Source organism: Mirounga angustirostris, unplaced genomic scaffold, assembly GCF_029215605.1.
Source record: "Mirounga angustirostris isolate CCGP_5_RB_7025 unplaced genomic scaffold, mMirAng1.0.hap1 SCAF_2, whole genome shotgun sequence".
NCBI classification, from domain to species: domain Eukaryota; kingdom Metazoa; phylum Chordata; class Mammalia; order Carnivora; family Phocidae; genus Mirounga; species Mirounga angustirostris.
In genome coordinates, this window is record NW_026991710.1 from 42676003 (window position 1) to 42820181 (window position 144179).

Sequence of the window (144179 nt, forward strand, 5' to 3'; positions counted from 1 at the left end):
TTTTATGATAGTTATTTAAGAAAAAAGGTTTCGTTTTAATTAAAATCTCATGACAAAGTGTTAATGTCTGTCCCCCCCCCCTTTTTTTTTCCTGGAATGACCCCTACTCTTTTTTTGAAGTTAAGCTTTTTATTTGGGGAATTTTCAAATATAAACAAAAACAGAAAAAGAAAAAAAACCCAGTATAATGAACCTTCCTATACCTTTCACCCAGCTTTTTAAAAATTAATTTTTTTTTGGATGCAGTGTTCCATGATTCATTGTTTGCGTATAACACCCAGTGCTCCATGCAGTACGTGCCCTCTTTAATACCCATCACCAGGCTAACCCATTCCCCCATCCCCATCCCCTCTAGAACCCTCAGTTTGTTTCTCAGAGTCCATAGTCTCTATGGTTCGTCTCCCCCTCCGATTCCCCCCCTTCATTTTTCCCTTCCTATTATCTTCTTTTTTTTTAAAATTGTTTCAGAGGTACAGGTCTGTGATTCATCAGTCTTACACAATTCACAGCGCTCACCACAGCACGTACCCTCCCCAATGTCTATCAACCAGGTACCCCATCCCTCCCACCCCCACCACTCCAGCAACGCTCAGTTTGTTTCCTGAGATTAAGAATTCCTCATATCAGTGAGATCATATGATACATGTCTTTCTCTGATTGATTTATTTCGCTTAGCATAATACCCTCCAGCTCCATCCACGTTCGTTGCAAATGGCAAGATTTTGGTTTTTTTGGTGGCTGCATAATATTCCATTGTGTATATATACCACATCTTCTTTAACCATTCTTCTGTCGATGGACATCTTGGCTCTTTCCACAGTTTGGCTATTGTGGACATTGCTGCTATAAACATCAGGGTGCATGTACCCCTTCGGATCACTACATTTGTATTTTTGGGGTAAACACCCAGTAGTGCAATTGCTAGGTTGTATGGTAGCTCTATTTCCAACTTTTTGAGGAACCTCCATACTGTTTTCCAGAGTGGCTGCACCAGCTTGCATTCCCACCAACAGTGTAGGAGGGTTCCCCTCTCTCTGCATCCTCACCAACATCTATGACTCTGACTTCTAACCTATTTAGTAAAACCTTTCTTTGAATGCACAGTAAAATTCCAAATCTTTTTAACATCATTTGCATACAGATAACAATCAAGGGAGTAGACCAATTGCAAATGGCCAATGTTTTTCTAATCTGCCTTGGTACCATTTGCTTCATACCCTAACAATAATGACTAGAACACTATCCCCTTTTACAGGTAAGGAAGCAGAAATCTAGTACAACTCAACAGTAAAAGGGAGCATGGTCGCAGATCACATTGAGACAAACCTTAATTCATGAGCTGCTAAACTTTAATTTAGCCGGTATGCTTCCTGTTTTCTAAGATTACCTCTCTTAGGACACAGACAAGTTCCCATATTTGAAAACAAGTTCTGCATAAGAGAAAAAGAGATGAGGTAAATATGTAAGATTGGTAATCATACTCTGCTTTCCATTTGTAAATGCCTAGTAAATTTTACTCAGCACACATACATCCTTACATTAGGACATAAATTTGGATAATGGAAGACTAAGTTTCATTGTTTCACTCCCTTGAAAAATGAAAAACAAAAAACAAAAAACCTGTAATTCCAGGAAAGAATAGTCTGTGGTTGGAAAAGAGCATTGCACTCTCAGGACTACCCTCTAAACTCTATTTTGGGCAAACACAAAAAGGATAGAAATGTTGATACTGTTTTTCTTCTCAGAGGACAGACTGTGTGTGGTCTAAAGTCATGACCTGTCAGAGATTTACATATTTTCAAAGTAGACTCTGGCCTTTGTCTCATCTCTCTTCATATTACATAATACTATTACCTTTTATCAGCCCCATCAGGGAAGTACACTACTTTATTGAAACCAAGGGTCAAGCCCAACACTTGTGTGAGAGATTTTTATGACAGTGTCTCTATTTTTCGTTTTGGCCTATGTTGGTAGTCTACTGATTAGTTTCCTCATGGATGTCTGTTCAAAGATCCTATTGCCTTTCTTTTCATTTTGAAGGGGTTTGGAGACTGTAATTTTTCTTCTTTTTTTTTTTGGAGATTATAATTTCTTAACAGTGGCTGGTTAAGAGTGGCCACGCTTCTCAAAGGAAGGAAGGAGATAATGATGCCACGGACACACAGAGCCGTGGGAGAAACAAGGCACATTTCCTAGGGTCAAAGTTGTGGGGTAATGCCAGCTATATATGAAAACAAATATAGCTACAAAATTTACTTATTCATTCAACAAATATTTCTTGAGCACTTATCACGGGACAGGCAATGTTCTTGGTGCTGGGAATATAGTGCTGGGATTCAAATTGGCCAATGTCCTCAATTTCATGGGGCTGAAAATCTCATAGAAGACATACCACATGACAAAAATTAAATAAGATGAATGCAGACACTGCAAAGTATAATCAAGAAAATACAGGGGTGCCTGGGTGGTTCAGTCGTTAAGCGTCTGCCTTCGGCTCAGGTCATGATCCCAGGGTCCTGGGATCGAGCCCCACATCGGGCTCCCTGCTCCGCGGGAAGCCTGCTTCTCCCTCTCCCGCTCCCCCTGCTTGTGTTCCCTCTCTTGCTGTGTCTCTCTCTGTCAAATAAATAAATAAAATCTTAAAAAAATAAAAAAGAAAGAAAATACAGTAGGGTACAGACCAGGTAGTGGGGCTAATTCAGATTGAGTGGTTGGGATGGGTTTCACTGATGGAGATGTTGGTGCCGAGGCCTGAATGACAAGAAAAGCTAGTCATTCTACTCAGAAAAGACCACGTGTCCAGACTGCAGTTAAGTGAGGTCAGGTGCTGGGAAGGAGATGAAGGCGAAAGGTAGGCAAGGACCAGATTACAAAGGAAGTTGGAAAACCGGTTAAGAGCAACAATTCCACTAAGAAGTGACAGAAGGTAATGGAAGCTTAGACAACAGTGAAAGCAATGAGATGGAGAGAGATTCAAGTACGGAGGATGTATTTCTGAGGGAGCATACGGGGAGTAGGGGAATGGAGGGTCAATGACAACTCCTGGGTTCTTGTCTCAAATATCCAAGTGAAAGGAGAAGTCACATACTGACCTGTGGAAGGAGACTGAAGAAAGATTAGTTTTCACAGGGAGAAAACCAGGAGTCCTGCTTTGGCCATTCCCAGCGCGAAATGCCTTTTAGTGATTCCAGCAGAGAAGTGTTAAACTGGCATCAGGCTATCTAAAGTTACAGTTCAGTGGAAAGGTCAGGGCTGGCTATAGAAACGTGCATCTAAACCATGGGATTAGAGAGGATCGGGTACGAAAAGAGAAGGGCACAAGTCAAGTCCTGGACCTGAACCCTTAAAGCCCTCCAGCATCTGGGGAGCTGGAGCCAACGGATGGAGTGAGGAGCAAGTGACTGGGAGAGCATGCTGTCAGAGAAGCGGGAAAGGACAGCACAGAAGAGGATGGAATGGTCAACTCCAGAGTAACAGAGAGTCAACCGCTGAATGGGCAAAGTGGTGTCGGTCACCTTTCAGGGGAGAGGGCAACCAAAACCTTGTTAGGGTCAGCACACGTCAGCTGGGATGTGAGGAAGCTTCTGAGAAGCGCTCCGTGAGGGGTGAGAGAAGCGCCAGAAAGGGATCTGAGGTCCGGGGAGGGTTTTGTTTTGTTTAAAGATGGGGGGAGGAAGAGAATGTTTGTACGCTGATGAAAAGATCCAGTAAGAGGCGGCCAGTGCTGGACACTTAGGAGGGAAGTGAAGGTAGGGCAAAGCAATTTTGGAAAGCAAGGGACACAGGTTATTTGTGAAGTAGAGTAACAACTCTCGGTAGTAACTATTTGACATTTGTGGGAATGAGCTAAAAATGAAATTAGCACCGATTGTAGGTTTTTCTCGCGCCGCATTCAGCGGCTACGTGGAAGCACAGCCGGGGACAGCTATGTTTAAGACACACGGAGACTCCGGGGTGACTACGACAGAGGGAGAGCAGATGAAGGAGCTGCTGTAATTACAAGGCAGCAGATGCTAATGACGGGCTCTGAGAAGTTGAATTCCCCGTGCAATAGGAGTGTTTATTAAATGTTTGATGAATAACACAGATCTGAAATAGAGCTTAATCGCTTCCTAGAAGAGCAGGTTTCTTCGGCGTGTGTCAAAGCGTCCTTGGCGGAACAGAGAAATTATCCTTTATGTCCAGGATTTCACTGTAACTTTTGTAGAGTGTCTAAAACCACCCCTGGTGATGAGGAACCAACCACTCAATGCATGTTAGTTTCAGTTCCGCTTTCCAAGCAGTTTCTTTTCCTCCTTCAGTGACTCAACAACCATTTCTTCGACAGTCTGTGCCAGACACTGTACAGAGGGCTAGAGATAAAATAACAAGGCAAACTGGGACTTGCTCTGGCAGCATATCTGGGAACACAGATATCATACAAATAACTACACTTAAGTTCAGTCATGATAAACACTATAAAGTGTTATACTTAAAGTAGAGATGTTGGAATTCGATTTTTAGACTTTCACTTAAACTTTTGTAAAAATGTTCCAAGAATCAGAAGTTTAACATTCTGATTTATCCTTTCTGAGTATGAAAAATACTAACTCAAAGTAAAAATCTAAAACATAAGAAAAATCTATTCACATAGAAGAGGCCAACAGAGTTGGAAAACAGTTACATTCATTCCAAAAATAGGCCGAACTGTCCACTCTGCTAGATTCAGAATGCATTTCTGAGAGTTGGGCTCAATGTTACAATTCCTTAAGAAATATTTCTTAAGCTTGAACTTTAGGCCAGGCATTGTGCTAAGTGATGAAAAAGGGAAAAGCAGCCCCTAGCATGGGGAGGCTGGCCTGCTACCACCAGCGAGGCCTTGGTGTTCTCCTGCTGAACATAAACTGAATCTCACAGAACACCACTACCAGGCAAGGTCGCTCTGTGACCCTGATGAAATGAGGCAAACAGATAAGACCTCTTCATAATTTTGTCTAAGGACGGACAAAAAGCCACAGTGCAAAGCACAAATTCCAAACATCCCCCTTCTCCCCCCAATACTAGTCACTGCTGCTTTTTACCAGTTACAGCTTTAACTTTGCTTCATTCTTCCCACCTTCTAAACAAGATCCAATCATAAAATTACCCCACTTCCTGAGAGAATCTAAATCCAAAGCAAACTCTTGCTTCCTTGAACTCTTCCAAATTACCTAAGTCCAAACCCTATAATGAAGTCCTTTCAGTGCCGATTGCAATACCCTCACTGATTCCCCATTGTGTGTGCTCTGGTTTAAACAAGCAACAAACCCCATTTTGTTCAACTCCTACTCGTCCTTGTGGTTTTGGGTTGGGTGGCATTACCAGCGGAACATGTGCATTATGTTATTTAATCCTCACAGATATTTCTTGGAACAGGTGGTATTATACATCTATTTTACACACGAGACAGAGCTGTTAAGTAACATCCCCAAGATCACACAGCTACAAAGTGGTACCAGAATTAGATTCCAGGTTTGATTCCAGAGATTCCTTGATAAATTCCCAGATAATTGCCCTCAATTGTTAGAAAGCTAGTCTTTCCGTTAAAGGGCAAAACCATTTTTCTACACCTCCATTCCTTCTATCTTACCTATTATTTAGCCTTACTGCTAGAATAATGAGCTATGGAACAAAGGAATTATGACCTGTTAGCTTTACAAGTTAAGACATTAACAATGGAGCTTATTTTGGCTGATTTCACAGTCAGAATGAGTATTATCAATGACAGATTGATCGGGTCCATTCATTTTCCAAAAATCTCTCTCAACGGCTTCAGGTTGGAGATAAATTTCAGCATGATATACGTTTCATCGTTCCCTTCTGGCCTTCCCTTGATGCTTCCTCATAATTTATTAATTTAACATATAATTACTACATACCATTTTCCCCTATTTTCCCGTCATGGCGAACGCCATTTTTGTTGTTGGCAGTGTGTGTGTTTGTAGTTGGCACACAATGTTGTATGAATTCTGGCTGTACAACGTTGTGATTCTACAACTCTGTATGTGATGCTATGTTCACAAGTGCAGCTACCATCTGTCACCATACAATGTTACTACAATACCACTAACTTCATTTTCTGTGCTGGACCTTTCATCCCAGTGACTTATTCATTCCTTAACTGGAAGCCTGTACCTCCCACTCCCCTTCACCGATTGTGCCCATTCCCCCACCTCCGTCCCCTCTGGCAACTATTTGTTCCCTGTATTTCTCAGACCAACCCCTCAGTTTTTTAATGCACCATATTTATATCCGTCTCTGCGCATGCCCATTAAGTTTCCACTGATCCTTCAAAATCACCTTTACGATCTCTCCTGCAGACTTCACTGAACTTCCCACCCAATACAAAGTGTATTGCCCTTTGGTAGCCCTTGCCATGCCATGTGATTGCCTTGGTTGTTACCGTATCACATTACATGCTTACTCCTCCAGCCTCAACTCTTCAGAAGCAGAGAGATGTTATTTCCGTTAATATCCTTTGCCCTTGGTACAATGTCTGGGAACGGGCCAAGCTTAATACATCATTTGAACCCTTTCTTCACCAAACCAATTTAAAGTAGGACTCTATTAAGGAGAACAATTTTCATTAGTAACATATTTTTAGCTCTGTTACCTGCAAATCTACATTAATCATTTAGTAAACTGTGGATTAGCCACAGTGAGGGGCAATTGGTTTTCAGACTACTTTCCGAAGATCTACTGTGGATTGGAAGATAACTTGTTAGCTTGATTTGTCTCAATCAGGAAGGGAAGTTCAACAGGTCTTTAGGTTACAGCAGTGTCATCTCTTAGAAATACCCTTCAATACACTTTTTTTTAAATCTATTTTTTTTTTTTTTTTTTAAGATTTTGAGAGAGCGCACGTGCGGACAAGGGGAAGGACAGAGGGAGAGGGAGAAGCAGACTCCCAGCTGAGAATGGATGATGACCTAAGCCGAAGGCAAATGCTTAACCAACTGAGTCACGCAGGCGCCCTTCAATACACCTTTTTTAAGGAAGTTGTCATCTGCTATTCCAGCCCACAACTTACATGATTTGGGGGCACTGTAATAATAAATCTCTTTGGTAACTAGTAGGAAAAGAAATACTAATAACAAAAACAAAACAAAATTCACATCACGTAAGGATTACTTTATGGAAGCAAACTGAAGAGAATGAAAACTAGCAACTTCTTTTATGCCTTCTGTATTCTGAGCTGATGCAAAAAAAAATGATGCAAAAAAAAATGATGAAGGTATTCTTTAAAGCTGAAGCTATAGTTGGAAGAAACAAAGTCATATAGATAGGGTGAGATAAATGAGACAAGTTATTTTGTTTACTTAAGTGTAATGGACAATCCTATGAAGAAAAGTATACTAACAGGGCAGCTTTTAATAGTAGATTTAACATATTGAGCTGGACTCCTTTGCTTTAAGAAAAAAGATTCGGTAATCATCTATTTTTAAACTGTTAAAATTGGAGTCAAAGAAAACACGCTTAAAGTGGCATTAAAATGACAATAATAAATTTGTAAAATATGTTTCCCTCTTTTGTTTTTGAGAAAAAGGTATCTCTGAAAGGCAATTTTGTGAGTAGATGGATTTGCTGCAACAGTAAATTCTAACATTTATTTTTGACATTCCCTTGGATTTATTTTCAAAACTTCAACAATTAGATCTAGCAGTTTCAAAAAGTTCAAAGCCTTAAACCTTTTCATGTTGAAGAAAGCAAAATAAGCATTTTGTCAAAACAAACATGAAAATAAAACTCAAATTCTGAAATCTAAATGTTATTCCAAGGCAGAACGACTACTATCTTTGGTCAACACTTCGAATTATTTAAAAACAAAAATCATTTTTTATTTTATTCCTTCTGTTTTAAACTATATCAATAGTCCCCCAATTAATTTTAGACATCACCCAAAAGCGTACTTCAGACAAATTTTAACATACTATTTAAGTATCTAGGTTTCAACATTGCCAGCTCCTGTACGTCATCTTCCTGTTTAATTAAAAACGTTCTCTGGTTGATTTAGAATGAGTTAATGAATTTCATTTGTGATCTTAATACAAATTCACCCCAAGAATGCAACTGTGATGAGTAAATCAGAGTAGTTTAATGGAGGAACGACAGAGATAACCAAGAAACTCTTCAAGTTTACCCATTCATGTCTGAAAACGTGGCATTCAGTTACAACACATGGAAAGCCCAGTGATAGGGGCTCCGTACCGCTGGAAGGAGACAGAGTTAAGAAAGACAACTATCAGAGCTCAGTAATCCTACCACATCAAAAGGCTGTATTCTTCACTGATGGCCGCTTCTTCAAGCAGAGAACTCCAAACTATGTTAAGTTTCTGAGAATGCTCCAAGGATTCAAAGGAAAAGCACATTCATAAAAGTAAATCTTAATTCTGTGATTTTTAAAGTTTATAGTTTTATCAAAAATATATCTAAAACTGCTAAGTTTTTCTCAAGTTGCTAAATTTTCAAACTACACAAGAACAAGTTCTTAAATGAGAGATTCTGGTTAAAGGGCTTTCAGGTTTTAGATGCTGTAACTTCCTGCAACTGAATAGTTAACACACTTTAAATTCGTATGATACACGATTTTCTTCTTCAATCACAGCCTAGAGCCATAATGCCATTATTACTGATGCCAATAACTAAAACTAGGGCCTTTCCTATCATTTCTCAGGCACCTGCCTGTCAATCACCCTCAACCGGCAGCCTGCTGGACAGCCGGCTCCTTGAGCAGAGTTCTTAGTTCCAACATTCCCATTCATTACATCAGCCAGCCACTATTTCCTCAACCCTTTCAAATTCCTTGTAACTTCACAGAACTTCCCAGAGTACAACATGTTTAAAAGAATGACAAACTGAAGTTGAATAATTCTAATCTCTAGGGAATATTAATCGTCAAACATTCCATTTTTATATTGTCACTCATTATCAAGACAGTTGATTGCTATCCATGTGGATGCAGAACTAGAGTGGCAAGTCTGTGGAGAATTGCTTTACTACATAGCTGAGCAAAGATGCTCGGACTACACTTCATTATCCCCAGGCATTTGTTACATAAGGGAACATTACATGGAGTTTATGTGCACAGATCTATAGAAAATGTAAAGTGGGGTTCACTGAAATTAATGTTGCTACACATTACAGTTAGCTCACACTTTAAAATAAAAAGGGAAATTAACGGTAAGGAAACAGGATATAGTTAAGTTAGCATTACGTTATTCAGTGTTTGCTTGGAAAATGCAATGAGAACACACACATACAAATCAGTATTTGTAGACCTGCCTTTGTAATTTAAAATGTTAATGAAATGTAAATTTTTTCAATACAAAATTCATGAATGTTCATCTCTAGGCTACATTGTGTCCAACCTTGTTGGAGTCCTTTTTTTATTAGTACCGAAAAGTCCCTCATTGTCTATTTCTCTTCCATCTCACCACCACCAAAGAAAATACACTTGACATCAAATCACAACCAGAATGGTGGCAGTAAAACATAAAATAATTTTAATTTAGAAAACAACACACCCCTTGCATTTTTTGTAACAAAATCAAGTTTTTGGGTTCCAAGCTATTCATCATGGAGAGAATGTGTTTAATTTGATGTGAAGTTGGCTACCCAGCAGTCTAGTCAGGCCGTAGAATGTTTAACTCAGGGCCTGGTAGGCTGCCAGCCATTCTAAATGTTTTCACACGGACCAGCAATAAATAATTAAACGTCTAAGTCACAGTTCTCAGGTTGGGCAGTAGATAAAGCTAAAAGTTCCTCACTTCCAGAGATAAGAAATTTGGGGAATTTTTTTTTTGGTCCAACAATTTGCTTTAGGTGATCCTCTTTCAGTTACACAATCAATTTTGATAATGCTTTCTGGATTTCAAATAATTACTTTTAGGGGTTTTTTTTAATTGCTAAGTTTGCAAAAAAGACTCGGAAAGACCCCACATTTGTGAACCAGAGAGCATATGACTGGGGTTTTAGTCCTGGTGCTGTCACTAACCATCTAGGAGTGCAGACAAGTGACAGACTTCCTAGGTCATAAGGTTAGAATGGGAAGGGACAGTGTCTTACCGTAATTGAGAATATTTTTCACAATACACAAGCTCTCCTTTCCTCTCCTCCCAATTCTAACGGGGGTGGGAGTATAGTCATGTATATTTGAAAAAAAAAAAACAAACAAAAACACTCCCCAGTTGATTCTAATGCACACTCCCATAGGGCACGTTTGGGGTTTCTTCCAGCTCTGAAATCCCACACTTTTAAACAATGGATGTGGACTATGGCTGAAGAGCAAGACCCACTACTGGCAGAATTGGAAAAGATGATAGTGCTTTTCTACACACATCCTTTCTTCAAAGCTCTTTTTCCAGCCTCAGTGTTGATGATTTTGATAGTATTTACAAGCATGCCATGCATTTATAAATACCCTAACTTATCTTTGCCCTAAGCTGTAATACAGAACAAATACCGATCAAGGCAGAGTGGCTGATTTCTTACACTTGCATTCTTTTACAAAACTACCCTCCAGCAGGTAGTAGTATGTTACATACAGAAGACTAACTATGAAGAGCTGGTTTATCAGTTTATAAATCTTAGAATACTTCTGGTAAATTTTACCTATATATGCAAAATAATTTCACAAAAGTTTTTGGTACATGTTGGATGCTCAAACTATACTGCTTATTTTTTGCCTACATGAACAGAACAGGTTTGTCTACCTCTTCAGGTCAGGCTGTCCAAGTATATGAATTCTAAAGTTTAAAGTAATGTAAAAGTCACTTTCAATGGATTAATATCAATTTGGGGGGGAGCTCTCAATATATAATACAAAAATACTATGTTTCTCACTTCTCACTACCTTTCACCTATAATTAAGTCTTACCTGCTTTCCTCATTCTTACAAATTCTCAATTTTAGGATTACAGCATGGAAGAATGGTAGCATTAATATAGAAACCATTGACAAATACAGTCAGATATGCCAGGCTGAAGATATAAGTTCATCCCTGTTCTTTCCAGCTTTAGTCTTTAAGCTATAGGTAATTAATTTTAAAAGCTTTAAAAATATTACAGGGCAAAAAACACACTCAGGAATATGGGTATACCAAGATTTTGGAATGGAAGACAAAAATTCTTACCAGATTTAGTCTGGAAATTAAGATTTTATCTATGAAGCACAGTAGTTGATAAGCATCTTTTAGGAAAACCATCTAATGAAAAGGTACTATAAACACAGGAATTAAGGATTTCCTTTTCAGATGTTCCTTATAAATTTCCTATTTCCCACTGGTAGCAGAATGCCTTTGGAATTTATGCTTCTTGCCCAGATCATTCAACATTAAAGAACTATTAGAGTTTTTACTGATGTAATTGTTTTGACAGAAACAGTCATTTCTTGTCTCCAAATAATGCAGGTTTGTCCTTTTAACACTTGAGATACTTCCCTTGTGATCAATTTTAAATTTGCTCAGACTTATGTAGCAACTTTTCTTCATAGTTTCCATATTATTTTTGACATTTCTAATTTAGAATGCCTAAATGTTCTTCAACTTGTATCAGTGCAGTATTTGTGCTGATTAAAAAACAGAGCAAAGCCATATGCATTAAGAGCAGACTGTCAGAATAATGTAAACCACGGGTTGAGCCACAAAGGTATTCCTCAGCTCCTTCAAGGTCCTGCCACCCAAGCAAATCACTTCACTGGTTCAAGACATGTCTACTTGCATTCTCCCTCCCCTTAGAGTATTTGAGTTTTATAGTGAAGAGAGTCTTTGAAGTCTAGAATAGGACACCAAGTAAGGAGCATGCAACTAAAACCTTCAATCTGATAATCTAGTTAACATCCTTAGCACCTAGTGACATACCAACAACAAAATTTGAATATGCTAATCCTCACAACCAAAAGAACTGGTTCATCCATAGGGCTTCCTTTAAGGGACGAGGACGTCACAACCTAAGGTCCTAAGGTGTAGAAAGTATAGCCTCAGTCATGCGCTACGAAGAATTCAAAAAGAGATTTGGGGGTGAGAGGGAACCATGTTTTTGCCACTTGAGAAAGAGTTTCTCACTTTTTTAAGGGCCCTATATTAGTCAATGAGGTAATCTATGGTATGCAGCCTGGGGTCCAAAAAGTGGGTGGTCTTTGCAGAGGGAGGTGCTCACTCACTCTACCTCTGGCCAGAGCCAGTTCCTGCAGCTGGACCGAAGGCAGCCCACAGACTACACTCGGCACATTTCTTCATTTCTCACTTGAGTGCCCTTCTTTAGTTCCCTTTCAACTGCCCACTTTATATCGGCTTCATTACACCACCGCTCCATTTGTAATGTAAATTGGGAAACTCGGGGAAGTTTTTCTTTTGGCCTTGTCTACGGAAGAATACGGAGAGGTATTCAAAACGTATTAACACAAATCAATGGCACCAATAAAAGCAAAATCTCCTTAGCAACATAATCTTGATTGCAAAAGGAGAACTGAGAGCATTTAGCAGAACAGTGGCCCACATGGAATACGCATTTGTCTGGAAGAATCCAGCACAAAGCCTAAAAGAGAGATTTTGAAAAAATCCAAAATTAACTCACAGGGAACAGTTACTCTTTTTTTCAAAAGTACACAATTGGCTACATTAAATCTATCGTGTGCTTTTGGCTCAGCAACATTGTATCACACCACTTTGCAAACTGAAATTACAACACCCTGCATGCTTCACATGAGTTACAGGGTGTTTTTTGTTTGTTTTGTTTTTTGAGGTTTTTTTTTTCTTTCTTTCTTGATTTCTTTAGTAAAGCAAACAAAAAAGTCTCAAGAAATATTCATCTCACACACAATGCAAAGAAAATTGAATGGCTATCTAACAATATCTAAGACTGTAGGTACAAAAGGTTGAGCTATCCTTTTAGGCTTTCTGTGCTGGGTTCTAAGATAGTAATGCCTGCCAGCGGTAATGGCATTTTTGCTTAGGTCTCCATTTGTGAAAAAGAAAACTGAATACACATCTGAGAACTCTCATATTTTTCTCGTCAGAATGAAAATAAGGAGTGACTGAAAGAACAGGAATTCAGAAAATAAGGAATCAATTCTTTCAAAACTACAATATTTAGATGATTCGAGGAAACAATCCACAAACACAAAATTTCCCTCTTAGTTTTTAAATGTTTCAAACAGAATTGTCCTTTTGTATTTTAACTAAAGCAATCCAGGTGACGGAGATGAAAGCATCTTTGCTGCCTAACATCAACTGAGTTACAATTTATCTTAGAATGAAGTGTGTGTGCATGTGTGTGTGTATGCACATACATGTATTTTTTCTCCCATATGTGTGGAATTATTTCTTAAAGGTTTGCACTAGAATCTGGGTCAACCAAGTAAAACAAAAAAGTAAAAGTGTGTATGACAAGTATTTATTTGAAACAATACAACAGATAAACTTTAAATACTGCTAAATATGTGTATTTATAGGAGTAGGGATTAGAATTATTTCCGCCTCCCCCTGAAAGCTTAAAAACCAATGCTAAACCTAAATAAGATAATTGAGAACCCTATTTTAAAAGCTGTATTGCCTTTTAAACAACTTAAATAAGATCTTTGGCGAAAAAAGATAATATATAAGTTGTACCTTTTCTCTATTTTTTTCTATGTGCACGTTTATGAACACATAAATACAAAAGTTTATTATGCATGGTTCCTAAACTCATATTCATAATGTCAATTATTTTATTCCCAGATATTTGTAAAGATCATATCTACAGAAGAAGTATTTGTGTGTGTATTCATTCATACGGTCATTTCAACAGACATAATTAGTTTGGCCAATTTCTTTTAAAGTGATTTGATCTCTAAGCGCCAGGCTCTCTTTTCCCACTTCACCTAAAGTGGCTTAAAATTTTATTTAATGTAGTATAGTCTTTAAAGACCAAATGCTGTAAATTAGCCCACATTTTAGTTTCAAGCACAGAATCACATATTGAAGTCACACATTACAACCAACTCACTTAACAACAAAAACTCAACTAGCCAAAGCAAGCAAGCAAAGTAAGAAAAAAAAAGTCCCCTAGCTCAAATTAGAAATCCATTTGTTTACTAGAAAAACCCTGTCAATTAGGACTTGATTTTATAAGACTAAATATACTGCAACCAACATGGGACCAAAAACCAAACCACTTTAAATATAACCCATCTACGTATTTCTTCACAATTATGAAGGCCAACAAATTTTTATCTAAACCCCCCATCTTGTTTTAACACAAACAGATGTTTGACAATGGTGCCAATTTCTTAATAATGAAAGAAAAATATGATACATACCTTTTAAGATTCAACTATATATTTTATAGAAGTTATTTTCATTTTTTAAAATGTTACTAGACTTACCTGAATGTAACTAGAATTACCTGAAAACATAATAGGGACCCTGATCGTGGGTCTGCATAACTGCTCCCCTACCATAAGTTTCTGATTATTTTATTTGAAAACTTTCCATGCTTATTAAGGATATAGGAATAAATTCCTAAAATTCTTTATTTAGTGTTTTTTAAAAAACTGTCAAACTTACATTATAAAAGATAAATAAAAGAATATTCAAGGTAGTCTCCCGTTATCTTCTCGAAGGACAACAGCAGAGGAAAACTCTATCTAGAACAATATTTTTTCTTTAAAAAAAAAAAGTTCCATTGTAATACATAAAGAATATATAAAAGGAAGCATAAAGCTCTGTGCAATTCCCCACCATTGCATAATTTTGCCCCTTGTAAACCAAAGTGTAGGGAAACAATATAGTTATTTCTCTCAGCCAACAGATTTCAGCACAATGCTTTCCAATCAGGTCCACCTTGCTTCCACTGCCAGCTTCATAATGCTTAACTCTTCTGAGAGGACAAAATGTCATTCATTAGCTCCAACAAATGTAAAAAGAAAGAGAGACTTTAAAAGAGCTTTGATAACTTCAGTTAAAACAAACTCCTGTTTATGAAGACTTCATGGCAATGCAATGAGATTATTGTAATTACCTAATTAAATAAGCTGCTACTAGAAGAGAAAGAAGGAGGTGGTCTTTTATTAGTGCAAAAGGTTTCTTGAGGGAACAGAATGTCCGTTCCTTCTTGAACATTTTAAATCCATACAGAATTTATGTCAAGAAAGAACTAGAACCAGTTATACTAAATTACGAACCAACAGGAGAGGAAATCTGCAGTTTGAGAATGTATTACGGTCCAGTAGAGTAGCCAAAACACTGATCCGTTACTTGTCTTCTCTTAAAGGCTGGCTGACTTTCTTTAAAAACAAATACATACAATTTGGCTTATCTGCCAAAATTAAGAATGCCTGGTATGGATAGTTTACTGAAATATTTCTGAGATAAAGAGCTGAGAAAGCGATACACTATCTATCCTTCATAAAGAGAAAAAAGCGGTCATCTCTCAAATTCAGAGCACCATGTTTATGAAGTAGAGGAGATGCTATTTAAAGCGGGGGGGGGGGCATGATTTTGCTTAAGTATCTGAAATGTAACTACATCTTAAAGGGTCTTATTAGAAAGAAACTTTTCTCAAGTATTGTACTTAATGTCTATGTGATTTTTAAACATGCAAATCATTACTATAAATATATACATACATAGAGAGTACTCTCTTTAATTTTAAATGCAAAATTTGAGAGTAACTCAGGTTACTGCTGACTCTGTAAGTCAAAAAAGCTACTTATTCATTTCTACTTTTATATAGGACTTAGTAAATAACAGCAAAATAAATGACTTAAAATATGAGGTAGTCACAGTATCTTCCTTTTGTGGAAAAAGATAAATGCAAAGAAGCCAAGTAATTTGATGATTTCTCAGAACATCAGAAATAACTTCAAAATCAGGATTGGCATTCTGAATTTCTATTTTCAGTATTGTCTATTAAGGCTACAAACAACCTCTGTTGTTCAATTTACCATTGTGGGAGGAAGGGGAATATTGCTCCCTAGTACACAGAATTATGACTAATAATATAAACAATATTTAGGTTTCTCTTACATTACTATCTAAACATCTTTGTAAAAGTACAGAACAAGATAATAACTCAAGTTTTATAGACAAATCACCTTCACATCTCAACTTACATAAAAGGCATGTTCCTAAAAATAACATAAAGTTGCTTATTATATCTAAAAGTGTATTTAACACAACTATTATGGGATAATTAATAGTTTGGTTTATTTGGTTTAGGATTGGCCTTGAGCCTATCCTTTCTGCCATAATAGTAGATATAAATCAGCTTTCTTCAGAAATGGTGGTTTGAGAAGCCCCACATGCAACCATCCTATTATTCTTTCCCTGCGAAGTCTGGACCAATAGGGTCTGTTGAAAAGGAAAATATCAATTGCACCACTGTTCCAATGGGAAATTTGAGTTTAGAAACTTTTAAAATGCAAGTACCACCTTAGCAGAATGGAGAGTCACCCATTAATCACTTAATGTGACTAACTCACTTTAATTGGCCTTCTAAATACCTAGCTAAGAATGCAAAAGAATTACCATTTGTACTGCGAGCTCTGGGGAAGGAAAACAAAAGGCAATGGTGAGCTATGTCTGTATCTGGATGAAGACTCTGGACATCAGGAGGGCAGCAAAAGGACCCACACTGCTTCAGCAGGATAGGAGAAGGAAAGAGGGTTCCAGGACTAGATGTTGGAATTCAGTCAAAGACAGTTTTAAACAGATTGTACTTCTGATTTAGTACTACTGACCAATATTGAACCAAACCAAATATTTACAGTGAAAATCAGGCATGCAGCTAAACGTTATAATTGTGAAGCAGAATACCATAAAAGTTAAAACAGTCTATGTACATAATGTTATGTAAGACTACTGTAGTTTGAACGCATGCAACTGTGGATCCAGCTGTACATGTTACTATTAATATCATTCTTTTATAACCCAAGATTGATATGGAATGTTGTCAAAGTTTTATATAGTTTGCCTGTGTCTACTAATATAAAGAAGCAATCAGAGGTTGTCTACAAATAACACTGAAAACACAGCCATGGAGAAAGTTGTAGTTCTTCCTGATTTAAAATGTTCAATTATAAAAGTAGTTTTTCTAATAAGGAAAGGAAATTATTGCTTACTATTAAAGGTTTGAACACTTCTTGATTTTAGGCCAAAATTACATGTTTATATTTCAAATGAATGGAACCTAGCCATTAAAGAGTCTTAATAAAGCATCTGATGACCATTTTATATAGGTAAGGTGACCCTCTTGTGAGCAGGGCCAGCATCTGCCTTAGAAGCTAAACATGTCACTTGAATTTTACTTATAGCCTTTAGGTTCTAGAGTATATATTTTAACTCAGATATATAATAGTAGTGTATTAAAATATAATAAGCTTTGGAAAAGTAAATGTTTCTACACAAGAATGATGGACTACCTGTAAAATGCCAGTAATATATAAAAGATCGTAAGTTATTCACTTAGCCTATGCAAAATCTATATGCTAGATTTTCTGCCAATGATACCTTTTCTTGGCCAGTTTTAAAAGTACCTATGGTTCATGTCTCACAAACTTTAAGTTAGAAAACAGGAACTGAAGAACAATTATCATTTTAAGTACTTCCTTTGGACTAATGTTCATACAACATAGGCATCTCTGACATTTCTAATTTCCAGCAACATGGGCACTTAGATTCATGAATCAAGAAAGAATAAGCCAGCGGGTTTACTGGGGGCTACCAATAAAAACCCAAACATGGAAATCTAACTGCTCAAGGCATAACTGGCTAATGGTAATGCCACATATTAAGCATTCACGGTTCTTTTCTATATACACATTGGAAATGTAAGAGTGCACATTTCTCAGGACCTTAAAGCAACTGCCATGCCTCTCAAAATCAGAAAAGCTTTAAAGGGATTCCTATACCTAAATACTATCAACTGTGAAAATTACCTTACGTTAAAATATTCTTATGGGAATAATTTTTAAATTAAAATTTCCAGAAAACTAATAACAGGAGAAAAAAATTATGTTGAAATAGGTACAGTTCTTCCTATAAAGCTGATCAATACGGTACTCTACAAATTTACAGAATTTTAGATATAGAACACTGTGTTGCAGAGCCTACAGAATTATATTTTTCTGCTCTTTCTGAATCCTGAGGCAGATTTTAGCCTTCTCCAGACAATAATTTTTCACACTGAAACCATATAGGAATACTAGTTTTTGTAATAGCATTACCTTTTAGTTCTACTACTTTAAGGTGGTAGGACATACCCTGGACACAAGGTCAATAAAGCGAGATGGGTCTGAATTATTTGTACTTTGAGCTCTTCATAGGAAAAGTGGTTTATAAATTCAAGTTGTTAAGTGTTTTGGGGAGCAATGGAAACAAATAATACTCAGGTGAAAAAAAAAAAAACCACCCTAGTTTTTAAGATAGTTCCTGACGTCCAATATAGGATATAAGATTTAAGATACTAGAATCCAACTATCCAATTTATATAGAATTACAGTACTTTGGAGGAGTACAGAGAAATACTTTTAAAAAATACAGGTATATAAATTAATGAAACTGGTATTTAAAAGATTTAATACAAGGAGAAAAGATACTGTATAGTGGTACCAATTCTTAATACAAATTAGTAAGCATAGTTTATATAATTTCAAAAGTTATTCACATTATTGCTAGATACCACAGTTGTATGGAACAAGTTCTTGACACACATTAAAACCTTTATAATTTCAGGTCTATAAAAACAAAAATTTACACATAGGCCATTCAGAAATTTAGAAAGTTTTAAAATGCATGGAGATATGTACAACAAAAGGAAGGAAAAAATATGTATGTTTGTATATATTTAAAAGAAACAAGCTAATCTGATTAAACTTATATGTCACATTTTCGATCAAAAAAGTATACATAACTGGACTGAAAGCGAACTAGTGGATAAAAACAGTACTAAATACGTCCTCCATTTCTTAGTAATAATCTCTTCTAAATATCAATGGGGTATTAAACACCAGCTTACTTTTAATTCTACAACTTTTGCTTTCTTTCAAAAACCTTTCAGAAACATACATCCATTCTACAATTATGTTAGACTGGGAGAAATATTTTCCTTAGAAATTTTTAAAAGGAGTATTTCCATACTTTGCTATATAAGATTTGATAAACAATAAAAAATAATGCAAGTAAGGCCATTATTATCATCTTGATCAAAAATATACACAGATTGTAATGCTACTGTATTTTGTGATCCTGAGATCTAGTAACCATTAGGTGCATGCATACCATTCATTATTTGTCTATTCTAATAAAAATAATTTAATCCTGCCTTACTACTTCTGAAGACAGAAATACTGTCAAAAATTTTTGATAGGTCTTCATAATGTTACAGATATTTCTGCTGTAAACAGAGCATTAGGAATTGTATGGGAAAGGATATGTTAGGTTCCAAAAAGCTATTAAAGAAAACTTACTATTTTAAAATAATAACTGTTTTAAATTTTAAAAGGAAGAAAAATAATACAAAGAGTGTGCTTGCTAGAATAGGTAAGTAGAGCCTTACAAAAATGTTCTTCTATATTATGGAATTAATAAATAAAGGACTGTGTGTACCTTGGTGATAAAATAAAAAAGGCTGGCCACTTTTTATGCTAATTTCAAATGTATTTTTTCGATAATACAAAAAAAGTAATCCTTGAAAATCAGAATACATAACAGAAAAGAGCACAATAACTTAAGTATTAAACATCTGTATGAAATAATTTGCAAAGTTTGACAAAAATGCACACTTAGAACATGCGGTTATTTAAAAAAAACAAAAACAGAAAAAAACACCACACGATTCTGTAGAACCAATGTTATGTCACCACCAGGAGAGCACCAAGCAAGGCACCATTGGAAAGACAACATACTTGGAAAGTCTCTATAAATAAAGTAAATGCTAATCTGGTCGAAAAATCGGTGTCTTTGGTAAAAATTCTATGAGGATGACCTGTAGAAGGAGAAAAAAAAGTTTTAAAAAGATTTAAATAAATTTTTATCTTAAACAAATTTCCATTCTATGCCATCACTTACAGCAATTTTGACAGTGCCCCTGAAGGAGAATGCATGTGGGGGTAAATGACGAAGGGAGCCAGAACCAGCATTTCTTAAGAACTCACTACATACCAAGTGTCTCATACTCTGTATATCTTTTTAATCCTAAGAGCTTCTTCATGAGGCAAGTATTATTACCCTCATTTTACAGATGAGGATACTGATGATCCAAGTAAGTATAACACCACGCACTGTGGGGTCAATATTTGAACACAGGACTACCTTAATTCCAAAGCCTTGCCCTTTCTACTGCACTATGTGGTTACAACCAACCTAATGTTTATTTCTTTGGCCTTCCTCCTTTTTATCTCACCCAATTCCATGGGTCTTTGGGTTCTAGATTTGCTCTCACTTTACCCTACCATGATATGTAATCTCTTGATAAAGGGTCCTTTATCTCTTTAATTTTTGAAAAAAGTTCTTTTCTTCTTAGGTCAGCAATATTAAAGACTAAATTTGTTCCAAAGGACCTTTTACTATGAAACTAAAGGAAAACCAATAAAAACAAAACACATTAACACAGAAAAACACAAGGTGACCAGAGCTAATATTTACTCCAAATGTGAGTTGCCTTAAACGACAATCAATTAATTCTTTCCCTTGTTCCAACTCTGTATGAAACTGATGCTAAACAAAACATTATTTGAACAGCTTCCAAGTTTGGTGAACTCCTCATTTTTCTTTCAGAAACTTGTCCTGATATAACCTCCAGGTTTGGACACTCTTCTACATTTAGCCAAATGAGCCAGAAACTTTCATTTTCACTCTTCAATTCTCCTGACTTTTGATCTGTCTCAATAAAGAAGGCTCTTCTACACACAGCTCAAAAATACTTCTCTCCTACTTTAGTTATCCTGTACTAAGCCTTCGGTGCCACCCTTTGACACTCTTCTGACCTGGCATTTGCCAACAAAATGTTCACTGGTTTCCTACAGCTTTTTATTTGAGCTAGATTCCTGTTTCTCAGTTTCCTCATATAATAAATAAAGGGATTGGACTAGATGACAAAATTCATTGCAGCTCTAAATTTTGATGATTAAACTACCTGATTTGATGTTTAAACTACTTATGAGTCAACATTCAATAAACACTTCTATATTTCAAACATGTCCTCATCAGACAGTTTCATAAATTTCAGTTCTTAGGTGTAGGCATCACATTTTACAGTGTTTACCATCTAATGCAAAATAAAGGCTACCTTTGACTATATTTGAATTATCATTAGTTTTTAAAGAATATATCCTACAACCTCATTTCACACACAGAAAGAAGCCACACATAGAAACTGGCCACTTGTCTTATTTCTTCTAAATCACACTATTCTACTGTATCTGAATAAAAGAAAAGTTGGTATCAAGTTAGTATTTTTTCTAGATTGTCCCCAATATTCAAAATATAATCAAGGAGAATCATTTTCTTTTAACTAACAAATGAAACTTCTGTAAGTTAAAGAAAAGTTGAGGTCAAAGAGAAATATGTGGTAAAAAGTGCCCCAATTCATTAGAAAAATGAAGCACTCTTCTTCTTACTATTTTGCTATCTTAACTTTTGAAAATTATTTCTTAAGGAGTTTTTGAAATTATGTTATTCTCCCAAGCAACTATCACAAATATACATACTCTGAGAAAACTTAGAAAAAAACACATTTTTGTAGCAATTTTTATATATTTTTCCTTTTAAAAAATTGTATTTTTAAGTAATCTTTATACCCAACATGGGGCTCGAACCCACAATCCTGTCACATGCTCCACGGACTGAGCCAGCCAGCCACCCCTATATTTTTCCTTTGAACAACTGTTTTGGATATCTTCTATGATGGTATACAAAATAATATGGCTTTAGGAAAAGTGTTTATCTAAAAATTCATGATAAATTACACTATTTTACAAAGTACATAGTTCAGAATGTTCTGGATGGTTAAATTATTTTATTTTTAGTTAATAAAAGAATGTCATAAAAATAAACATGAATATTTGAGTGCATTTTATGAATGAATGACGTTCTTATAGTTCTATCTGGAAATAACAGCACTGGAAATAACTTTCATGTTTTCCTTTCCCAAGTAAATTTAGAAATGTGTTAGTATTTCGGTTCATAAATATAGCAAGTATTTTTTCACAAAATCCTTTAAATCATCCCTCCCCCCAAAATATATAAACTCTTACCATCTATGATGAAAGCACTAGACTAGCATTTCTTAATAAAAAAAAGTATCAAGTATCTTTCTCATCATCATAAATTAACATGTTTGATATAATAGATAATGATAAAATCTACATTCTTTGATTCAGTGAATAGAGCTATTCTATGAAAAAAGACATTTTTAAGATGTCTTTTATGTTCAAGGCTAGAAATGGGATTTGACTGTATGATAATGAAAGAAAGGGAAAATGCTACAGAGAAAAATGATTTTATGATAATTTCCAACTATTTAAGCACTGTTTTAATCAATCTCCTGCTCACACACACTCTCACACACATGCACACACATACATATACTATCTATGATGGCTATATTGTTTCAGAGAATAGACAAAATCTGCCAGAAGTATGTCTGGTTACTTCACAAAGACTATGACTTTCATTTTCAACAATTAACTCTTCCACAGATCTTTTTCTTTTAATATAATAACCTTTCCATATTTAAAATAAAACATCCAAGCTCAGGGGAGAATAAATAAAAATTCATGATTTTCTACAGTATTCTGAACTTGAAAGGAGAAAAATTGTTCAAGTAAATCAAGGAGTCAGTAAATTAAACCCCATACTGAATAAACTCTAAAATTCATTGTATACATATGCCAATTAGATATCTTTTAAAGAATACAGGATGAGCAACCTCTCCTCTCCTGTTTTAAGATAATTTTTACAAAACAATATTCTAATAACATTTTGAAAGATTCTTTAAAGGCCACTGAGGTATGGGCAGTTAAAATATATAAAGGCTAAAGGTTTCTTAAGCTCCAACGGCTTGGCTGAAAGGTTTTCTTCCATACTTGGAAACTTGATTAGCATTATATAAAAAAGCCATATCTGACTTGCTGCGTAACCAAAGTTGTGGTTATTCTTTATACAGCATCTAAAATTTCACACTCCATCAACACATGTTCAGGCTATTTTATCTTGGCAATTAATTTATTATTTTTCAGAACACAGTGAAGCCTTGTTTTCAAGTCATTCATAACTTTATAAATCAGTCTTGCACATGAAACCATGCATCTGTGAACCGTAGAAAATCCCTGCGCTCAGGAGATTAAGCTCCTGACACCTTTGCTGATTAATAATCATGGAAAGAATAAGATCAGAAGCAAAATAAATGATCATTTAATAGAGAAACTCACAAAACAGCCCTTTAACTTACATATTCCATCATGTTATTCGTTTCACATTTCCTTTTGCTCAGTCTCCAGTGCAAGCACAGCTAGACAAGTAGGAGAGTAAAAGAAGAAAAATGAGCTCTATTTTATTGCAGCATACAGACTAACCCATTTGTCCACCTTTCATATTTTTAGTTCAACAAAAGCATCTGTTTCCATACTGTGCAATTCAGACCCCAACAGTACGAAGCTGCTCCCTGTGGTACTCACCTTGTGGTATAACCTATTGTTTTCCCATTCTAATAACTTCTCAATCGATCTTCGTGTCTGGAAGACAAATGAGAAAAAAGTTTACTCTTGACTGGTTTTAGAAAAACTTTGTTTTGCAGCTGTTTTTTGTGTGAAAAGGAGAGAGGTAGAAGACAGTGACTGAGTGAGTACATGGTGGTCTGTAATACTTTCAACATTTTAGTACTAAGTAGTACCCTGAACAGAAACAGTACTCTATTTTAATAAAGATATGGTTTTATTCTTCAGCACTGTATCTTTTTTTAACTGTTTCAAACTTATCAGCCTCTGATATGAAACTATCAAAGTCTTTTAAAAAGCTAATGTCAAAAAAATAAATAAAAATAAGAATAAATAAAAAGTTAATGTCATCTACCAAATGATATAAATTTTAATCCCCATTTCTTTCAAAAATATTTTTGCAGTACTTAGTGATAAAAGTTCCTTCATACATATTTTAAAACTAATTATTTAAATATTAGTTAACAAAATACAAATGACTTTAGGGTAAAATCAAAAAGAAAATAATTAAACATTAATAGATAAAAAAATCAATTAGCTATCAAAACAAATTCTCACATCATACTTAAAAATAACACCCAAATTTAAAAGCCTGTTTATTAATTATTCCACAGATAAGGATTTTCAGAGGCAAAATATTATATACAAACCAACAAAAATGATACTGAAATGCTTAAATCAATACTACTGTTAAAGGAATCAACTGAGAAATTTATGTTTCAGTACACTTGATTTTTGCAGTATCTTATGCAGCATAAAATGGGTCTTGCCTGGAAGTATGAATAAAGGAGAGGATAATTCATGACGCCAGGTGTTAGGATGAGACTGACACAGCTGCAGGTGCAAAAGGGACAGACAGTGTTGCCACAAGAATCAACTGCAACTTGGTGCAGCTGCAGCTTCCTTGCAGGGGAAGGAAAAAAGCATCTAGCACTATTAACGTGCACAACTAAATGAGTACTAATAATCAAATATGAAAATTTGCATGTCAAGCCAAGGATGAGGTGAAAAATTGTTAGGATCAAGCTGGTTTTGAATAGTTTAATGTTACATAACAAATGGTTAATATTTCTTTAAAGTATCTACTGTAATCTAGGTTACCATACTACCTTTTAGCATGTTGTACATACTAAAGATACACTAGTCACATAGGTGCCAATTATAATTCATAACTACCAATGAATTACCCGCTATTACCATTTTCCAAGCTTATGTCATAAAAATCAGAAAATCCCCTAACTCTGAGCAATAATATGCCAATGACTAAATTATCACATTACTTTTTTTGAACAGTTTTTTTGGGGGGGGCAAGAATTTTAAAGGAAAAAAAAGTGCCCTTGTTAACAATGATCAGCAGACCTCACTTGTTTCTTTGTAAAGATAGCCTTTTAGAGGCAGCTCTCCTTTTAAATGAAAATAGGGCAGCAGTTATGGTCACACTTTTTGTTAATTTAGTTGCCAGTCAGCCCCAAATCAAAAGAAAATAAGGCTGCAGAGTGTAATTAACATTCAGTTCAGTCGTTTTGTCCCTTGTCTAGCCCCCAAGCTTTGTTAAAATTGCCATCTGAATGCTGAAGGCTGTAGGGAAATCGATTTGATTCTAATCGCACCATGAAAAGAACATGATCTAACTGCTTTCAGCCCTCCGTAAATCTGTACTAGGTCTTTAGCACAATGCAACTTCCAATTTAAAAAGCACTGAATGTCTCGTCAATGACTTTGTGAAGAAAAAAGAACAAGGAGCAGACATAAAAATTCCAATAGTTGTTTAAGCATTAAAGTTCATTTGCATCACAGCGAACCTGAAAAGGGCTGACCTCTCAAACCGCCTCTCAGGTCTATGAAGTTGTAGCCTTGACAAGCTCACATTGACAGAGCTCATTGACTCTGAAAGGCTACTCTATCAATGGTGAAAAATGGCAATAGGTTCTACTCTGAGCAGGCATCTGCCTGCCCACCCGCTGCTAAACCAATGGCAAAACCGATTCAAAACCTGAATCTACCTTGTAATCTTCCTTTCTAGGACTTTTTAATAATAGATTAAGATTACTATACAATTTGAGGTTTTACTTTTACTGATGTTTAAAAAGGGGGGTGGAGAATGAAATAACTAGGGTGGGGAGAACAAGCTATCCAAGTCCAAGGTTTTACATCAACATATAAAAAGTAAAAGCTTAACATTACATTCAGCAAATATTCATTACTCAAAGAAAAAAGTGTAGTTACCATCATCATATTTCATCACAAATTTAAACCTATGCTATATTATAATAAGAATGGATCTCATTAGAAATGGATCCCAGGGTACATACAAAATCAATTTAGATACTTGAAAATAGTTACTTCAAGTAACTGAAGTCAACTAGCAGTTTTTGGATAAAAGGTAATTACAAAGTATAAACCTAAAATTCCAAAATATTTATGTAGGAATTCTGAATTTACTCTTCGCCTCTAATTAGGAGTTTAATGATAGGGTTTGGTATAATAATTGTATCTTACAATATTTAAGAACTCAAAACAAAACAAACCCTGATATGCAATATTCTGAATAAGCATCTAAATATAAAATATTTCTACATACTTGACAGTCTGAAGAAAAAGCTGTGAATTAGCAGCATCTAATCTTGCGATAAGACTTCTTTCCTGCTTGACAGGTGAAAAAAAAGCACTTGCACGTGCAGCTTAATTAATCATTGCACTTGACATCTCAATGATTTACAGTGAGGAGCAGGTGAGAACATACAAAACCAGAAAGGAACCCTTGATCTAAGTGGAACATTTCTAGGACACTAAGGTGACAAGTATATAGATTCTAGCAGTCATTTAAAAAAGGAAAGAGAAAAGAAAAAGAAAGAAAGAAAGAAAGAAAGAAAGAAAGAAAGAAAGAAAGAAAGAAAGAAAGAAAGAAAGAAACTGCCACAAATTATTTGTTAGTAACAACAAAAGCTCAAATTAAATGGAAAAAAAAAAAAGCTTTAACTACCAAGAACGTTTAATACTCTGCAATTATTTTAGCTAAAAAAAATCAAAATATATTTTCAAGCTTAAATACAATACCAATTTAGCAAATACTGAAAAAATATATGACACCTCAGCATTTATAAAAGCTATTTAAAAGCCTTTCAACATGAAAAGAAAGCACCTTATAACTGCAGTCATCTAGAAATAAAAGTTAAGAGTTTATGTCCACAGGGTTGTTAGATAGCTATTTCTAAAGAAACACAAGATTCAACACTGCCAAACTCTATTAATTACTACTAGACAAGAAAACCTAACCATATAAAAATCTGTTCTTGATTTTTAAAAGTTTGTATCAATCATCAAATTCAATATAAATTAAAGCAAACTAAGATGCATCAGAAAAAAATTAGTACGTACAGGGCCTGTCAACACAAAATACCAAAAAATCATCTTTCAGTATTCTAGGCCAGTGGATTTCTAAAAATAAGTCATCTTAATTTTCTGAAAAGAATTTGGTGCTTGTGAAAAGCACCAGATTGATAGTCATGGGAACTAAAAATCTTCTATTTAACTGAAAAGAACAGGGGAAAGGGCAGTACAGGCTTCAATGTTAGCTTCCCTACAGTGGGCCTTAATCCTTTTCAGTGTTCACACCCTGGGGGTGAGAGGACAGGTTAGTGGTTCTTTACCAATGAATCCTCAGTCCTGTAGCATAAGATGATCAACAAGAAATCTAAGTTTATCATGGATTCTTAATTAAAAGGACCCAGACCACCAACTCACACCATGCAAGCAAAACAAGTTTTTAAGAGAATAATATGCCATTAACCTGGTCTGGAAGGGGACAGCCCCAAGAATCTGGACTCCCACCTATCTTCCTTATCACAGAGCTCACTTTAACTTTTTTTCACACATTTCTTAATTTCAACACCTTGCTAATTATATTTTTCTCACAGGTGAAGTAACTATAATATAGCCATTTGGCAATGTTACAGTAAAAAATAACAGATTCAAAACCATTTCAATTTCTAAATAAACAGACCTTTAAGTAACAAGTAGTAGTAATAGAAGGATAGAAATTTTGGCTTCTATTTCTATTGCCTTTGATTCCTTTTAATTTTTTGATAGAATTGTGGAAATAAATGAAAACATGAAAACCTTAATAGATGTAAAATGGCCTGGATAATTCACAAAATGGCTAATTAAATAATGATTAATAAAAAATTTACATTAGGTATGACATGTTCTTACCAACTTCCAAAGAGGCATCTAAAGTAAGCTTACAATAGTAAAGTACCTATAAAGCACCTAGAAATACTTAAGTTAGCACAACTGAAAATTAGGGTTTCTTGAAAATTCAAATTTGGCTTATTATGAAGCATTTTTGCCATTTTTTTCTAAATATCATTACTTTCTAAGGAATAAATTAGTATCCCCTATAAGCAAATTACATGCCATTAGACATAAATAAGTCATTCAGGGCAGCAAGGAATCATTTAGAAAACGTTGAGTGTATTATTCCCCTACTTTGTTAACACTATTATTTAATTGTATACTCATTACCAGTGATTTGTTCATCACAATAAATTGTTTGAAAAGTGGTTTTTCAAAAAGTGGCTTTCTAGAAGTTGCTAATAAAATCAATGGAAATCTCATGAATTTTAAAGTACTTCAAAGCCAAAGGAAAAAATGTTAAATGTGGAAGCTGTAACAAAATTTCTCTGAATTTTTCCCAAGGAAACAGCATTCTTATCAGTCTTGAAAACATAAAGATGCTAAAATATGTTAGCAAGATATATAAATAGAATATCTCACTAATACTAATAACTATAAAAGTTCAGCTATTTCAACTTAAAAATTTAACTCAATAAACTCAAACTTTATTTGAATGAGATTTATTCATATCACAATGCCAAAGAGCAATTTCAAATGCTCAATTTCTTTTTTAAAACAAGTTTTAATTTTAAACTTCTAAATTTATAATGCATTAAGCTTTAACTAGAACAACGCTTTAAATACATGCATAATCTCATTTTTTAAAGTATTTTAAGTATTTTCAAGTAAGAACTATATTTTCTTTTGACATCCATACAAATTCAAATTGCTAAAATAAGTGACTCAACAATGTTTCTAGTTATAAGTCATCAGAAGGAAACCACATAAAATTTTAAATGAATTAACAAGAGAAAATTACATAATTTACCTGTTTCTTTTGGATTAGTATGTCTTATATTGCAGTGATGTGCAGAAAATTAAATGGCGTACCTCAGTATTGTGACACATGAAAAATCTGGATTGAACAAAAAGACAAACTAGACTATGATCAGATTCCTCAAAAGGATGTTTAAAGAGGGGCGCCTGGGTGGCTCAGTCGTTAAGCGTCTGCCTTCGGCTCAGGTCATGATCCCAGGGTCCTGGGATGGAGCTCCATATCAGGCTCCCTGCTCCGAGAGAAGCCTGCTTCTCCCTCTCCCACTCCCCATTTGTGTTCCCTCTCTCACTGTGTCTCTGTCAAATAAATAAATAAAATCTTAAAAAAAAAAAGGATGTTTAAACAAATTCCCTTCCTATACTTAAAGGCTCCTTTTAAAAACTTCGTATAAACATTAACTTTTAAATAACCTAGATAAACTAAAACATCCACCAAAGTATCATTAGAACAACACTTTTAGTACTGTTTGTCCAAAGTAATATTTTGAGATGAAGATAAGCTAAGCAACTGCAGGTATTTTGTGTATCAAAACTATAATTAAACACAGTATGCGTAAATACAATTTCATCAAGAGTTTATGACTTAGACTAGTGATTCTTAACTTTTTTAGGTTACTCTATTTGGTGAATGATGAAAAAGGTACATATACATAAATATATAAAATGTTGCACATGATTTTAAGGGAGTTATCCACTAACCTCTGATAACATTTCAGTAAATACCGATAACATGTCAAAAAACAAAAACTGCATTCATTGTGAGTCCACTATACTCAAATAAATGTTTTTTAAAGCTAAAACTGAGTTTTAACTGACATCAGAAGATCAGAAAAACTGTTCATAAGGCAAGTGAATTTCATTAAGCTAGTATAATCAAAAGTATTACTATCAGGGATTTTGACAAATGAATTTCACTAAGCTAGTATAATCAAAGTATTAGTATCAGGGATTTTTAAAAACTATGCAATTACACAAGAATGAAACACTGGTTAGGACCAACAGGTAAAGGGAAAAGTCACTTACTAAGTGATCATAATGGACAGCTAGAGAAACAAAAAGGGATAAGGAATACTATCTATTGATCTTCACACCCAATGCTAGGTGTCTTCCCTTTGTTACCTTATTTAATATTCACAAAGCATCTATAAGGCATCTTGATTTACTTTAATTGTACATATGAAAACTACAGCTTAAATGGGTTAAGAAACTTAAAGCTGCACTAGAAACAGGTAGAGCTAGGATGTGAAACCAGGATTGTATGGCCTTCAGTATGATGCTCTTTCCATTATACACCAGAGCTGTAAGTTTGTAAAGAATCTGTAACTTGTCAAATAACACATCTATGACATGCAAAAAGTATCGAAGCTACTAACGAGGCTATTGGCCTTGACCATCCAACTTACTCTAAAACTAAATTTAATAATTAAATAAATAATAAATTTAATAATAATCTAATATTCTGTGATTCTAAGGTCTGAAAAACACCCATTCTACTCTATTCCTCAGTCTCAATGAGATTCACCCACAATGTATTTTATTTTTTATACCTTGCCTCATGCAATAAAACATGACTTGAGGTGTATTTCTATTTTATACATTAAGTACACAGACTTACAGAATTTAAATGGTTTGTCCAAGGTCATGTATACCATTCAGGGAAATGACAGGATTCAAGCTCAGATCTCCAAACTTTAAAGCCAATGTTCTTCTTTTTTTTTTTTAAGATAATATTTATTTATTTGTTTGTCAGAGAGAGAGCACAAGCAGGGGCAGGAGCAGGCAGAGGGAGAAGCAGGCTCCCCACTGGGCAAGGAGCCTGATGCGGGACTCAATTCCAGGTCCCAGGGGTTCATGACCTGACAGAAGGCAGATGCTTAACCAACCGAGCCACCCAGGCATCCCTAAAGCCAATGTTCTTTCCACTTTGGATAACTATTTCTACTTGCATCTGAATTTGAAAAAGTTTCAAATAAAATGTAAAAACAAGATAAAAACGGGGCCCCTGGGTGGCTCAGTTGGTTAAGCGACTGCCTTCGGCTCAGGTCATGATCCTGGAGTCCCTGGCTCGAGTCCCGCATCGGGCTCCCTGCTCAGCAGGGAGTCTGCTTCTCCCTCTGGCCCTTCCCCCTCTCATGTGCTCTCTCTCATTCTCTCTCTCTCAAATAAATAAATAAAATCTTAAAAAAAAAAAAAACAAGATAAAAACAATCATCTAATTCTTTTCCTTCAATCATGCAAAGAACAGCATCATTCTTTACATCAAGTAAAAGTAGCTGCAGACTTACACTTCTGAGTAGGATGTAGTAGCTGGTGTCAAGCCAACACTCCACTACCAACAGAAATAGATAAATTGAAGAAGAAAAAAACATTATTTTTAAAACATTAGAAAGTTCTGAAAACAACACAGAATAGATGAAATAAAATCCAGGGAAGAGAAAAAGCCCTTCCTAAATCATTTGATGATTACTGGCCATTTTCTCTGGTTGATTCTAGGGGTGGGCTGAGGATCAGACTTGGCAACAACCAGCGGGACTCAACAGGGGAAAAGGGAAATCAACAAAGCTTTTGCAGGTTGTGCATGCGACTCAATGGATTGGAAATTAGATGTGCCCTAAAATGCAAAGCCTGTTCTCCCTAGAGACATTATTGAGTTCTGAGGCAGCATGGCCTAAGGGTCGGGACCAAGCCAGAAAGGCAGAGAAAAATTACTCACAGTCTCCCAGGGTATAGGAGAAAAAAATCTGCTGGAGGGAGAAGGATCTGCAGCAATCGAACACTTGATTGGTCTCTCCCTCAAGACACTGGAACCTGCAGGAGATGGAAGGCTAAAAAGCCAAACTCAAAATATCCTAAGGGTACAACTTTTAGGAGAAAAAGACCTGCCAAACCTCAATCAAACGTCTAAGAAGGGCCATACCCAAGAAAAAGGGAAAAATCCAAAGGTGAACTGAATCTTACTAAACTTGCAACCCACGCCAACGCAGCTCAATCTCTGATTAGACCAAACTGATCAGTATTGTCCTCACCCTATCTGCCTAATAGAGAAAAGGTGAGACCCTTGATTGTGGAAGATTTCATCTGGAGCTTCTCATTTTGTGTATAATATCTAGCATAAAATAAAAAACTATAAAAGGCGGGAAAATGTGACAAATAACCAAAAAGAAAAAAACCCACAGTTTAAACAAACCCGTGAATAATCCAAGTATTGGTGTTAGCTGAGAGGACTTTAACTATGGTTAATATGTTCAATGAAATAAAAGTCAAAGATGGACAAATATGCATGAAAAGAAGAAGATTTCAAAGAGAACTGGAACTCTCTAAAAACATCAAATGGACATTCTAAAATTAAAAAATACAGTGTCTGAAATTAAGAACTCACTGGAAGGTTAAAAGCAGACTGGACACTGAAGATAGGCAAAGCAAATTTTTCTACAAACCACATCAATACTATGTCCTAAATATTCAAAGAGAACTGAATGTCAGCCAGCTCTTGGCAAAAAGACATTTTCTAAGTTGTCTAACACATCTTTCTTTCAAGTCCCAGTGCCACCACCTCTGCATGTTTAAGGCTTAAAATTTACACTTTTTTGACTATCGTCTTTTATGATGAGAATTTAGTAACATGTTTTTATTCCAATTAAAAACTAATTACCAGCACTGTTCACACTAATGGCCGTAGTTTGTTTAGTTTATGTAAATATCAGTTTTCTAAGTTTCAAGCCTCAAGTACTCTTTAAAATGTAATAACAAGTATATTCCTCATAATGTGAAATCTTTTACATCCTTTTCCAAAGCTATTCACATAACATTTCAAAGATGTTACACCTATTTCTTTATCTTGCACTTTACAATATAGGAGATGCTGGGGAAGGGGCAGTAACCCACAGACCCAACACCCAGGGTTGGACATAGAAAACTCAACTCTTGAGAGTCCCTGTCCTACCTACACTGCATTAACTCATTACATCGAATTCTCAGTCTCTCTAAGAGTAAATATACAAGTCTCAAGGAAGGATGTAGTATTAGGGGGAAAAAAACTTTAGGGGGAAGGAGCAAGATAGCAGAGGAGTAGGAGACCTGGATTTCGTCTGGTCCCAGGAATTCAGCTGGATAGCGATCAAACCATTCTGAACACCTACGAACTCAACCCAGTCGGAGATCGAAGAAAAGAATAGCAGCAACTCTCTGAACAGAAAAGCGACCACTTTCTGGAAGGTAGGATGTGCAGAGAAGTGAATCCAAAGCGATGTTCGGGAGGACAGATGGCGGGGGAGGGGGCCTTCGTCAGCCGCTTCTGGCAAGTGATAGAGCAGGGGAGCACAAAATTGGAACTTTTAGAAGTGGGCTCCGCTGAGGGACGTCGCTCCAGTGGCTAAGCGGGGGGTGGAACCCTCCGGGACAGTGTGGTCTCAGGACCCTTGGGGTCACAGAAAGACCGGGGGTGCCTGAGCGCGGCAGAGCTCCCAGGTATCAGAGCAGGGAAGCCGGCTGCAGAGACGGAACCAAGGAGTGGGATCTCAGCTCGGGGTTGCCATAAACCGTGATCCGTGGTTCAGTCAGGCCACTGCTCCTCCAGCAGGGACAAGCGACAGATCCGGGGAGACTCCCCTTCCTCCCCGGGGAGAAGTGGCATGGGAGCACACCGCAGGGATCTGCTGGGCTTGGAGACTCCACACCGAGTCGGGTCCCAGAGATAGAAATGCTCGATCACAGGCCGGGTGAGCACGGAGGGCGGCCGGAGATCGGGGAGACCGGAGTGACTGACTGCTTTTCTCTGGGGGCTCACTGAGGAGTGGGGCCCCGAGTTCTCGGCTCCTCTGGGGCAGAGACTGGGAGGCTGCCATTTTCACTCTCGTCCTCCAAAGCCGAAGGGAAAGCCTGCAGGGAACAAAAGCTCCCAAGAGCAAACCCGAGCAGATGACATAGCCCGGACCCAGCAAGGGAAGGGCAATTCCGCTCCCGCAAAGATATTTGGGATCCATGGCAACAGGACCCTCCCCCAGAAGATCAGCAAGAACCACCAGCCAAAACCAAGTTTACCAGTCAGTGAGAACGACAGAACTCCAGCACTAGGGGAATACAGCACATAGAATCCATGGCTTTTTTCCCATGATTCTTTAGTCTTTCAAAGGTAATTTTTTTTTAACTTTTTTTTTTTAATTTTTCTTTTTCCCTTTTTCAACCAACATCTTATCAATCCCTTTTTTAAAAAACATTTTTATTTTTCATTTTTAGAGTCATATTCTATCCCTTCATTGTAGTTAACCTTATTTTTGGTATATATATAAGTTGTTCTCTCTTTAAAATTTTGGGATACAGTTTCTTCTAACAGACCAAAATATAACCTAAATCTCTAGTGTATGGCTTTGTTCTAGTCTCCTGCCTGATCACATTCTCTCCCTTTTTTTTTTTTAATTTCTCTTTTCTTTTTTCAACCAACTTATCAATTCCTTTTGTAAAATCTTTTATAATTTTCATCTTTACAGTCATATTCCATCCCTTCATAGTACTTACCCTTATTTTTGTACATATGTAAGATTTTCTTTAAAATTTTGGGAGGCAGTTTCTTCTAACAGGCCAAAATACACCCAAAATCTAGTGTGTGGCACTGATCTATTCACCAGCCTGATCATATCTGATCATACTCTTTTTTTTTTTTTCTTTTTTCTTTCTTTCCCTTTCTTTTCCCCTGGTTTCAGGTCTCTTCTGATTTCTTTAGTGTATATTTTTCTGGGGTCATTGTTACCCTGTTAGCATTTTGTTCTCTCATTCATCTATTCTCCTCTGGACAAAATGACAAGACAGAAAAACTCACCTCAAAAAAAAAGAGTAAGAGGCAGTACCGACTTCCAGGGACCTAATCAATATGGACATTATTAAGATGCTGGAACTAGAGCTCAGAATGACGATTATAAAGATACTAGCTGGGCTTGAAAAAAGCATGGAAGATACTAGAGAAACCCTTTCTGGAGAAATAAAAGAACTAAAATCTAACCAAGTCGAGATCAAAAAGGCTATTAATGAGGTGCAATAAAAAACGGAGGCTCTAACTGCTAGGATAAATGAGGCAGAAGAGAGAATTAGTGATATAGAACACCAAATGATGGAAAATAAAGAAGCTGAGAAAAAGAGAGATAAATAACTTACTGGATCATGAGGGCAGAATTCGAGAGATAAGTGATACCGTAAGACGAAACAGTATTAGAATAATTGGGATCCCAGAAGAAGAAGAAAGAAAGAGAGGGGCAGAAGGTATATTGGAGCAAATTACAGCAGAGAACTTCCCTAATTTGGGGAAGGAAACAGGCATCAAAATCCAGGAGGCACAGAGAACCCCCCTCAAAATCAATAAAAATAGGTCAACATCCCGACATCCAATAGTAAAACTTACTAGTCTCAAAGACAAAGAGAAAACCCTGAAAGCAGCTTGGGACAAGAGATCTGTAACCTACAATGGTAGAAACATTAGATTGGCAACAGACCTATCCACAGAGACCTGGCAGGCCAGAAAGGACTGGCAGGATATATTCAGAGCACTAAACGAGAAAAATATGCAGCCGAGAATACTATATCCATCCAGGCTGTCATTGAAAATAGAAGGAGAGATAAAAAGCTTCCAGGACAAACAAAAACTAAAAGAATTTGCAAACACGAAACCAGCCCTACAAGAAATACTGAAAGGGGTCCTCTAAGCAAAGAGAGAGCCTAAAAGTAACATAGACCAGAAAGGAACACAGACAATATACAGTAACAGTCACCTTACAGGCAATACAATGGCACTAAATTCATATCTTTCAATAGTGACCCTGAATGTGAATGGGCTAAATGCCCCAATCAAAAGACACAAGCTATCAGATTGGATAAAAAAAACAAGACCCATTGATATGCTGTCTGCAAGAGACTCATTTTAGACCCAAAGACACCCCCAGATTCAAAGTGAGGGGGTGGAAAAACAATTTACCATGCTAATGGACATCAAAAGAAAGCTGGGGTGGTAATCCTTCTATCAGACAAATTAGAGTTTAAACCAAAGACTGTAATAAGAGATGAGGAAGGGCACTATATCATACTTAAAGGGTCTATCCAATAAGAAGATCTAACAATTTTAAATATCTATGCCCCTAACATGGGAGCAGCCAATTATATAAGCCAATTACTAACAAAAGCAAAGAAACACATCGACAACAATACAATAATAGCAGGGGACTTTAACACTCCCCTCACTGAAATGCACAGATCATCTAAGCAAAAGATCAGCAAGGAAATAAAGACTTTAAATGACACACAGTACCAAATGGACTTCACAGATACATTCAGAACATTCGATCCCAAAGCAATAGAATACACATTCTTCTCTAGTGCCCATGGAACATTCTCCAGAATAGATCACATCCTAGGTCACAAATCAGGTCTCAACCGGTACCAAAAGATTGGGATCATTCCCTGCCTATTTTCAGACCACAATGCTTTGAAACTAGAACTCAGTCATAAGAGGAAAATTGGAAAGAACTCAAATACATGGAGGCTAAAGAGCATCATACTAAAGAATGAATGGGTCAACCAGGAAATTAAAGAAGAATTTAAAAAATTCATGGAAACAAATGAAAATGAAAACACAACTGTTTAAAATCTTTGGGATGCAGTAAAAGCGGTCCTAAGAGGAAAGTATACAGCAATACAAGCCTTCCTCAAGAAACAAGAAATCTTGGTCTCAAATACACAACCTAACCCTATACCTAAAGGAGCTGGAGAAAGAACAGCAAATAAAGCCTAAACCCAGCAGGAGAAGAGAAATAGTAAAGATCAGAGCAGAAATCAATGAAATAGAAACCAAAAGAACAGTAGAACAGATCAACGAAACTAGGAGCTGTTCTTTGAAAGAATTAACAAGATTGATAAACCCCTGGCCAGACTTATCAAAAAGAAAAATGACCCAAATAAATAAAATCATGAATGAAAGAGGAGAGATCACAACCAACACCAAAGAAATACAAGCAATTATAAGAACATATTATGAGCAACTCTATGCCAGCAAATTAGATAACCTGGAAGAAATGGAGGCATTCCTAGAGATGTATCAACTACCAAAACTGAGCCAGGAAGAAACAGAAAACGTGAACAGACCTATAACCACTAAGGGAATTGAAGCAGTCATCAAAAATCTCCCAAAAAACAAGAGCCCAGGGCCAGATGGTTTCCCAGGGGAATTCTACCAAACATTTCAAGAAGAATGAATACCTATTCTTCTGAAACTGTTCCAAAAAACAGAAATGGAAGGAAAACTTCCAAACTCATTTTATGAGGCCAGCATTACCTTGATCCGAAAACCAGACAAAGACCCCATCAAAAAGGAGAATTACAGACCAATATCCCTGATAAACATGGATGCAAAAATTCTCACCAAAATACTAGCCAATAGTATCCAACAGTACATTAAAAGGATTATTCACCACAACCAAGTGGGATTTATTCCTGGGCTGCAAGGTTGGTTCAACATCTGCAAATCAATCAATGTGATACAATACATTAATAAAAGAAAGAACAAGAACCATATGATCCTCTCAATAGATGCAGAAAAAGCATTTGACAAAGTACAGCATCCTTTCTTGATTAAAACTCTTCACAGTGTAGGGACAGAGGATACATATCTCGATATCATAAAAGCCATCTATGAAAAACCCGCAGCGAATATCATTCTCAATGGGGAAAAACTGAGAGCTTTTCCCCTAAGGTCAGGAACACGGCAGGGATGTCCACTCTCACCATTGCTATTCAACATACAACTAGAAGTCCTAGCCACAGCAATCAGACAACAAAAGGAAATAAAAGGCATCCGAATCAGCAAAAAAGAAGTCAAACTCTCACTCTCTGCAGATGATATGATACTTTATGTGGAAAACCCAAAAGACTCCACTCCAAAACTGCTAGAACTCATACAGGAATTCAGTAAAGTGACAGGATATAAAATCAATGCACAGAAATCAGTGGCATTCCTATACACCAACAACAAGATAGAAGAAAGAGAAATTAAGGAGTCGATCCCATTTACAACTGCACCCAAAACCGTAAGATACCTAGGAATAAATCTAACCAAAGAGGCAAAGAATCTGTACTCAGAAAACTATAAAATACTCATGAAAGAAATTGAGGAAGACACAAAGAAATGGAAAAATGTTCCATGCTCGTGGATTGGAGTAACAAATATTGTGAAGATGTCAATGCTACCCAGAGCAATCTACATATTTAATGCAAACCCTATCAAAATACCATCAACTTTTTTCAAAGAAATGGAACAAATAATCCTAAAATTTGTATGGAACCAGAAAAGACCCCGAATAGCCAGAGGAATGTTGAAAAAGAAAAGCAAAGCTGGTGGCATCACAATTCCAGACTTCCAGCTCTATTACAAAGCTGTCATCATCAAGACAGTATGGTACTGGCACAAAAATAGACACACAGATCAATGGAACAGAATAGAGAGCCCAGAAATGGACCCTCAACTCTATGGTCAACAAATCTTTGACAAAGCAGGAATGAATGTCCGATGGAAAAAAGTCTCTTCAACAAATGGTGTTGGGAAAATTGGACAGTCACACGCAGAAGAATGAAACTGGACCATTTCCTCACACCATACACAAAAATAGACTCAAAATGGATGAATGACCTAAATTTGAGACAGGAGTCCATCAAAATCCTAGAGGAGAACACAGGCAGCAACCTCTTCGACCTCAGCCACAGCAACTTCTTCCTAGAAACATCGCCAAAGGCAACGGAAGCAAGGGCAAAAATGAACTATTGGGACTTCATCAAGATAAAAAGCTTTTGCACAGCAAAGGAAACAGTCAACAAAACCAAAAGACAACCTACAGAATGGAAGAAGATATTTGCAAATGACATGTCAGATAAAGGGCTAGTATCCAAAATCTATAAAGAACTTATCAAACTCAACACCCAAAGAACAAAGAATCCAATCAAGAAATGGGCAGAAGACATGAACAGACGTTTTTCCAAAGTAGACATCCAAATGGTCAACAGACACATGAAAAAGTGCTCAACATCGCTCGGCATCAGGGAAATCCAAATCAAAACCTCAGTGAGATACCACCTCACACCAGTCAGAATGGCTAAAATTAACAAGTCAGGAAACAACAGATGTTGGCGAGGATGCAGAGAAAGGGGAACCTTCCTACACTGTTGGTGGGAATGCAAGCTGGTGCAGCCACTCTGGAAAACAGTACGGAGGTTCCTCAAAAAGTTGAAAATAGAGCTACCCTACGACCCAGCAATTGCACTACTGGGTATTTACCCCGAAGGTACAAATGTAGAGATCCGAAGGGGTACATGTACCCCAATGTTTATAGCAGCAATGTCCACAATAGCCAAACTATGGAAAGAGCCAAGATGTCCATCAACTGATGAATGGATAAAGAAGATGTGGTGTATATATACAATGGAATATTATGCAGCCATAAAAAAACCCAAAAAAAACCCCCCAAAACCCCCCACGAAATCTTGCCATTTGCAACAATGTGGATAGAACTAGAGGGTATTATGCTAAGTGAAATAAGTCAGAGAATGACATGTATCATATGATCTCACTGATATGAGGAATTCTTAATCTCAGGAAACAAACTGAGGGTTGCTGGAGTGGTGGAGGGTGGGAGGGATGGGGTGGCTGGGTGATATACATTGGGGAGGGTATGTGCTATGGTGAGCGCTGTGAATTGTGTAAGACTGATAAATCATAGACCTGTATCTCTGAAACAAATAATACATTATATGTTAAGAAAAAGATAATAGGAAGGGAAAAATGAAGGGGGGGAAATGGGAGGGGGAGACGAACCATGAGAGACTATGGACTCTGAGAAACTGAGGGTTTAGAGGGGAGGGGGGGTGGGGGAATGGGTTAGCCTGGTGATGGGTACTAAAGAGAGCTTGAATGGAGCACTGGGTGTTATACGCAAACAATGAATCATGGAACACTACATCAAATACTAATGATGTAATGTATGGTGATTAAGATGATAAAATAAAATTTAAAAAAAAACAAAACTTTACCAGATATCATGTCTATCTATTTGTTACTTGATATCTATCAAGTAATTTTTCAAAGACAGGTATGTTGATTTTTATTTGTTCTTATAAAAGTAAAATAGAACCAGAAGCACTATATCAACTCTTAGTTGTCCAACTGGAACTCTGTATAAAATTTGATTAAAATGTACTTTTCTCCTGTGTCCACTTTAACTGCTTTACAGCCTCCTTCCTTAACTGAGACTCTGTATCTTCAAGAAATACAAATTTATTTAAATATTAGGGGAAAAAATTGGAAAGATAAATTTGCTGAAAAACCACAGTACTATAAAAGCTGATATAAATGCTTGAACAGAGCACTGGGTGTTATACGTAAAGAATGAACCATGGAACACTACATCAAAAACTAATAATGTAATGTATGGTGATTAACATAACATAATAAAATAAATAAATGCTTGAACATTATTACCTTTTATAAATAAACATATAAACTTAGGTAAATTTTTTTTCCAGATAAATTAGGTAAATTATAACATTCTATGGGCTTTAATTTACTAACTTGTGAAATAATGATCTTTTAAGTTCCTTTCAAACCTCTAAAATCTCCCTGCTTCTAGGTATAAAATCAAATTATAATTAGTAATTTTTAAAAGCTTGATTTTGTATTCTTATTGGAGAATTAAAAAAAAAAAGAAGTATGAGATTTGGAGCCGTAAGCCTGGGATTCTAGTTGTGGCTTAGCTTTAGGACTGTGGGGCTTCCAACAGATCACTTAATTTCTGAGCCTCAGTTTTCTCATCCTTAAAGGAGAAATAATATGAGCATCTACTCTTGGAATTTGGGGGAAATTAAATGGCATGGTGCAAGTAAACTGATTAAGCCAATCCTTGGCATATAGTGAGCATTCAATAATTATTAGATGTTAAAATATTTACCACATACGACTACAGTAAAGATTAAATTAAAAGAGGATGTATGGGTTTCGAAATATATGTATATATCAAATCATCATGTTGTTTACCTTAAATTTATACATGTCAATTATATCTCAAAGCTGGATAAAAAAGAGAATGTATGGAATAGATTTTATGTTAAATGTTCTTATCATACACACAAATACACACACACAAAAGAGGGAGGGAAGGAGGAAATTATTAGAGGTGATGGTATTGTTTATGGTGATAATTTCACAGATGTATACTTAGCTCCAATTTGTCAAGTTGTATACATGAATACGTACAGCTTTTCTGTATGTCAATCATACTTCAATAAAAAAGGAAACAAAAAAATCCAAAGAGAATGATGCATATAAAATGCTTTGCTAACAGCAGGTGTACAATACAGGTTTCCCCAGCTATCCAAGAGTGTTTTTTTGTGCATGTGTGTGTGTGTGTTTTTAAGAGAAATTGAGAGTGTGCACGAGCAGGAAAGGGGTGGGCAGAGGGAGAGAGAGAATCTTAAGGAGAGAGAGAATCTTAAGCAGGCTCCACGCTAGGCACAGAGCTCAAATCGGGGCTCTATCTCATGACCCTGAGAATCATGACCTGAGCGGAAATTAAGAGTCAGGTGCTTAACCAACTGAGCCATTCTGGCACCCCTATCCAAGAGTGTTCTTAACAAAACCTTTCATAAAATGAAATAGCATAAAGAAGCAATTACAATTAATTTATATAGAAAAATGTTTGAGCTTTCCCAGGCCCAAAACATAACTCTTAGGCTTTTCTGGTACCCTAGGACACATCTTGCTAACAAATGTACAAAATAAATAAGAGATAAAACACAGATGTTCACAGACACAGTTCACAGCTATGGTGGCTTGATGCTGAGATGTTGACTGTGTAGTGTCTGGAGAAGGAGTCTGGTGGCCCCACTCTTGCTGGTCAAGGTGCATGCTGCCTCTGTAACAGCTGGCTGCAAAACAAACACTAAACGCTATTTTTGCTTTTTGCCTTTCTTCCTAAAAGCAAAAATCCTCTTCAGATTTCCTTCAGTTAACAAAAACAGGTAATAATATAGATTTTTGTAAAACTCGAAGTGGTCATAATGTGAACTTTCAAGAAGCAGGGGCTACTTACAACTATTTTTCTCTTCATTTGCTCCTTGGGGTCTATTATTCCATTTCATATCACTATAGACTTTGTTAGCAAAATATTTTCAGTTATGCAAATATCAGGAATTTAGCAATTTGGAGTGACTTATAAACCAAATGTTATATATCTTAAATTACATTTAAAAAGGGGCAAAGGTCAAATATCTAATATAATATGAAAGGTTTTTTAAAAATATAACACTAAGACGTTTCTAATTTAAATACATAAATGTATAATTCAAGTTTGTTTCTTCTGCTTTGTAGGATAGAAATTTCTGTAAATCATATTTTATATTGCTATGTCTATCACTGTGCATTAGAACGGCATTAAAACTTCCTTCACAACAAAAATCAGCTTCCTGAAAAACCTCTGTAATAACGGCATATAAAGGGGCGCCTGGGTGGCTCAGTTGGTTAAGCGACTGCCTTCGGCCCAGGTCATGATCCTGGAGCCCCAGGATCGAGTCCCGCATCGGGCTCCCTGCTCGGCAGGGAGTCTGCTTCTCCCTCTGACCCTCCTGCCTCTCATGCTCTCTGTCTCTCATTCTCTCTCTCTCAAATAAATAAATAAAATCTTTAAAAATAAATAAATAAATAACGGCATATAAAGTCAAGAAAAAAAGGATATTGAAGACTAAGAACATTAGTGACCACGTGAAAGCCCTTATAAATATGTGTAATATTTACAGAAACAAAGCAAATTGGATAGCATTCTAAACAAGAAAAAAAAAGTTAGCATTGATTTTCTACATCTTCAATTAATAATAATGGCTGTCATAAGAACACATTTCATTCATCATCCCTTGTTCACTAGAAACTTTTCAGGATTCCCCTTTAATAAAATTTCATTAAGGGGTGCCTGGGTGGCTCAGTTGGTTAAGCCTCTGCCTTCCACTAGGGTCCTGATCCCAGGGTCCTGGGATTGAGTCCCACATTGGGGTCCCTGCTCCGCGGGGAGCCTGCTTCTCCCTCTGCCTCTGCCTCTCTCTCTCTCTCTCTCTCTCTCTGTCTCTCATGAATAAATAAAATCTTAAAAAAAAAATTTCATTAAGATGCTTTGAAGTTTGGGAGCGCCTGGCTAGCTCAGAAGAGCACGTGACTCTTGATCTCAGGGTCGTAAGTTCAAGCCCCACATTGGGTGTAGAGATTACTAAAAAAATAAACTTTAAAAAGAGATGCTTTTAAATTTATGTTGCTTTGTTTCATTATCTGCAGTCTGTTAAAAGACATTTTTGTTTATCTAATTCTTTATTCAAGGGGCGCCTGGGTGGCTCAGTTGGTTAAGCGACTGCCTTCGGCTCAGGTCGTGATCCTGGAGTCCCGGAATCGAGTCCCGCATCAGGCTCCCTGCTCGGTGGGGAGTCTGCTTCTCCCTCTGACCCTCCTCCCTCTCATGCTCTCTGTCTCAAATAAATAAATAAATAAAATCTTTAATAAAAAAAGAAAGAAATAATTCTTTATCCAAATGTTCAATGCCATTCTCATTTTATGATTCGGCTACCAACTACAAATACTCAAATTACAAACACAGAGTAAATTAGAAATCTGAAAGCTGTGAGTAACTTTCAATACCATCAGTATAACTGCGTAAGTATATTTCAAATTCCTCCCATATAAATATTTGTAGCTTCCCAATCATGATTCCCCCAGGTTGACTTTCCCTTGAATTTCTTTAAGTCTTTAAAGACTACATTCTCACTCAAAAACTACTCCTAACCTCTCCCATTTGGATTTTCAACTCCTACAACATCCCAAGGAAAGTAACGCACAATTAATAGATAACCAAACTGTGTTTGAAAAAAAGATATCCAAAAGTGAATCTAAGCATACTAAATTTAAAGAGAAATGCAGTCAGACTGGATACAGACCCTTTTCATCAAAGTTTCAAAAACTAAATAGCAATTATCTTAAAAAAACAAAATAAACGTTGGAGTGCCTGTCTGGCTCAGTCAGCGGAGCATGCAACTCTTGATCTCAGGGTTGTGAGTTCGTGTCCCATGGTGGGTGTAGAGATTAACTTTAAAATCTTAAAAGGGCGCCTGGGTGGCTCAGTTGGTTAAGCAACTGCCTTCGGCTCAGGTCATGATCCTGGAGTCCCTGGATCGAGTCCCGCAGCGGGCTCCCTGCTCAGCAGGGAGTCTGCTTTGCCCTCTGACCCTACCCCCTCTCATGTGTTCTCTCTCATTCTCTCTCTCAAAATAAATAAATAAAATCTTTAAAAAAAAAAAAAAATCTTAAAAAAAAAAACTACGTGAAAATTTTCACTAAAATGTTAATTCTTTAGATTTGAAATAAAAATCAACGTTGAAAACGTCTTTACTTAAAGCTTAGAAATACAAGTATTTTTACAGACCAACACAGCTCTCAATATTCAAAGGATTCAAAGGAAGAAGAGTAGGGGGTAGAAAAACTCTAGGCTCAGAGAGGTTTTTAAATGACTCACTCAAGTTCATCCAGCTTCAAACAGTGATTTACTACCTATTACACTTTATTACATTGTCCCTGCAGAAAAAAAATGTCTGTTATTTACTCTAAAAGACAAAATGCTTTTATTTACTTAGGAATCTTGTTTTAAATAGTAAGGACTGTATCTTCTGAAATCTTACAATCTTACCACTCAAGGATTTCAAAAGCGAAAGAGTACGTTCATTCAGCAAATATTTATTGAACATAAAGTAGATGCGAGGCACCAGGGATACAATAGTTAGCAAGACAAAAACTAGGAAGAATAATAATAAAATGATAATAATAGCAACTGCCATTAACTAAGCACCTACTACAGGCAAAATACTATACTAAGTATTTAATATGCACTTGCTCTAATTCTTAAAATAACACTGTAAGAAATTAACACCATTCTAGACAGGTGAAAACTGAAGTTTACTCAGAGTAAGTTCCACTTTCCAAAAGCCAAAGTGCAGGTCCCAGGTACCCCATGTTACAGCCTACTTCCTTATCCCTAAGCAAATGAAGCCCTGTATAAGACTAAATACAAATAAAAGAGTATAAAGGGAATGGAAATATACACCATTTACAACAAATCCATATAGAGAGCACTTTTAGAAACCCACATAATTCTCATCATCAAAGGTAAGAGAGATAAAGGACTAAAAAAAGGAGGTAAGACAACTAACAAGTTTAAGAAGTTGTATTGAACAGTCAACTTAGGGTTTTCAGTCAAAAAGGATAATGGCTGAGAGCATATACAAAGTCTATAAAGTCACTAAAGTTGGGATAGGATATATATATGTACAAAATCTCAGAAAACTAAAACCAATAGTTACTTCAATACAAAAGACGAATCAAAACAAAAATACAGTTAACACAACAAACAGTAAAATTATGAAACTTGTTTCCTCAAAAAATCAGCCAAGCTGAAAGCACATACAAGTCATAAAGAGTTCACTTACTTGGATATTAATTTTCTAAACTCTAATACTATAATTAAGGCACAATCAAGTATAGTATAAATAAATGTATAAACAAAAATAAGCTTTTGTAAAGAAAATGTCATAAAATCCATTTAATGAAGCTGAAGCGTTTTATTCACTTGGAAGCTCCTCAGGCATTTACAAAGAACCTACTAAAAGGCTGAGGTTTCCTGTTTATTGTCTCCCAAGTACTTATCATTATTTATAATCACCTCATTGCTTTTTGTCTACCTTTAAGGGCAAAAGGGGAACCACATAACCTCTAAATAGTATTTAAACAGCATCTAAAACAGTACCAAGCCCATAATGTGGTTTCAGAAATATTAGCTGAATTAATGAATAAGTAATTTCCAGAGAATGGCACACCAGCAGCAAGAAATGGCAGCTGAAACCTGCATTTTCATAAGACAGATATGCTCCTCTTCCAATAGTTATCGACTTAATAAGTCATTTTAAACATTTTCTATAAAACAAATATATGTTATATAATAGAAAAGTTCAAATGAATATTTGAGATTAAGACAAGACTTCAAATATGTTTTATGATTATAGGTGGCCATTTCATATTTCTAGGCCCTAAGGACACATATTTATTGTCTTTGTTAACAGAGGTACTTTATGAAAAATATGACAAGTACCTACAAACTTAAACTACCTCTGCACTCAGCCAATTGTCCAAACCGACTACATGCCATCTGAGTAGAACATTAATAATACATCTTTCTATCCCCAGCATTTAGAGCAGTACTTACATGTCAAAAATGCTTCTATAAAAAGAAAACATTCAGACTTTCATTTTCAGCAAAGATACTGCAACAGGTACCAGATTTACCCTCTGGCCTGACACAACAAAAAGGAGGGGTGTCAAGACATATGAAACTGTTTCAAAGACAATGGACAACAGACAACAAAAGACACTGAATTCCTGAGACATCAGAAAAAAATGAGACAGGCCCCATGATTTCCCAAGCTTATTGATATGAGAGCTTTCCAGACCACAGCAAATGGAGAGAGCCCAGACAAAGCTTGGGTACTCCCTAAGTTAAGGAGACAGAGCTGAGAGTCTGGGGAGATCAGGGACGCTAGAAGCCACAGAACAGAGTACCAGAGAGGAGAATGCTACACAGAGAATGAACTCCAAAGATCTGCAGGCAGTCCCTACTGAGTATTAAGGTGAGTACTGAGCAATACATTCAGGTAAAGAAACTACCAGACGAGGAGCAAAAAGAACTACTAGAAAGGATTAGAGGTTAACAATGCCCAAAGCTTACAAAGATCCAGCAAATTGCTTCTTTCCATCAGCCACACTAGAAAATATCACAATTCACAGGCCATTAAGAGGACTATCCAGGATAGGGGCTCCTGGGTGGCTCAGTCATCTGAGTGTCTGACTCTTCATTTAGCTTCAGGTGCTGGTCTCAGGGTCGTGAGATGGGCCTGCATCAAGCGCTGCACCATGCTCAGTGGGGAGTCTGCTCATCCCTTTCCACCCACCACCAATCCCACTTGCACTCTCTCTCTCAAATACATACATAAATAAAATCTTAAAAAAAAAAAAAAATTATCCAAGATAGTCTGGCCTCACTGGGGGGAAATAATTAGCCCTAGACTAAATACTGCTCTGGTTCCCCAAGAAGTTAAACATAGAGGGGAGCCTGGGTGATGCAGTTGTTGAGTGTCTGACTCTTGATTTCAGCTCGGGTCATAATCTCAGGGTCTGGAGACCAAGCCCTGTCTCAGGCTCCACACTGGGCATGGAGCCTGCTTAAGATTTTCCCTTTCGGGGCGCCTGGGTGGCTCAGTCGGTCAAGCGGCTGCCTTCGGCTCAGGTCATGATCCCAGGGTCCTGGGATCAAGACCCGCATCGGGCTCCCTGCTCAGTGGAGAGTCTGCTTCTCCCTCTCCCTCTGCCTGCCTCTCTGTCTACTTGTGCTCTCTATCTATCTGTCAAATAAATAAATAAAATCTTTAAAAAAAAAAAAAAGATTTTTCCCTTTCACTTTCCCTCTGCCCCTCCCCACCCCTCTTTAAAAAAAATAAGATAAAATAATGGGGTGCCTGGGTGGCTCAGTTGGTTAAGCATCTCCTTTGGCTCAGGTCATGGTCTCAGGATCCTGGGATTGAACCCCGTGTTGGGGTCCCCACTCAGCAGGGAACTTGCTTCTCTCTGTCCTCCCCGCTTGTGCGCTAAGTAAGTAAAACATCTTTAAAACAACTTTGTAAAAAATATATATATAAAATAAAAAGAAGTTAAACATAAAATTACCTTATGATCCCCCACTTCTGGGTATATATCCAAAAGAACTGGAAACAAGTATCAAATACATGTACACTCATGTTCACAGAAGCACTAATCACTTTTGGGTGAAAATAGTCTAAATGTCCATCAATGGTTGAATGGATAAACAAATCGTGGTATATACATACAATGGAATATTATTCAGCCATACAAGAGAATAAAGTATTGACACATGGATGAATCTCAGAAACATTATCCTAAGTAAAAGAAGCCAGACACAAAATGTCATACATTGCGTTTTCATTTATATGAAATATCCAGAATGGATAAATTCATAGAGACAAAACCCAGAATGATGGTTGACAGGACTGGTAGGAGAAGGTAATGAAGAGAAACTGTTTAATGGTTAAGGAGGAGTTCTACTTCAGAGTGATGGAAAGGTTTTGGAACAAGGTAGAGATGATAATTGTACAATACTGTGAATGTACTAAATGCTACCAAATCATTCACCTTATAATGGCTAATATCTGTTATGTGAATTTCACCTCAATAAAGTACTATTTAGAAAAATAAAAAGGCAGAAAATGAGAATGGAAACTAAAAAATTGATGAGAAAAAAAGAAAACAGTAAAATGAAATTTTAAATTTGGCCTTATCACTAGTCAATAAATGTAAATGGTCCAAAATCCCTAAAAGGCAGAGACTGACAGATTGAATGAAAAAGCAAGACCCAACACTGCCTATAAGAAATAAATTTATTTACTTACTTACCTATTTATTTATTTATTTATTTTAAGTAGGCTCCATGTTCAGCCAGGCTTGAAGTCACGACCCTGTGATCAAGACCTGAGCTGATGCTTAACCCACTGAGCCACCCAGGCATCCCAAGAAATGAACTTTAAATAAAGGCAAAAATAAGCTAAAAGCAAAAAAAAAAAAAGAAAGAAAGAAAGAAAGAATATATGCCACACGAATATTAATCAAAAGAAAGTAGAAATGACTAAATTAATATTAGACAAAGTAGTTTTCCAAAAAAATATTGAAAATAAATAAGGTCAATTTCATAATAATAAAGAGGTCAACCCACAAAGTAGATACAAAACCTAAAAGTTTATGCACCTAATTACAGTGTCACAATACATTAAATAAAAACTCTAACAGACAAATCCACAATTACATAATTATAGTCAGACTTTAATACTACTCTCTTGATAATTGACAGAATAGTCAGAAAATCAGTGAGAATACAGATGATCTAAACATATCAACAAACTTGATTGATATTTATAAAAAACTCCACCCAATAATAGATGAATACATATTATTTTCAAGTGCACAACAATTTATTAAGATAGCTCAAATTTTAGAAAATAATCCTTAATATATTTATAAGGATTCAAAGTGTTATCTAACCACACTGTTAATTTTTAATTTAATTTGGAAATTAAATTTACAAAAAGATCTCTATGAAGTCCCCCAAATATCTAAAAGCTAAATAAAATACTTCTAAATAATGCATTGGTCACAGAAGAAATCAAGAGAAATATAAAAATAAAATGAACTGAATGAAAATTAAAACACAACATATCAAAACTTGGGCAATACAATGAATGTAGTATTCAGGAGGGAAATTTATAATACTAAACACCAGAAGAAAAGTCTCAAACTAATGACCTTTGTTTCTACCTTAAGAAACTAAAGAAAAAAAAATTAAACTCAAAGAAGAAATCATAAAAGTGAAACTAAAATCCAATGAAATATAAAACAAAATCAATAGAAATAGACAAGGAAACCAAAAGCTGGTCTCTGAGTTGGTTAATAAAATTGATAAACCTCCAGCCAAACTGGCCAGGGAAAAAAAGAGACACAAGGAATAAATTAACAATTTCAGGAATAAGAAAAGTAATGATCACTAGTGATTTTACAAAACGTAATTAGTAATTATTATGCCTATTATAAACAACTATGATAAAATGGACAATTTCCTTGAGAAACAGAAACTATGAAGCTCAACCAAGATAAAATAGATGTCCTGAAAAGTCCCATACCTATTAAAGAAATTGAATTTATATTTAAACTCTTCCAACCAAAAAACTTCCAGGCCCAAATGGCTTCATCAGTGAATTCTTCCAAAATTTAAGGATGAAACAATGCATATTCTGCACAAACTCTTCAGGAAAACGAAGAGGAAAGAATATTTTCCAACTCATTTTATAAGGCTATCATTACCCTGATGCTAAAATCAGATATTACAAGAAAAGCCTACAGAAAAATATCCCTCATGAACACATTTTTTAAAATTTATTTATTTATTTAAAGTAGGCTCCACACCCAATGTGAGGCTTGAACTCATGACCCTGAGATCAAGACTTATACACTCTACTAGCTGAGCCAGCCAGGAGTCCCTAGGTTATATTCTATCAAATCCCAACAGAAATATAAAAAGAGAAATAGACATGACCAACGAAGTGGGGTTCATTCCAGGAATGCAAGGTTAGTTTAACATCAAACAATGTAATTCAACGTATTTCTAATCTAAAAATCTTTCTTTTTTTTAATTTTTTTTTTTTAAGATTTTATTTATTTATTTGACAGAGAGAGCGAGCGAGAGCAGGAACACAAGCAGGGGGAGTGGGAGAGGGAGAAGCAGACCTCCCGCTGAGCAGAGAGCCCGATGTGGGGCTTGATCCCAGGACCCTGGGATCATGACCTGAGCTGAAGGCAGCCGCTTAACCGACTGAGCCACCCAGGCGCCCCTAAAAATCTTTCTAAAGAAGAAGAAAGGCATTTGACAAAATCCAACAAGTATTCCGGATAAAAACTTTCTGCAAACTAGTAGAATAAAACTTCCTCAAGATGATTAAAAAACATTTACAAAAGCCCTACAATTGGGGTGCCTGGGTGGCTCAGATGGTTAAGCATCTGCCTTTCGCTCAGGTCATGATCCCAGGGTCCTGGGACTGAGCCCCACCTGGGGCTCCCTGCTCAGCAGAGAGTCTGCTTCTCCCTCTCCTTTTGCCCCTCCCCCCTGCTTGTGCATGCTCTCTTCAAATAAATAAATAAAATCTTTAAAATTTAAAAACCCTACAATTAAGATGATACGAAATGAAGAAAGTGTAAGTTCATTTCTCTCAGGAGCAAAATAAGAATATCTGTTCTCACTACTTCTAATCAGTGTTTTTCTGGAGATTCTAGTCAGTGCAATAAGGAAAAGCAGCAAAAAGCATCTATATTACAAAGAAAAGCAATACTGTCTTCATTGCAGATGATATGATTGTCTATAAAGAAATTCAATACTCTACAAGTAAGTTAATGGAAAAGGTGAGTTTAGCAAAACTATACCCTAGCAAGAAAAAATAATTGAAATTCTAAAAATATATACTATTTATGTAATTCCAGACTTCAGGTTATATTACAAAGCTGTAGTGATCAAGACAGTATGATACTGGCTCAAAACAGACACATAGATCAATGGAACAGAATAGAAAATCCAGAAATAAACCCACAATTATATGGCCAATTAATCTTCAACAAAGAAGAAAAGGATATACAATGGAAAAAAGACAAGTCTCTTCAACAAATGATGTTGGGAAAACTGGATGGCTACATGCAAAAGAATGAAACTGAACCACTTTCTTCTACCATACACAAAAATATAAACTTGAAATGGATTAAAGACCTAAATATAAGACCTGAAACCATAAAAACCCTAGAAGAGAGCACAGGCAGTAATTTCTCTGACATTGGCTGTAGCAACATTTTTCTATATACATCTTCTACGGCAAGGAAAATAAAAGCAAAAATAAACTACTGGGACCATATTAACATAAAAAGTTTCTGTGCAGTGTAGGAAACAATCAACAAAATTAATAGGCAACATACTGAATGGGAGAAGATATTTGCAAATGACATATCCAATAAAGGGATAGTACCCAAAATATATTAAAAACGTACACAATTCAATACCCAAAAAATAAATATCCAATTAAAAAATGGGCAGAAGACATAAACAGACATTTCTCCAAAGAATACATACATACAGATGCCCAACAGACACATGAAAAGACACTCATCATCACTTAGCATCAGGAAAATGCAAATCAAAACTAAAATGAGGTATCATGTCACACTTGTAGATTGGCTAAAATCAAACAACAAGTGTTGGTGAGGATGTGGAGAAAAAGGAATCCTCATGCACTACTGGCGGGAATGCAAATCTGTGCAGCCACTCCGGAAAATAGCTGGGGTTCCTCAAAAAGTTAAAAATAGAACTACCCTATGATCCAATAATCACACTACTGGGTATTTACCCAAAAAATACCAAAACACTAATTCGAAGGGATACAAGCACCCCTATGTTTACTGCAGCATTATTTACAATAGCCAAATATGGAAGCAGCCCAAGTGTCCATCGATAGATGAAGGGATAAACAAGATGTGGTATACACACACACACACACACACACACACAGGAATATTACTCAGCCATAAAAAAAATGAAATCTTGCCATTTGCAACAACATGGATGGAGTCAGAGAATGTAATGCTAAGTAAAATAAGTCAGAGAAGACAAATACCATATGATTTCACTCATACGTGGAATTTAAGAAACAAAACAAATGAGCAGAGGCAAAAAAAAAAAAAAAAAAAGAGAGAGAGAGAATGAAACCAAGAAACAGACTCTTAACCATAGATAAGCAACTGATGGTTACCAGAGGGGTGGTGGGGGGTGGGGTGGGTGAAATAGGTGATGGGGTTAAAGAGTACACTTATTATGATGAGCAATGATAACATACAGAACTGGTGAATCACTATATATTGTATACCTGAAACTAATACAACACTGTATGTTAACTATACTGGAATTAAAATTTTAAAAATTTAAAAATAGGGGTGCCTGGGTGGCTCAGTCGGTTAAGCATCTGCCTTTGGCTCAGATCATGATCCCAGGGTCCTGGGATTGAGCTTCGCATTCAGCTGGGAGCCTGCTTCTCCCTCTCCCTCTGCTTGTCACTCCCCTTGCTTGTGTTCTCTCCCTCTTTCTCTCTGTCAAAGTAAAATCTTTAAAAAAAAATTTTTTTAATTAAAAAATAAAAATACATACCATCTGAAATAGTATAAAAAATAATACTTGAGTATAAATCTATATAAAGATATGCAGGACATGTCCACTCAAAACTTAATTGCTCAGAAAAAAATGTTAGACTGAAGTAAATGGAGTGAGACACTGTTTCATGGGTCAAAAGACTAAATATTTTTAAGATGTCAATTTCCCAAAATTGATGCATAGATTCAATGCAATCCAAACTAAAATTCCAACAGCATTTCCTTTGGAGAAACTGACAAGCTGATTCTAAAATCCATATGGAATACAAACAACCAACTTTGAAAAAGGAGTATAAAGTTGGGGAACTAACACTAAGATGTAGTTATAATTATAAGATGTAATTATAAAGCTAATTATAAGATGTAATTATAAAGCTACAATACTCAAGACAGTATGGTATTGGCATCAAAATAAACAAATACATCACAGAACACAACAGAGCTAAGAAACAGATACAGACATATATATATATATATATATACATACACACACTGACATCTGATTTCCAACAGAAGTACAAAGGCAATTTAGTGAAGAAAGAAGAGCCTTTATAACAAATGTGAATGGGAACAACAGGATATCTATATGCAAAAAAAAAAAATTTTTTTAACTTCAATCGATACACTGCACCATATAAAAATTTAAACTCAAATGAACCTTAGACCTAAAAGTAAAACCTCGAACTATAAAAATTCGAGAGGAAACACAGGAAAAAAAATCTTTGTACTTAGGCTTAGGAAGAGTCATTAGATACAACACTAACAGCACAATCCATAAAAGAACAAATGAACAAATTGGATTTTATTAAAATTAGAAATTTCTGCTTTTGAAAAGACGTTAGGGGATGAAAAGTCGAACCACTAACTGGGAGAAATCTTTTTAAAGCATATACTTGTACGTGTAATATATAAACAATTCTCAAAACTCAACAATAAAGAAACAACTCAATAAAAAAATGGGCAAAAAGTTGGAACATTTCTTTTCTTTTTTTTTTTTTAAGATTTTATTTATTTATTTGACAGAGAGAGACACAGTGAGAGAGGGAACACAAGCAGGGGGAGTGGGAGAGGGAGAAGCAGGCTCCCCGCAGAGCAGGGAGCCCGATGCGGGACTCGATCCCAGGACCCCGGGACCATGACCTGAGCCGAAGGCAGTCGCTCAACCAACTGAGCCACCCAGGCGCCCAAGTTGGAACATTTCAACAAAGAACATCCACAAATGTTAAATAAACATGAAAAGATGCTCAATGTCATTTATTATTAAGGAAATACAAATCAAAGCCATAATGATAATACTATACTCCTATTAGGATGACTAAAATTAAAAAGACTAACCATACTAAATGTGGACAAGAATACAGCAGAAGAGACACTGCTGGTAGAAATGTAAATAGCACCACTTTGGCAAACAGTTTCTCAGTTCCTTAAAAAGTTAAACACAGGGGCACCTGGGTGGCTCTGTCGGTTAAGCGACTGCCTTCGGCTCAGGTCATGGTCCCAGGGTCCTGGGATCGAGTCCCACGTCGGGCTCCCTGCTCTGCAGGAAGCCAGCCTGCTTCTCCTTCTCCCACTCCCCCTGCTTGTGTTCCCTCTCTCGCTATGTGTCTCTCTCTCTCAAATAAATAAATAAAATCTTAAAAAAAAAAAAAAGTTAAACACATATACACTACATGATCAAGCTACTCTATTCCTAGAGACTTTTACTCAAGAGAAAAGAAAGTACATGTTTACAAAAAAACTTGAACAAGAATAGTCATAGCAGCTTTATTTACACAGACGAAAACTGGAAACACAAATGGCAACCAAATAAATAAATGTGGTATATCCACACAATAAAACATTACTCATCAATACCATTGATCCAACAACATGGATGAATCTCAAAATAATTATGAATAAAAGAAACAAAGAAAGAACACATATTGTATAGTTCCATTTAGATAAAACTCTAGAAAATGCAAACTAATCTATACTGCCAGAAAGCAGATCAGCAGTTGCCTGGAGGGATGGAGGGACTACAAAGAGACAAAAGGAAACTTTTGGGGGTGATGAAGATGTTCACTATTTTGATGTACATATGTATGTGTTAATTATATGACAAAACTCATCAAACGGTACACTTTAAATATGTGCAGTTTATTGTATGTGAATTATATCTCAATAAGGCTGCAAAAATAAAAACAAAAATTGTAAAGATGTTATTAACAAAATACACTATATTTGAGGCCATAAAATAAAACAACACATTTTAAAAAATGAAATCACACAAAGTATGCTCCCTGACAACAGAATTAAACTAGGAATCAGTAACACAAAAGTGTCTGGAAAATTCCTAAATATTCGGAGGTTAAATAACACACTTCTTAGTAACACATAATCAAAGAAGAAGCCTCAGGGAAAATCATAAAATATTTTGAACTGAGTGAAAGTAAAATATGGAATGCAGTCAAAGCAGTGCTTTAGAGAAAAATTTTAGCTTTGTATGCATATATCAGCATATAAAAAAGAAAACTCTCACATCAATAACCTCTGCATTGATTTTAAGAAACTAAAAAATAGTAAACGGAATCCAAAACAAGAAGAAGAAATAATAAAAACAAGAGCAAAAATCAATGAAATTGAAAACAGAAAAAATCAGGACTGAAGCAAAGAGTCCACTCTCATCACTCCTATTCAACATTTTACTGGAAGTCTTCCCCAGTGGAAAAAAAGAGAAAAATAAATAAAAGGTATGCAGATTAGAAACTAAGAAATAAAACTATCCTATCACTATTCTCAGACAACATGGTAATTATCTACATAGAAAATCCTGTGGAATTTACAAAAACATTCCTGGAATTTAATAAGTGAATTTGGAAAGGTCACAGAATACAAAGTTAATATATAAAAATCAATTGTTATGTACTAGCAATGAACTAGAAATCAAAATTTAAAAAAAAAATGCCATTAACAATAGCACTAAGCACAAAGAAATACTAACAAAATATGTGCATGATCTGTATCCTATGCGAAATACTACAAAACACTGATGAAAAAAATCAAAGAAACCTAAATAACTGAAGAGGTATGCCATGTCCATGCTACGGAAAACTTAAGATGTCAATTTTCCCCAAAATTGATCTATAGATTCAATCCCAATTAAAAAAAATTTTAGACATAGTACTGGCATGCTGATTCTAAAATTTACACGGAAAGGCAAAGAAATCAGAATAGCCAAAACAATCCTGAAAAATAAGAACAAGTTTGGAATACACCCTACCTGATTTCAAGACTTACTATAGGGCTTCCGGGTGGCTCAGTCGTTAAACGCTGGCCCCGGCATCGGGCTCCCTGTTCAGCAGGAAGCCTGCTTCTCCCTCTCCCACTCCCCTGCTTGTGTTCCCTCTCTAGCTCTCTCTCTCTGTCAAATAAATAAATAAAATCTAAAAAAAAAAAAAAAAAAAAAGACTTACTATAAAGCTTTAATAAAGAAGACTATATGGTATTAAAATGTAAGATAGACACATGGAAATCAATAGAACAGAGTTTAGAAATAGATCCACATAAATATGGTCGACTGATTTTTGTCAATGTACAATGGCAATTTAATGAGGAAAAAACATTCTTTTCAACATATGGTGCTAGAAAACCCATTGTCCTATGCAAAAAAATGAACTCTGACCTGTGCCTCACACCTATACAAAAACTGACTCAAAATGGGTCATAGATCTGAAAGTAAAATGCAGAAGAGAGAGGAGAAAATGTCTGTGACCTTGCTTCAGGCAAAGAATCCTTAGATATAACACCAAACACACAATCCATTTCTTAAAAATTGATACATCAGACTTCATCAAAATCAAATTTTGCTCTGCCAAAGACATTAAGAGAAAAAAAAGACAAGCTACAGACCGGAAAAATATATTTGGTTATAAACCTGACAAGGGACTTATATTCAGAACATATAAAGAACTCTCAAAACTCAACAATAAGAAATTACTATTTAAAAATGGGCAAAATATTTGAATAAACTCTAACAAAGAGGTTTTACAAATGGCAAGGTGCTCAATACCATTAGTCATGAGGATAATGTGAATTAAAACCAGAATGAGATACCACCACATCTATCAGAATGACTAAAATTTCTTAAACTAACAATACCAAGTCCTGGCAAAGATGCTGAACAACTGGCACTCTCATATGTTGTTGGCTGGAATGTAAAATGGTAGAGCCACTTGGGAAAACAATCCGGAAGTTTCCTATAAAATTAACCGTACAGTTACTATAGGATCCAGCAACCCGACTCCTAAAAATAAAAACTTATGTTCACAGAAAAACATACATGTGAATATTTATTGCATCTTTTTTTTTTTTTTTAAGATTTTATTTATTTGACAGAGAGAGACAGCGAGAGAGGGAACACAAGCAGGGGGAGTGGGAGAGAGGGAGAAGCAGGCTTCCCGTGGAGCAGAGAGCCCAATGCGGGGCTCGATCCCAGGACCCCAGGATCATGACCTGAGCCGAAGGCAGACGCTTAACGGCTGAGCCACCCAGGCGCCCCTATTGCATCTTTTTTTTAATAAAGATTTTATTTATTTGACAGAGAGAGAGAGAGAGCACAAGCAGGGGGAGTAGCAGCAGAAGGAGAGGGAGAAGCAGACTCCCCACTGAGCAAGTATCCCGACGTGGGACTCGATCCCAGGACTCTGGGACCACGACCCGAGCCAAAGGCAGACGCTTAATGACTGAGCCATCCAGGCACCCCCATATATAGCATCTTTATTCAAAATCACCAAAACTAGAAACCACACAATGTCCTTCAGTTGGAAAGTGGATAAACAAATTATGATACATCCATACAATGGAATACTACTCAGCAAAAAAAAAAAAAAAAAGGAATAAACTACTGATACATGCAACAAAATAGATGAATCTCGAATGCATTAACTAAATGAAAAAAGCTAGATTCAAAAGGCTACATATACTGTATAATTCCATTTATATAACAAGCTAGAAAAGGCAAAACTGTAAGGAGAGCAACAGATCAGTGGTTGTCAGGGTTTAAGAGCTGAAAAGAATATAACTACAAAGAGGCAGCACAAGTAAATGTGTTTTTGGAGAGAACAGTAATATATTTTGGTTGTGGTGATAGTTACACAACTGTATGCATTTGTCAAAAATCATAAAACTATACACCAAAAATAGTGAATTTTGCTGTATAGTAAATAAGTTTCAAAAATAGCTCATAACAATTTTTTTAAAAAAGGAAAGGCAATTTATAAGGAACAACAATAATAATACTGATTTAAAAACAATGTCTCCAGAACAAGGTCAGTTCATAAAAAGGGACACTCAGCTGGAGATGGATTTCAAAATTAAGGAAGAAATCTAGTTACCCAAATTATTGAATAATGTCCTGAAGGTGAAAATGCTGAGCTGATACTTTGGTATGCCTTTGGTCCTGATTTGTCTTAAGTGTCTGAGACAATTCTAACCATATTCCACATCACAGATGAGGGCAAAGGAAAGGTTCAGAGGCTAACAACCAGGCAGGGTTTTAGCCTTTATTTATACTAGTACCTCTCAATCAAGGGTTCTTATTCTTAACATGGAATACCTAGACAAAATTCTAGGAATCCATGAAAGTGGATGAAACATCTTTATTTTCACTAACCTCTAATTGAAATGTGGTATAGTTCCCTTAGATTATGAATGTATACAACTAACTGTGGTAGACTAAATAAGACTGTATCTCTATCACTCATAGAAATCAGATTTTTCCTGTCACATCATATTACCATTGATTCTTTGCTATCTTATTTTGTATGCATTAATAAACATTTATAAATAATGTATTTGAGGCGTCTTTTTAAGATTTTTATTTATTTATTTGAGAAAGAGCAAGAGATGGAGAGAGAGCAGAGGGACAGGAGGGAGAGGGAGAAGTAGACTCCCCGATGAGTAGGGAGTCCCAGGACCCTAAGATCATGACCTGAGCTGAAGGCAGATGCTCAACCTACTGAGCCACCCAAGGCACTCCTAATTGAGGAGCTTTAGTACTTTGATAAGTTTATTTCATATAATTGGTTTCCTTTATAATCTCGTGTTCTTCATTTCATACATTTAAAATACATTATACCTTTTAAAATACAAATAAAACATTATTCCAAGAGAGGGTTCATAGACTTCCCTGGAACACCGAAAGGATCCATGACAAATAAAAAGTTAAAAATCCCTGCTCTAAATGATCCTGCTCCCATCGTACACAGCACCACTTTTTTGAGGGTCTCTAACACCCTCATACATGCATGAAGTGTCACTCTCTCCGTGGGTATATAATAGTTTACACCCAAGACACGGAAATGCACAGCATTTTATTTAAACTATAATCATACTTGTTTGCACTCACTAGATAGTAAAGTCCATATAAAATTAAATCATATACATAGAGAGACCTTAGACTGAATACTACATTGTTATATAAAATGTACTTTCCAAAACTATAGATGAGAAAAGCCTAAGAGATCTATCCTATGACTCAAATAAAAAGGAATTTAATGAAATCATCTGAAAAATGATCATATGTTGCTAAAAATGCATGGAGAAGAGTAAGAAGTTGAGTTTTATTTTCTAAATCCTACGCTGTGCACACATTGCAATATCTTGTTTTCTCATTTAAAAAGTAAAAAACAGGGGTGCCTGGGTGGCCCAGTTGGTTAAGCATCAGACTCTTGATTTTAGCTCAGGTCATGATCTCAGGGTCGTGGGATCAAGTCCCACATTGGGCTCTGTGCTTAGTGGGGAGTTTGCTTGAGATTCTCGCTTTCCCTCTCCCTCTGCCGCTCCCCCTGCTCGCTCTCTAAATAAACAAATAAATACATAAATCTTCAAAAAAAAAAAAAGTAAAAAACAAAAGATCTCAAAACCTCAAAAAAACTAGATCACACAGATTTCTAAAATAAAATTCTTATGATTCCTTGGGTTAAGTAACAGCAAATTGCCAACCAAGTGGGATACAGCAGTTATTTATTTTTTTTAAAGATTTTATTTTCTTGAGAGAGAGAGAGCACAAGTAGAGGGGAGGGGCAGAGGGAGAAGCAGGCTCCCCACTGAGCAGGGAGCCCAACTCGGGGTTAGATCCCAGACCCCAAGATCATGACCTGAGCCGAAGGCAAATGCTTAACCAACTGAGCCACCCAGGCGCCCTGAGATAGCAGTCATTTAAACAATGAAAAAGCCAGAAGAGTAGGAGGTAGTGAGAGAATCTAAACTCCAAGAGCTGCAAATTCAACTGTGGATCAAGTGACAAATGAAAATTAAAAAAAAATATGTGGTCTGAAGATGATCTGGTCAGAAATACAGGGGAAAAAAAGAAGAAGAAATATTCTTGGAGAAAAATATTACAAATATTACAGTAAATATTACAAAATCAATTCTATTACAAAGGCATTATCTTCTTCTTATCAATAAAATGTATCAGTTAAAAATTTTTTTCAGTAGTAATACATTGCTTATTTTACAACAGAAATCAAGGGACAAACAGCATTTGCTTTTCCATATTTCCTATCATTATTTGATGACAAAATGAAATGTAGCCACACAAACCATTCAGTTTCAAAAGTATTTCATTTTTATACCTATAGCTACCAGAATTTTTTAAAACCTAAACAAAAATGTAATGTGTTCCATCTATAACAATTTGCCATACAGAATCACTATGTACCCATCTCAGAAAACTTGTAAAATACAAAAGAAAAAATTTCTTAAAAAGAAACCAGAATTCCCCATAATCTTATCAACTAGAAATAAACATTGTAACCATGTTATTTCTTCTATGGGTACGACCTTATGTATTAGTACTAATGCTATTAGTCAATGTCTATTAGTTATTTGAGCTATTTAACTAATAGCTTTATATACACTATTTCACTTTATACTTAAAACAATCCTACTCAAGCAGGTAGGTGAATAGTGCCATTTTACAGATAAGCCAACTAGAGATGACAGAGGTTAGGAAACCTGCCTAGAGTCACAGAGATAAGTGGTAGACCTGAACCCAGCATTCTCAATCACTATGCTATACCACCATAAATGTATATACAGAGAGAATGCTGTATTCTATTCTACTCTTGGGTAATATCTTAGATCATGAAAATTATGAATGAAATTTATAATTAAATTTAATATAATAGCATGTGGACATACCATAATTTTACTTAATCACTCCTCTACTGGACCAGATCATTTTTTATAGTATTCGGCATGGTGTGACTCATTCAATACAAAAAATAAAAACTAAATAAATGCAAGACTTGCTTGTCTACTTCTAAATTTAAATTAAAATATATTAATTCAACTTACTCTTTTACTGAGGCAAATAACTGGCCACATACTGCAACCTAACGTGCAGCAGCAACAAAGGCAGCCACAAAGTAGCCAACGTACATTAACAGGAAGGTTCTTCTTAAGACAACTGTTAACTCTGTTGATGCTGGCTTTAAATTCTTCAGGAGCTACCTAAAGAAAAATTTTAAGAAATAACAATACCGTAATATTAATGTCAATAAACATGTCTCATTTGCATAATTATTTCTATAATTTGTTAGGAAAAAATAGTACCTAAGTAAATGATAGACACTCACTTTTCCAGTTAATGAAGAAGGGAATTCTGATTCAAATTTGTTGCTCAGTCCAAATCTATTTTTAAAAAAAGGAGAAAAATATGTTATTACATGCCATTGTTGAGAAAAAGCCATTTAACTTAATCAAAGGTCAAGTAAATAGATGCGCAACTTGATATACAGAGTAACAATGGAAGTTTGAGACACACTGTAATCAGCAATTTATGAAATGTAACAAGCAATCTTAGCAGCTGAATCAAAACTTTTGTATAAGAGGCTGAGAATACAGAAAAGAAATGACTTCTTTGGGGCTCTGTTTGTAAGCAAAATATTAATGTAATAGAAAACAACACAATTATCTAATTTGTAAAAATTACTGAGATTCTTCCAACGAAGTACTAGAAAGCTACGATCTCTGCTATGGATTATTCTTTAGGTCAAAAGCACGTGTTAACACTCAAAAAAGCAGTAGCATGTCTAAGAATGCAAGTTGATCAGTTAGCATTTTCTGAGGCCAGCATATCCACACTGTTGTTACAGCCAGAAAATGCTAAAAAAAACACCTAGAACAATGTGATAGCTGCCTGCCTACTTAAACTTACAAGTAATACAACACTTGCTATTCTTTGGGGAAAGAAATGGAACTGAGGTAGTACATTTTAGTATCTTTAAGCTTTTAAATGTCTGCAAAAATCATAAGGATTGATTGGGCACTTGACTATTTCTTTGTGTAAGTTATTAGGAAAGAATAAAATACTCATGAACATATTGGTAATGGCAGATTGCACCTAGAAATAAAAACTGAGATATTTAAATAGGACTTTTGTTGGATCCTGAAGCCAAAATTGTTTTCAGTTTTATTGAGATATACTTGACATATAACACTGTATTGGTTTAAGGTATACAACGTAATGATTTGATACATGTCTATATTGTGAAATGATTACCATGATAAGTTTGGTTAACATCCATCTCCTCACATAGTTAACAAATTTTTTTTCTATGATGAGAACCCTTAAGATTCACTGTCTTAACAACCCTTATAAATACACCGTACTGCACTTTATGTAGTCTGCACTAGTAAGAGGGATCTTCTGAGATACTCTGCCTCAAACAGCTGGCCAGGTCAGGGGCTTTCAACTCAACCATCAGTACAGCTAAACAGGGAAATCGAATTAACATGGGCTGTGTGAAAGCAGTAAGGAATGGTGGAGACTGGCCAAGTGGAGGGTATACAGAATGGGGCGGGGGGGGCGGGCGTCATGGGTCAGATTCAGCTGATTACTATCATATTAGAATGCAGGCCCACGTCTGAGAGATTGTATGATTTTCTTTCTCTAAGAGGAGCTGGGAAACCAGATTTCTATGTAAACTTTCCCATCTTTAAAATACTGTGCAAGGCAAACCAAACACTTCAGTGGCCAGGTTGTGGTCTACATCACTATCTAGACTTCCCTACATGTGGATGGTGGCATTGGAGACCATTTTATCACCATCTTAAGTAATTTTATACATTATTTTATAGCACTGAATGACATTAATCTGTCTTTATAAATAATGGATACTACTTACGGAAAAGATCACAATGCAACTACCTAAGTCCAAGCCAAAATTCTTTTCATACTAAACATGTACCTGCAACTGTTATTTTTCTACATAATTCTGGCATTAATGCCATTCTAAGACTGACAGACTCAATTAAATTCATTTTCTGTCTATACGCCTCACTGCAATATGGTTCTACTTGCCCCAAGAGATAACTCACTTCCAACCTCAAAACTCCTGAAATGAGGAAAAGATGTGAAATGCTAGGTGATAGCTCTCAGTGAGGTCTCTAGATAATGTATCTCCTTTTTATCCATTTCCCTTAGGGAAGAGGACAATCAACAAATGTTTATTGAGTATAAATTATAAATTTCCATCTCCTCAAGTATTATCTCCATTGGTCTGAAGGTTTTCTCTATGAATCATCTCCATTTCAACCATGTTTATTTTTTTAAAGAACTTATTTATTTGAGAGAGAGAGACCGCGAGCATGAGGGGGGGGGGAAGGGGGTAGGGCAGAGGGTGAGGGAGAAGCAGGCTCCCTGCTGAGCAGGGAGCCCGATGTGGGACTCAATCCCAGGACCCTGGGATCATGACCTAAGCCGAAGGCAGACATTTAACCAACTGAGCCACCCAGGCGCACCTCAACCATGTTTATTATTGCAATTAACCATCTCCTTCCAACTGCCTGAAATTTTTTAGAAAAGCAACAACCAGATACCTCCAAGTCTCCTTTGTTTTTTGTTTTTGTTTTTTTTAGAGAGAAAGAGAGCACAGGCACGCAAAGAGGGGGAAGGGCAGAGGGAAAGAATCTTAAACAGGGTCCATGCCCAGCGAGCGCAAAGTCCAACCTGGGGCTCCATCTCACGACCCTGAAATCATGACCTGAGCCAAAAAGAAGAGTCCGACACTTAACTAACCCACCCAGGAGCCCCCCTCCAAGTCTCCTAAATAGAAAAGTCTTCCCCTTTCATCCCAGCCATTAAGACATTTAACACAGATTAAATTATTTTATTGAATACCTATAGTTTGCTGCCATGTAATATGCTAAATTGGAGGGAGCAGTCCAGGATGAGCTTAAACCCTAATTTCCTTTCTTTCTAGAGCCTGAATATTTCCTTATTGGCCATGCAATTCTTTACCCAGGGAGCACAACCAGCTAATTAATTGCCCTGTTGTTCCTGCAGGTCAGGGCTCCTTTTAAGTCAGGCTAGTTATTCTTCAGAGTAAGAATTTATAGTTCCAAGTACATTCACTCAGTTCCTCTTCAGTCATACTTTTTTGTTAAGTTGTATCCTAGGAACAGATAGTAAACCTTCCTCTTCCTTCATCTCACCCCCCAAAAAATGTCCCAAGAAAGATTACCCAGTGACAAGATTATCACTATACTAGAGTGCTTAGCTTTTCTACCAGCCATTAACTTGGTGCTAATGATTTTTCCATTTCCTTGCTCACATTTCCCACCCACTGAACAAGAATACCTGGAACAAGTGTCAAGATAATGCTGTGCTTAAAGTCCTTGAAGTCTCCCCGGCCCATAGGAGTGAACCCCAACTGTACTCTGCTTTCTCTTTTAAAATCTCTAAACAACAGGGCACCTGGGTGGCTCAGTCAGTTAAGCGTCTGCCTTCAGCTCAGGTCATGATCCCAGGGTCCCAGGATGGAGCCCCACATCGGGTTCCCTGCCCATCAGGGAGTCTGCTTCTCCCTCTCCCTCTACCCCTCCCCCCACTGCTCATGCTCTCCCTCTCTCAAATAAAATCTTTAAAAATTTTTAAACATAAATAAAAAATAAATAATAAGAGACTGAAAGTGAACTAATCAGCACTACATAAACAAAAGAAAAAAATTATTCATTTAAAAATATTTGAGCTACCGCCTATACCTTAAAAACTAACTCAAAGCATATTTTTTTTTTTTTAAGATTTTATTTATTTATTTGACAGAGAGAGACACAGCGAGAGAGGGAACACAAGCAGGGGGAGTGGGAGAGGGAGAAGCAGGCTCCCCGCAGAGCAGGGAGCCCGATGCAGGACTCGATCCCAGGACCGTCGATCATGACCTGAGCTGAAGGCAGTCGCTTAACCAACTGAGCCACCCAGGCGCCCAGCATATTATTTTAATAGTTTTTTTTTTTTTTCTAGCTTTGAATGTTACTGGTGGAGATGAGCAATGGCTGTTAATTTTAACAGGTCTCCAGGGTACATACAAGCAATAAAAGCAGAAGGAAAAATGTAAGGAAAAGTGGGGAGGGAGAAGTAGGAGAGGGAGAGAAGAAGAAAAGAAGAAAGTAAGCACTGACAAAGTGCTACCAACAGTTATCTCACTTACCATTCAAAACCTACTGTCAATCCATTAGATGGTATAAAAGTAAATGGAGACATGTAGACGTGTGCTATATCTACATCTATGCCTATTACCTAACAGATCCTTTCCTCAATTATGGTTAAAACACTCATGGCTTCAGAAATGATAAAAGATTGAAACTTTTTTCCAAGAATGACAAATATGACAAAATACATTAAACTTAACCTATTTTACTCTTACCTATTACAAGTTTTCAAGTCTACCAGTACTTGAAGAAAAGAGAATTCATTCAAATCACAACCACTGAACATCTTCTACGTAATACTTCATGATAACAAGATCCTACAATAGAAGACTTGTATCGCTTTTTTAAAAATTTAAAAAGAAAGCCATATACAAGGCCAATTTTGCTTTTATGTAATTTGAGGTAGTTTTGAAAGTTCATGTAATATACCTAGTAAAGCTTTGTAGAGAAACAGCAAATTTACACCTAAATCTAAATGGAATCTTCAAACAGGCTTCTTTTACACCTCTCCCACCTTCTTCCATTTCACTGTCACCTCAATTCCTACAATTCTATAGCTATAACTCAAAGTGTAAGCCACTCCAATCTGTTACCCTGCACTCTCATTTTTATCTAATTCAGAATCTCCCTTTCCCGGGGTGCCTGGGTGGCTCAAGCCAGTTAAGCGTCCAACTCTTGATTTCCGCTCAGGTCATGATCTCAGGTTCCTAGGATCAAGCCACGCGTCAGGCTCCACACTTAGTGTGTAGTCTACTTGATTCTTTTTCCCTCCCTTCTGCCCCTCCCCACTCATGCTCTCTCAAATAAATAAAATCTTAAAAAAAAAAGAATTTCCATTTCCTAATAGATCACTTCCCTTCCAAATTCCTTTTAATATTTAACTTTGGTACCCCTAATCTGTTGATCTACTACCTAGATACCTCCTTATATCTTCCCTTTAAAAAAAAGGTTTTTTTCTTCTTCAGTGTAACCAAAATTCTTAGAATGACACTCTTTCCCAGAAATTCTCAATTATAGCTCATTCCCTGAAGTCCACTTTCCAGACTCCATCTTCCATGTTCGCGTAATACCTGACTACATTCTCTCTTGTGCAGTCCTTATCATACTTATTATAATATGTTTACAAGCCTAACTCCCTACTCTGATAAATAATGAGTTGTTTATGGGAAGGTATGGTATCTTAATTATCTTTATACCCCAAACGTCTGGCCCAATGCCTGATAAATAAATACTCAATAAATACTTGCTGAATAATCAATTTCCAAAACAGAAAATATGTCTACACTCCACTAACTCTTCATTGCAAATTTTCACACCATTGTTCTCTCTTCCTCTGATGCCCATGATTTCTGTTTCTATCACACTGTTCCAAATCTCAACCATCATTTTCAGCCTTCCAGGTCACTCCCTCTGTGCTAGAGGTCCACAAAACTACCCTCAGGTTTGATGATTCACTAGGAGGACTCACATGACTCAGTATATAGTTGTACCCACAGCAAAAGGACACAAAGCAAAATCAGCAAAAGGAAAAGGCACATAGGGAAAATTCCAGAGGAAACCAAGAGCAAACTTTTAAGAGTTTCTTCTCAGTGAAGACACAAGGATGTGCTTAATGCCTGCAGCAACTAGTTTTGACAACATGTATACAATATTGTCTACCGGAAATGCTCATTAGACACTCAGTGCCCAAGGTTTTTATCAGGAACTGGTAAACATACACCCTCTACTTAGTATACCAAAATTCCAGATTCCCAGAAGGAAAGCAGGTGTTTGGTATAAACCACATTGTTTGTTCAAAACAGTTTAGGCTCAGTGAACCCTTCCTATCAATTTTGGGAATACTGGGGACCCTCCTAAAGTCTAAGTGCCCAGACACCAGCCAAGAGCCAACACTGCAAACAAGTATTTCTAAGGGCAGCAGTCTGGAGCCTGCTATGTTAACTCTTTTCTCTACACCTTCCTACTCTCTAAGGACAGTTTAGACCTTGTCTTCATCCCAATTAGAATTACCTAGGTCTTCAGTGTATTTACCATCTTTCTCAATGGAGGGAAGCTTCCCAAAAGCTAACCATTTGCTCCTGGTTGTATCTCCTCCAGTCTCCTCTGCAATCCACTGTATTGCTCCCTCTCTTTTGGCTCCTTACACATAGCCTACAAACTTGCATAAGTCTACCCAGTCTGAGAATCTGAACCTCTATTTTCTTATCCCTTAATGTATGACAGCATCCACCTCTTTTCCTTTTTCATCCAGTATCCTGAAAGAGTCCTCACATTAACTATCTTTATCTCACCTTTCATTCATTATTCAAACTACTACAATCCAGACTTTAATCTACATTTCTTTACTGATGAGACCACTCAACAGAGTAGTTGAAAACAACTCTTTTCAGCAAGTCGTCCTTCTTAGAGCAGGCTTTCTCCCAGCAAAGAGCTTGAGTATTAGAGTGGGGGATGTTTTATTTGGCACAGGATACAGCAAGTAACTCCTGTGCAATGTCTTTGATTTCTGCCAGACTTTTTGTATAGTATATGTATCTCCTATGTTATTAGTTTGCAAACTTCATTTTTTTTAAAGATTTATTTTATTGAGAGAGCTTTTGTTTGTTTAATTTTAGGCCAACCAAAGAAATACAGATAAAGTTTTAAGATCATCTTATTTTATTAAATGTATAAGAAAAGGCACACTTCATATTTGTTAATGTAACTGCAAAATATCATCTTAAATGTTTTGATGTGACATAGGTTACTTAGTTTTGATACCACCTTAGTTCCACTTTTGGGGAGTGTTTTGTTTTGTTTTTTAAGTTTGGCAGGAAGTGGGGTCTGTTAGCAATGAAAATGAGACACATGTTTCACCTTAATTTGACATTATAAATTACTTAGTTTTTTCTATTATGCTCTATAAGTTTAAAGTTTTTAAATATGGCAAAAAATAACTTCCTTTATTCTAAATCAAAGTACAATTAGCCCTGGACAGGACCAAAAAAGCCAAATCTTGTCGTATAAAATGACAATTTGATATGCCTGAAAGAAGAGCAAAGGGTAGGAAGCTGAATTCCCTTCAGACCTAATAATCTAACATTGTATTAATCCAAAAAGCTGCAAGTAGCATTTAATAATTTCAAAAGATATGATTCAAGGTGGGTGGAATCTTAATTCAGTTATCTACAAAGATTAATCTATAAATAAAACTAAAAAATATTTGTGAAGAGGGGCACCTGGATGGCTCAGTCGTTAAGCATCTGCCTTCGGCTCAGGTCATGATCCCAGGGTCCTGGGATGGAGCCCCACATCGGGCTCCCTGCTCTGCGGGAACCCTGTTTCTCCCTCTCCCACTCCCCTGCTTGTGTTCCCTCTCTCACTGTGTCTCTGTCAAATAAATAAATAAAATCTTAAAAAAAAAAAAAATTTGGCAAGAGGTCTTACAATGGAAAATATCACGCACTGTCAGTGGAACTTTTAATTATTACGACCATTCCAGAAATCAATTTGGCATTACAAATATTTAGACCTTTGTTATAGTAATTTTTCTGTCAGGAATCTAGCCAAGAAAATAATCTCTCTCTCAAATAAATAAATAAATAAATCTTTAAAAAAATGAAGTTTGCAAACCAGTAACACAGGAAATACATGTTATACTATTAAGTAAAAAAGAAAAAACTGCACATACACTGTGATCTCAACTGTAAAGAAAAAGAACTTACAAATTAACAGAAACTTTCAAAGTACAATTTGATAATATATAAGAGTCAAAAAAATATTCATACCTTTTGACCCAGGTACTACTGGGTCAATTCTACTTCTAGAAATGGAGTAACTAGCAATAATCGCGCCTCGGATAAACCTCACTGGCTACGATATTGCCACAGAAGATAACAGTTACAGTTGGCACAGATATGTTAATGAATAATCAAGTCTTCTACAGTGTTATTTTGGTAAGGGAGTATTACACATTTTATTTGCTATTTCTTAAGATCTAATTTTCAGATGTACAGTAGTTGCTAAATAAATATTTTAAAAGCATTTTATAATACACAATACCATCATCATAATCCTCTATAAGTCTATTATTTGTTATTAATTAGGTAATTTATCATAAATAAACAGGGAGTTTGGTTTCACTAATCAATAGTTTTTCTAATGTATTTCAACCTTTTCTACAATTCAAGACCATACAATCGCCAGTCCTTTTTACTTCATTTTTAATTCTTCCACGTTCCACGTATCTCCTCCTATTAATGCCTTTTATAATTCACTAATGCATTGTTATTTTGAGTGGAATTATGTTTTGCTCTCATGATGAATTTTACCTTTTAAATACAGAACTGCAAGAATTTCCTTCAACTTGTTTTGCTTTGTGTTTATTTTTCTTCTCAGTTACAGAAATGTCCTACAATTATATTAATTATAATACATCAATTTGAAAAGACACTGTACAACTCAAAACCAAGTATATTAGAGAGTAGCCTGTTACTGGATGCTTGACTAGGAGCTCCCCTATACTCTGGTGAGTTAGACTACAAATGGGCTTCTTATCTAAGAATAGCTAATCCCTGGGCTGGCTAGCAGCATATGGGATGGCAAGGCCCAACAATACCACCCAACTTATAACATTAACTAACTCAATCTGATCCTCTTTCTTGAGGTATCTAAATAGGAGACAATAGTTGATAACAGGAAACTTAAACTAAAGCCAAGATACAGTAAAGCCATGAATAAGTAGAAGTAAAGAATAAGCTGAAACCAATAGTAAGCAGACACTATGAGACAGAGGGGAAAAGCAGTCAGCCAGTTCACATTGCAACAGAAAAAGCTGGAACTGGAAGTAGGTAAGTCACCGTGACAGACCACTAGATCAGGGAGCAAAGGACACAAGCAGTTGAGAAAAACAACAGAATAACTTCATAACCAGACTGCACTATATCCAAAAACAGTATCATCCCAGGTTCCTTGAAGCCTGGTTGTACAATGGCAAAGCTTCCTGTCTTCCTTAGTGTCCATGCATTCTTATAATAAACTTCCACTGCTTAAGGTCCCCTGAGTGATTCTGTTCTTTGCAATCTAATAGAGCCTTATATTTCATACTTTAAGAACTCATAATGATACTGGCATATGTTCCCAATATATTAAATGAAAAATACAGAATACAAAATAAGTATGGTCTCGATTTTTTAATAAAAATATTTACATATACGTAGAGAAAAATTTTAAAAGTTAATCCACCAAAATATTAATCATGGTTAATCATAGGCAATAAGCTTATGGGTAGTATTTCATTTTCTATATTTCCATGTTTTCTAAAGTCCCTGTAACATATATTGCTATTTTAAACTAAACGGGGGCTCCTGGTGGCTCAGTCAAGTGACCAACTCTTGATTTCAGCTCAGGTGGTGATCTCGGGGTTGTGGGATTGAGCCCTGTGCTCACCAAAGAGTCTGCTTATCCCTCTCCCTCTGCTCCTCCCCCCCACCCTCCCACCCTGGCTCACTCTCGCTGGCTCTCTAAAATAAATCAATCAATCAATCAATCAATCAATCAATAAATAAATAAATCAATAAATCTTTAAAAAAAATTCCTAGAAAGAAAAATTTAAAACAAATACACCAAAATATTAAATGACTTTAGTCTCTTGGTGATTATAGACAGTTTATTTTCTGCTTCACCGAGACATACTATTTCCCAGCTTTTAAATAATCTTTTTCATTATAATTAGAAAAAGGATTTTTTTAAAAAGATTTTACTTACTTATTTGAGAGACAGCACAAGCAGGGTAAGGAGCAGAGAGAAAAGCAGACTAGAGTGGGGTGAGGGGCAGAGGGAGGGAGGGAGAAGCAGACTCTCTGCTGAGCAGGGAGCCCGAGCAGGGCTGGATCCTGGGACTCCAGGATCATTACCTGAGCTGAAGGCAGATGCTTAACCGACTGAGCCACCCAGGTGCCCCGAAAAGGATTTTTTTTAAAAAAAGAAAAAGGAGGGATGCCTGGGGGGCTGAGTCGGTTAACCATCTGCCTTTGGCTCAGGTCATGATCTCAGGGTCCTGGGATTGAGTCCCCCCATTGGGGTCCTTGCTTGGTGGGAAGCCTGCTTCTCCCTCTGCCTGACGCTCCCCCTGCTTGTGCTCTCTCTCTCTCTCTCTGACAAATAAATAAATAAAATCTTTAAAAAAAAAAAAAAAAAAAAAACGAAGAGGATTAAACCTAAAGAAAAAAATAGATGATTAAAGAGGCTCTGTTTTGTTTTTGAAGATTTTATTTTTAAGTCATCTCTACACCCAACATGGGGCTTGAACTCACAACCCCAAGATTAAGAATCACATGCTCCACTGACGGAGCCAGCCAGGCGCCCCAAAGGGGTTTTTTGTTTTTAAATCAGACTAAGGAAATACATGTGCAGTCGACATGCCTAGATTTCAAAATAATTCTACTTTTAAAATATATTGTAGGGCGCCTGGGTGGCTCAGTTGGTTAAGCGACTGCCTTCGGCTCAGGTCATGATCCTGGAATCCCTGGATCGAGTCCCGCATCGGGCTCCCTGCTTGGCAGGGAGTCTGCTTCTCCCTCTGACCCTCCTCCCTCTCATGCTCTCTGTCTCTCATTCTCTCTGTCTCAAATAAATAAAATCTTTTAAAAAATAAATTAATTAATTAATTAAATAAATAAATAAATAAAATATATTGTAGAGTATATTCTTTAGGATTTTTAAAGTAAGTTTAAATACATAAGTATATTGTAAAGAATTTAGAAATTTAAGAGAAAAAAAATAATTTCTAATTCACAACAGTAGAATCTCAGAATCTGAGAGCTGGAAAAAAAGTTATCATTTAGTCCAAACATTTCATTTTAAGATAAAAAAATTAAGTAATAATATATAGGCTCTAGTCCAGAGCCTTACTTTCCTGAACCCAAGCCTGGGGCAATTTCTACTAGAGGACAATGCCTCTATAGTAACTCTCTCTGTAGGCATAAGAAAATGTTTATTTCCTTGAACTAGAAACTTCTAGATTGAGAAAATATATAAGAATTGGAAGGGGAAAAAGTTCTTTTTCCATCAAACAAATTATAAAATTAAAACTAGTACAAAATAAATGTTAACATTCTCATATGGATCCAGAAAAATAAAATGTTGCTCAGCTTTTCACATTTGTACCTAAAATCCTAAAATATATAGGATTTATAAATGTTTGTGTTGTTGAATAATATAAAGAATGCATAAGTTTGTCGATTTGGTTCAATAAAATAAAAGCAGCAATTAAGCAAACAGACTCTGGAGCCAGCCAGACTGCCTGGAATGAAATCTTGACACTGCCATTGACTAGACGTGTCACTTTGAGCAAGCTAAGTTACCTTTTCTGAGCCTCAGTTTCCTTATTCATACACTGGGGAGAATAATACTGCCTAACTCATTAAATAATATAATAAAGCACCAACAGTGGATGGCATAAACGCTGTATGTTGTGACTGCTTTTATTATAATAAAACAACATAAATGTCTGGTGTGCTTTTATTATGGTTATCATTCTTCTAGTAAAGTGGGCAGTATCATTTAATAGCCACTATGGATAACTTGATAAATTAGAGAATGCCCAAATATCAATGACTTCACAAATATCCCCTTCAAACAGCTTACCAAATAGAATAGCCAATGATCAAATCAGCTAATGTTAACTGTGAAAGATTTTCCAACTTTTTGCCAACCTCTTCAAGGTCAGGGGACAGTATAAAGGAAATAGGGTACCCAGGGAGGTGATAGTTTAGGAAAGCCAGGCACAACTAAAGAGTTACAAACTCCACAAGGTAATATGGGCAAGCATCAGGTCAGAAATCCAGGCAGGTAAGACAAAGGCTGAAAAGCACAAAGAACTTATTGTGGTAAAGATGGAAGAACAATACAATGGAGAGACACAGGCCCAAGTTCTAATCCTGGTTCAGAAAGCAACTAGGTATGTTGTCTTAGGAAAACAAATCTCCCTTCTGACTTTATTTGCTTCAGGTAAGACAAACTGCCTCTCAGGGTCATATATAGCCCAAAGGTGAAATGGTGTACCAAAGTTTTTAAATTTAAATTAAAAAAAAAAATTAGCAAGGCTTTCTGAATACACTACAGGTGGGACAGCTGCTGTAAAATAGGAAGAAAGTTTAAAACTTTATTCTTGTCAAAAAGTCTTCTTTTTTCTCCTTTCAAGAGAAGGTTGTCAAAAGTTTGTACTCTTTTTCAAGTATGCCTGATCTCAACTTTCTGACTGAGAAAGCAATTATAAAAAATATTTAGAGTAGGGGGGAAATGAATGAGTTTTAATTTTCAATGGGGGGTCATTAAGACGACAACTGTGAAAAGAAAAAAGAAAATAAGTGTGAAAGATCTGAAGGTGAATGAACTGGCCATTTGGGTATCTGGAGGGAATACACCGGAAAGTGGAACCGGCCAGTGCGAAAGCCCTAAGCCAGGAGTGTGCCTGGAGAATAGAAAGAATAGTGTGACTACAGTCGGGTAAACCAATCAAAGAATAGTAGAGGGGAGCCTGGGTGGCTCAGTCAGTTGAGCATCTGACTTGATTTCCACTCAGGTCATGATCTCAGGGGGTCCTGGGATCCAGCCCCACCTCAAGCTCCCCACTCAGTGTGGAGTCTGTTTGAATTTCTCTCTCTCAATCTCCTTCTGCCCCTCCCCTCCCCTGCTCTCTCACTCTCTCTCTCTCTCACACTCTCTCTCTAAAATAAATAAAATTGTTTAAGAAAAAAAAAGAAAGAAAAGTAGAAAAGAAGTCAGAAAAGTAACAATGGGTCAGATCACATAGGGTCGTGTAGGCCACTAAAAGGGACCTGAACTCTGAGAATGGGCAGCTTTGGGGAGGCTTGATACAAAAAAGAGACAGGATCTGATTTATATTTTAAAAGGATCACTATGGGAGATGTACTAAGAAGACTGTAAAGGTTGAGAGGCAAAGGAAGGAGGGAAAAGGAAAATTAAGTGTACAGAAGAGAGATGACAACTCACACCAGTAATGGAGATGATAAAAAGTGGCCAAATCTTGGATACATTTTAAAGCAGAGCCAATGGATGATTTTTTTTTCTTTTTTTTAAGATTTTATTTATTTGTCAGAGAGAGAGAGTACACAAGCAAGGGGAGTGGCAGGCAGAGGGAGAAACAGGCTTCCTGTTGAGCAAGGAGCCTGACACGGGACTTGATCCCAGGGCCCTGAGATCATGACCTGAGCCGAAGGCAGACGCTTGACCGACTGAGCCACCCAGGTGTCCCCAATGGATGATTTCTTGACACCCTGGATGCAGTGAAAGAGAAAGAGAGACCTTAAGGATGTGTCAAAGATGTTTTTAGTCTAAGCAAATAGGATGCCAGATCAGCCATCAACTGAGAATAAAAAGGCTATAGTTGAAACTGATTTGGGGAAAAGATTATGAAATGAGTTTTGGATATTTTGGATCCTGAGACACTCAATCTGTACAAATCTAGACTCATAGGATTTTATCTTCCTATAGATGTGACAAGACCTATAAACATGAACTAGATATTTCAGATTCAAACTGAAAACATCAGCTCTGCAGATGACAAGTGAAGATAGCCTAATGTTGAACTCTGAGCTCAATGGAATCAGCTTTTGCACTATTTGGGGGGATGAAGTCAACTATAGAAGAAATTAACAGATATTAATTCATAAAAGCCACGCTTTAAATTCATCTGGCTGCCTCAATATACATCTGAATATCGATGTGGCTCAAGGAAGAAGGGCTAGAACTGAAAGTGTACTGTGTTTACCCAGAAGATACAGAACCCCTGGAGTTGAGAGACATATATATGAATCTCAGAACACGTCTAAAAATTTTAACTGTGTGACCAAATTCTGAATATATGGGTTCATCCAGCTCTGTGAAAATATAATCTTATTAATAAACTAGTAAAATCAAAGATTTAATTATTTAAATCATTTATTAATTCACTCTATCATAAACCTCATCACTATATAATTCTATAATATTCTAATTAGAATTTTACTCAATTATTAAGATTATATCTTCAAATATTTACAGATGATTATGTATGTTGTTAAACAATGGAAGTTATGTAAATCTATACTGATTAAACTTCATGGGTAGTAACCTCTGATGATATACGAATTCAACTAATCTAACTCAACTATCTAATTTATACATACGTTAGAATATTCTTCACACTTACATAAATCTTATGAGCAACACAATAATGATAAACTATGTTCATTTAAGAAACAATACATGGTTGAACTGGATTACAATATAAACTACCAAAAATATCAGTTTCAAGTGACATTTACAATAGTTTAGAAAGAGTAGAAAAAGAAGGCTGGGTACACAGGAATTCCTTTACTAGACTAACCAAGGACTCCACTATAACTACAACACAAGATCAAAGACAATTAAAAAAGGAAGTCTTGCAGGAAGCATACACACACACACACAATCAAAAAAAAAACCCAAAAAACAAACAAAACAAACAAAAGGTAGGTTATCCCAAAGTCCAACCAACTCTAACCTAAATAAGTTTAGGTCTACTTAGATGGTAAGACCCTACATAGATGGCAGAATGGAGAAGAGCTTAAGGAGAAAATCATTTGTCCAGGTCTTTGTGAGAAAATTTCAGCCCTTGTGTATTCAATTTAGTTTTAAGTGTAAAGACTTAAAAAGCACAGTCCTTTCCTCAAATCTAATAAACAGATCATTGTCAAACACCACACATCTTGTATCTAAAGGGTAAGACTTTACAAAGTTCCTCACTTCAAAAATCTTTGATCTTGTGGGAAAGCCCCTTTCTCCTTCCGGCACATGCTGTTCCCTTGCGTGCTAACTGCCCTGTGGTAGCAGAACAGGAAATGCAGGTATATCATCGAGACAGTCTCCAGTCAACAGTAAGGGCAGCCACAGTTCTCTGACCTGACTCCTTACAAAGCCAAAACAAAAAACACAAAACAAAACAGGAGATGGGAATGAGAATGAGATGGAAATGGGGAAAGAGATGGCACATGCAGCCACCGCTGGCTTTCCAGACCTCATATGAAATTTGATGACTTAGAGACAGAACTCAAAACATCTCTTTTATCTAGAGACCATCACCACGATCTTGTCTCATCTAGACCATTCAATAGCTCGTAACTATTCTTCCCAGTTTTACTCTAATCCCTCTACAATCCTTTCCTGCCCCCACTGAGCTCACCATCCTCATGTCAAGGCTCCATCCCCTTTACTCACTATATTCTGGCCACAGCATACAAGTAGCCTTTCAGTTCCTCAGGTCAGCCAGACTTAATTTTGCTGTTCTCCACACCTGGGATGCTCTTCACAGAACACTTTCATCGTTCCTAAATGTTACCCCTCAGAGAGCTTCTCCCTAATCACATTATTTTCAGTCACAGCACTCTACTGGGCTCCCTCAAAGCAATTTGCTCAGACATAATCTGTCTCTTAACTATAAGCTCTGTGAGGACAGGGTAACTAGGTTTGTTTTATTCATAACGATGTACCTAGTGTCTCAAATAATACCTACCATAAAATTTAATAAACGCTTGTTATATTACTTACCAGGAAACCTCAATTAAGACAGCTGATAAGGAAGGATTTAAGCAAAAAAATTCTCTGAGGAAACAAGTATCTTAAAACCCAAGTATTAAAATTCAAGCACCTAAATCCATTACTCAGAACAAACTTCTCTTTATTCGTAGTTCTGATAATGTTGCTTGTCTCATTCCCAACCTACAGTTCATCCATTAGATAGACAGAAGAAGTAAAACACAAAGGAAAAGCCCACACATGTGAATTTAAAAGGAAGCGCCAATTAGAGGTCTTCAAACCCCCAAATACCTCAATGACCCCTAAGAATATCACTGGGTACCAACCTGATAATATCTGCTTTTGATTAAATGTTTCAACTCAATCGAGTAATTCTGATTTATGCTCAGGGTCTTGTTTAAAAGCAGGAAAGCAAACGTTAACTTTTAGATGGATTTCCAAGAAAATGGTAAAGATTAGCCAAAAAATGTGCATGAAGGGACAAACACCAAAATTACGTAATAAGTAATAATTTGCTTAATGTCTACTGTGGGTCCATGACATTAAATTATTTTTGACTCCCACATCTAATCCCTGAGGTAGACATTATCCCTTTTGCAGATGAGAAAACTAAAGCTCAGAAAGGTTAATGGTTACAGTTAGGTTACAGTTAGGAAATATCTGAGAATTAAAACTAATCTGCTTAACAGCAAAGACCATACTCTTTCCACATACCATCAATTGCTTATAAATGTGTCTGATATGAGAATCGCCTAAGCTCTTATTAAAAATAACAATTCCTAAACTCTTCTTAAAGATTCTGACCGGGGATGTCAGAGCTAAGAACCTAAAATGTGTATCTTTTAAAATGCTCTTAGTGATTCTGATAATCGGGCAAGTTTAAGAAATCTTGCACTGGGATTAAGCTAGACTACCTGAACACTGAAAGTCTGGTTTAAGATCTGATTTTATAAATGGATTCTGAAACAAATTATGAAAAGTCACAAAAAATCTTACACAGAAGATAACAAAGGACACTAAAAAGTTATCTGTTGCTACATGTTATACTTAAAAGTCTAATTTTATTGAGAATAAAATCTTAAGTAGCTTTATAGATTAGAAAGCAAAACTAGACACAGATACGAGAGAGACATAAAAGATCCCCTTCTGAGTACAGTTGGTCCAATATCCTGAGCCTTTAACCTATTAGGAATATAAACTCAAGTTTGAGTTCAAGAGCAGCTCTCAAAGTAAAAATACTATTCTTTAAAGAAATATTATTATTCAGAGTAATGTTATTTAGAATAATAGTATTTGAGTAATTACCATCATAAATAATTTCATGTAACTTATTTTTCACCATTTAGTCCCTGTATTCCACTTAGCTAGTCACATAAAATTTTAAGCACCAGTCAATTTTACATCTGTTAATAGGCAGAAATCCAACACTGAACTGTTTGGACTGAAACACCATGTAAATTTCAAACTCAAATACAGTAAAATTTTGGAAACTTCAGTTTACTACCACATTCCTCATTTCTTCAAGAAAGTTTACCCACTGAGAAGTTTTAGTAGTTGGTCCAATTATTTAGCATTTTTTTTCCTTTGCATTCTCAAAAGATATGTTCAATGCTATATTCTAAATCAAACTAACTTCCTTTCAAATGATAAGGAATAAGAAAAATCTCTGGGGGAAAAAATGTCTTAATTTTATAACTTCCCCATAATTATCAAATTTTGTTTAAAAAAAGAGAAGCCGTTTATCTTCTGAATATGATTTTATAAGAGTTCTATTGTAAAATATTGTTTACCTCAGTAGGAGGTTCAGAAGGGAGGAAAACAGTTACTCCTTTGGCAACTATGACAAGGTCCAAAGATGTATGCAATTACCTCATTTATTTAGAGAACATTTTAGGACTTATAATATTCCAGACACTGTATTAAATAGTGGGGAAATAAGACCAATAAACATAATTCCGGCCCTCAAAGAACTTTATAGCTTTATGGAGAAACATCAAAATAAGGTCTTCAAAAATCTCAAAAACTTTAATCTTTAAAAATGGAATATGCCTTATATATCATGCTGGGTGGGAGAAAGGAGGTGAAAACAGTAAAGTTAAAAAAAACTGTTTAATCAAAATGATTGTTACTTGGGCAAATCATGTTCAGATCTCCTGTTGCCAAGTACAGCATCTGATAGCAGTCTTGAAATACTGATACATTTCAAGATAGACTATTTTTTATTAACTCTACCATTTGAAAGGTCAAGGTGTTCTTGTGATATCTCCTATGCAAAGATCTTATTGTGCCCCAAAGTAGTTTCCAAGTTTTTTTTCATTTTAAGCCACATTTCTAAATCTTTCAATTTTCCACAGCATACCTGAGATGAAGACAAGCAAAGAGAGTGAGTTCCACAGCCATTGGTAAAAACTGGTGCTGAAGGATGAGGAATTATTTGTGGAGATGGTAGGAAGATTATACCTCAGAAGAGAGTACATGAAGATACAATAATTTAGTGAAATTAAAAGAGAATAACATTATTAGAAACAAACCTTAGCAAAATAACTTGGCTCTATGACAGGGCTTAAGTTAGAAGTCAAAGATTATGCCCTAGGAAAGCCCCAAGTGTGATTGTGATATAGGAGGGCACGAAGTGATACAGAAGTAAATAATGTCAGTTATACGATAGATCAGCTAGGGAATACTGGCCTAAAAACTAGATTTAAATTCTAATTTTTAGGTTAACATCCTTTAGCGCTATCATCGTCGTGAAAAATCAGTCTTCAACAATGATCACTATATGTTGCAAAATTTACTGAGAGGTAAAAAACTTCATAATTTTAAAATATTAACCAACCTGGCCTACACCACCTAATAAGTTAATCACTTTTCCCCTCATCTTCATTACATACATAATGAGAAGACACTCTCTCCCTTCCCCACCTCTCTCTCTCTCTCTCACACACACACACAAACTTAACTGAAGTGTGAACTCAAGTCTTTTAAATTACATATATATAAATATTAAGGAACTTATTTCCCTCTTCTTTCAAGTACCACTTTTCCTCAAAACATACTTCTGTGTATCTCCCTATTGGAACTGCCACGTTGTTCCATACTGCTACATGCAAATCTAACAATGAAGAAAATTATTAAATTTATCCAGAAGGATGTCAAAAAAGAATACTGATCATGATGGAAGTACAAAGTATAAGTCTGATTTGCAGTCAATATAAAAATATTTACAAGGCGCCTGGGTAGCTCAGTCGGTTAAAGTGTCCAACTCTAGATCTCAGCTCAGGTCTTGATCTCAGGGTCGTAAATTCACACCCCACGTTGGGCTCCACGCTTGGCGTGAGCCTACTTTAAAAATAAATAGCTAAAATGAATATATTTATATTACAAACCACATTAAAGCAGACTTTGTTTAGACAAACTATTATTTCATATCCTTATATCCCCAAAATCTGATAATGCCCCCAAACTGACCTTGTGTAGTAGAAAATGGAAAGTAACTTACTTTCTCACATCACTATAACGGCATACCAAATCATGTCATACTATAATACAATACACTGAAGTGGGGAGGGGAAAAAAGAGCAAAAATATTCAACTATAAAGTATAAAGGTCTACTCAAAAGTGAAATCTATGAAAAACATAAGTGGATGAATCTATATCTTTTCAGATTGATCTGGTTTACAGCTGATTCAGTTTGCAGTATCATTTACATCCAAACTAGTAAGGGAAGACTGCTCTAAAGAGCTCCTTAGTTTTAAACAGGGGGGTGGGAGCGGTGGCAGGTTTACCATAACTGTTTTACTAGTTCTTCCCATTTATATTTAGAGGTAAGAAAAACAGAACATGCTCAACAGTTAAAGTAACCCATAAGCACCAATTTCAAAAACCTTTATAGGCACTAACTGGGCTACCAATTGGCATAGCATGCCTGTGAATTATGCATGACAGAGTCATGTAAAAAAAAGTTCCGTATTACTATTACTCTACTTATCTATGTCACCACAAAACAGGTTTAGGTTTTCAATAAAGAAAGATTTGTACTAATTTTCATCAAAGTACTTCACATAGCAATTTAAATATATAAATTGTTTAGAAATGGAAAAACAGGACTAAAGTCAATCACTGTTAGGTCTGAAAATGGCAGTTCTGATTTCTTAGTACTGTGCTTTATGCTTATGTTTCTCAAAGTGGAGCACTGTAAGTGTGGAGGATAATTAATGAAGGTTAATATTGAGCACAGTATCACATAATGTGATGAATTCTTGGCATATATTGTCTAATCGTTAATAATCTTAGAAGTTAAGAACTATAATGATCCCTGTCTTAACTGAAGAGGCATAAATAATCTACCCAAGTGGCAGAGGGTAGATTTGAACCTAGAGCCTAGAACCAAGGTAATGGGGAAGAGAGATAAAGTGACTGAGAGAGATCACAGAATTAACTCCCAATGTAGACAGGCATACTGCTTACTGACGGCACATAATTCCTCCTCATACTCTGGAATAGTGGTTTTCATCCCTGGCTACACATTAGTCACCTGTGGGACTTGCTTAAAAAAAAAAAACAAACCTATCCTTGCCTGGGGCCCTCACTCAGATACCTGGTGTTCAACTGACCTGGCCTGGGGAGAAGGCACCATCTTTTGTTCTTTTGTTTGTTTTTTTAATCTCTCCAGGTAATTCTAAAGGGCAGGAAGACTGAAAACCACTAATAATTCTTCTCCACCCTGTTAACCTAAGTACCCAACTACAATCAAATTTACTAATCACCTATTTGGTTCTGAGCACTTCATCTGTTCTATATTCTATTTACCCAACAAAGTGCTTAGTTTTTTTTTTCCTTAAACAGAAGAAACATTACAACTATATTAGCACCTTTTTAAATAACAAAACTTTGCCAGCTTTTCTTTGACAAGAGGAAAATAGGAGGAAAGGCAGACAGCATGAAAGAGATTGAAAAATCCCTTCTTTAAGCATCCATATACTCCTCAGGTTTAAAACAAGGTAAAAAGGTCCTAAGAGTCAAACTAAAAAATTACATGGCAGGCTATGAGACTAAAAAAGTTCTGTGATATATGTTAAAGAGAGATTTAATATCCACGATATCTCTTAATTCTGCTGGAGATGACAGTTAAAACACTAAGTAACTGCTATTGTGGTGATAAATCCCACTGTCTTCCCATGGCGCTGGGACAAGTGATTATGCAGTGTTTTTACCCTATAAGTCACCTGAACATAAACTAACAGGTGCTAAAGAAATCAAAGCATTACATAAGCATACCCAAACAACAATATGGCTGGTCATAACACGTAGTGAGAAATGCAAGGATTTTGCTGACAATCTCAAAGGAGAAGGCTTACCGTTTCACTAAAAGTTATTCACTGCACATCCCACTCACCCTACACCAAAAGTATAATGGAAACTGTTCCAGACAGTCTCAGACTTGCTGGCCCTTTTATTTTACTAAAAAGGTGAAGTGTGGAGATACCTGACAAGCATTGAAGTTTGACTTAGGATTTGAACAGGAGATCTAAAATGAAGAATATAAATACTTCAAGTTGTACAAAACTCTGGACTTCTCAGAGAAACATTACAAAACTTCCTGCTTCCGGACAGCTCATTATTTGGTTCAAGTCTTCACATTCCTTTATTAGTCATGACTCTTTACAAAGCTCTCATTCCTTATTGTCTGATTATCGGACTTTTAAATGTTGCAAATCAGATTTACAGGAACCCTTATCAAATGAAGAAACCATCCCAGAGTTCATGCCCAGAGGAGACTTAGATTACATAGAGCCCTCAGTAACCTGAGCAGTGTGTGTCCATCACGTAGATTTCCTTTTTAAAATTGGTTGTAAACATGTATCGTTCTGCATATCTCAAATATAGGTTCATCTATACATTTTTATCATATACAATTACAGGAACCTCCATTACGTCCGCAGAAATTGACTCCGCAAGAAACTGGGAAGACCTCTGAGTGTGTGTGAAAGGCACAGGCACGACAGTGAACCACTCAATGCCAAATGTCACTGGGGTCTCATATGGCCCAGATCTGGCCACAGAGCCATATGTCAATAGGCTCAAAGGCACAGACGAGGAGAGAGAACCACAGGGTAACTGGGTAAGAAAACAAGGGGGAGGCACCTCATAAATATGTGTACTTCCACCCCGAAGCTGAAGGGGTGGCCCAAAGGGCAGACCCTAAAGAAAAACCTTCCCTCCTGGGATCCGTCACGTCGCCCAGGCCTAAAGGGCCCGCTAAAGGGGGTATGGGGTTGGGGGGGGGGGGGAGGAAGGGCAGTGTCTGTCCCCACTTCAGAGACCGAAACAAATTAAATTAAAGCAAGTTCTCACTTCCTGGTCGCCTACTCTTCCCGAAGGCCTCGACACAAGACGGACACCGGGCATAGAGGGCTCCCCAGGAGTACGGGGGGAGGGGGAAGGGAAGGGGGGCCCACCCCAGCCCTGCACCTTCCCGTCCTCGCCCTCCCTTCCTCCGGGCCTTACACGGTGACGTGACCGGAGCCGCGGACCACCACTGGGTCCGGCGAGTACTTGAGCAGCTGCTCCTCCAGGGCCCGCTCTTCGTCCTCCTCCTCCTCATAGATCTCGTCGAAATCCGCCATCCTGAGCCTCCAAGGCCCCCTGCCCAAAGGGGCCTGACTCCAGGGGCTGGGGCCGGGATAAGGGCTGGCGAGGAGGCGGAGGCTGAGGGGAGTCGCTGCCGCGCGCTCAGAGGCCGCGGAGATCGATCTTGGCTGCCTCGGCTCCGGCTACAGAGGAGATGGGGTCCCGGCCGTCGCCGTCACCGCCGCCGCCATTATCATCAGCAATAACAACAACACAATGTCAACATCCGCCCAAGGGCCGACACCTCCACCAGCACCGCCGCCGCCGCCGCCGCCGCCGCAGCAGCAACTCAGGCAACCACAGCAACAGCCAGAGCCACCCGCAGCGGGAGCAGCCGGCTACGGCATCGCGAGACTTCCCGGGAGGAGTGCGGGCGGGTGCGTGGGCGCCGGTGTGCGCAGGCTGGCGGGCGGGAGCGCGCACGTGAGGCCTCGCGCGCTCCCAGGGCGCCTTGCTTCCTTCCTCCGCCCGCCCCGACCCCCGCCGCCGCCGACGCCTTGGGAGCGCGCTCCCGCCGGCGAGGTCCCGCCCTCCACGAAGTGGGTTGCGGTCCCGCAAGGGATGTCTCAGAGGCCCGAAGGCGTTGACCCCGACTCAGAGAATGGAGCTCGGAGTGTCCAGTGGAGCACTTAGTCACCTAAAGTAATCTCGAATCAAAACAACTAAAAATAAAAACACTGGTTGGAATAGAGAATTTATAGTGCGTGTCTGCCTGTTTATCTAATAATTGAATCTCGCTTTTTGTCAGTTTTTTAGTCTTGATGAGAACCAGAGTCTGTACTTTCCTAATTTAGGGAGCCCAACAGAAACACTGCAAATATTTTTGCCCACTTTAATACAGGAATTTTCAAAACATGTCCAAATTCAAACCTTGTGTCTTATCATAATCCCTTTAAATATAGTCCAATATATGAAGCCAATGATGCTTTTTTTTTTTTAATAAGAAAACCCACTGTAGTCATGCCATGAAGCAAAACTGACATTCTCTGGATTCCAGAGATGCAGTTTCCTGCCACAACTCCCTCATCAACCATAACCTGTTTTCTTCAGTTAGGACTATAGGGAATCCCTTTTCCTTCCTTACAGCTCCTCCCACCAAAGGGAAGAGTGGAGAAGAGAGGGGAGGGCAGGAAGAGAATAATGGATTCTACTTACCTACCTAGACAACTGGTAAAGGCCTAAGGGTCACTTTGGGTACTTAGTTTCATAGTCAAGAAACTGTCCAGACATACAAGAAGTTCAGGGGCAGGAGTGAGCCCCGGAGAGTCCTGGATAATGATTATACACCGTGGAGGCAGGAGAAGATAGCCACACTGGATCCGTGTTCGCATTCTGACATTTCCCTTTAGATGGGTCACTGTTGAACTTGAGAAAATGCAAAAGAGAACAATAAAGTCAGCAAGAAATACCATTTTCTTATTGGAAATGGTTGAGGGAAATGAGCGTAGCTAGCCAAGAAAAGATAAAGGAAAAACACAGTAGTTGTATCAGACTTGCTGTATATCTCCCCAGAGGACATTTATTCATTCAACAAATATTTACTGAGCTCTAACTGTGTGTCAGGCACTGTGTGTGTGTGTGTGTGTGTGTGTGTATGAGATACAGTCCCTCTAATCTAGTAGCTTATTTATCACTAAGGTAAGCAATTATAATTCTGTCCAGTGCTCCCAGAGGAGTTTACAGAGGGTACTAAGGAAGCACACAGAAGGCAGCTTAGTTTGGAGGTTAGCAATGGGGTCTGAAGCGTGACTGCCTGCCTTTGAATCTCAACTCTGCCACTTACTATGTGACCCTGAATAGGTCCTTACCCTCTCTGTTCCTCATGTGTAAAATGAGGATAAAAGTACCTTCCCCCACTGGTCTGCTCTGCAGATATATGAAATGCTCAGAAGAGGGCCTGGCACACAGAAACTATGGGGCAGCAATAGGGATGTCTAAGGCCCCACCTCACTAATCAGCTCTATGAGGATGAGCACAGTTGTTTGCATTATGCAATGCTTTATGGTTTATAAAGCACATACATAACAAATCACTTAATAATCCCCAAGAACCCAATGAGGTAACTAAGGAGGATGTAATTTCTTCCTTCACTTCAGAGATGCTCTGTGACTTTCTCATGGCCAAATGGCTATTTCATAGTCCCACTCAGGGCTTCAGCTTCAGTGCACTGGTAAGCCAAGCTCCTGAATTTCCTTCTTGGCAGGAACCAAGAGGCCGGTGGCGGCACTCTGTTGAAGGAATGGCTGCAAATGGGAGGGTGAGAAAAGGGAATGAGAGGATGGAAGGTCAGTATGTTCCAGGCCTGGCCCGCACCCAGCGTACCATAACTGAGAATTCACCTTTCTGTGGAAACAGTGCCAAGATAAGGGACTGGTGCCCCAATGTATCTAAACCATCATATAGCTGACAACTTCCCGAAGGCAGAGGAAGTCACCCACAGCCCCTTCCATCTCAACGGTTTCCCAAGTTCCTGCTTCAGAAAAGGAACCCAATCAAGGTTCTCTGAATTGAGGCATGTTGTTACTAGTACTAGCTCCAGAACATCATGAGTTAATTAGGCTTCTGAGGACTATGAGAATGTCACCCTTTATCTTAACACTGGTTCTGTGTGGGAGAAATGTTCTTATTCTAAGATCTATTCAACAGGGAGGTTTTTGTGTCTCCTGCCTCAGTGTAAGGTGGGGGCTGTCTTATTTTTGTTCTTCCTATTTTGCTCTTCTTTTTCCTGCTCTGAAAAACCTGTCAGAGCTAGCAAAAGGGTGTGGGACCTGGAAATGAGGTGGAGAAGATGAGAGAAGATGAGTTGAATATTTCCCTGATGGTGGTTGACGTCATAATCCCAAACTCCACCCCCAACCCTCCAGGGTCCGGTTTCCTGTCAAACTCCTGCCCGAGTCTCTTCCTGGGGGCAAACTCCCCTTTCTCAGTATATTTTCCCTCAGTATCCAGGTGTTCCCCTGCTCTGTACTGTATAGACGCCTCTCCGTTTGTGATCCCCTTTACATTCCTGCTTCACACACTTACCACATTTCCCTTCAGACTAAATGGCTCAAAACCAAACAAGATAATGCCTCATGAGGCAACAGATCTTCAGTTGATTTTAAGGCAGATATTCCTAGGTTTGAAACTTCCAAGTTCTGTCACTACCTAGCTAAGTGGCTGTGGGCAGATTCAACTTTCTAAGTCTCCTTTTCTTCATCCTGAATCAGAATCTATGTCATGAAATTATCAAAGACCAAATGAGGTAATGCTATGGACTGAATTGTGTCCCCCAACAAATTTATGTGTGGAAATACTAACCCCCATTGTGATGATAGTATTAGGAGGTAGGGCCTTTGGAGGTAATTAGGTTTGGATGAGGTCATGAGGGTAGGTCATCCCGATGGGATTAGTGCTTTATGAAGAGACCAAAGAGCTTGCTCTCCCCACCACTCTCCACTTGGTGTGAGGATACAGAGAAAAGACTGCCGCCTGCAAGACAGGAAGCTATCTCTCACCAGGAGCCAAATAAGCCAGCCTTTTGATCTTGGACTTCCAGTCTCCAGAGCGGTGAGAAATCAACTTCTGTTGTTCAAGCCACCCACTCTATGGTATTTTGTCATGACAGCCCAAGCTGACTCTGACAGCATGTAAACCCTCACTTTTTCACTCATTCCTTCATTAAGTATATATGCACTGAATTACTCCCATGTGCCATATTCTGTGCCAGGAACTAGGGTTTAGCAATAAGATATTAAACAAAACACAATCCCTGCCTTCATGCAGCATAAAGTCCATTGTGGAGGGCTGACCAGTAATTACAAAAAGGATTAGCTAGACTTCTAGAATTAGAATTCTACTATTAGAATTGTAGTCAGTCCTGTGGAGAAGTACAGGGGACCATGAGACTAGTTAATGGTCCTAACCTCACTCTAAGAAATCAGGAACTCTTCTCTAGAGAAATGACATTTAAGATGACGAGTCAAGCAAAAGTATGAGGATAGGGAAATAGAAGGGAAGAGAAAGCTCCAGACAGTGGGACCAGCATGTTTGTAACAAAAGTCTGGGCCACTATAAGAGACTACCATAGACTTATACACAACAGAAATTTATTTCTGCACCCCCATGATCTAATCATCAACCAAAGTCCCCACCTCACAATACCATCACATTGAGAGTTAAGATTTCAACCTATAAATTTTGGGGAAACACAAACATTCAGTCTATAGCAATGTTTAAAGACTCTAAGGCAGAAAAGAGAATGACCTAAATCAGGTACAAACTAAAGCCAGTGTGGTTGGACCGTAGTAAGGAAGGCAGAGCCAAACTGAGATGGGGTCAGGAGGTTGATAGAAACTTGAAGGCCTTGGTAAGGAGTCTGAAGTTCATCCTGAAAGTAAAGGAGATACACTGAGGATGTGAAGCCAGGCAGTGGGTCTAAGAAAGCCAGTGTATTTTAAAATTCCCAAATGGGAGACTAGTAGTCCAACCTACCCAGAATGCATCCCCTACTTCTTTTGAAAACAGCACATCCCCAAGATGATTTGTGGTAAATCATACCTCCCCCACTCTCAGTACATGTGACTGGGTTAAGCTAATCATATCCCCAATTACAAGAGTGAGCTCATGGCCTAAAGCTAGCAAATCAGAGAGCATGGGATAACCTTGGGGCACAGTGATTGGTTTGAATGGACACATGATTCAGATAGAGCCATAGAGATTCAGTACCAAGACTTTTAATGGAACTATGGGGAAGGGGGAAAAATCTCTTTTTCTATGAATCTATTAGGAGCTATGTTGTTCTTGCAATGGTAGAAAATGCTTGGGAATGATGCCAACCCTGAGGAAAGCAGGACCAAGGGATGAAGCAAACATGGCTTTGTCTTGATGATCATGTTTGAGTCCCCTGAGTTCAGCCACACCTAAAGATCTGGGTTTGTAGGAGAGGATAATGGATTCAGTTTGCAGAATGTGAGACACCTGATGGAGACGCCCAGTAGAACATAGATAAACATATTAGAAAGATAGATGGAGAGATGTGTGCATGCATGAATGGATAGACAGATAATACAGAGAGCGGAAATGGGAGAAAAGGGGAGGAGACTCAAATCAGAAGTCTTGGCGGGAAATAAATACATTGGGATCCATCAGCCAATAGATGGTAAAAGTAAGCATAGCAATGACCGAGATGGCAGGGCACCTGCGTGGCTCAGTCAGTTGAGCAACTGACTCTTGGTTTTGGCTCAGGTCCTGATCTCATGGATCGTGGGATCGAGCCCCCAAGCCGGGCTCAGTATTCATTGGAGACTCTGCTTGAGATTCTCTCCTCTCCCTCTGCCCCTCCCCCTACCTCTCTCTCTCTCTCTCAAATAAATAAATCTTAAGAGAAAGAAAGAAAGAAAGAAAGAAAGAAAGAAAGAAAGGAAGGAAGGAAGGAAGGAAGGAAGGAAGGAAGGAAGGAAGGAAGGAAGGAAGGAAGAAAGGAAGGAAGGAAGGAAGAAAGAAAGGAAGAACCGAGATGGCTCAAAAGCCAAGAGGTGAGATGGCCTAGGGAGAGAGTGAGAAGATAAGAGTATCTAGGATGAAGGAATTTCAGTTGATTCCAGATGGGGAGAGGAGGAGGGACTGACAAAGGAAATTGAGAGGAAATAATCAAAGTGGCCAGAGGCAAACTGACACAGTGTGGTGTTACAAGTGAAAATAAGGAAAGAAAAAGGAGGTAGTAATCATCATGTGAGACACTGCAGAGATGATGCAAAATAGGAACCAAAGAGTGGAGTGTCCACTGTATCTTGGAGAAGGACTCAATCAATATCTATAACGAGTAATTTGACAGAGCCAACTCAGAACCCCTTGACTCTGCAAACACACAGAAATCCTAAATCAAATAAGGGTCCCTGGGTGGCTCAGTCGGTTGAGTGACTGACTCTTGGTTTGGGCTTAGGTTTGATCTCAGGGTCCTCAGAGCAAGCCCCTTGTCAGCTCCATGCTCAGCGGGGAATCTGCTTCAGGACTCTCTCTCTCCCTCTCCCTTTGCCCCTCCCCCCTCGCACGCGCACACTCTCTCTCTCAAATAAATAAATAAAATCTTTAAAAAAAAACCCGCATCGGGCTCCCCGCTCTGCAGGAAGTCTGCTTCTCCCTCTGCCTCTCTCTCTCTCATGAATAAGTAAATAAAATCTTTAAAAATCTTTAAAAAAAAAATCCTAAATCATATATAACCATTAAAAAACAGTAATAGAGGGGAGCATAACTCCCCACTCCTTAAGTGAGGGCTGTGCATAGAGACTTCCTCCCAAAGAGTGTGGTATGGAAAGTAAGGAAGACTAACCACCCTGGTGACACCTGACAAACACTACTGCAGCCAGGTGATCAAGGTCAACATCAACAGCTGTCAATCATGTTGATAGTAGGTACCTTTGTTATGATATGGCACCTATGGTGAAAATGGCACCTAACCTTTCCCAAACACCCATAACCCCACTCTAATCATGAGAAAAACATTAGACAAATTCCAATTGTGAGATATCCTGCAAAACACCTGAACGGTACTTCTGACAACTGTCAAGGTCATCAAAAACAAGAAAAATCTGAGAAACTGTCACAGCCAAGACGAGCCACAGAAAACATGATGACTAAATGTAATGTGGTATCCTGAATGGGATTCTGAAACAGAAAAGGAAATTAGGTAAAAACTAAGGAAATCTGAATAAACTATGGACTTTAGTTAATAATAATGTATCAATATTGGTTCATTAATTTTAGCAAACATACCTCAAGATGTGAATAATAGAGAAAATAGTATAGGGAACTGTCTGGACTATTTTCTCATTTTTTCTTAAATTCTAAAACTGCTCTAAAAAATAGTCTATTAAAAAAATAGTAATATAGTAAATACTAAATTCAAAAGAGAGGAGAAACATTTTAGTTCCAGAAGCAAAAATGAAGCCTAAAGCTTGAGTGATAGACTCATAGACTATACCATGGGGCTGGGAGGGGGAAGTGGGTAGGGAGGGAGGTATTGGACCAGAAGTAGTTCCGTGGAGCTAAAGGCAGGAGTTGTAACACTCAGGCTGTGTTAGGAGACTTGGCCATAGGTAGGTGTAAGGCAAGAGCACACAACCAACCAGGAAGAGCTGCAAGACAGAAACCAGAAAAACTCTGCCCATGGGCCCAAGGAAGCAATGTGGAAAGTTTTTCTCCTGGAATTCTGCACATATCAACCCGCTTAGCCTCACAGACATCCTTATAACGTAGGTACCATCTTCATCCCTATTTTACATATATCCCAACTGAGGCAAAAGGAAATTAGGTAACTTGGCCCAAGGGGTCATGTAACTAGAAAGTGGTAGAACCAGATTTGAGCCTAAACAGTATGTTTCCTATCCCATGATCTTACCACTTTGCTCTACAGTCTTAAACACCAGCAGAGAAACATTCAGATTATTTCCCTCTATTTTCCCAATACCTACAACAGTGCTTGGCATATATTTAGTGCCTTATAAATATTAAATAGATGGCTACATGTATGAAATCATCCTGTTTCCATTTTTCCTTGATGATTTCACACTGTATATACATATTTACTGTGTCTGTCCCCAAATATTTTTATAATAAAACTATAAAATCCATTTGGATTCTCTTAGATTACCCTAGAATAGTATCTATGGCTGATTTAAAGCAATGCTGTAAATATGTCATACAAGTTCTACTGGGTTTTCTTCACTGCCATCTTTTACATTCACAAGTGTCTGGAGACTACTCCTAAAACTATAGGCTCACAGAACCAGAATGGAGCCCATGAGTCATCTTGTCCACACTGACTCCAAAACTTTGCTTCAGTCTAAATCACATGGTGTTTCCTTCTCTTTTGAACACCTCAATAATTACATTAAATAACTATAGCATATCAGGCATATGCAAAAATACGATGTTCTTCCACAGTTTTTAAAGACTGCATTCTTTAAGGTCTAAGACTATGTCTTGGCTTTTTTTTTTTTTTTTTTTTCCCTTCCAATCCCTTGAATATTGCCTGGAATCCAAGAGTCATTCAACACATCTTCATCTGTTAATTCTCATTCCAATCTCTAGGGAGACAAGTTTACTCTTTCTTCTAGGTGACAGTCCTTCAAATAAGTGACGATATCCCCACTTGAAATCTTTTATCTTTGAGCTAAATGTGCCCATTTACTTCAACCATTTTTCCTCCAAGAAGGTAGTTTCAAGTTCCTGACTCTTTGCAGAGACTGCATCTGACTCCTACCAGCTTCCTTTGGTGAATAGCCTTTTTATTATTTGGGGCTCAAAACCAGTGATTTGACCATTGTGACAGCCAACCTCCAAGATGATCCCTACTGAGCCTCATCATCTAGTATTCCCCTTCTGTAGTCCCCTCCCACACCGAATAGAGCTGACTGGTGTGACCAGTGGAATTTGTGAATGTGACAGTATATGACTTCTTTTTTTTTTTTTTTAAGATTTTATTTATTTATTTGACAGAGAGACACAGTGAGAGAGGGAACAGAAGCAGGGGGAGTGGGAGAGGGAGAAGCAGGCTTCCAGCTGAGCAGGGACCCCGATGCGGGGCTCGATCCCAGGACCCTGGGATCATGACCTGAGCCAAAGGCAGGCGCTTAACGACTGAGCCACCCAGGCGCCCCGACAGTATATGACTTCTGAGTCTACGTTATACAAGACATGGTGGTATCCATATTATTCTCTTAAATCACTCACGCTGGAGGGAAGTCAGCTGCCATGTCATGAGGACATTCAAATCCACTATAGGGAGGCTCATATGGAGAGAAACTGAGGCCTCCCGCCACTCATATGAATTAAGCCATCCTTAAAGCAGATTTTCCAGCCCTAATCAAGCCTTCAGCCCCAACAGCAGCCCCAACTAACATGTTGACTGCAATATTATGAGACCCTGTGCCAGACACCCAGCTAAGCTGCTTATCAATTTCTACCCCACTGAAACTGCCAGAAATAACCAACATTTATTCATTCTTCTTTCAGCCACGAAGTTTTGAGGTACTCAGTTATGTAGCAATAGACGATTATTATAGCCAAGTTAGAAGAAACAGGAACTCGCTCTTCCTTCTTGACCCTGGATATCATAAGAAATGGTAGGAAGACAAAGAAAAATAGATTGAATAGATTGATTAAACTATTAATTTTGAAGGTTTTGGGTGTGTGTGTGTGTGTTTGTGTGTCCATTTGTCAAAGTTTCTTTGGTATCTTTTTTGGTTGTTTTATGCCTCTGTAGCGATGCCATAATTCCATACTTATACAGACACACAGTACATAACTTTTGAAATATTGTGCTTCACCTTTAAGGCTTGAGGGACACAACCAATTTTTGCTCCTGAATGGGTGTGATGATAATCTATTCTGCATCCTTTTGGAACTCTTACTGGGAGCCAATGGCCTTCTTACTCACCCATGTTAAGAGTTTTCTACACTTCGGGGCGCCTGGGTGGCTCAGTCATTAAGCGTCTGCCTTCGGCTCAGGTCATGATCCCAGGGTCCTGGGATCGAGCCCCGCATCAGGCTCCCTGCTCTGCGGGAAGCCTGCTTCTCCCTCTCCCACTCCCCCTGCTTGTGTTCCCTCTCTCGCTGTCTCTGTCAAATAAATAAATTAAATCTTTAAAAAAAAAAAAAAGAGTTTTCTACACTTCTTTGAATGGGGTCCAGTGAAGAGTTGGATTTAGTAGTGAGAGTCAGGCTGGACTTCTCACGTGATTGAGGTTAGCCAGCACCCAGCATCGTATGGGAACGTGGGTCTGCGGCCACACCACCCTGAACGCGCCCGATCTCGTCTGATCTCCGAAGCTAAGCAGGGTCGGGCCTGGTTCGTACTTGGATGGGGGATATGGGAGACAGCCTACCTCTGTGTTCTCTCTCACTGCTCACCCTACCCCAACACATATGCACTGGCCTTGCTGTGATGTGCTTTCACTCACATTCTAATTTTTTCTTATAATATTTTCTCATGTCATTTTCTTTCTGAACGTCTTTTTACATTCACACTTTCGAAGTTTCTTTCTTTTTTTTTTTTTTAAGATTTTATTTATTTATTTGACACAGAGAGAGAGAGAGAACACAAGCAGGGGGAGTGGGAGAGGGAGAAGCAGGCTCTCCGCTAAGCAGGGAGCCCGATGCGGGGCTTAATCCCTGGACCCAGGGATCATGACCTGAGCCGAAGGCAGGCGCTTAACCGACTGAGCCACCCAGGCGCCCCTCAAAGTTTCTTTCTTTTCTAGTCATTGGCTACCGTGTTTCAACCTCTTCTTAAAATGTGAGTTACTTTTATATAAAACTAAATTTTGAAGGTAGAATCCTCTCAAATTAACTTTAGGGCTTCAATATTCAAGGTATTGTGTTGCTCCTAGTGACATTAAGCACTTAAGAAGATGCATGAACAATTTTAGGCTTTGGGAGATCAACTAATAACTCTGTGCGTGGTGTATTTAAAGGTATCAATTGTGTCCTTAGAAGATGTAATGAGCTATGAGGTATTTGGGGGTTCAGAAAATGAAATGCACCCTACTGCCATGAGAATAACTTATACCTGGAGGCACAAAATAGTTGTAAGTGAATTTCCTCAGAACTCTTGCTATCATCTTTATTGTTGTAGTTAATTGCACCATGGGAAGACATTCAGATATGAACATGTAAAAGAATGCAGTCTTTATTCAGAAAAATAGGGTAAAAGTGAGGCAAAGAGATAAGCCCATCTACAAGGAAAAACAATATTTATATCAGTGTTTACATAGTGCTAAACATTTCACAAAACATTTTCATTTTTGTCTCCTCTCACCCTCACAACACTCCAATGAAAAAAACTGGGATATTATTTCCATTCTATAAATTTCAGAGGAAACAGGTTAAATAACTTACTCGAGCTCAAGTGGCTCTTGAAAGGCTGAGACACAGTGAAGATCGAAGAAAGATTCCTTTTGTTTCTGTGGGTAAGTTTCCACTACCAAGAAGGGAAGATAAATAAGGAAAAAATACAAACTTAATGAGAAAATTAGGCTAACCGTTTTTACATAGTATAATGAGGAACGGCTGAGTGGTTATAAAAAGCTCATTTCCCTCCCCAAACACTTAACATTCCCAGGATGATATTTAAGAAACAGGAAACTGGGTTGACTCAATACTTGTTATCCTCATCTGTGTAGTGGAGCTAATTATAGCAGTCATTGCACAGAGCTGTTGCAAGGATTAAATGAGATAATATACATAAAGAATGGTAAGTATTCAATAAGTGTTAGTTGTTATTATTGATGGTGGTGTTATTTCAATCAGGGTGGACAGAATACTAGAATAAAGAGCTGTAGATACGCATTTTCATGCTGCACTGTAATCAGCCTACCCTAAATTATCTTCCTTCAATTCTCTTATCTAGAGAATGAAGACAATGTTCCTGTCTAGCTGCCTTCCTCACAGAAACAATTCATCATGCCAGATCATGTTCTGAGCATTTATAAAGCCACAGAGAAAGACAAGAAAATACTGCAACCATTTCTCTCCTGGGTTTTGTCTCTCTTTGCCCTTCTGAGCAAAGCCATACGGCAAGGCAGTGGAAAGTGTTTATGAGTAGTCATCCAGTCAGACCTACACAGGTGCTGGGCAACTTAAAAATTCAATGGCTGAACTGGAAAGAACAGTCAACTTGACTTATTGTTCTCTGAGATTCAAACGAACAGTTCATATCATCTATAAGAGGTTCACTGAGGGGGCAATACGTGTCTCATCCAAAGAATAGACAGATTATTTTACCATGGATTAGCATAGTGATTAGCCTGTGAGAGGTTTGTCCACAGGAGATAGTTCCTCTAAATATCCTTGCAAGGCTGTTGTGCCTGTTCACCTTAGAAGTGATCCCACTTAGGCTCGGAGATCTCATTCTGCCTGCCGTCTGTTGGATCCCTGTAACTTCATTCCCACAACACCCCACTGCCAACCATGAGGAACTGATGTTTAAGGGCGTGTCACGTGAGCAGGTGAACCTTCTTGTTGGTATCACAGAACAGCTGATCATTCATGATTAGATCATGACTGTTGATGAAATCAGGGCCATTCGGATCCATCTACACCCTGTGGCATGCGATTCTACCCTGTCCTGCCTGATTTGAGATGCTTCAGGAATGATGTAACTTGGCAAATGAATCCAAAATCAAAAGCTCTTTAGATGATAATCTTAGATCAACTACAAGTGATGCCAGTCAACCCATGAATATAATAGGTCTCACATGTTGATTTTATAATTAGTGCCCACTAATGGAGGGGCTTTTTCAGGTTACTGAAATGAGCTTACAAATGTTAGATAGCTCGGGACCCTATCATCACACACACGTCAAACGCCATTCTGATAAATGCCACCGCCAAAGCCTTAGATTACTTTCTGTTCTCATTCCTAAGATGATCAAAAACAACATTTTGATGGTCATGTTGAACAGAGCAATTCAGTCAGATTTAATTGAGCCAGATTAGGCTCATACCATTAGGGAATAGTCCTTCAATCCTTTTAAATCCCCCTTTTGTTTCTGGATCATAATTAAAATAACATAGAACGACTTTATTAATATAGTTTGAACTATATTCGTCTGTACTGAGCCTGTCTTTCAGTTTTCTGTCCACTCAAACTTAAGAGATCTTCTTGTGATTTATTAGCTCTTATCTTCACATTTTCCTACGTGACACTGAATTACACAATCTTAGAAATTTTACTGTATACTTTCTCTTCCAGTTTAGTGTTAAAACTTCCCTTTCCAGAAAACTGACTTTATCCTTATCTTTTGATTTCTTCCATTTTTTCTATATTTTCTTTCTCCTGAGATATGTTATTTCTTTCAGCTATAATCATAAGGACCTCTTTTTTCTCTCTTTTCCTTAACTAGTATCTCAAAGGTGTTTTAAGCACTGACTGAACAACTGTATTAAAAATTTTAACCACATGCCATTTTTTTAAAGATTTTATCTATTGGTTAGAGAGAGAGAGCACAAGTAGGCAGAGAGGCAAGCAGAGGGAGAGGGAGAAGCAGGCTCCCCCCTAAGCAGGGAGCCCGATGCGGGGCTCAATCCCAGGACCCTGGGATCATGACCTGAGCTGAAGGCAGATGCTTAACCGACTGAGCCACCCAGGCGCCCCTACCACATGTCATTTTTGAAGATTAACAGTGAAGAAGATTTCTTTGCACTTAGACTATATACTAGTAGATACAAAAGTACTTCTCAAAAATATTTAGTCAAGGGCGCCTGGGTGGCTCAGTTGGTTAAGCGACTGCCTTTGGCTCAGGTCATGATCCTGGAGTCCCGGGATCGAGTCCCATATCGGGCTCCTTGCTCAGCAGGGGGTCTACTTTTCCCTCTGACCCTCCCCCCTCTCATGTGCTCTCTCTCTCTCAAATAAATAAATAAAATCTTAAAAAAAAAATATTTAGTCAAGGGGAGCCTGGGTGGCTCCATCAGTTAAACATCTGTCTCCTGATTTCGGCTCAGGGGTCATGATCTCAGGGTCCTGGGATAGAGCCCCTTGTTGGGCTCCCCCTCAGCAGGGAGTCTGCTTGTCTCCCTCTCCCTCTGCCCCTCCCCTCTGCTTGCACCCTCTCTCTCTCTCTCAAATAAATTAATAAATCTTTTTTAAAAAACTTAGTCAAAAGGATGCATATTTTAACCTCTCTAGGACATTGGCTAGTAGCTATCAACTGTCAAAATCAGCATTTCCCAATGTGATTTTATTCTGAGAAAATCTAGCCCTGTAAAATGCTTCTAGAAAAAAACAAAGGGAAAGGAAAATATTTTTTCATTTTCCTTTCTTTTCTTCATCTTTTTTTTCTTTTTTTAATATCAATTGCTATGCTTTAAGTTGCAATTAACAAATTGAATTCGAACTGTTTCAAAAAATGAAGATATTTATTGGCTTCACTGATGGTTAAAGTCTAGAGATGGGGCAGGCAAAATGCAATTTGCCCAGGCCTCCAGCTCCATTTCTGGACTCTGCTTACATCTGTGTATCAGATTCTTCCCTCTTCTCTACAAAATGACTGCAGCAGATCCAGCCCTCATATGTACACATTGCACTCTCCAGAGCATTAGAGAGAATCATTATTCTTTAAAATTTCTGAGATTTGCTCTTATTGGACCTTCTCAGGTCACATGGTATCCACCAAGCCAATCATTGTGGAAGGGATAACATACTGATTGGCTTAGCGTAGATCATATGTTCCTTTGTGGAGCCATAGATAGTGTGAAGGTCCCCAGAATTCCAAGGCTGAAACCATACACTATTAATGCTGCAGAAGCAACTAACAGGGGTGCCTAGGTGGCTCAGTCAGTTAACGACTGCCTTCAGCTCAGGTCATGATGGGATCCAGCCCCGCATTGGACTCCCTGCTCAGAAGGGAGCCTGCTGCTTCCTCCCCCTCTGCTGGCCGTGCACCCTGCTTGTGCTCTCTCTGTCAAATGAATAAATAAAATCTTAAAAAAAAAAAAAAAGAAGCAACTAACAGGTGTCCACGATAAATAAATTTGGAAAATACTGGCTTATACCCACTTCTTAGTTCAAGCACAATCCTGAAAATGAGGAAGTCTTCAAACCAGAGAATAAGCACGAGGAAGAGAACAGCCACATGAGAATTATTATCACTAAAACTTAATATAAGACTATTGAAACAGAAGCCCTGTTAGGACAAAATTTCTCTGTTATGCTCACCACTTTTCCCTGGTGCCTTGAAGAGTGCTTGACATATTGTAAGCACTCAAATATTTGTTGAATTAATGAAAGAACTGGTTTCTAATGAAGGGCCTTTTATCTGAGAGCTTTGTTCTCACAGGGAAAGCGGATCCTTAAAACTCTGAGTAAGCCCGTTCTGAGGAAATGGGCATGAGGAGGAGTGATATTTTTTTCAGTTCTCCATGAGGTCCGGCCTTGCAGTTGCTGAGGCAGGTCCTACTTTCCTTTACTTCCCCATCTATGCTGACCAAGACACTCATCCGCTGAAGGAAATTAGCATCCCTGTGTTCCTGCAACCTCAAATTTAATTACAGCATTCAGTATGCAGCCCTGTGCAAGGAAGAATGGAAAGAGATAAAAAAATACCAAAAACTGTTTTTGTTTTAAGAAACAGACAGTATGGCAAGATTATGAACTGTAGAGTCTCAAAGACTGGGGTTTCCACCCAGGTTATGCTCTTTACTAATCATGTAGCCTCAAGCAAATTACTTAACCTCTTTGAACCTCGATTTTCTCATCTGTAACATGAGGATGATCTCCTCACTCTTTACTGTGACAATCAAGTGTAATAACGTGGTAAAATGCTTAGTACGGTGTCTGCCGTACCACTCAGTGAATGAATCAGTCATTATTATTCCCATCATCCAAAAAACTTCAAATTGACCTTGTTGACTAGTTCATTCAACTCAACAATCTTTCTAGGTGATGCTGAGGGTTAGTTTACAAGATATTGCTCTGGAAAAATAAGGGTATTCATAAGTATCCTAAAGAATTAGGATATACCATATAGAGATAAAACTTATAATTAAGCATACATGGCAACACTGAGGAATTTTGGATAATCTGAGTTGTTACCATTAGGAAGAAGTCATATGAAGAAGCTACCACTTTGAGGAGCATTTTATTTTTTTTTAAGATTTTATTTATTTGTCAGAGAGAGAGCACAAGGAGGGAGAGTGGCAGGCAGAGTGAGAAGCAGGCTCCCCGCTGAGCAAGAAGCCTGATGTAGGACTCCATCCCAGGACCCTGAGATCATGACCTGAGCCAAAGGCAGATGCTTAACCCACTGAGCCACCCAGGAGTCCCTTGAGGAGCATTTTAAAGATCAAAACTGGATGAGTGAGAAAAGGATAGAAGCACTTTAAATGGGGAAAGGTGTGGGTAAGAAGCCCCACATATGGGGCTGTATGTGCTGTGACCACAAACAGGTCTGCCTGGTTGAAGCAGAGAGGTTGATCCAGAACATCATAGGATGAGGGCAGTTAGGTAATGTGGTAACTGACGGGAAAGTAACAAGACCAATACCACCTTCTAGCTGATGATAAATGGTGACACTGTATATGATTTTGTGCATTGATTTGCCATTTCTCCCTCATTTTTCCATCTACATGGGATCTCAAAGATGAGCAATCATAGTTCTGGAGGTGGATATGACAGACCATTCTGCAAGCACTTTAAATCCTTCAGGAAACATAAACATCTTGTGACCTGGAACAGTCACTTAGGATTCTGACTCAGACTGGGAATCTGAGCAATGCTGTGCTAATAAGCCAGAACCAGGCCATAAACATCTGGCTGCCCTACTTGATGGATCTTTGGCATGTTGTCAGCAGGCCCTGTGAAGATAAGGTTGAATCTATCAGAAAATATCTAAGGTCTGCATGGGAAAAGAAGTCTTTTGGTATGAAAACAAGGCAGGGTACCTGAATATGACATCAGGATTTCCCTACTTCACTCTATTTCTATTAGATGAGATGGGATGGGGACTGAGTGCTCAGGTCAACTTTCTAAGGCACCTGGTTGGCTAAAGGAGGCTATTTAAAAAATTTTTTTTAAAGATTTTTTTTTTTTTTTTATTGGAGAGAGAGAGAGAGCGCGCGCATGAGTGGGGAAGGGCAGAGGGAGAAGCAGGCTCCCTGCTGAGCAGGGAGCCCAATGTGGGGGCTCATTCCCAGGACCCTGAGATCATGACCTGAGCAAGGCATCACGCTTAACCGACTGAGCCACCCAGGCACTGCTAAAGGGGGGGTATTTTTACCTCTAATGCCATATTCACACCAAGCTGCCTTCCAACCGGGGAAGTGAGACTCTGGAACAGAGTCAGCATTTAACAAATATGTTAACTACTATGTGCCAATTACTCGGAAAGATACTATGCCAAGACAATGAGCTTGGCCATCATAACCATCAACTCAACCCTCAGTAATTTCATCTCAACTTGATGTTCCAACAATTATATGTAGTTTAAACACTATAGGCTGATGTCATGTTTATTTCCAACCCCAATTTCTCTGAAGTTCGGATATTTATTTCCAACTGCTATTACACATGAAAAATATCCCACTGGCTGTTCTGACAGCACTTACAACTCAAAATGCTTAACACCAAAAACCTCACCTTCTTCCTCTCCCACCCACTCTATCCACAAGTCCATCTGAAACAATGAAACACTGCTTATCTTCTGTAACCACTATATTTGTTAACGGTGCCCTCAGTAACACAGACACCTGAGCCAGAAATCCAACTCCCCACTGACTCATTTCTCTTTCTGTACCCACATCCCATCTAAAGAGCAACCGAGGACTGTTGGCACTCTTGAATTTATCCTCTCCTCTCCTCTCCTCTCCCACCACTACTGACTAATGTGGCCTGCATCATCTTGAGACTGACACTAAGACTTTAACTGCCTCTGATTTTTCTCTCTTCCAATCCATCCCTTATAATGATTTCAATATAATCTTTTCAATTTTCTACTTAGCATCCCTCAAAGACTATCCATCTAATAATAGCTCCTACTCTTTCACCAACCACTCAGACCCTTTGTTTCTGCTGCTAAGCAGCCCTTGCTGTTTCTTTCTGCTGCATGCAGCTATTCCAGCTCCACAGAATGCATCGTCCAGGTCTGTGCTCACTCATGGACCCCTGGCCTAGAAGTCTCTTCTCTCATTGTTGTGTTATTGTTGTTGTTGTTGTGTTGTTTTTAATCTGATTATATCCTATAAATAGTTCAAGGCCCAATCCCAGAGTCCCTGATGCCAGCTGGAAGACAGAATGGCTCTCTCCTCCATGATTCCATAGATTACTGCATTCCATTATCACACACCTATTAGAATTCACTGGGGGCTGTGGTGAGGCTTTAGTCATCTTTGTACCCCAGCACCTAGCACATGCAGGCACTTGATAAGTAATGGTGAATTTCAATAGCAACTGTAGCTCTATTTCCAGAAGTTCATCTAACAGTATGACCTAGGCCCTATCTTAAAAAGTAGCCATTCATTTGATATGCTTTGTCTTTCATTGGCAACTAAATACACACAAACTTCTCTGGCTAGGGGTCATTTTCTGGCCAATATAAATGGTATTATGATCATTCCTAGGTACATTGTGTGGAACACCATTAACTTGTTCAATCTCAAACAACAACCACCACCACCAGCACCCGAGGTAAAAAAAAAAAAGAGCCCCCTGCAGAATAGCAATGATGCGGTTAACTTCGGCTGCCATTGCTCCTTTCTGAACTATGCCTTCTGCATTTATAATGAACATCTCTGTTCCTTTAGAGCACCTGGGGCAGAAAAACAGTGTATAACTGAGACGTGTATTACATTCTAAGTGGAGATGACATGGGTTAATCCATACCCAAACATCAAATCAATATATCAATTAAAAAAAATGGTTCTATTTCTTTTCTTGTCTCAAAATGTTTAAATTTCCCTCATTCACATAAGAAAGTAATAATTCATGGTATTTGAAAGATAACAGAGAAGTAACTGTCATTTATTTTACTACATGTGAACATCCTTGAGGAAATGGTGTTATCTTTTTTTTAAGTTTATTTATTTATTTTTTTTAGTAATCCCTACACCCAGAGTGGGGCTCAAACCCATGACAACGAGATCCAGACTCGAATGCTCTTCCAACTGAGCGAGCCAGGTGCCCCGGAAATAGTGTTATCTTAAAACTTGTTCAGAATTGGTAATTTTGTACTTAACATCTATTTTCTGAATCATATTACCCTTTTTTTTTTGCTACCTTTGTAGTTCAATATGATAAATTCTTGCTCTAACAGCGCTTATTGATTACTCTTGAGATATTAATGTCCTCATAAGAGGATGTCAATTATCACTAGTATCTGTGGAAAACAATGGTGCTGTGTGTGCCTAGAGAATGAGGGACATTGTCTTGCTCAATCAGTTTTCAGTCAATGAGCTCATCAGCTAAATCTGATGGACTGACAGAGAACCCAAACATGAGGAAGGAACTGTAATGCACTGACTAAGACAGTATGTTGGTTTGCCCAGAGCAGTCAGATGAGGGAGGGCATCCAGCCAAGTCAAGAGATTCAGGCCAGACTCCAAATGAGCTTGAGCTAACAGCAAGACAATATCTCTTGTTTTCAACCCTGTGCAAATTATAAAAACAAGAGGATGTGGCCATTGTGGAATGTTCCCCCAAACATCACTTATTTAGCTGGGGATTGAACAGCTACATAATCGCAAAGGCAGGCAGTTGAAGAAGGACCCAGCCCTCATCCCGGGGCCAGAATTTAGAAGGATCCACAGCGAATCCAGTGACCTACATTTTCCTCATTTAGCCAAGAGGTTTAGAATAGAGAACTTGTTTCCTACCAAAAATGACACTCTGATTTAGATCCCAGTCCTGGATCTGATTTGGACACGTCCTTTAACCTCTGAATATCTCATTGTGGAAATAACAATTTAAAAAAAAGTCCAATCTAGCTTATATAACTGTGCACAGCCAATGACATAACATATTTAAGAGTCTTTGGAAACTCCAAAGTGCTATGTAGAGGTAAGATAGAATTGAGTTCAGGCATCTACCAGGAACACTGGCTTTCTTCTTTTGAATTCTCATCAAATATTGATGATGGCAACTATTATGCCAGGCACTGTTCTTAGTGACCCCATGGACATAAATATCCTCCAGGAGTTTTCATTCTCAAAGGGAGATTCAGACAATAAACACATAAACTCTGTACATTATATAGTATGTTGGAAAGTGGTAAATGCTGTGGAAAACAAAATAAAGCACAGTAAGGGGGGTTGGGAGTGCAGAGGGCACAGTAGGGGCTTCGATATTTTAAAAAGAGTGAGCAAGTGACATTTGAGGGAAGACCTGAAGGTAAGCAAAGGGACTTGTAGGGAAGAGTTCTCAGCAGAGGGGAAGGCCAGTGCAGGAGAGGGTCAGACAAGAAAGGAAAGCAGGGTGAGTGAATAGGCCAATAGGAGGAGAGGAGTTCAGAGAGATAGCCACTGTTAAGATCATGGAGGGCCTTTTTGGTCATTGTAAGGTCTTTGGTTCTTACTCTGACCCAATCTGACTTCTGTTTTTAGAGGCTTCCTCTGGCTGCTAAATTGAGAACAGATTGTAGAGGCAAGGATGGGAGCGAGGACCCAGTCAGAAGGCTCTGCAGGAGACCAGAGTGTGGTTTGGACCAGTGTGATAGTGGTTGGGATGTTGAAAGTGGTCAGTTTCTGGATATGTTTTAAAGGTAGAACCATCAAGCCTTCCCCACAAATTAAATGTACGGAGAGAAAGAGAGGATTTGAGGAAGATTCCAAGGGTTTAGGACTGAGACAACACAACAGGGATGTGCCAGTCTGGAAGGGAGCTGGAAATCCTCCCCCTTTTCTCCTCCTAATTGCCAGGATATCTTCCTTCAAATGTGTAAGTGTGGATAGTGTGGGCAGAGAAACAAAACTGAGATGGTCCTATTGGTGACTGCTGGAAGGGATTGATCACTTATAACACTACTTCTCTTTGGACCTCAGGTTCTCTGACTGTAACATAAGATGGATGGGTCAGCTGGATAGTGGCAAAATTCATTTCCAGCTACTAAACTTGAGAGCCTAGATGCTGCAACGAATTCTCATATTTTTCAAGACTTTTTAAAATATATTTTTTCCTTGAAAAAGTCTAAATAAGGAAATTCAATATTTAAAGATACTCTCTTTGGTTTAAAACAAAATTATCTTATGGTCTTAGTTTAAACACCAAAAACAAAACAAAAGAAAAAAAAAAACTTAGTAAGACAGTAAGACATTAAAAACAAAACAAAACTACCATGTCCCATAATTGTTTATACAGTACCTTGTTCCAGGGAGGTACGTGGCTAATCAGGAAACATACTTCCGAAACATACTTAATTGGAAGTTTCGCTCACAAGGTTAAATTACAGCATGCATTTTGTGTCACTGTGAAAATATTCCCTTTCACTTTAATGGCACATGGGTGGACTAAAAATGCTTCTAAGGCTGCCTGAAAGGACATTTGGCTCTTATAGGTTCTTGCTGTCTTCCCCTAAAGAACTTCCCTTTAACAACTGCACTAGTAATAACATTGGTTCAGGAGGGTAAGAAGTTAGTAGAGATGAATAAAGACGAAGCATCTAGATATTCACAACCTGATGCTACAAAGCAATATGATATAAATATACACAAATTAATTTGAATCTGTAGATAATCTCTCAAACAGTGTAACCTACATCACATCTGGGCACCTGGGTGGTTCAGTTGGTTAAGCATGGGACTCTTGATTTCCTCTCAGGTCATGATCTCGGGGTCCGGAGATAGAGACCCCTCTGCCTCTCTCTCCCTTTCCCTCTGTCCCTCCCCCCTCAAATAAATAAGTAAATCTTTTTTAAAAAAACCTACAGCACATCTCCCCTTCTCCACAGCATTCCATCAGGCCAGCAGAACATCAACATCAGCATCACTGTAGCTTGCATATACCCAGTGCTAACCATGTTCCAGGCACTGTGCCAAGGGTTGTCATGACAACTCATTTACTGCTCACAGCCACCCCATAAGAAGAGTGCCATTATAATTTCCATTGTCAAGGAGGGGGATTCACACCCAGGACTGCCTAACCTCAAGCCCAAGCTCAAGAGCACAGTGGAAGGGTTGTGGTTCGGATGGGGATGGAATGCACTGGCACTTATTTCAACGTACTGCCTTACTGCTATCATACTCTGTCTTCTAAGCTCTCCATGCCCCCTTGGCTTGAGCGCAGAGACCAAAACTTGTGTTTATAACACCAGCATTTTGCAAAGCAGTTACACATGAATTGAAAGTCCCGTGTTAGCTCCACGATGAGTGAGACCTAAGCTGTCTTGTTCTTCTGGTTTTCCCAGCGTGTAAAGCAGAGCCTGGTATACTCCATAAATACTTGTTGGGTAAATGGCCAGAAAGATGATCCAGAGGGTGAGTGAAGAAAACTGGGGGAGAGGTGAAAAAGGGGACCCCCGGTGATGCCCCCCAAGCCCCTCTCACTTATTTGCAGGTTTCCATCGTGAGGGGCCACTCCTGTCCCCTCCTTCTTTCCCTCCCTCTCAGTGACCCCGCTGCTCCGCCAAGAGAGGCGCCGGGCTGCTGTGGCCCGCCCCCTGGGTGGGTGGGGGTGAGCGGCGGAGGTCGGGCTCCAGGAGCCACGCCCCACGCACGCATCCCAAGCACGCACGCGTCCCGGGCACGCACACTCTCACAGGCAAACTTCACGCACGCGATCCCCCACGCCCCCGCTCATACTCTTCACACGCCCTGGCGGGCGCACGTTCTTACACATACACCTATGCACAGACTCGCAGGATCACATGCTTTCTCACACACATTCACACGCATACTGTTCACACTCACCCTCTCTCACACACTCAGCCTCTCTTATTTGCCCCTTCATATATTCACACACTCCTATATTCACAGTCATGCTTACAAACCCCCACTCAAGCTCTGAAACACCTACACGCTTCACATACACAAGTACACACAATCACGCACTCATATTCGCACTCTTCACACACTTGCCGACACATGCATTCGCTTCGCACACACCCCGTGTCCCACTCTCACGTACGCACTCGTTCTCACGCTCACGCACACTTCACACGCGCTTGCGCACACAGATTGACGCTAAATTCTCCCTCCTTGCACACACGCTCGCGCATGCGCACCTGTCGCGGCGAGGACGCAGCGCGGAGCGTGGATGCCAGGTGGTTGGGGGCCGTTGCCGGTCGCGGTGTTCTCGGGCTGTGGCTTCAGTACGATCCCTTAGAGTCGCTTCGTTTTCCAATGAGAAATAAATTAGGGAGAAGGAGAGACCGGGACCCAGAGAGTCGAGACCCCAGAGAGGGTACGGTGTGGGTCTCCAGCTCCCGCAGCGAAAGCGCCGGGAGCGGCGGACGCGCTGGGAGCGCCTCGCATCCTCTCACAATCTATTTATCTCCATCTAGGGAGCGGCCTCCCTCGACTTCACCTGCGTTTGGGGTTCGGGGTTGAGTGAGGACCGACTTCGCACTGGCCCCCAGACGCGCAGCCGGGGTTCGCCCGCTCAGTCGCTGTGGTCCAGGCGACACAGCACAGGACGCTGTGGGCTGGGGTGGAAAGAAGAGCAGGGTCTTAGGATGAGAAATCCTCGGTTTGAATCTTTCCTCTGCCCCTTGGAAGCTCTGTGCCTTGGACAATTTGCGTAGCCTCTCTGAGCCTGTTTCCTTATCTGTAAAATGAGAAATCATTCAACAAATATTTATCTCCTAATATATGCCAGCTCTAGGCTAGGTGTTTGACACAGACGGCGAATAAACAAAACAGACCCAGTTTCTGTCCAGGTGCAGCTTGCAGGCATTTGGGGAGGGGCGAGTACCCAACCAACCAGTGGACCTATGTATTGATTACAATCAAGGCTTTAGAAGTAAAGGAATAAGCTGTTGCTTTTACCCACTTCAAATGTCTTTCAGCACTTACTATGTTCAGGGTGTAGGGGCATAAAAACAATCACATTCTCCGGTGCCAGTTTGTGCCCCATCATATGGGCCACGTTAAACTGGCCTCTGTGATCTTTAATATATAGGAAAACCACACTAACCAAGAAGTGGACAAAAATCAAATGAGTAAATAATAAAAGTACCTACCTCGCAGGGTCATTGTGAAAAATTAAAGATACATTAAAAAGCTTAAGTCATACCCTGGCACATAATAGGTGCTCAATAAATGCTAGGTATCATTAGATAGTATTACCTAGTGCCTAAAACCCCACACCCCTGCATTAGATAGACAGGATCTGAATCCTGGCTCTGCCATCTTTAGTTGTCTGACCTTGTAAGTCTTTGAACTTCCTTAAGACTGAGGATTCTCTTACAAGAAACAGCCATAGGGGCGCCTGGGTGGCTCAGTGTTAAGCGTCTGCCTTCGGCTCAGGTCATGGTCCTAGGGTCCTGGGAAATTGGGCTCCCTGCTCGGCAGGAAGCCTGCTTCTCCCTCTCCCACTCCCCCTGCTTGTGTTCCCTCTCTCGCTGCATCTCTGTCAAATAAATAAATAAAATCTTAAAAAAAAAACAACAGCCATAATAATGGCATTTTATCTGTCAGATAAAATGAGGTCATGCCGGCACGGCTCCTCATTCAGAGCCAGGCACATGGAGGAGCTCAGGAAATGGTGGCTATGAAGATTGGCATCCTGGAATGGCACCTGCTTCCTCCTGTGCAAAACAGACCAGCAAAGGGGGCACCTGGCTGGCTCCATTGGAGGAGCACAAGATTTCTGATCTCCCGGCCCGAGTTTGAGGACCGCCCCCCCCCCCGGCCTTGGGTTTAGAGATTATTAAATAAATCAATAAACTTTAAAAACAAAAAAACCAAACAGACCAGCAATGCTTGGAAGGTTTCTCCAAGCCAAAGGAGTGTTGAAATTTAGGGAACAGTCCCAAGTAGGGGCTTCCAGGACACCAGGCCTTCAAAGGGGATAGAGTGGGGCGTGGGGAAATTCCCCTGGCAGGTCCATGTTGATGCGGCTGCTGAAGGAGACAGGTTCGTCCAGAAATTGAAGGCTAGAGAAACCCCCGGTTGGGCATCTTTGGGGTGCAGGCTCCAGGCTGTTAAGGAGCCTTGGAAGTAGAAACTCAGCTCGGAAAAGGTGTGCCATCTGGGAGAGATGATTGAGCCGCTGCTCCAGCTTCCTGGTTTCCCTCTGCGAAGCCCAGCCCTCTGATACTTCATTCCCCAGCCTCAAGGGCACATGGACCTGCAGATCCTGGATAATAATAAAAACCACCGACAGCTCTTATCAGGCACCAGGCGGGGCGCCAAGCAGTCCTCAATTCCTCACAAGGACTGGAAAGTGGCAGGCATTTTCCTATCTCACAGGCTCAGAAACAGATTCTTCCACCAATCTCCCTGGCTTCCTTTCAGTTCTTGCAATTAACCAAGAGAAAATCTTCCCTGCTTTTGTGTGCGCCCTTCGGTGGCCCGGAACACATTCCCCATCCCTCTTTCCCAGGCCAACTGCCACTCATTCTGCAAGTCACCTTCCCAGACTTCAGCTTTACCCACTCCTAGAGCCAAATGGTCATTTCTCTCACATTCACGCGACCTTTTGCGATTCACTGCCACTGAGTTGAGTTGTTGAAATTCCCAAGGGACCAGTCTTGTACAACGGCATTCCCCGTATGCCACGAGCCCGGCATATAGTAGGCACACCATACACGCTTTCCAGCTACCAACTGCTGAGTGAGGCTCAGAGAGGGTAAGTTCTTCTCTTCAGGTGCCAGGAGTAGCGAGTAGGATTTATCCGTTATTTCTCGACCCTCACCTGAATCAGAACTACAGCCAGCGTTTTTTGTTTAATTCTTAAGCTTGGGCCCCATACCATTAAGTCAAAATCTCGAAGGCATCCATACTTTTATAATGCTGTCTGGGTGATTTTTGCAGATGACCAAGGTTGAACACCAAAAAGCCTAGATGGCTAAAAATTAGAAAGTTTCACTCTCTTTTTGGTAGCATTCAAACAAAAACAAAAACAAAATAGTAATTCCATTACTAAGCAGCGATTTCAGGCCAGGGCTTTCAGCAAACTTTAGGCCAAGGGAAGTGGGGAATTCGTATGTGTGTGAATGATTCAGGCCTCCCCTTAGGCTCCCACCAACACCCTCCCCGACCAAAGAAAAACCACCAACTTTGAAAAAGGTAGTTAAAAAAAAAAAAAGGCTAGCGCCTAGGGAACTGGAGAGGGAGGGAGGGAGGTGGAGCATTTGCTTCAATTATCCGGATAATTGTTCCCCACCTCAGGCCATTGTTACTGAAATGAAACAATATTCTATTGGATACAGTCTTGGCCTTTTCAGGCGTGCTCCCCGCAGGGCCTAGCACACGCTGGGCACTGAGTAGGCGCTCAATAAATTTTATTCTGATGACAGAGGAGAGCTTTAAGGGTGGGGGAGGGATGCCCTGTTAGGCTGAAGGATCTGGGGGTGGGCGAATATTAATTAAGGGGAAGTGGGGAGCAGAGAGGCTGTGTGGTGGGGACTGGGTGTCATCAAAACTGTTCAGAGGGTTCGGAGACCCGGCTGTTCCCGAAATTCTGATCCAGACTCCTCACTCGTTTCCCAGCAGCCTTCTCCCAACCCCCTTCTCCGAGGGCCGAATTGAACTCTGGCGCCTGTCGAGAGCACAAAGGCGAATTGAGGTTTCTCAAAGGCCCATCCGCTCTGAATAAACACTAGGGAGAAGCAAGGCCATCTTTTGGTGGTGGGTGAGCACGAGGCCCGCCGCCTGCCCTCTCGGCCGAACGGGCTCGCCTGCGCTGCGTTCAAAGTAATATTCGGGCAGCTGACGGGAGAGCCGGGCCTCGGAGCCCCTGTTCACTCTGCCGGCGTAGGCATGTGGGGACTGCCTCCGAACTGCCCCGCTTTCATCCCGACTCGAGGCTTTTCAAGAGGGGCTTGGGTTCTCCAAGAGTGTGTATTTGCTAATTGCAGCCTCGGCTTTAATGAGATTCTTTTAACCTATCCCCCCCCCCCGCCCCCGCCCCGCAATCCGGTTTGCTGGTTACAGCCTTATCTGGGGATCCTCGTTTTCCACCCTGGCTATACATCCTGTGAACAATCGCCTCTGCGGCTCCTGAAAGAAGAGCGAGCGCCCCATTTCTGCTGAATGCACGTCTCAGTTCATCCAAGGCTGGCGGGCTTTTGATGGCCACAATACGAGTTACGCCCAAAGAGTGTCTCTTTGGTCAGATCGACAACGCTTGGCTTCACGTTTGCAAGTTAAACGGGCAGAAACCCAGCTGAAACTCCCACGCCAGACGCCGGGGACATTTCCCTCCACCCTGCTCAGAGCCGAACTGGGGAATGGGTCTGGGCAGAGGGAGGAAAGAAGGGAGGGAGGGGGAGTTGTCAGGCGGCGACGCGGGGAAAAAAGTTCCGATTCTAAGCCGCCATCTAGAAGAAAGGGGGGGGGGGGACCATTTTCTCTAGTATATCCCTCTTGTTTTTATTTTTATTTTTTTTTTACATTTTGCTTTGTTGGCAGCTTTACCCAAACAAAACAAAAAAATAAAATGAGAGCGTTTTCTTGTCTTCACCTAGGTAGCTGCGTTCCTCCAGCCCCTGAAAATGTGACTCCTTCATAAAATCAAAATTTATGATTATTCAAATGTTGGGGACTGTGAAAAGAGAGGAAGAAAGAGAGAAAATTAATATTGCAGCTGTTCTTCTGATTAATGAGAGATAATTGCTCATGAAAAGTCACCCCTGTGGCATTTTGTTGTCTCCTGGATCTTTGTTCTTTTCCACTATTATTGAGGACTTTCTTGAAGACTAAGCGGTTCTTTTCAATTTTTGGGTATTCAGAAAGGGTTGCCTGGTTACGGAGAATGGGGAAATCTCGGGCTATATCGGGTAAGATGTGCCACAGACAGCAATATCACAATGCCACTCAGAGAAAAGGATGGATACAAGTTAACGATGCGCTTTCAATAAAACATTCATAGACTTGTTCACGCTTTGATAATGACCTCATTAAAGGGAGCTGGGGGCAAGTAAGTCCTGTCTCCTGTTTGTGTTCGGCTAACAAAACCCAGCTTTGAGATCATTCATCGCTTTGGAAACTAATATGAAATCAATGTAAGAGGAGCAAATAAATCCGAGGCCGCCCCGCCAACTCCTGGGCTGTCCCGCCCTGCTCACGGTCTCTGTTTGGGGCAGGAGAACCGTGTGGGCAAACGCTAAAAAAATGAGAGAAAAAAGGACTAGGGATTGGGGGGGGGGGGCTCTCTTTTGTGTGTGGGGGGGTTGTGCAGAGGAAAGGGCAATGTGCGAGTTACAGCCGGTAAAACAGCTAAGCACATCAATAGGTCAGAACTCTAGGGCCTGCAGAATAAGCAATGCTAAGTCCACATTCTTTGCTTTCCCTGACTTTGCCCATGAAAGGAAATAGAGTGAGAAACAAGAGGGGAATGTGGGGTCCAGGTCAGGTGTGATCCCGGGTGGGGGAAGTATTGGAAGGCTTCTTGAAAGCTACAACCAAGAATCAAATCTCAAGGTTGAGATAGGAGGAAAACTGCTCATCCAGGCTCAAGTGAGAGTCCAGGGGCAAGAAGGTGGCACCTCTGAACTGCTTTGATTTTTTTCTCATTGGAGGGTAAGGGTGGGGTACCCTGACTGGTGTGTGTTAGGGGAGTGGAGGGGGGGCAATTTTGTTACCTTCTTATTTGTGACATTGTCTTGCACTCAAGGAAGACAAAGCCATCCTCTGTCATCCCAGCAAGAGGGAGGAAATCAAAGGATCCCCCTGCCCCTTAAAAGAACTAATTTTCTCCTTGAATTATGAAAGTAATGGCTTAGGTAACAGCCTGTACTCTGTACCCGACTGCTTAATACCGAATAAATCCTTCCACGTGGCTCCCCGAGTCGTGGCAATTAGAGCTCATTATAGGCTCATAAGAGCTCTCATTTCAGGGATTACTTAATGGACGATGAAATTTTATCGGACAGAATCACTGAGAAATAAAATTGCGTGGCAGCGGGGGCACCGTGGGGGCACACTGACAGGCTGCTCAGGGGTCCCCTCCTGCTTTGAGCAGGTTTGAGGAGCTGCTGTCCTGGGGAAGAGTCTGGCTGGGCAGGCCAGCCACATAGCTGCTCAGGGCCATGGAGGGTAGGCTTCCTTTGGGAATGGGGGTGGCAAGCCACAGTGGGGCCAACTTCTGAAGATGGGGCTGGGTTGAGAAAAGAAAGAAAAACTGAGAGATCCAAGAGAATTAATGAGGAGAATCTGAGGAGAGCCTCCAGTGTGGAACGTGACCCTCAAATTCTTGCTCTTGGTGGGTTCAAGCAATTTATTTTTTAAAAAAATTTGGGGCGCCTGGGTGGCTCAGATGGTTAAGCGTCTGCCTTCGGCTCAGGTCATGATCCCAGGGTCCTGGGATCGAGTCCCACATCGGGCTCCCGGCTCAGCGGGGAGCCTGCTTCTCCCTCTGACCCTCTCCCCTCTCATGCTGTTTCTAGCTCGCTCGCTCTCTAAAAAAAAAAAAAAATCTTAAAAAAATTTGAACTTTGTATTTTAATCCCACTTAGGTAACATGCAATGTCATATTAGTTTCAGGCATACAGTATAGTGACTTAACACTTCCATACATCACCCTGTGCTCATCACCATGGCTCAAGCAATTTAACCAAGTCCTCTCTTATAGGCAAGTTTCTCAGACATGGTCTGCTTTCCACCTCAAGTCTGGCCCCGAGCTACTGCACCCCTTTTAGCCCTAAGTAATGCCATGGGCCTCTCACTTTTCTTAAAATTCCTTAGCACTCCAACTGGATGTTTCCAAACTTAGACATAAATTAATTTAGTTGCTCATGCTTCATAATTAGGATTCTCTAAAGTCAAATGGTCCTCACATAAGCGCAAATTCCAGCATATTAGCATAGGAGTTCTTCCCATGAGCACACCCAGAACAACAGGGAACACAGTGACCCAAACTGTAAGCCAAAAACAGACCTCTGATAACCTTTTACCCAATCCAGAAGAGAACAAAGGAAAGGGAAAAGCTATTACTTTCTTTGAGCACTTACAAAGTGCTCACATAAGTATATATTATATAAATTACACACACGCACACACTTGCAGAGTGGGGAAATCATGTCACCTGTTTGGACAATTCAGGCCTGTAAAAAAACACCCAGCCTTTAAGCATCTCTTAGAGGTTGAGCTTCCATTCTTCCTGGGGCTGGAATGATTCTGGGACTACCGCATTCTGCTGACATGAGCGAGGGCGGATAGGCAGGCAGGCTGGCTTGAGGCTGAACGTCTGTGATGGCTGCATCGCCAAACCTTGTGGTACAAAAGTAGTTACAGCTGAGCAGCCCTGAGTTAAGCCCTGAGACTCCTTAATTGTTGTCACAAGATGTTGGATTAGCACATTTCTGGAATAGCTGTCTGTTTACACTCTGGAGACCCACCGTCCACTAACCGCTTTCTAATTGAATTCTAATCACATTCAAATAGCTCAATAACCAGCCTCAGCTGCAATTCATAAAACTTTAATTGCCATCCATAAATCCTGGACTCCCCAGAGCGGGGCGTCCCTACAACCCAATTACACTTCTCTAGCAGGCAAAAGAAACGGTCCCAGAGATGAAAAAGGGGAAAGGAGGGACAGAGAGATAGCCATGCCTCCAGCTGAGAAGCTGATGCTCTCCTAGGATTTGGGCACTTGGTTCTCAGAGGTGGAGGGAGTCCTGTCCCCAAGTTTCTTAACACCATTGTGAACTCAGGCCTGAAGTCAGCTGTTTTGGAAAAAGGATCAGACTTGTAGCGGTTGCTCACCCTCCCTGCTCCAACCAGATTTTCTAAAAGGGCAAAAAAGAGAAAGCTGTCACCTCTGCCACCTTACCTTCCCCAGAGATCAATAGGCCCTATCTTGGCAGCCACCCTCTCTCGCATAGCCACCTACGCGCAAGTCTTCCGCTGGGGCCTGTGCCCCTCAGATTTCCTTTACCAAGCCATGGCTCCCATCCTGAGGCAGGATTCCTTGAGTGGCTCCAATTCCTTCAACCTCTTTCAGCTTTTAAAGGGACGCAGGGGGTTGGGGAGAGAGCTGCTCAAGGTCTGTAAAATAGAAAGGCGCAGAAAATCACAGGACCCAGAGCAAAGGCCTTCCCCAAGCCTGCCCGGTCTCCAGGAGGGCTGGGGTTTGGGTCCTCTCTCCAAAATCATTGCGACGGAGTTTGCAGGGTTGTCCTGAAAATGCATAGGCTTGGAGAACGGAGAGTGACTCTTCGACGACGTGTCTCTTCGCCAAAGGGTACACTGCCCATTACAAAGGAGCACAAGGAAGTGTCCTTGATCTGAGCGGCCCCAGGAAAGCCCCAAGTGCAAAGGCATTTTAGAGCGTCTCAAGCGTTAGAATGAAAGGCTCTGCAGCTTCTTAGGTGGGAGGCTTCACTCTTGTGCCGCGGATTGGTCACGAACTAACCACCTGAATGACTTTGGCCAAGTCCAAATGCTGGGGGACTGTGTGTGTGTCTGTGTGTCTGTGCGTGTCTGTGTGTATCCGTGGTCCAAGCCGCGGTGCCGGACTCGGCGCCGCCAGTCCGCCGCCCACACAATCGTGCTCCAAACAGCAGGCCTCACACTCTTCCGCGCCCAGCCGCGGCTGGTACAGAGGAGCGGGGAGCACTGGGCATCCCCATTAAAAAGACCTCGAGGTCCCCACCTGGTGCGCTTTTCGGCCGGGAGTGGGGAAGAGTTGGGCTGGGGCCCGGACTAGGGAAGGGGGTAGGATGGGGGATGCAGCTCTGATTTCTCGAGAAAGCGTGGAGAAAGAGGGGGAGGAGGCCGGCCTCCCCGCGAAATTAACAAAACCTACACTTTGCAAAGTCTCCCCCATCCCCCTCCTTCGAGTTCTTCCCTGCCGCGCGCCCGCCCCTCCTCGCCGCTTCTGTTGTGACTCGGGCAGCCTATCCCGAGGGTGGGGAGCTGCTGAGGAGCCTGAGCCGAGCGGTACTCCGCAGCATCACGTGCCGGGGTGGGGGCTATAAAATCCCGGAGCCGGGGCGCCGGGCGGGGGACGTGAGGACCAGCCCTCTCCAGGGACCCCTTTGTTCGCAGCCCAGACGCCGAACACCTCCGCGTCCCCGAGGGCTTGACCGCCCGCGTCCGCGCCGCGCCCGGGGCAGAGCTCAGAACAGGAGAGGGGAGGGGGCGCCACCGCTGGCCCGGCCCTCCGGCCACCCACCCCTCCCGACATGTCGCGCTCCTTCTATGTCGACTCGCTCATCATCAAGGACTCCTCGCGGCCCGCGCCCTCGCTGCCTGAGCCGCACCCCGGGCCAGATTTCTTCATCCCGCTGGGCATGCCGTCCCCGCTGGTGATGTCGGTGTCTGGGCCCGCCTGCCCGTCCCGCAAGAGTGGCGCGTTCTGCGTTTGCCCACTCTGCGTCACTTCGCACCTGCACTCCTCTCGCGGGCCCGCCGGCTCCGGCGGCGGGGGCGCAGCCACGGGGAGTGCAGGGGCCGGGGGTAGTGGGGCCCCGGGGGGCGCCGGCGCCCTGCCCCTGGTCAAGGGTCAGTTCTCTTCGGGTCCCGGGGACGCGCAGTTTTGCCCACGCGTGAGCCACGCGCACCATCATCACCACCCGCCGCAGCACCACCATCACCACCATCAGCCCCAGCAGCCGGGCTCTGCCGCTGCGGCGGCGGCCGCGGCAGCCGCGGCGGCGGCCGCGGCGGCCTTGGGACACCCTCAGCACCACGCACCTGTCTGCGCCGCCACCACCTACAACGTGGGGGACCCGCGGAGATTCCACTGCCTCACCATGGGTAGGGCGGGGGCTCTGGGCACCTACGCGCCGCGCCTTCCGGGCTCCCAGGAGCAAACTTTCCGCCTCCAGTGGAGGAAGTGGCAGCTTTGGGGGGGGGGGGGGCGGGGAAGGGGGAGGAGGGGCTTTTCGTGGAACTGTGGAGTCGTCCCCAGAAGTTCCACGAAGGTGGAAGTTAGCTTTCGAACCTCTCCAAGCAGCCTGGTGCGTGCACTCCCGGTACCTGGTGTCCGAGTCTTGCGTAATATCGGGGCCTTTGGGACCTCGAACTTGAGGGTTGAGAAACCGAAGGCTAAACTGGCTGAGGTGCGGGGTGGGTAGGTTTGAACTTAAGTGTGGCATTCGGTCATCGGGGCTAGCTAAAGCCTTTCGACGCTTTTGGCTAAGCCTGCCTGCCTCTCTGCTAGGCTTGAAGGGAGCCGACCGGACAATGCAAGCCTCCACCCCTCTTTAAGCCTCTGACTTTACAACTCACACATCAAAGGCCTTCACTTGCTGTGGGCGTCTCTGTCCTTCCCCGCCGAGTAAAGAAGTGCCCTGAAATGGGAAAGGGTGAGGGATGGATACAGGTGTTTGATTGAGCTTCGCGGGTGGGTCCTGGAGAGGCGTCCTTTCCAAGGGATGGCACGTGGGGTGGGATCGCCTCACCCGAGAATTACCTCTCTGCCCTCTCTTGGCCGGTCTGCAGGGGGCTCGGACGCCAGCCAGGTACCCAATGGCAAGAGGATGAGGACGGCGTTCACCAGCACGCAGCTCCTGGAGCTGGAGCGGGAATTCTCTTCCAACATGTACCTGTCTCGACTCCGGAGGATCGAAATCGCGACATACCTGAACCTGTCAGAGAAGCAGGTGAAAATCTGGTTTCAGAACCGCCGGGTGAAGCATAAGAAAGAAGGGAAGGGTACACAGAGGAACAGTCACGCGGGCTGCAAGTGTGTCGGCAGCCAGGCGCACTACGCGCGCTCCGAGGATGAGGACTCCTTGTCGCCGGCCTCGGCCAACGATGACAAGGAGATTTCTCCCTTATGAAGGAGGGCCGCCTCCCTCTCACCACACGCTCCTGGCAGCCCCCACAACACCAACGCGGCGGACACCCAGGGGCCCAAATCCTCGCCCATTCTGTGGTCCCATCTGCAGAAGGACGGAGCTGAGCATTCTGCGGGCATACGTGCCCAGCCTGACCCTTCAAGTCTCCTCCTTGACCTATTTGTTTGAAGCTACACTCAAAGTTATAGGTCATTTTTTTAAATGTAAATAATCTAGATTCAACTCAGCCTTGTCATATAACAGAGAAAAAAACAACATGGTTGGCTTAAGTTTAGCACTGTATGTGGGATTTTGAAAGCGCATGTCATTTCCCCCTTCCCTACTGTCTTTCAGAACCTAAGAAGAACACGGGGTTTCTGGATTATTTTCTGTTGTTGTTTTTTAAATGAAAGTATTGAACTGCAAATAATTTAGAAAATTAAACCCTGTAGGTCTCGTTTTCTGAAAATTTGCCTGGGGAGAGATTGGAACTCAAGTTGCGAAGTCCCTTTGTATGTGAATAGTTTTATATAAAGTTTATATTTATATTTATTTAAATAAATGAAACAAAATCAAGGTTTTAAATTTGTGGTGTTTGCGCTCACCATCTTTCCCCGGCTCCCCCTCGCCCATATCTAGAGAAAGGCATGGATGGAGGGATGGGGGGGGGCATGTCTGAAAATTTAGAGGAAAGCGTTGACTAAAAACTAGTCATGTGGGGCTTTGGTTGGAGGAGTTTGTGGCACACCTTCAGTCATGATGTTGCCTACCAAGTAGGAACTCCCCATCCTCAAAATAGCTAAACTGCTCACAGTTGATAGGACAAGTCACTCCATTTAAAGTGACACTGACAATTAATGACAGACAAACTTTTTGATTTATTTAGCAGGGAAAGGTAAAAATCCCTTACCTAAGTATTTATTTTCTGTAGCAGTCCCCCTCTTCCCCCTTTCCCCCACATCTCTCTTGGTACCAAAACCTGAAGTATGTGAAGGAATTTGAATAGTCAGACTAGTTTTAGGAAGAGCAACAATCCATCAAACAGGTTGGAAGCATGCACAAGGAAGCTTACAAATGATGCTGCAAGTGACTGGAAACATTAGTTCCTGGTTGTTCCTCTAGCGAAGAAACTGGCTGATTCCATCAGTGCTGAGAAAACAAAAGGGCAGGGACAGGGAATTATTCTGCCCAAAGATTTATATTCTTACTTTTCCAAAATAGCTCCGAGGTGCCTTTGGACTCTTGCAGTTTTTCTTGGTCTCCCTAACTTTAACCTAAATCTGTTCCCTTCTAATCCCTTTTTTCCCATCACCTTGCAGAGTTAAGTCCTGCAAACCTGCTCCTGGAGATTTACTCTGGCTCTGCCCTCAGCAAGGCAACCTGGCTCTTTGCTCAGTGCAGCCAGGGCCTGTCACCTAAAGAAGACAAGTGAAGCTGGAAATATGGAAACTAGATCTCATTCCCTGCAAGCGGAGCCTACTAACACCCACTGATATTATCTCTGATTATTTTCTGTAAAGATGCCACCAAAGAGGTTCAAGCCATAGAACTGTTTACACATACACACGTTTCTTTAGGTCTGATTTACTTTCAGTATGTAGGAACTGAAACCTTACCAGTGAGATGGGGCTCTAAAATTGAGGTCAGAAAGCTAGTTTGGGAAAAGAGGAAAAGGGGGAAGGATGTGATCATGGTTTTTCCCTGCCCAGAGTTCATTAGTTCTTCTTTCCTCTTTTCTCTCTTTTTTTCTTTTCCTTTCCTTTTCTTTCTTTTCTCTGTCTCTGTCTGTCTGTCTGTCTGTCTGTCTCTCTCTCTCTCTCTCACACACACACACACACACACACACACACACACGAGGCTCAGAGAAGGACTTTCGTCGTCAGCTCCCATTCGGGTACCGGCCGGGGCAGAGGGGAGGGACTGAATAGGGAGCTGTCGCCGCTTTGTGCACCGACCTGGGCCTGGTCCTGCGCAGCGGTCACAGGCATTTAGCTCGCTCCTGCCCCGGCCTGGGAGGCTCAGCCTCCCGGTCTCTCGGTCTCGCGCGGAGCCTTGGGCCCGTCGCGCTACCCGCGGCGAAGGGGAGGAGGCACCCGCCCGCTGCCCGTCCTGAAGATCCCATCTCCCTCCTTCCCAATAAACAGGCCTCTCCGCGCATAAGTATAAGGGTGGGAGGAAAGGAGTTTCGAGGCGCAAAGCGTTTACGGAGAATTCCTTTTCGGGAAGTAACAGGAAGGACAAAGAGCCCCTGCGGCAGCTCTCCGCGCTCCTGCCCAAAGCGAAGCCTCAGCTGGGCGGTGGGCAGACGCCTCCGCCCCCCTCCCATCCACAGCCGGCTGCGGGGGGAGGGGGGCAGTCGCCCCGCGCTCGGCCCCGGCCCTCCCCGACCCTGAGCCCGGTCGGAACCCGAGCCTCTGTGCTTCGCCTGGCTCCCCCACCGCAGGCCGTGCGCCCGGAGCGCGGAGCCAGCCACCTGCCACACCCAGCCCCACCGCCCTGCGAAGGACACGCGGTGCCAGCCCTTCTCACCGGGTTTTAGGCTGATGGATGGTCTCAGCCCCTCTCCTTTCTGTCTTTGGGGGAAGTTCCTTAGGGAAAAGAGAATAAACAATGCGTCCCCCACCAGAGGCAAAAAGTTTCAGGCATAGATACTATTCTCGGAAGAAACCTCTCCAGGGGTTTCAGGGAGGTTCTAGGATATTCGGTGCCGAGTGGACCCTCTCACTTTTAGGGTGAACCATGAGGTTTCCCGTCTACTAGGGTAGATTTTACATCTCCCCAAAACCCTCTCTCCCACTCCTGCCCAAAGTAATCATTTGATATTTTTGAAGTTTGCAAATCCTAACAAGCCTTTAGGAAACTCTGATTTTAAAGGCCTACAGTTTCACCTTCGGTGAAAAACTCCTAGGCCAACATTGGGACATACTCTGCTAAACAATCTTGATATCAGTCAAACGCTTTAGGTTAAATATCCACAGATTTATTAAAGAGATGTGTGGGGTCACCCTTGACAATTTCTCTACCTGGCAAGCACCAGATGCTAGCTTTTCATTATGCCCCCACATGAAAAACAGAATTCTGTTTTCCCCAAAACACGGCCTCTTTGGGGCCTATACACACATCATGGACAGAGAGAGAGAGAGAATGAAAACGAGAATTAGAAATTAGAATTTTGCGGGGCGCCTGGGTGGCTCCGTTGGTTAGGCGACTGCCTTCGGCTCAGGTCATGATCCTGGAGTCCCGGGATCGAGCCCCGCATCGGGCTCCCTGCTCAGAGGGGAAGTCTGCCTTTCCCTCTCCATCTACCTCTCCCCCTGCTCATGCTCTCTCTCTCCCTCTCAAATAAATAATTTTTTTTTTTTTAAAGAGTACACTGGGGGGCGCCTGGGTGGCTCAGTCGGTTAAGCGACTGCCTTCGGCTCGGGTCATGATCCTGGAGTCCCGGGATCGAGTCCCGCATCGGGCTCCCTGCTCGACAGGGAGCCTGCTTCTCCCTCTGACCCTCCCCCCTCTCATGTGCTCTCTCTCTCATTCTCTCTGTCTCAAATAAATAAATAAAATCTTAAAAAAAAAAAAGAAATTAGGATTTTGCTCTCCTGAGAGAAAAGAAGTAGGCCGCAGGAGCTCTTCGTGTGGTCAAATCCACCTCTTTGAGAGCAAGTCCTGCAGTGGCTTGAAAGAGGAAGAGGTTCTGGGTGGGAGTGGGGAGCTCAAAAGACGACCTCCTGCCCTTGTGCTCTAAACCCAGTTCCGACATTCTGAGAGAAAAGGAGGACCAGAGACCCTTCCCCTTCGCCCTCCCACTCAGTGACCACCACAAGCCCAAGGCCAAGGACCTAGCATTGATAGTAGCACTTGGCCAGGCTTCTTGATTGCAAACCATGCCCGGGGCACAAGGGCCGCAGCAGCCTAGCCCTGGGGTATCCACCGACCCAGGTGACAGAGACACTGGTGACGACAGACTCCCCTTATTCTGAAATATTTGGAAGTGGTCATCTTAGCTTGCTTCCCCTCCCCCTTACACACACATTCCCCCTACTCCCCCCAAGGATATCCAAAGGTATTTTAAGAGAAAGAAAAACTTGGGGATGTGAAGTCTTTGATTTTTGGCTTCCTCCTACCTTTTCTCACCCCCACTCTCTACCAGTTCTGATCAGGATTAGAAATGCAGTTTCCTTGGTTTACTCTGGTCAGAGAATTGTCACAAAGGTGATTGCTCTTACTGAAAGTGGTCACAGGAGGCAAGAGGGTCTGTGTGTGTGTGTGTGTGTGTGTGTGTGTGAGAGAGAGAGAGAGAGAGAGACAGAGAGAGAGAGAGAATTCCACTGGTGGTGGTCATATATATGGAAAGAGAAGAGTTATTTGCACCAGATTTTATTTTGTTTTGTTTTGTTTTTCTTCCCACCTCTACCTTTCCTGCAGGTTCTACTCACTTTTCAGGCACTCCTTGGGAGATTTCTTTGAGGGAGGTGGGAAGGTGTTTAGAGTGGTTTGGGAGGGAGGAGAAAAAGTAGAGGGAGCAGAAAAAGTAGAGGGAGCTGGGAGAGAGGTCCGGGTGGGATCTCCAGCCCAGCCTTAAGGGTGTGGGAGAGAGGGGAATGACACTCCCAATAGAACCTATTTGCTAGAGGAAATTGGGTTTAAAGGAGCAATCACTGCTTTAAAAGGAGCTCCTCCCACCCTCTCCAAACACAGCCTAAAGCTGTCCTAGACGCTGAATACAGCTCAGTGCATCAAAGCAATTGTTCCTATTTTCATTATTCACAGGGAATCTTTGAATGTACCTGTTAAGGTGACAGACCTCTTAAAAGGGAATATTTTTTCCATGCAATTTAATGGTGCATTTACTAGGCTTCTATTAACATAATTTAATATAAATCTATTTTATAAATCTTTAGGCTCACATTACTGAACATTGAGCTTCTCTGAAAAAAAAAATGCCCACGTCTCTCCCCTAAATTAGATGTAATAGAATCCAAAAACTTGCTATTCTAAGCCAGATGGAAATATTAAAAGTAGAAGAATCTTTTGTATTGTCTTTTGTTAGTGGTGAGGAGTGTGAAGAAAAAAGGCAGTTTGTTTCACAGAAGATAAGTGATTCTAACAGGGATGCAGGTTTCCTACACCCAAGGCCCAGCCCTTGGAGTCACACAGGCTGGGACTGAGGAGGGGCCAACAAGAACAGGAACTGAAAGAGAACTCTCAGGAAGAGAACAAAAGCCAGCCCTGATTCAAATTTGGAAGTAAGTTTCTTCGGTCCGAGGAAAGAAAACCCAAAGCCTCTAAGACCTCACAGTCCTGCAAGCTACTCCACATTGAGGTAGATGTTGTTGTCCGTTCCCATGGCTGGGCTCCTTGTTCGCAAGTGCACCCTCCAAAATTCTGAGCATACCATTGTCTCTGAAAATAGTGTTCTGTGTGCCCTTATAGTGATGTCCGTGCCTGCCCTTCTGCACTGGGCATTGCCTCTCTTCAAGCTGAGCCCTGTGTTTTCCCGAACCCTTGTCCTACCTTTGTGGAGCCTTCCAAATCCCAAACCCAGGAAGGCCCCAGGGGCTCCTCTGAGTGAATCCCGACAGATCGGAAGTGTGTGCTGTGTGCTTAGGAAAGTAACTAGTTTCAGATTAATGAAGCAGTGACAATTTCAATCTGCTTAAAGGCGGAGGTTGGCACTGCCCAGGCCTGAGCGTGGGGAGCTCGCCAGGCTGGGCTTTATATTGTCCGCTTTTCTGAAGAGCAGACAAAGATGGATAGAGAGACATTGAAAAGCAGGGGGCGTATTTTAAACAGCCCCATAAAGAGGGCTGTCACTTTAAGACAAGAACCATAGTGCTTTGATGACTTTGTATTAGCTGCACCATTTCAAATAAGGAACTCAAGTCTCTAGCCAGAAGGAGGGAGCAAAGGAAGGGAAGGGAAGAGAGAGGGACGGAGAGAGAGAGAGAGAGGAGGCAGAGAAAACAGAGAATGTAGCAATATTTAGCCTGTGTGAGCACTGCGGCCGGACTCCTTCTTAGGCTACTACTTGATTTCTGAAGTTCGGGGAGAAACAATCCACAGCAGGTGCAGAGAAAAAAGGCAGGTGGAGCTGCTCGCGATGGCCAAGAGTTCCCTGCCCGTGGGCGGCAGCCGGCTCCGAGGGGCTGAAGACAGCTTGGCCTCGGTTTGCGGGGAAGGGCTCGAGAGGGAAGCGCGGCTCGGCGGCCCCAGACCGCTGAGGATTATAATGGAAATTTTTGAGAGCGTGAAAGAGAAAGAATAGGAAGGAGGGGGCGGGCAGGCTTTGGGAGTCTACCTTCACAAAGCCTATTTTAAATTGTTTGGGGTCAAACAGCAGCAAGCCACCTCCCCCCCTTTCCTCCTTAATTAATTAATGACCACGATTAATTTTTAGGGTCGAATTTCAAGACTTCAAAACGCCTTCCCCGGAGGGGAAGAGTTGCTAGAGCCAACACGTGGTTTTAACTTGGGAGAAGGGAGTTGAGAGTTGGTACTATTTGTCTCTCCGTAGCTGCTACCCTCTCGCGCTCTCTCGGCCTGCTTCTTTCTCTCTGTCTCTGTCTCTTTCTGCCTTGGGGTCTCTCTCTCTTCCTCTCTCCATCTCTTTTTGTCTCACTCCTTTGTTCTCCAGGCTGACCTTCCTATCCTCCTCCAAACTCCCCTGGTCCTGGCTCAGCCCTCCCAACTCCAGGCCCCCAGTTGTCTGGTGAGAGGGGAGAATACCCACACTTTGGTCCCCACCCGGGGCGCCCCACCGCGTGGTAGGTGGTGAGAAGTGAGTGGGCAGCAATGTCATTTCACCGGTTGAATCAAGAGTTTTTGACAGCTTGTTTTTTTTTTTTTCTACCAAAGAAACTTTTTTCTTTTCTTTTTCTTTCTTCCTTTCTTTTCTTTTCTTTTCTTTCTTTCTTTCTTTCTTTCTTTCTTTCTTTCTTTCTTTCTTTCTTTCTTTCTTTCTTTCTTTTTCTCTCTCTCTCTCTTTCTTTCTTTCTTTTTTTTTTCTTTCTTTTCTTTCTTTCTCTCTTTCTCTTTCTCTTTCTTTCTTTCTCTCTCTCTTTCTCTTTCTCTCTTTCTCTCTTTCTTTCTTTCCTTTTTTTTTTTAATTAAAGCATACGGGAACCGGGACTGGGAGATCGCGCCGCTTTAAAGGCCCGCGAAAGGGCTCCCCCGACGGTGGCCGGGGAGGGAGAAGCGTTTAGTCACTGTTTCATTAGGCACTATTTGAACCTTGCAACATGTGGTAATTTCTGGAAGCTGAAAAGGGGGGATTATGTAGGAGGGACACAAGGAAATTAGCGAACGGTTAATTTAACTCGTTTTCTGCTAGACTTTTCGATACATTCCTAATTGACTGAGGGGCAGGTGAAGCTCCCGCCCCATGCAGGCTCATTCACGGTGGGAATAAATGGTTCTTTTTCAACTCACACGGCTCACAATATATCATCGGGGAAAAGACATGCAATGAATATGTTGATTTTTTTTTATTAATGGAATTACACCCTGCCACGCAGGTGTGAGGGTAAAAACCTATACTGCAATGAAATAAGATTAACAATGAAATTAGAATTTTATTAGCTTTATATGTCACATAGACCTGGATTCGAACTGTCAAAACAAGCAACAAGGAAAGGTATTCTGAAGGCATTCCTGCCAATCAACCAGGAGAAACGGAACAGAGTCGTATCCAAATCATAATCGGCTTCCAATTCCTTCAGCACGTCGCTTGGGCCTTGTGCAGGAGGCAAATGGGCGGTGGGCCCCGCACGGGTAACTGCCTGTGCTCTGGACCCGCAGGTAGGAGCCGAAAACACCGCTTGGGGTCGGCAGGCCCCGCCTGGAACCGGACCCAGCTGAGGGCAGAAGGGCCGAGATGGCCCGAGGCCGCCGAGAGGTCAGCGAGAGGGGACGGGCCACCGCGGCCTGCAGGCCTCAGGCTTCGCAACCTCTCAATCAGCTGCCCGGGCTGGCTGCGATCCGAGGAAATGGAGAGAAAAGTCGGGATGCGAGGCTGGAGGCAGAGTAGGGCGCCCCTTGGGAACCACACTGAGTTTTGTTACCCCGGGGCCTCGGAGCTTAGGCGCTGCTACCTGGGTCTGGCAGCGCAGAGGTGCCCTATGCAAATGGTTCACTATTAGGGGAGAAAGAAGTACTTCAAATGGCCCTTTGTAACCTTCTATAGAAAATCGAGGTACTCTGCATGACAAAGCACAATTAAGCTTTCTATTCAGGAGTTCTGCAGCTGGTAGCCCATTGGGAAAGTGGGAGGAAACGCGAATATATTAATAGTGTGGCAAAAGTTTTTGTGTGCGTGTCCTTTTCTGGGTCGGGGGTGGGGAGGGGCGATGGGTGGACCCGGAGGGGAAGAAGGCTCCGCCTTGGATCCTTGCTACCTGAACCACGTCGCCTCTGCCCACGTGGAAAGCCCCGCTGGTCGGGCAGCCGGCGCCCTCGGAACGGTCGCGGCGACCCCCGAGCGCAAAGCTCGGCTGGGCGGACCCTGCGGACGCCAGGGCCCGGGCGGGGCAGGACGCGTGCCCCAGCCTGGCCTCCTCGTCCCGTCAAGGCCGGGCCGAGCCCCGGGGCCTGGCTGTTCCTGGTCGCGGCGCAGGGGAGGGGGGAGGCTCCCAGCCCTGGTGCTTCGCCCAGACACCACAGCAGGTGGTGCGCACCTGCGGGCTCCGGGGGCCTGCCGCGGTGGGACAGGGCTGTGGGGAGAGCAGAGCCAGATTTCCCGTTCAGTTCCAGTTTTCTCCACGCCTCCTCCCCCATAGTTGAGGTTCACCTAGTCGTTCATTTTTACAGTCCCCAGGGGAATTTTTTGCCTCTTAGCCAAGAAGAGTCCTTAGCCAACTGCGCTGGTTATTCTGTTTGCCCTTCTAGATTCATCTCCACCCTCCTCTGACCTGCCGGGTGCCCGCAGACAGCAACCTTTGTGGACGGTATTTCCTCTATGACCTGCATCTCCTGCAGCCCCTTGGATCTGGCTTCCATTTGGGTTTGGTGAGTGGCACTGTGAATAACAGAGTAGCCTAAGGAGAGAGAAGCAGCGGTGTGTTGGTTGTTTCCGGGGATTTCTGCTGCACGGTTCCAGTTCTGGCAGTTGCTGCTACTCTCTAGAAATTTCCTTTCTGAGAGCCTCTTTTCCAAGGCTCCAGCTATAATCAGGCTCCCCTGCACCTTCATGGAAGAGGGTGGAAATACTTTCTGGCCTCTACTGGTTCCTAGGTGCATCAACATTCTTTTTCGTTGCCTCAGCCCTACACACATCTCTGCAGATAGTCATTTTATTGAAATATTTCTTCAAAAATCCCAGCTCGATGCAGTTGCCTAGTGACTGACCAGCCATGTTACCCTTGAGTCAATCTCTTCTGTAATAGCCAGGCCAATTGTCTCATTTTTGCTGGGACAACTCCTGTAAGAGAAGTTGTCCCAGTCTGTCCTATCTCAGACAGTTTTGACCACTAGGAACACTTCCTTGTGTTGAGTCAGAATCTTCCTTCATAATTTCTATCCATGGGTCCTACCTAGTTCTTTCCCCCCATGGGGCTTCTAGGTGTCTTCTCTTTTCCCAACTGTGAGGGCCTTGAGGACAGCAATTATATCCTCAGCGTTGATCACAATGCCTAGTACATAGTGGATGCCTAATAAATACTGGCTGGATCAATGCATCAGTTGGCTTCCAAGTCTCCACCAGTTGCCTCGAACAGGGAGGTTATATTTCATGGTAGTTGTATATACATATATGTGATAAATATAATATATAGGCTAAATATATATATATACACACACATCTATAGGATATATATATACACACACACACACACATATATATGGAGAGAGAGAGAGAAGGTTCTGGAATCAGTTTGTGTGCCCTCCCATTTGCTAGCAGTGTGACTTTGGGCAATTCACTTAACTTCTCTAACTTCCATTTTCCTCATTTGTAAAATTGGGGATAATTAATAGTACCTTCCTTATAAGAGTGTTGAGGGTTATTTTTTTTGAAGATTATTTATTTATTCATGAGAGACAAAGAGAGAGAGGGAGGCAGAGGGAGAAGCAGGCTCCCTGCAGAGCAGGGCGCCCAATGCATGACTCCATCCCAGGATCCTGGGATCTTAACTGATTGAGCCACCCAGGCACCTGAGTGTTGAGGATTAAATAAGGAATATATATGAAGATACATAGATATTTAGATAAATTAGAGAAAGCCTAACTGAAAAAGTAACTTTGGAATAAAGACCTGAAAGAAGTGTGGAGAAAATGACCTGTGGCTTGCTGGAGCAAGGGAATTTCCAACAGAGGTAGCAAAGGTCTGGGTGGGAACAGGGCTGAGATCACCAAGAAACAGTGAAGAGGCAGAGTGAGTGCAGAGAGTATGTGTCTGTGGGTGGCAGAAGGGAGGTCAGAGTGATGATGGATCCTATAGGTCATAGTAAGGACTTGGGCTTTTATTTTTAGTTAACTGGGAAGCTTTGGGAGGATTTTGAGCAGAGGAGTGATATGCTGTAACTTATGACTAATCAGGATTATTTAGCTCCAGTGTTAAAAGAAGCAGGGATGTTAAGTCTGTCAGATTAAGCCAGGTAAGAGATGATGGTGGCATGGACCAGGGTGGAGGTAATGGGAGTGGGGAGAAGTGCTGAATTCTTGGGTTTGATTTGGTAGAATGGCCAGGATTTTCTGAAAGATTGAATCTGAGGAATAAGAGAAAGAGAAGGGTCAAGGAGGACACCAAGGTGTTTACCTCTTGCATTTAGAAGAGAAAAAGTTAACATTAAGAAGAATATAGGAGGGACAGATTTTAGGATATGTTGAGTTTGAGATGACAATTAGACATCAAAGTGATATTAGGATATCATGAAGGCAATTGGGGAAAAAGTCTGAAGTTCTGAAGTGAGATCCAGACTGGAGAACTGAATAGAGAAGTCATGAATATAATGATGATATTAAAGCCATGTGACAAGGTGAATTCATAAGAGAGTGAATATAGAGTAAAAGAGGAAGAAGCCTAAGGACTGAGCACTGGAGACTCAAAAATCTAAGACTTACAAGTATGGGGAAAAGTCACGTAGATGAGAAAGAACTAGCAGACAGGGAGACAATGAGGTGAGTTGTCTGACGGACCCACTTTCTGCCTGGTGAGAATTTCCTGCACTCAGGGTGGGTAACCTGAACAAAGTCCAGCAGTTTCCCTGAATTCTGAGGAGACAAATTCAGGAGCAGAATTCAGAAGCCACCAAGGTGGCCAAAATTCATAGGACACAGTACCTATGCAGTAGCAAATTGCTCAGAAAGAAAGCTCTAGAAATCTATAGAAACTTTCTCTCAGGTTTTCAGCTGAGTATTCATCAGTACTTGCACATAAAGGCCCTACCTGAGGCCAGAGAAGGAATACCACAAAGAAGGAGGCGAAACAGGGGTGCCTGGTTGGCTCAGTCAGTTAATTGGCTGCCTTCCGCTCAGGTTATGATCCCAAGTTCCTGGGATAGAGCCCCACATCCGGCTCCCTGCTCAGAGGGGAGTCTATTTCTCCCTCTCCCTCTGCCCCTGCCCAGCTCCTGATCTCTCTCTCAAATAAATAAGATAGGAGAAGAAGGAGGAGGAGGAGGAGAGGAAGAAGAGGAAGAAGAGGAAGAGGAAGAATAAGAAGGAGGAGGAAGAGGAGGAGAAGAAGGAGAAAAGAAGGAGGAGAAGAAGAAGAAGAAAAGGAGGAGGAGGAGGAGGAGAAAGAGAAGAAGAAGAAGAGGAGGAAGAAGGCTGAACAATTCAGCACCTCACATATGCCTGGTAATACTTTGTGTTCCCTCTGTCCAGAGTGAAAAAACCTCCTAACAGACAGCAGTCCTTTCATTCAAATAGAATACTCAGAAAGGTATTGCCTCAGTAGTAGAGTAAAATTAGCCCTGGACTAAAGGCTGCTCACATCCCACCTAACAAAGCTTAAAAGCAGCCTCAAAAGGATCAAACTGTTTCCAAGTAAACTAACTGCATCCCAGAGTGAAGCTCAAAATTATTGAAAGGAATTTTAAAAAACCCTAGCACCCTAGAAGGTAAAATTCATGCAATCAAAACATACCAGGCATGAAAAGAAGCTGCAAATTATGACAACGAGAAGAAAAATCAATCAATAGAAACAGACACAGAAATGACACATTTGGTAGAATTAGTAGACAAAGACATTAAAACAATCATTACATTTAAAAATCCCCTCCGTATACGATTGACCCTCAACCAATGTGAGTTTCAACTGCACAGGTCAACTTATAGTTGGGTTTATTTTGATAAACACAGTACAATACCGTAAATGTATTTTCTCTTCCTTAAGATTTTCTTAATAACATTTTCTTTTCTCTAACTTATTTTATTGTAAGAATGCAATGTATAATACATATAACATACAAAATATGAGTTCATTCACTGTTTATGTTATCTGTAAGGCTTCTAGTCAACAGTAGGCTATTAGTAGTTAAGTTTTGGGGAGCCAAAAGATATATATAGATTTTTGACTGTGTGGGGGAGTTAGATACCCAAACCCTGCATTGTTCAATGGTCAGCAATATTCAAGAAGGTAAAGGAAAGCATGAGCATGGTAATGAGAGATCTAGAAATTATTTTAAAAAGAGCTGAATCTGGGGCGCCTGGGTGGCTCAGTCGTTAAGCGTCTGCCTTCGGCTCAGGTCATGATCCCAGAGTCCTGGGATCGAGCCCCGCATCGGGCTCCCTGCTCCGTGGGGAGCCTGCTTCTCCCTCTCCCACTGCCCCCTGCTTGTGTTCCCTCTCTCGCTGTGTCTCTCTCTGTCAAATAAATAAAATAAAATAAAATAAAATCTTAAAAAAAAAATAAAAAGAGTTGAATCAAAATTATGGAATTGGGAAATACAATGCCTGAGATGAAAACCACAGCAGATGTGATTAACGACCACAAGACATCGTAAATTAAAGATCAGTGACCTTAAGGACAGCCATCGAGACTGTCCACAGAAAACTATGATGAGATAAAAAACTGAAAAGACCAGGCATCAGTGGCCTATACATGTTATTGGAGTTCCAGAATGAATTGAAAAAGAAAGAGGAAGGGGCAGAAAAAACATTTAGAGAAATCATGGCCAAAACCTTTCCAAATTTGATGAGAACTATACAGATGCAAGAAGTTCAACAAACTCCCAGCAGGAGAAACCTGAGGAAAACTACCCCAAGGCACATCATAATCATAATGATAAACAGAAAATCTTAAAAACAGCTAGAGAAAAGAAGACATTATATATAAAGGAACAAAGATAAGGATGACAGTCAATTTGTCATCAGGAAGGATGCATGCCAAAGATAGCGGTGGCTTCTGTCTTTAAACTACTGAAAGAATAAAACAGTCAACCAGAATTCTAAACTCACCAAAAATATCTTTCAAAAACAAATGTTGAACGAAGACTTCTTCAGATACACAACACAGAAAGACTTCATCATTAGCACACCATCACCACAAGAAATATTAAAGAAAGTCTTTCAGGCAGAAGGAAAATGATATCAGAGAGAAATCTACATATATCCAAAGGAGTGAAGAACAGTGGAAATAGTAACTATGTGAGGTAAATATAGAATATGCTTTAGAAAATTTCCTTCAAAAGAGAGTTGACTGTTGGGCACCTGGTAGCTCAGTTGGTTAAGTGTCTACCTTTGGTTCAGGTCATGATCTCAGGGTTCTGGGATCGAGTTCAACATTGGGCTCTCTGCTCATCTAGGAGTCTGTGTCTCCCTCTCACTCTTCCTCTGTGCTCTCCTCAAATAAATAAATAAGATCTTTTAAAAAGAGAGAGAATTGACTGTTTAAAGCAAAATAATGTATTATGGAGTTTAAAACATATAGTTGATTCTTGTTATTAATGTAGTTATGTTCTGGTGTTTTTTTCAATTAATTAACATATAATGTATTATTGGTTTCAGAGGTACAGGTCTGTGATTCCTCAGTCTTTTTTTTTTTTTAAAGATTTATTTATTTATTTGAGAGAGCGAGAATGAGAGAGAGTACATGAGAGGGGGGAGGGTCAGAGGGAGAAGCAGGCTCCTCGCTGAGTGGGGAGCCCGATGCGGGACTCGATCCCGGGACTCCAGGATCATGACCTGAGCTGAAGGCAGTTGCTTAACCAACTGAGCCACCCAGGCGCCCTGTGATTCCTCAGTCTTATGTAATACCCAGTGCTCATTACATCCATGTGCCCTCCTTAATATCCATCACCCAGTTACCACATCTCCCCACCCCCTCCAGCAACCCTCAGTTTGTTTCCTATGATTAACAGTCTCTTATGGTTTGTCTCCCTCTCTGGTTTCATCTTGTATTTTTTCTTCTCTTCCCAGATGATTCTCTGTTTTGTTTCTTAAATTCCACATATCACTGAGATCATATGATAATTATCTTTCTCTGATAAACTTATTTTGCTCAGCATAATACCCTCCAGTTCCATCTACATCAATGTAAAGGTAAGTATTCATCCTTTCTGATGGCTGAGTAATATTCCATTATATATTTTTCCACAGCTTCTTTATCCATTCATCTGTCCATGGATATCTGGGCTCTTTTCAGAGTGTGGCTATTGTGGACATTGCTGCTCTAAACATCGGGGTGCACGAACCCCTTCGCATCACTACATTTGTATCTTTGGGGTAAATACTCAGTAGTGAAATTGCTGGGTCATAGGGTAGCTCTATTTTCAACTTTTTGAGGAACCTCCATAATGTTTTCCAGAGTGGCTGTACCAGCTTGCATTCCCACCAACATTGTAGGAGGGTTCCCTTTCCTCTGCATCCTCTCCAAGATCTGTAATTTCCTGACTTGTTAATTTTAGCCATTCTGACTGGTGTGAGGTGGTATCTCATTGTAGTTTTGATTTGTATATCCCTGATGCCGAGCGATGAGCATTTTTTCATGTGTCTGTTGGCCATTTGAATGTCTTCTTTGCAGAAATGTCTGTTCATGTCTTCTGCCCATTTCTTGATTGGATTATTTGTTCTTTGGGTGTTGAGTTTGGTAAGTTCTCTATAGATTGCGGATACTAACCTTTATCTGATATGTCATTTGCAAATATCTTCTCCCATTCTGTCGGTTGTCTTTTGGTTTTGTCAACTGTTTCCTTTGCTGTGCAAAAGCTTTTTATCTTGATGAAGTTCCAATAGTTCATTTTTGCCTTTGTTTCTCTTGCCTCTGGAGACGTGTCTAGCAAGACGCTGCTGCGGCTGAGGTCCCAGAGGTTGCTGCCTGCCTTCTCCTCTAGGATTTTGATGGATTCCTGTCTCACATTTAGGTCTTTCATCCATTTTGAGTCTATTTTTATGTATGGTATAAGGAAATGGTCCAGTTTCATTCTTCTGCATGTGACTGTCCAATTTTCCCAGCATCATTTGTTGAAGAGACCCTTTTTTCCATTGGATATTCTTTCCTGCTTTGTTGAAGATTCGTTGACCATAGAGTTGAGGGTCCATTTTATGGGCTTTCTATTCTGTTCCATTGATCTTTGTGTCTGTTTTTGTGCCACTACCATACTGTCTTGATGATGACAGCTTTGTAACAGAGCTTGAAATCTGGAATTGTGATGCCACCAGCTTTGGTTTTCTTTTTCAACATTCCTTTGGCGATTCAGGGTCTTTTCTGGTTCCATACAAATTTTAGGATTATTTGTTCTAGCTCTGTCAAAAAAGTTGGTAGTATCTTTTTTTAAGATTTCATTTATTTATTTGACAGAGAGAGACACAGCGAGAGAGGGAACACAAGCAGAGGGAGTGGGAGAGGGAGAAGCAGGCTTCCTGCTGAGCAGGGAGCCTGAAGAAGGGCTTGATCCCAGGACCCTGGGATCATGACCTGAGCTGAAGGCAGATGCTTAATGACTGAACCACCCAGGTGCCCCTGAAGTTGACAGTATTTTGATAGGGATTGCATTGACTGTATAGATTGCTCTAGGTAGCATAGACATTTTAATAATATTTGTTCTTCCAATCCATGAGCATGGAACGTTTTTCCATTTCTTTGTGTCTTCCTCAATTTCTTTCATGAGTGTTCTACAGTTTTCTGAGTACCAATCCTTTGCCTCTTTGGTTAGGTTTATTCCTAGGTATTTTAGGTTTTTGGTGCAATTGTAAATGGATCGATTCCTTGATTTCTCTTTCTTCTTCTTCATTGTTAGTGTATAGAAATGCAACTGACTTCTGTGCATTGATTTTATATCTTGCAACTTTGCTGAATTCCTGTATCAGTTCTAACATTTTTTGGGTGAAGTCTTTTGGGTTTTCTACATAAAGTATCATGTCATCTGTGAAGAGTGGAAGTTTGACTTCTTCTTTGCCAGTTTGGATACCTTTTATTTCTTTTTGTTGTCTGATTGTTGAGGCTAGGACTTCTAGTTGAACAACAATGATGAGAGTGGGCACCCCTGACATGTTCCTGAGCTGAGAGCTTTTCCCCATTGAGGATGATATTCACTGTGTGGCTTTTTTTTTTTTTTTAAAGATTTTATTTATTTATTTGAGAGAGAATGAGATAGAGCATGAGAGGGGGAAGGGTCAGAGGGAGAAGCAGACTCCCTGCTGAGCAGGGAGCCCGATGCGGGACTCGATCCTGGGACTCCAGGATCATGACCTGAGCCGAAGGCAGTCGCTTAACCAACTGAGCCACACAGGCACCCTCTCTGTGTGGTTTTCATATATGGCTTTTATGATATTGAGGTATGTTCCTTCTATCCCTACACTGCAGAGAGTTTTTATCAAGAAACAATGCTGTATTTTATCAAATGCTTTTTCTCCATCCATTGAGAAGATCATATGATTTTTGTCCTTTCTTTTATTAATGTAGTGTATCACATTGATTGATTTGTGGATGCTGAACCACCCTTGCAGTCCAGGAATAAATCCCATTTGGTTGTGGTGAATAATCCTTTTAATGTACTGTTGGATCCTATTGGCTAGTATCTTGGTAAGAATTTTTGCATCCATGTTCATCAGGGATATTGGTCTGTAATTCTTCTTTTTGGTGGGGTCTTTCGTTTTGGAATCAAGGTAGTGTTGGCCTCATGGAATGAGTTTGGAAGTTTTCATTTCTATTTTTTGAAAGAGTTTCAGAAGAATAGGTATTAATTCTTCTTTATATGTTTGGTAGAGGGCACCTGTGTGGCTCAGTTGGTTAAGCCTCCATGTATTTGAATTCTTTCCACATATCCTCTTGTGATTGAGTTCCAGTTTCAAAGCACTGTGGTCCGAAAATATGCAGGGAATGATCCTAATCTTTTGGTACTGGTTGAGACCTGATTTGTGACGTAGTATGTGATCTATTCTGGATTATGTTCCCTATGCAGTCGAGAAGAATGTGTAATCTTTGCTTTAGGATGAAATGCTCTGAATATATCTGTTAAGTCAATCTGGCCCAGGGTGTCATTCAAAGCCTTTGTTTCCTTGTTGATCTTCTGCTTAGATAATCTGTCCATTGCTGTGAGTGGGGTATTAAAGTCCCCTATTATTATTTTATTATTATCAATGTGTTTCTTTAATTTTGTTATTAATTGCTTTATAAATTTGGCTGCTCCCAAGCTAGGGGCATAAATATTTACAATTGTTAGATCTTGTTGAATAGACCATTTTATTATGATATAGTGTCCTTCTTCATCTCTTATTACAATCTTTGGTTTAAAACCTAGTTTGTCTGATACAAGGATGGCCACTCCAGCTGTCTTTTGATGTCCATTAGCATGATAAATGGTTCTCCACCCCCTCAGTTTCAATCTGGAGGTGACTTTGAGTCTAAAACGAGTCTCTTGGGGTATCTGGATGGCTCAGTCAGCTAAGCATCTGACTTTGGCTCAGGTCATTATCCTACGGTCCTGGGATCCAGCCCTGCATCTCTCTACAAGAGACTGATTTTATTTATTTTTTTAAGAAGATTTTATTTATTTATTTGTCAGAGAGAGCACAAGCAGGGGGTAATGGCAGGCAGAGGGAGAAGCAGGCTCTCCACTGAGCAGGGAGCCTGACTTGGAACTCGATCCCAGGACCCCAGGATCATGACCTGAGCGAAAAGCAGATGCTTAACTGACTGAGACACCCAGGGGTCCCTTGTCTTTTTTTTTTTTTTAATCCAATCTGCTACCCTATGTCTTTTGATTGGAGCATTTAGTCCATTTGCATTCAGAGTAATTATTGAAAGTTATGAATTTAGTACCATTGTATTACCTGTAGAGTTGCTGTTTCTGTAGATTGTCTCTGTTCCTTTCTGGTCTTTGTTACTTTGGGGCTGTCTCTTTGCTCAAAGGATCCCCTTTAATATTTCTTGCAGGGCTGGTTTTGTGTTCACACATCCCTTTAGTTTTTGTTTGTCCTGGAAACTCTTTATCTCTTCTTCTATTCTGAATGACAGCCTTGCTGGATAAAGTATTCTTGGCTGCATATTTTTTCCATTTAGCACCTTGAATATATCATGGCAGTCCTTTCTGGCCTGTCTGGTCTGTGTGGACAGTTATGCTACCAGCCCTATGTTTCTACCCTTGTAGGTTAAGGACCTCTTGTCCCAAGCTGCTTTCAGGATTTTCTCTTTATATCTGAAATTTGCAACCTTCACTATTATATGTCAAGGTGTTGACCTATTTTTATTGATTTTTGAGGGGGGTTCTCTGTGCCTCCTGGATTTGAATGCCTGTTTCCTTCCCCAGATTAGGGAAGTTCTCAGCTATAATTTGTTCAAATAAATCTTCTGCCCTCCCTTCATCTTCTGGGAACTCTATTATTCAGATATTATTTCACTTTATAAAATCACTGAGTTTTAGAAGTCTCCCTTTGTGATCCAGTTGCTGTCGTTCTGTCTTCTTTCCAGCTTCCTTATTTTCCATCATTTTGTCTTCTATATCACTGACTCTCTCTTCTGCCTCTTCATCTTCATTTGTGACTGCATCTTAATAAAGCATTTTTAATTTCAGCCTGATTAGATTTTAGTTCTTTTGTTTCTACAGTAAGGGATTCTGTAGTGTCTTCTATGCTTTTTTCAAGCCCATCTGGTATCTTTATAATAAACGTTTTAAATTCTAGTTCAGATATCTTACTTATATCCATATTGATTAAATTCCTGGCAATGAGTACTACCTCTGGTTCTTTCTTTTGGGGTGAATTTCTCTGTCTCATCATTATGTCCAGAAAAGAATAGAAGAAATAAAAAAGACAACAATACCATCAACATCAGAAAACAAAACAAAAGAAACCAGAAGAAAACAACAACAAAACAAAATAAGAAAAAAATCAAACAAGAAACAGAACAGAACAAAACAGAAAACTAGATCCTGGGTGTATTTTGGTCTACTTGTTAAAAGAAACTAGATCCCAAAATAGGAAAGAAGGAAAAACTTATATGTGTACTAAAATAAAATAAAACACAATGAAAGGAAATAAAAAATTAAAAATACATATATAATGTATATATAAAAATAAAAATTAAAAAATAATTTAAAAATTGAAAAAATGAGAAAATAGCTGAAAAAATAAAACTGGAAGACTAAAGAATAAAAAAAATAAAAACATGAATGCTATATACTGTGTTCCCCAAGAGCTGAAGTTTTGCAGTTCTCTGTGATTGGTAAACTTGGGGCTGGCCAGTTGTTTGTTCCCCTTCTGGGGAAGGGGGCTCTTGTGCTGATTTTCAGATGTCTTTGCCCAGATGGAATTGCATCCCCTTTGCCAGGGGGCCAGGCTTGATGTAAGTGGCTTGGGATTGCTCTATGTGATGCTGTTTTGCTCCCTGAAGGCTTTCAGCACCAACGAGGGGAGGGGGGATGAAAATGGCTGAACCCAGTTCTCTAGCCCTGGAACTGAAAGTTTGGGCCCCCCACTCTTCAGTGAGTGCTCACAGAAAAGCAATCAATCACTTTCGTCTCCCTGATTTCTGCCCCAACTCTGTGTTCACCCAGCCTGTGATTGAGTATTTTTCTCTCAGGCATGTGACTGAGTTTCAAGTCTCCAAATTTTAGAGCCTCCTGCGGCACCTGCACCTTTCCTCCCAGGGGAGGGATGGGGGTCTTGCCCCACTTCTGCCTCTTGCTGGGCCCCTGTCAGGAGAGGGGTCATGCGACCATGGAGCAGTTTATGGCAATACGGAGCAGAAAGCTGGTGTCTAGATTTGCTGTTTTCAGCAGCTTTCCCACTCTGATGCCTGGGAACTCTGCTGCACTCAGGCACCCCCATTTTTCCTGTGACCCCAGGGATCTTGAGACCACATGGTCCCACCTGGGATTCCACCCCACTTTACCACCTGAGCAGAAAGGGAAGTTTAAGCCAGGGACGTCCCCCCAGCTGTAGCAGACTTCTAAAAGTTCTGATTTTGTGCTCTGCTGCTTATAATACTTTGCAGTATCCTCCTTAAGCCAGCTCCCTCCCTGCTGCCGTATCCTCTGATATATCACCCTGGATTCAAGTCTTTGCACCCCCTACCTTCCAAAAAGTGGTCACTTCAGTATTTGTAGAATTGCTGCATTTCTTTTCTCAGATCTTTGATTGATTTAGCAGGGTTCAGAATGATTTGATAACTATCTAGCTAAATTTCTGGGACCAGATGAACTTAGAGTTCCCTGCTCCTCTGCCATCTTAACTCCTCCCCCCAAGACTTCACTTCTTAATATCATCACATTGAAGGGCATGCTTTCAACATATGAATTTATAATCTTCTTGCACTTAGGAATCCTAAGCAATAGTTGGGGGCATTTTTTTTTTTTATTGCGGTAAAATATATGTGGTAAAATACACTGTTTTAACTACGTTTTAGAAGATTTTATTTGTTTATTTGAGAGAGAGAGACCTGAGAGAGCACGAGCAAGGGGAGGGACTGAGGAAGAGGAAGAAGCAGACTCCCCACTCAGTGGGGAGCCCAACTTGGGGCTTGCTTGCAGGACCCTGAGATCATGACCTGAGCTGAAGTTGGATGCTTAACCTACTGAGCCACCCAGATGCCCCCCATTTTAGCTATTTTTAACTGTACAGGTCAGTGACATTAAATGCTTTCACACTGTTGTGCAACCGTTCCCACCATCGTACGAAGATCTCCAGGACATTTTCATCTTCCCAAACTGAAACTCCATAGCCATTAAACAATCCCTCGCCAGTCCCCCTCACCTCAGTCCTGGCAGCCATCATTCTACTTTTTGACTCATAATTTGACCATTCCAGGTACCTAATATGAGTGGAATTATATATGTCCTTTGTGACTGACATTTTTCCTGTAGCATAATGTTTTCAAGGTTCATTTATGTGGTCGCTTATGTCAGAATTTCTTTCCTTTTTAAGGCTAACTGATACTCCATTGCATGTATATACTATCTTTTGTTTATCCGTTCATCTATCAATAAATATTTGAGTTGCTTCTACTTTTTGGCTATTGTGAATAATGCTACTATGAACCTGGGTATACAAGTATCAGTTTGAATCTCTGCTTTTATTTCTTTTGGTATACAACCAAAAGTGGAATTGCTGGATCCTGTGGTAATTCTATGTATAATTTTTAATTTTTTGGAATTGCCATACTGTTTTCCACAGTAGCTACACCATTATATATTCTCACCAGCAATGCAATGCACAAGGATTCCAATTTTTCCATATCCTTACCACCACTTACTTGTTGTTTGTTTTGGTTTTTGATGATAGCCATCCTAATGAGTGTGAAGTTGTACCTCACTGTGGTTTTGATTTCCATTTCCCTAATGATTACTGATTTTGAGCATCTTTTCATGTGCTCATTGGCATTTGCATATCTTCTTTGGAGAAATGTCTATTCAAATCCTTTGCCTGTTTTTTAATCAGGTTGGATGCTCTTTAATGTTGAGTTTTAAGAGTTCTGTATATATTCTGGATATCATTTTCTTATCAGATGTTTGATTTGCATGTATTTTCTTCCATTCCTTCAGTTGCCTTTTCACTCTGTTGATATTGTCCTTCAATGAAGGACAATAATTTTAATTTTTTAAAAAGAGTTGTATTTTATTTATTTGAGAGAGAGAGAGGGCATAAGTAGGCAGAGTGGCAGGAAGAGGGAGAAGGAGAAGCAGGCTCCCCGCTGAGCAGAGAGCCTGATACGGGGCTCGATCTTAGGACCCTGGGATCACGAGCTGGGCCAAAGACAGATGCTTAATGACTGAGCCACCCAGGCACCACCAAAAGTTTTAATTTTGATGAAGTCAAACTTAATTTTGTTTTGTTTGCTGTGCTTTTGGTGTCATATGCAAAAAATTATTGCCAAATTCAATGTCATCAAGCTTTTTCCCTATATTTTAAGAGTTTTATACTTTTAGCTTTTATGTTTGGGTCTTTAATCTATTTTGAATTTATTTATTTTTAAAATAATTTTTATAATTTTGATTGAAAAAACACATAACATAAAATTTACTGTCTTAAGGTATGGGGGGGTTATGGCTTCAACATATGAATTTGAGGGGGACACAGTTCAACCCATAATGGCAGGATTTCTACCCTTAGGCTGTATTGACATCTGTAAACCAAAGTGATCTTTAAGCAAATATTCTTTAATTATCTGATTTATCTGCATAAATCTCTTGAACAAATTGAACCCAAACCAACCAACCAACCAACCAACCAACCAAACAAACAAACAAACAAACAAAAAAATTCTGGCTTCTTTCCTTTCATGGTATATTTTATGATCTGTGTAACTGCAGTGACTAATCCCCCACCCCAACCCTGAAACCCCCAACATTCTACTTGGCTTTTCCTCAAAGAAACAGCAGCTTGAAGAGTCACCAAACTAGGAACTTCTGTATGTTTGAGTCACACATATACTCTGAAGTGGCTTCTTTAGGGGCGCCTGAGTGGCTCAGTTGGTTAAGTGTCCGACTCTTGATTTCAGCTCAGGTCATGATCTTGGGGTCGTGAGATCGAGCCCTGCATTGGGCTCTATGCTTGGCAGGGAGTCTGCTTGTCCCTCTCCCTCTGCCCCTCCACCCACTCTCTCTCTCTCAAATAAATAAATAAATAAATATTTTAAAGTGGCTTCTTTAAAATCTATTGTAAAAACACATATCATTGAAATGACCATCATGACCATTTTGTGGTATACAGGTCAGTAGTATAAAATACATTTGTATTATTGTGAAACAGAGCTCCAGAACTTTTCCTCCTGCAGAACTGAAACTCTATACCCATTGAACAACAATGGGTGTAGAGTTTTTCCTCTCACCCCAGCTCCTGGTAACCACCATTCTACTTTTGCCATATCAATGAATTTGACTGCTTTAAACACCTCATATAAGTGGAATAATACACTATTTGTTCTTCTGTGTCTGCCTGTATTGTATGGATGGGGGGTTTTGTGATTCGTCCTGCATAACCAGCCACCCCGACCTGCATGGTACGCAAGCAGGCTAAAGAATGTTGTTTGTGAGACTTGCGCTGCGGAAGTAACCTTGGGAGCCTGATCAGTTGACATGAGTTGGCCTCCAGGTCAGATTGGCCCTTCTGGTCTGGACACCAAGAGCTGTCAATCTTACCTTGCATCCCCTCCAGCTCCAGGCCGGGCTGGCTCCCCAGAATGGAATCCGGAGGGGGAGGCAAGCACACCTAGCTCAGACTCCGTGAAGATGTAAAGACATGATAACATAGAAACGCAGCTCGCTCCAAACTGCACGTAGGCAAACAAATGTTTAACTTCAGAGCCCGTCATTTGCTCTATAAATATGGCCCTTGTGGGATTGGTTAGTTGGAAGTCTCACCTGAGGGGAGGACGCTCCGACGACGAGGCCTCTCAATTGGGACTGGCTGTCTCCACAGGGCTTCCCCAGCGGATGAGATTGGATGTTTTAAGTATGTGATTTGATGTCATTTTGTCTTATTCTCCTTTACTGCTTACTATTGCCCTCATCTATGCACAGGCTTCCCTTTTCTTCTTTTCTGTTTCTATTAGATTTTTATAATACCACTAAAGTGGTTTTTCCCCTTTGAAATTGAGAGTGCAGCTGCTGTGAATCTTTTGTTTAGAACACTGCCTTATTTCACTTAGCATGGTGTTTTCAAGGTTCATCCATTTTGTAACATGTGAAAGGTTGCATGGTATTCCACTGTGTTTATATACCACATTTTGTTAATCAGTTCATCCACTGATGGACATTTGGGTTGCTTCCACCTCTTGGCTGTTGTGAATAGTGCTGCTAAGCATATGGGTGTGCAAATGTCTCTTTGAGATCCTGCTTTAATTTTGGATATATATCTAGAAGTAGCATTGCTGGGTCATATGGTAGTTCTATTTTTAATTTTTTGAGGAACCGCCATACTGTTTTCCATAGCGGTTTTACCATTTTTTACAATCCCACCAACAGCGTAGAAGGATTCCAGCTTTCCATATTCTTGCCAATACTTGTTATTTTCTGTGATTTGTTTGTTTGTTTTTTGTAGTAGCTATCCTAATGGTGTGAAGTAATGTCTCATTGTGATTCTGATTTACATTTCTCTAATGATTAGGGATATTGAACATCTTTTTAAATACATGTTGGCTATTAGTATATCTTCTTGGGAGAAATTTCTATTCAAGTCCTTTGCTCATTTTTAAATTGGATTGTTTGATTTTTTGTTGTTTAGTTGTAGGAATTCTGAATATATTCTGAATATTGTTTACTTGTAGGAATCCTGAATATATTCTGAATTGTGTCCCTTATGGGATATATCATTTGCAAATATTTTCTCCCATTCTGTAGGTTGCCTTTCATTTTGTTGATTCTGTTCTTTGATGCACAGAAGTTTTCAATTTGTTGTGTTCCTGTTTGTCTATTTTTTTCTTTCATTGCTTATGCTTTTGGTGTCATATCCAAGAAATCATTACTGAATCCAATGTCATAAAGATTTTCCCTATGATTTCTTCTAGGAGTTATATATTTTTAAGTCTTATATTTAGGTCTTTAATCCATTTAGGGTTAATGTTTGTTTATGGGGTAAGGTAAGTGTCCAGCTCTATTCTTTTGTATGTGGATATCCATTTTTCCAAACTGGATATTCAGTTGAAGATACTGTCCTTTCCCCATTGAATCCTCTTGGCACATTTATTGAAAATCATTTGAGGGGCACCTGGCTGGCTCAGTCAGTAGAGCCATGTGACTCTTGATCTCCAGGTTATGGGTTTGAGCCCCAAGTTGGGTGGAGAGAATACTTAAAAAATTTTTTAAAAACTTAAAAAAAAAAAAAGAAAATAGAAAATCATTTGACATTTATTTCTGGGCCATCTGTTCTATTCTATTGTTCTGTACATCTGTCTTTCTGCTAGTACCACTGTTTTGATTACCATAGCTTTGTAGTTAAGGGTTTTGTTTGTTTGTTTGTTATATAATGTATTATTTGTTTCAGGGATACAGGTCTGTGATTCATCAGTCTTACACAATTCACAGTGCTCACCATAGCACATACCCTCCCCAATGTCCATCACTTAGCCACCCCATCCCTCCCACCCCCCTCCCCTCCAACAACCCTCAGTTTGTTTCCTGAGATTAAGAGTCTCTTAAGGTTTGTCTCCCTCTCTGGTTTCATCTTGTATTTTTTCCTCTCTTCCCCATGATCCTCTGCCTCTTTCTCAAGTTCCACATATCAGCGAGATCATATGATAATTGTCTTTCTCTGATTGACTTATTTTGCTTAGCATAAATACCCTCTAGTTCCATCCATGTCGTTGCAAATGGCAAGATTACATTTTTTTTATGGCTGCATAACATTCCGTTCTATATATATATATATATATATATATACCACGTCTTCTTTATCCATTCATCTGTCAATGGACATCTGGGCTCTTTTCAGAGTTTGGCTATTGTGGACATTGCAGCTATGAACATTGGGGGGCATTTGTCCCTTCGGATCACTACATTTGTATCTTTGGGGTAAATCCCCAGTAGTGCAATTTCTGGGTCGTAGGGTAGCTCTATTTTCAACTTTTTGAGGAACCTCCATAATGTTTTCCAGAGTGGCTGTATCAGCTTGCATTCCCACCAACAGTGTAGGAGGGTTCCCCTTTCTCTGCATCCTCACCAATATCTGTAATTTCCTGACTTGTTAATTTTAGCCATTCTGACTGGTGTGAGGTGGTATCTCATTGTGGTTTTGATTTGTATTTCCCTGATGGCGAGTGATGAGCATTTTTTCATGTGTCTTTTGGCTATTTGGATGTCTTCTTTGCAGAAATGTCTGTTCATGTCTTCTGCCCATTTCTTGATTGGATCATTTGTTCTTTGGGTGTTGAGTTTGTTAAGTTCTTTATAGATTTTGGATACTAGCCCTTTATCTGATATGTCATTTACAAATATCTTCTTCCATTCTGTCAGTTGTCTTTTGGTTTTGTTGACTGTTTCCCTTGCTGTGCAAAAGCTTTTTATCTTGATGAAGTCCTGATAGTTCATTTTTGCCCTTGCTTCCCTTGCCTTTGGCAGTGTGTCTAGGAAGAAGTTGCTGCAGCCGAGGTCACAGAGGTTGCTGCCTGCCTTCTCCTCTAGAATTTTGATTGATTCCTGTCTCACATTTAGGTCTTTCATCCATTTTGAGTCTATTTTTATGTATGGTATAAGGAAATGGTCCAGTTTCATTCTTCTGCATGTGACTGTCCCATTTTCCCAGCACCATTTGTTGAAGAGACTGTCTTTTTTCCATTGGATATTCTTTCCTGCTTTGTTGAAGATTCGTTGACCATAGAGTTGAGGGTCCATTTCTGGACTCTCTATTCTGTTCCACTGATGTATGTGTCTGTTTTTTGCCAGTACTATACTGTCTTGATGATGACAGCTTTGTAACAGAGCTTGAAATCCGGAATTGTGATGCCACTGGCTTTGGTTTTCTTTTTCAACATTTCTTTGGCGATTCAGGGTCTTTTCTGGTTCCATACAAATTTTAGGATTATTTGTTCCAGCTCTGTGAAAAAAGTTGATAGTATTTTGATAAGGATTGCACTGGATGTATAGATTGCTCTAGGTAGCATAGACATTTTAACAATATTTGTTCTTCCAATCCATGAGCATGGAATATTTTTCCATTTTTTTGTGTCTTCCTCAATTTCTTTCATGAGTTTCCTATAGTTTTCTGAGTACAGATCCTTTGCCTCTTTGGTTAGGTTTATTCCTAGGTATTTTGTGATTTTGGGTGCAATTGTAAATGGGATTGACTCCTTAATTTCTCTTTCTTCTATCTTGTTGGTGTGTAGAAATTCCACTGATTTCTGTGCATTGATTTTTATCCTGCCATTTTACTAAATTCCTGTATGAGTTCTAGCAGTTTTGGGATGGAGTCTTTTGGGTTTTCCACATAAAGTATCATATCATCTGCAAAGAGTGAGAGTTTGACTTCTTCTTTGCTGATTCAGATGCCTTTTATTTCTTTTTGTTGTCTGATTGCTGAG

General features: G+C 39.9%; 2 protein-coding genes, 2 long non-coding RNA genes and 1 pseudogene across 6 annotated transcripts; 2 read left to right on the top strand and 3 right to left on the bottom strand.

Moving 5' to 3' along the window:
* Positions 1-18554: 18554 nt before the first annotated feature.
* On the bottom strand, positions 18555-84081 carry CHIC2 (cysteine rich hydrophobic domain 2). 3 transcript variants are annotated; one of them, XM_064584486.1, is made up of 8 exons: positions 83322-84081; positions 80039-80155; positions 79173-79273; positions 61402-61456; positions 61121-61276; positions 23671-23727; positions 23445-23504; positions 18555-19979 (listed from the first exon to the last, which is right to left on the bottom strand). In XM_064584486.1, exons 3-8 carry the CDS (start codon positions 79211-79213, stop codon positions 19929-19931), a joined length of 420 nt encoding a protein of 139 aa, XP_064440556.1. In that variant the 5' UTR covers positions 79214-79273; positions 80039-80155; positions 83322-84081; the 3' UTR covers positions 18555-19928. The 3 variants fall into 3 exon arrangements, with proteins under 3 accessions (XP_064440556.1, XP_054364900.1, XP_045737117.1); XM_054508925.2 differs by lacking the exons at positions 79173-79273; positions 80039-80155 and having other exon boundaries at positions 61205-61276; positions 83322-84077; XM_045881161.3 differs by lacking the exons at positions 79173-79273; positions 80039-80155 and having other exon boundaries at positions 83322-83935.
* Positions 68976-69131, bottom strand: LOC123849049 (U4 spliceosomal RNA; annotated as a pseudogene).
* On the top strand, positions 82503-83327 carry LOC135363591 (uncharacterized). The gene is made up of 3 exons (XR_010409403.1): positions 82503-82627; positions 82736-82935; positions 83195-83327. It is a non-coding gene; the product is annotated as an uncharacterized LOC135363591 (long non-coding RNA).
* Positions 84082-93702: 9621 nt separating the features above from the next.
* On the bottom strand, positions 93703-115836 carry LOC135363592 (uncharacterized). Its single transcript, XR_010409404.1, has 3 exons — positions 115710-115836; positions 106133-106674; positions 93703-94404 (listed from the first exon to the last, which is right to left on the bottom strand). It is a non-coding gene; the product is annotated as an uncharacterized LOC135363592 (long non-coding RNA).
* GSX2 (GS homeobox 2) lies at positions 115089-117359 on the top strand. Its single transcript, XM_045881160.3, has 2 exons — positions 115089-115772; positions 116460-117359. Exons 1-2 carry the CDS (start codon positions 115199-115201, stop codon positions 116798-116800), a joined length of 915 nt encoding a protein of 304 aa, XP_045737116.1. The 5' UTR covers positions 115089-115198; the 3' UTR covers positions 116801-117359.
* Positions 117360-144179: the final 26820 nt, after the last annotated feature.

Excerpts from the sequence above, each read along its gene's own strand:
- CHIC2 (XM_045881161.3), bottom strand. The coding sequence starts at position 83,440 with ATGGCGGATTTCGACGAGATCTATGAGGAGGAGGAGGACGAAGAGCGG. Across the intron at positions 61,457-83,321 it reads GGCTCCGGTCACGTCACCGT|ATTTGGACTGAGCAACAAAT; the intron begins GTAAGGCCCGGA and ends TTTTAAAAATAG. Across the intron at positions 23,728-61,120 it reads TTATTTGCCTCAGTAAAAGA|ACACGAAGATCGATTGAGAA; the intron begins GTAAGTTGAATT and ends TTTGTCTTCCAG.
- GSX2 (XM_045881160.3), top strand. The coding sequence starts at position 115,199 with ATGTCGCGCTCCTTCTATGTCGACTCGCTCATCATCAAGGACTCCTCG. Across the intron at positions 115,773-116,459 it reads ATTCCACTGCCTCACCATGG|GGGGCTCGGACGCCAGCCAG; the intron begins GTAGGGCGGGGG and ends GCCGGTCTGCAG.